Source organism: Anas acuta, chromosome 29, assembly GCF_963932015.1.
Source record: "Anas acuta chromosome 29, bAnaAcu1.1, whole genome shotgun sequence".
Lineage (NCBI taxonomy): Eukaryota > Metazoa > Chordata > Aves > Anseriformes > Anatidae > Anas > Anas acuta.
In genome coordinates this window covers 3,238,636-3,360,531 of record NC_089007.1, presented here as the reverse complement: position 1 = coordinate 3,360,531, position 121,896 = coordinate 3,238,636, and the positions used below count along the sequence as shown (strand labels likewise).

The window sequence follows — 121,896 nt, the reverse complement described above, 5'->3', positions numbered from 1 at the left end:
GATGTAGCTCAGCCTCCACCCACTACACCCCCATTACACCCAACAATGCGACCCGGTGCCAACCCAGCACTCTCCAGCCAGCCCTGTGCCTCCCCATCCCAGCAGCGTGTACACTACAGGATGCCATCCCGCCTGTCTCACATCCCCGTGCCCAGGCAGAGGTGACACTTCTTTCCTGCTGTCAGCTCTCTCCCCAGACCATTTCAGTGTTTATTACCATGCGTGTTCCTTGCAATCCTAAAAAGAGACAGCATGGGTGAAGACAACACTTCCAAAGTAAACACATTTAAAGAAGAAAACCACTTCCCAAAGGCAGGTCTGTCTGAGCCCCGAGGATCCTGGTGAATGGCTGCTGGCCCATAAGAATTCAAAGTATTTACCTAGATGAGCAGAAATGCAACCTCTTAATGTCGCTGATGCAGGTGGCCTTGGTGGAAAGGGCTAGACCTGAAAATCAGGACACCAGAATTTCAAACCCAGCTTTCTCGCTGTGTGATCTTGTACAGATCTCTTTTCTAATCGGGCTTTGCTTTCCCTGATACACATTATTATCCCCATGTGTCAATTTAATGATGATTATGATGCAAATTAATTATTAAGGATGCTGGCATTTCCATTGCAGGCCAGCCCCAAAGCGTTTGCATCCACTTACTTGAATGCCTTAGAGACTGCCAAGTAATTTCTAAGTGAAGAGCAGAGCAATGTTGTTATTAAGCATTAACACTATTCAGCATTTAAATGGCATCATCCCTGTTTACAGACTCATGGGCTACAAGGTCAGCGACCAGCAAAAGGGCTGGATGGCAGCTTCAGGACTGGCTTTGCAAGCCAAAATGGCAGCTGCCACACAGTGGGATGGCAGCAAGGGACATGGGGACACCCTCGAGGCCAAACCTGGCCCCTAAACCCCATCCCCGATCCCACCTGCCTGCCCCAGCGAGTGCAAGAGGGTTTCCCAAACTGAATGCAGCTCAACATGGGAAAACAACCCAAAAGTTGCCACAGAGACACCTCCACGGCAAAGGTTCCCACAGCCAGCTGTGGTGGCTGGTTGCTTAGTCGACCTCATGGGCTTTTTGCTCCAAGGAGCTGGATCAGGTTACTGAGGGAAGCAAAAACCTCATTGCTCCGGGGTAGATGAGGGTGGAAGTACCATCTGCCTCAGGCCAGCAGAATAATCCCTTGCCTTTAAAGCAAGCACTAACAGATCATGGGTTAGATTAGAGAAATCCTTGAAAGCCCCATCTGAAACACCTGTGCAGAGACATCCCGGAGCACTAGAGAGCGGCGAGGCTTTACCCTAACCCCACCAGGGCAAGCAGCAGCCCCAGGACCAGGATGAGGAAGGGAAAGTTTGCCAGCTCTTGCTCTACATCAAATTCCCAGTCCAGATCACTTTTTTTCTTGCTGAAAACTCCCAAAGCTCAGCCAGCAAGAAACACCCTTTCTTTTTAAACAAACTAAACCAAACTTTCTTCTCCAGCCATCCAACCCCAACTAATTCCAAATTCCAGCAGGAGCTGTCTCTGGTTACTGTCTTGTGCCAGTTTTAAGGTCTTTGGTTAAGGTATAGAGCCAGGTGAGAGGGCAAGACCAAGAATTGGACCAGTCTGGATATCGGCAGCATTTGTGATCTGAATTCATCCACCTGCAAGCCAATCCACCAGGTTTGAAGTCTGACACAGGGTTGAACTCATCAGAAATCTGGGCTGCAGTGGAAATGACAAATTAATAGCAGCGCTGTGCGGGCTCAGAAAATGCAATCAGCAAACTGGGGACGACAGGGACCAGCACACGTATTCAGTTAATAACACACACGCCTCCGTGGGTGAGGCAAAGCTGCAGGAGGGCCCCAGGCGAGGATGAGGCACTGGCTGCCTTCCTCCTGCCCAGACACCCTCAGCCAGTGGGGGGCTCAGGTCCCTGTCCCCCTCCAAGCGAGCTGTCCCCAAAGTGCCACCAAGCCACGCAGCCGTGCAATGGGGTGGTAGAAGGGGGTGACTGGGGTTGCAATGTTTGCTCGCTGATACCAGCAATGAAGAGGAAGAGGAGGAGGAGGAGAAGGAGGTGGAGGAAGAGGAAGAGGAGGAGGGAATGGCTGAAGCTCCTCACAGCGCCAAATCCTCCTGGTCTCCTTTCCTCCAAAAGCCTAGGGGAGAAGTAAGGTATGCATGACCTTACCACGTAGGTGTCCGTCTGTCAGCAGGGCCCTGCGCAATGCCTTCTTGCCCAATTCAATTATATTTGACACATCAAAGGCACTTCCAGCTCGCACAAGCTCCTTGGAGGACATGCAGCCGGTGAGAGGAGAAGGAGCCTTCCCACTGCTCAGCATAGTTAGACATCAGAGAAGCCAAGCAGGAATGCCCCAGAGAAGAAAGTCTAGCAAATTATCATGGGAAAATACGTTTCGGAAGACCTATAGTTAGAAAAACAACCTGCTTCTCCGTGGAAGTTTTTCCCCATCATTTTCAGCATTATTTGATTACATCCTCTAGTTGGGCCGGAGGACTTTCTCTCCGGACAGAGCCCGGCTAGGTTATTATCCGCAGCTGGGATCCCAGCAGAGTGTCTTTCAGCTCAACACCGTTGATGTTAAAGCCAGGCGTGAGGTGGAGGAGCCTGCAAATGCAGTCACCTTGGAAGAAAAGCCACGTTACGAAAGGGTTTGGAGGATGGGAGCAAGGCGCATCTAATCCAGAAGGAACTACAGGCAGGTTTGAAGGGAAGTGGCAAGCAATTACTCCGGCTGGAATCTGGCCAGGGTATCTTGAAAAACCAGCTTGCAAAACTTTCACCAAAACACGCCAACGGACCAGGTGTTTCTAGGATAACAGATCTGGTTTTTAACTCGGCAATCTCCCCAGGACCAGCAGAACCGGGAGAAAATGATCGTCAGGAATTACACTGTAATGAATCCTCAGTCCCTCGAGACTCTCTGGGTCTGTGTGCTGAGCTCAGGGCTTTGGGTACAGCTGGAGGAAAAGGACTCGTGTACTTTTGGCTCTGGAGGAAGGAGTGCCCCTCTTCTTGCTCTGAAGGGGAATCCCTCCTAGCTTTTGACCCCAAATGCTACAGGAAATGTGTAAGTCTGACTGCACCCAGCAGAAGGCAGCAGTGAATACAATTTTTTAGCACTTGTTAAATTTTTAATTTTGGTTTAAATTTAAAGAGGATTTTAAATGATTTTACCACTCTCCTACACAAAGAGATTTGCTCACTGAGCATTGGATCACGACTATTTCTGCAGAAGCACACGGCAGCTGTGGATAATCCTGGCCTGAGCTCACTGCATTAGGCACAGAGAACGGAGTTGCTTGAGAAAGGCGATATACAATCAGCCGAGCTGGAGTCCAGCAAGGAGAGCAGAGCTGGCACCCAAACCCATTTGAAACAAATATAAATCCTGGCACAAAACTGCAAAGGGATCAAGAATTCATTGTTAAGTGTCACCAGAGCCTTTTCCACCCCAAAACCTCAGTGCCCAACAGTTCCCTGCCACAGAGCACTGAGAGCCTCCCACCTCCGCTCGCTGCCAGCCAAGGATTTTCAGCCAGACAGATTTAGGATGGAGGCCAGCACCACGGGAACATGAAAGGAGACATGCAAACATGGCCTGTGCCCATGCAAAGTCTATGGCTTTGTGCTGGCATTCCCAAGAGCAAAATCCTTGACCTCATTGAGAAAGAGCTTGAAAAGCAAAAAGAAAGGGGCCCGAGACGGCAGAGGTAGGATGCACCCTCCCTGGCGATGGGCACGGAGCACCCCCAAACAGTGGTGAAACCCACACCCGATGCTTATCAAGCTCCAGAAGGAGCAGCAAAGCAGAAAGGCAGCAAAGGCGTTTGGAGCCAGGCTCGCCAGGGATTGCTCCCCTTTATCAGGGCCACCCCATCCCATTCAGCCTCCACCTGCACACTGCAAGGAAACCCAAGCTTGGCAAAGTGCCCCCTGAGCCCTGCCCAGCTCCCAGGAAGATCTCAAGCCACTCGTTTTTTGCCGTTGAGCTATCTTGATAGCCTGGGAGCAGCTCCAGGTGCTTAACTTTGTTTAACGTTTTGACACCCCATCTAAATTGCCTGTCAAAGTTCGGAGCCCTGCCCCAAGAGAGCTCCTCCAGCCTGACACCAGCAATGAGACTTTCCAAGCAAAGCTCCAGTGCCCTCCACTCCGCAAGCAAATGGAGGACGGGAATAACAAGAACACCTCTGCTAACAAAACACCCAGCACCTGGTGGGAGGGAGGTAGTAAAAGGGAAACACCGAGGAGGGAGCACGGCGCCGTTATGCAATCGTGTTATCTAACGACCACAGAGACACCCTATAGGGGCTCTTTGTTTGCGGAGGGTAGGAGAAAGAAATGCCACCAATATCTGAGTCACTGGTTCACCAAGAGGCTCCGAAGTTATTTTCAGATGGAAACTTTTCCAGTTTCACATGATAATTTGGGAGGCCTGGCTAACTCCTTGGCTCCACCCCCCGCCTTGTAACACAGCTCCCTGCTGCTGTTGCATATATAGATAGGTATGGCCCTACAACTCGGTGCAGACAGAAGAGCCTGGAGACAGAGGAAACCTAAACTTCCTTCCTTGCTGGCCGCCCTCTACCCACTCCCACTATGAAGAGGGAAATATTAACCTTGGCCTTTGCTCGATCCGTCTTTGTCGAGTTCATCTCCACGCTCATCTTCGTCTTCATCGGCCTCGGCTCAGCCCTGAAGTGGCCGTCTGCCCTCCCCAGCATCCTGCAGATCTCGCTGGCCTTCGGCCTGGCCATCGGCACACTGGTGCAGGCGTTCGGCCACATCAGCGGCGCCCACATCAACCCCGCGGTGACCATCGCCTTCTTCGTCGGGAACCAGATCTCCTTCCTCCGGACGCTCTTCTACGTGATCGCCCAGCTGACTGGGGCCATCGCCGGCGCTGGCATCCTCTACGGCGTGACACCAGCCAACACCCGCGGCAACCTGGCCATCAATTCGGTAAGTCTCCCCAGCTGGAGGTGATCCGCCGTGATGATCACCTCCCATGCAGGCTTTGCTTCCCTTGTAAGCGAGCAGCTGGCACGAGCACCAACCCGGAGGGCCAAATCCGTACGGATGGCTGGTGTTGGCACGGTGTCCCGCGTGCACGGAGGGACGGGAGCAAGATAGGAGCAAACGTCGATGTAGCCAGCAGAGTATTGACATGACAGGTTTATTGTGTGGGGTAATGAATGGCGTGGGTTTTTCTCCTTTAATAAGTGCTTCCTTTATCCTAAGGGCCCCAGTGAGTCACCAGCACCATTGAGATGTTCTTGACTGCAGCCTCTCCACCTGGAGATTAGTGTCAGGATAGGAGCTGCACCGGGAGACAGAGGGGGAGGGCAGAGAGCAGAGCCCAGTCAAACCAGTATGGGCAGGGGCAGCAGAAGCCCACTGGGGAGCTGGGAAATGGCTGTGGATGGAAAGAGGGTGGGGAGAGGAGCAGGAGAAGGTGAAAAAGGAGAAACGGCTGGGAGGGCACAGAGGGGCTGTGAGGGGCAGGGGCTGCTCTTGGAGGAGGAGGGGAGACAGCGGGACCCTCCAAGAGCAGCAAGGCCAGGGAGCACGTCTCAAACCCTTGGGGCAGCGCTGGGAAAGCAGCTGAAATGGGAGCAGTGGAGCTACTGCTTCACCTGAGCCCAGGTCCGGACCCCTCGGAGCAGCACGGGCACGTTACAGAGGGTTTGATCGCTAGGATGAGGTGCTGCAAGGTGCCTTACTGCCACATGCTACGTGTCCCAAACCAGTCACCTTGAGGTGAAAAAAAAAAAAAAAAAAAAAAGCCACCACAGCTTAGGTCACTTCGTCCTTCCCATGCCTGATGAGGTTGAGTCCACCTGACACAGTCCCCAGAGGCTGGGGAGGCCCAGGGACAGCAACAGCCCAGTTTACCCCCATGACGTGCCCCGTTGTCCCCCCCAGCCTGTACCCTTCCTCCCCTGCCCCTCTGCAGCGGCTGCTCCCCAGCCTCCTGGGGAGGTGCTCCACAAAGCAGAGGGGGGAAGAGCCAGGATAAATTGGTTTGCAGTGAGCAAGGGGGAGAGTAGTGCAGGAAAAAAGGGACAAAGTGTGCAGGTGGAAAAGCTCTGAGTGCTGCAGTGAGAGGCAAACGAGAAGAGATGTGGACTGTCAAAGGAAAGAAGGGGCTTGGGGGGGGGTAGGGGGGTTAGGGGGAAGACTTTGGGGAATTAAACAGAGAGAAAGAATTTCTTCCCTTGCAGAGAAAGGAGCAGGGAGCCTGAGCAGCAGGAAGCTCCGTGCCCTGCTCTCTGGGCATGGGCAGACCTGCTGGGGCTTCACACGCATGGCTCTGCCATCCCAAATCCACCAGAAAAAGCCCTCCCAACGCTGCCAAGCCCTGTGGACGGTTAATTATTGCCATTCTTGGTGGTTCACAGCTCAACAACAACACAACCCCAGGCCAGGCCCTTGTGGTGGAGATCATCCTCACCTTCCAGCTGGCTGCGTGCATCTTCGCGTCCACAGACAACCGCAGGAACGGCAACGTGGGCTCCCCAGCGCTGTCCATCGGCCTCTCCGTCGCTGTCGGCCACTTGGTGGGGGTGAGTGTCCAGGCAGGAGGACAGGGCAGGCACTGCCACCGGGATGGGGCTCCCCAGAACTGCCTCACACAGTCGGTCCCAGAGGGACCTACCTTAGAAGCAACAGGGGTTTGTCCGCGATGCGCGGCTCCCTGCCTCCCTGTGAGAGAAACGGCATCAAGGGCCACTTCAGCCATTCCAGGCCCCAGTTCTGCAAAGCTGCTCGTGCTTCCTAAGCAACATGACACCCTCTAACCCCGTCTCCTTTCCTCACCAACAGATCTACTTCACCGGCTGCTCCATGAACCCAGCCAGGTCCTTTGGGCCCGCAGTCATTGTGAGGAGGTTCAGCTCTGCACACTGGGTGAGCATCAGCTACGTGCTGGGACGGGCTGGCTGGGGAGACACCGGGGCCAAACACGGGCGACAAGGGGGAACAGGCAGCAATTCCCATGGGAATACGGCGCTGGGAGTTTCAGAGCCCATCCTGGACCTGCAAAGTCAACAGGAGGGAGGTTGTTCCCCCAAACACAGGGAGGAGGGATCAGATTAGCCCCATGAGGTGCAAGGAGAAAAGGATGGAGAGCATTGAGCTAGGGCATCACCTGAGGTCAATAAAGCACACAGAAAAGCCCAGGCTGGGCTTTCTGCTCACCCAGCACTGCCTGCAAGCTCATCCCCAGCCCTCCAGCACATCAGAGCTCTGCGCTCACAGAGCTTGGCCTCTTCACCAAGCAAAGGTGGAGGGGACTTCAACCCACGAAATCTAGTGGAAGGGGTATTCGCATCTCTCTGGGGGCTGGGAGACGTGGGGCAGCAGGGGGGTGCTGGTGTGATGGCTGCAGCTGGGGCACCAGCCTCTGAGACCTCCTCTCACCCTCTCCCCTGTTGCTTTCTAGGTGTTCTGGGTTGGGCCCATCCTTGGGGCTTGCTTGGCTGCTCTGCTGTACTTCTACATCCTCGTCCCCTACTGCATGAACATGTCAGACAGGGTTGCCATCGTCAAGGGCACCTACGAGTCAGAGGAGGAATGGGAAGAGCAGAGGGAGGAGAGGAAGAAGTCCATGGAGCTGACCCCACCGTAGGAGCAGATGGGGAAAACAAGCAGAAGGAGGGGAGGACACCCCACACATGGTGTGTGCACCAAAACCAGGAATGAACACATCCAGCTACAGTAGACTCTTAAGCAAAAGTCTTCTAACTCAAAGGCCATCCATGACTAAGAAAGAAGAGAACATTGCAGTGTGTGTATATAATCTCTCTACACGAGCACGAGTGCTAAAAGCTCTCCTACCCTAACTGCAGCCAGCTAAGCACAGCGAAGGAGTCTCAGCCCAGGGCAGCCCTCCGTTGTGCTTTCACACCCACTCGGCTGCATCCATGCCCTTCTAGGTGTGATATTTGCACAATTCAGAGATGCCTGAGACCACACATTTGGCCCACGCAGGATTTCAGCCCTGCCTTTGGTGGCCCAAGGGATGGAAACACCACTTAGACACCAGCAAAGAAGAATGATCACTTTGGGCAGGTGGGTGCAGCAAAATCCCCCTTTTTCTCCCCACCCACTCTGCTCATAGATGCTCTTTCATGCATTAACTGGTGCTGGTGGGTCCTGTTTATTCACAGCTGCAGAAAGAATGCAATTTTTTTTTTTTTTGATTTTGTGTGAGTTCTTTGTAATATAGTGTGTTATTTATTGTGAATAAAGGAAACTTAAAACACATCATGGGTGCAATCTCACTCAGGTATCAAATTTTTAGGAGCAAAAATGGATTTAACTGGACGCAAAGCCATCTCAATGATCCAGGGAAAGAGCAGGCAGCTGAACCCAAAATCCTGCATCAGCGGATGGCTAGGGCCACATTTGCCACAGGGGAAGCAGGCATCAAGGGCTGCTTTCCCTTGAGGGCATCTCCCAAGGACTGGAGCTGAAGCAGAGGTTGCCAGGAGAGGTGACACCTTAAAATTAGTCCCACTGATCCTGCTGGAAGAAAGCCAGTCCTGGGCAGGACCCAAAGGGGGAATTGTCAGTGCAGCTGACTTGGACACACAGACACTGAAAGCACGTCCCGAGGTCCGGTTTGGTTACGCTTATCTTGCTGTGGATAAAGGGGAGAAGAAGGCAGCTTGGAAGGTGATAAAGTCCTTAATCCTGAGAGAGAAGGAGGAACAGTCACCGGTGCTGGAGTGGGGAGAGAGCAGGGGGTGCCCAGGCGCAGGGCATTGTGAAGCCCATCTCCCAAGGAGGGTGCGAGCTGGGAGGAGCCCAGAGCAATCCTCCTTCGCCGGTTTGACTCAGGCACGGCTTTCTGCCATACCAGTTCTCCCACAAGGTTCCACAGGTGCCCTCAAAAACTGACCCGCAACGCTCCCCAGCCCCCTCGCCGGTGGCACCGATCCCAGGTGCCAAACCCACACCTTCACCCTGACCTTCTGCTGTGGCCCTGCTCTTCCAGTTCTGCCACCACCTTCTGCCAAAGCATCTCACCCAGGCTATCCTGGGCTCACTGCAACATGGGTGCACTGAGCTGGCACAGTCCTGGCCGTCCCTCCTGCCAGCTCCCTAAATCCCATGCAGAGCTCCACCAGCACTGCCCCTCCTCGTGCTGCAGCAATGAGGTTTCCCCCGAGCACCGATGCCCAAGGTGATGCTTTCCTGCATGCTCCCAAATACCAGATACAGCTCAAATGTGGTAAGACAGGTCACCTGTAGGTCAGTGCCAGCTGTCTGAGCATGCCAAAGCCATTTTGCAATCCAGGCGATGGCACCGGAGGAGCCTGGGTAGCAGCAGCCCCTTGTCTTCCTCTGCCACCCCAAAGTTCTCAAAAGAAGAGGCAGCTGACAAGCAGAAGGAGCAGAGGAGGTGGAAGAGCTCTTAGCTGGGGTCACACAGATTGGTGGCAGAGCTAGGAAGCAAAACCGCAGTGACCCAGAGCTCAGCATGGGGCTGGGGAAGCACCCAGTGCCCATGGAAGCAGGTTGGCATCCCCAAAAGCCTCATCCCAGTCTCCTACAGATGCACCCCTGGAAACTGAACACACCGGGGCTGTCCCTGGGCATCCCTCATTGCTTTTTTGACCCCATCCACCTTTATGCTGAGAAAGGACCCACGGCTGCTCTGGCAGACCCCACACCCCTTCCCATGGTGGGAGGACAGGGGGGCCCAGCACCCACCAAGGGGCCCAGCCCCAGCAGTGTGATCAACAACAGGGAGAAGAAGCCCAGCCTGGGTGTGAGCCCTCCATGGGGATGAATCAGAGGATTCTGAAGCAGCAGCTTTGCGTCACCACAAAAGTCAGCCAGGGCACGGCTAGAAAACACAAGCAGGATGGCCCCACACAGGGCTGGGGACAGCGGGAAGGGGGGCGCTGCCTGTTGAGACCCTTCCCCAGTTCGTAGGCAGGGGAAGGCTCTGATAAGCCAGGGATGAATTCATCCACTGGGGCCAGCACCATCCCATGCTGAGCACCAGCATCCTGCACCGCACAAGCCCCTTGCATGCCCGACTTCCCAATGGTCCCTGTTGCATTTAATGGGGCAGAGAGGTTGCATTTAATGCATCCTGCAAGCACCGTGACCTCACCTTCACCAGGATGGGAAGCCCTGAGGTCCTCCCGCCTGTTCCCATGGATGGGAACAGAAATGCTTTAAAACAAAGAATGGGTATTTATTTTGATTTTTCCTCTCAACACTCACAGCTCTTCATCCCCATTTTTGATGGGCCTGTTACCGCAGAACACGAGGTTTTCAACACCCCTTTGCAAAAATAGCCACTTTGTGGGAAACAACCTTATTTCAGCAGATGCAGAAAGGGCTGGTATTATCCCTGCACATTTGAAACTGGATATACCTACAGTGCCTAATACTGGGCTGTGGTACATACCCGAGGACACAGTCACAAGGTGACATGCTTGTTTTCCCAGGTCCTACTGAGAAACAAGAATTTCAATTTCTGGAACAGCATCTCCACATACCTCCAACCTGTACACCTACACTACTGCCTGCGTTTCCTTGCAGCCATACAGATCCAACACCGTGGTAAAAAGTCAGCTATATCTGTGCTTCTTGTTTTTAAAAATATATATATGAGATATTTATTGTCAGGCAAAACTGTTACGCTAAGGCACCTCAGCGTGCCATTCCTGCAGTGCCATTTGCTGTAATTAAAGATCAGGGGTGGGGGGAGTGGTGGTGGTGGAAGTGGATGCAGTTATTTCCTGAATATACCCATAAGCAATTTCTTTGCACTAAGAAGATTACGCAGGCTGTTTCTCATCCTTAAGTCAAGTATCTCTTCCACTGGTAGGTAATTACCACACAATTTTCAAGATTTCCGACTTTTTTCTGGCAGGGAGCAAAAACCCAGCTATTTTCACGTGTTGTGACAGCTCAGAAACCTTTTATGTTTATATGCATCAGAGGCCCTTCCGTCTATGCAAGGAAGGTCTCCAGCAGCTGTCTGTGAATCATTTTACACCCCTGAAACACAAGTTGCCAGGCTGTTGTAGAGGCAGGGGAGGGACCAGGTGCTTGAAGAAAGCGAGACCCAGAGGCAATATCTCAAACAGAATTCTTCAGTGGGTTGCAAAGAGGCACCTGCAAGGGGCCAGCCCCAGCTCTCTCCAACACATTGCCCAGGTGAAAAGGGATAAAATGTGGTGTTAATTGGGAGTGTATCCCTGCTGGACTGGTGGCAGGGTGGATTATTTTGCAATTCTAGATGCTTTGCTTAAAGCCACAGTTTCTGACTTCACGTAGAAAGCACGAGGCTGTTTTTTCACTTGGAGAAAAAAAAACAAACAACAACAAAAAAAGAGAACAAGTGCCCAATCCTGCTTGTTGAAAAGAGGATGACAGATGAAAAATCCAGAATAACAACACACAGAATGGCACAGCAATGCAGCAGTATTGCAACAGACTGACACCAGCAGGTCCGTGTGGCAAGGGACGGCAGATGTCCCCTCCAGGAGGATTGCTACCACTTTGCTGCGGAGCACCAAGCATCCAGGAGTCAATTCAGGATCTCCGTGAGCCACCAAAAAGCCAACACAGAGACATCCTCTCCCTGTGCATGACTCTGCCCAAGGCTTGCAAATAAATCAACAACAACAAAAAAAGTTCCCAGTGCATCGCATGCGGCTGATGTGCAGAAACACCACCGGTAAAGGTGAGCTCTCAGCACAGAGACATGGCAAAGGCTGGCATGGGTGCTGGCATTAGTCATGGCACTGCCTGTGCCAGCACCCATCTCCTCTTAAACACAAGCTCCAAGTCCTCCCCCTCCTACTCAGCCTCTGCCCAGCCTACAGCCGCTGCAGCGCCATTTCGGTACGAGCCAGGAAACAGCTCACATGGACGTCAGGGGCAGACAGCCACCCTTCCTGTTGTCAACAGGCATCACCCTGGCTCGGTAAAGCAGCCTCCGCCTGAATACCGGGTGCCATAATTTGTATTTTGGTTTCTGGGCACTTATCAGGGATGGTTTGGGGTTGACCAGCACTGAATGAGCACGTTGGGTCAGGTTCATGTGAAGCCATCAGAGCCCTGCTTGGCCTTTGTTGCTCCCAGCAAGTCTGCAGCACACAAAATCCCAACGGGTGCATGGCCAGAACAGGGAAGATGCAGCGCTGATACTGGAAATACAGGAGAAGATGAGCACTGAGAAAGCATGCAGTTAAAGAAAAGATCAGGAGGAGACATCCAGAGACCAGGCAGGATCCAAAGAGAGCTTCATGGGGTCTCAGCTCCCTCCAGCACCCTCTTACAGCCCCAAACTGCCTCTGCAAAGCCCAGCAGAGCTCGAAACTATTTGCAGGTGCCCCAAGGCTGGGGACCTGAAGGGGATGGGGCTCAGCTCACCCCAGCACCAGGCACAGGTGCTCTGAAGCAGCACCCATGGGAGAGCAATGGGTGCCCAGGGCACCTCCTGCTGCCCTCTGCTGGGATGCACCAGGGAAAAGAGAAAGAGGACCTGGAAACCCTCCCCAAAACAGGTGCACCCCATGGAAAAACCCTCTTGCTTCCACCCCAAAGCCTAGGCAGGGCACCCCATGTGAAAGCAAGGCTTCCTCACCCCGGCATGCGGAGAGCACAGGCTCAGTGCCGGCTGGATCAGGGCTGCCTTTCCACTGCCAAGCTTCCTCTTACTCAAACCTTTGGCCTCCGCTTTCCAGGATACAGCCCACCGCTGCCCATTTGTTCCTAATCTCCCTCTTGCAAACAAGCAAAGTCCAGCCACGGTTCATATAATGGGTCCTTGTGTTTCTGGGTGGTGGTGACATTAAAAAAAGAGTAATAAAGTAAAGAAGTGAAAATAAAAAAGCCTGCAGCCCAGAGGGCTGCCTGACAAAGGCAGCTTTGTTGGGAAAGGTCAGCTCCGGAGCCAGAAGGGTTTCCCAGGCACAGCTGTTGAGAGCAACAAGGATGCGAGGACTTAGCAAATAAGAAGGGAATTAAACACATCTTTGTTAAACCACAGCCCCTTGGAGGCCTCTGCAGTGTCCAAGCTCCTGTCCAGGAGAGATGCACGCTCAGAATTTGGGCTGGTTTACTGCAAAGCAAAAGGTTGCCAACATCAGTGCCTGGTCTCAGCCTACAACCAGCACAGTGCTTTGGGATGGTGCAGGAACAAGGGACGAGTCCTCAGGGACCCTTCTCATGCAGCAAAACTGCAGGGCTGCATATGAGGGCTGGGAACCAGCTCAGCTCAGAAGCCACCCCAAAAAATAACCACTAACAAACCAAATAAAGCCTCTGGCATGTGTCCTCCAGCATACAGGCCCTTCTCTGCTGGCTTGACATTAATCCTATTTGGCAAGCCAGCCAGAGCTCTTTTGCCCACAAGCAAGGTGCAGCTGCAGGTTTGTATAATGCCCTCTTGTGCAGACTCAAGAAAAAAAAAAAATAATGGACGAGAACAAACTCAAAACGTCCTACACAGTTTGCCTTTTAAAAAGGCCATAAACAAAACAAATAAATTCCCCTTCCCCAATAATTCTTTCCGTTTTTAACAGCCGGGAGTTTTCCCCCATCCCTAGAGCTGTATTAATTTGGTGCTGGGGCAGCCCTTTTCCTGCCAAAGCAATGTCAGCTGGAGCAAACCAGCCTTTTCTCGGCTGTTTTAGAAGTCATTACTTTTTAATCCAGTTATCCAAAGTGCCGATTGCTTTCCCACATCAACAGCCATTGCTCTCCCTGCGTAAAGCTCAGAGTTCATAGGAATTATGGTATCTTTAATCAGTGCTAATCGCCATTGGAGAGGAAAAGGATATAAATGCTATCAGCTCGCTTTGTTCCAAGGGCATAAAAAAATATTTGTGGGGTGTTTCATAAAGAAATCCTGTAAGAACAGTTAATCAGCAGTTAAAGGCTCCCTTTTAAGTGTGGTGTGTAAATATGCACCTATTAGCACTAGTGACATCAGCAGGCTTGTTTTCCATACGTCTTTGTCCTTGGTTTTGCCCCATTGTCTGTTTTATGATTTTGTTTGGATTTTGAGCTAAAAGCCACAGCTGAACCTCGCTAACAGCACAGCTCAGCTCTGCCTCTCTGCAGGCAGCATCCCTGTGCTCAAGTTTACTCCTCCTTTCTGTACCACCCAGCTCCCAAATACTCTTCTACGTGGAAAGAACAATGCATCTAAGATCGCATCTTGGCTCCAGCAACCACTGCATCTCAGCAAGGCAAACTCCGGTTCAAGCACAGCAATGTGGTTTGCTTTAATTAACAAGGCTCTTCCCCACCGCAGAGCTCACCAGCCCACATCCAGGCGTGCTCAGGGACTGCCTGTGAATGAGACTTCCCTTGGCACCAGCATCGCCAGGAGCAACATCCAGCAGCCGATTAGCTGCTGGGCTTCAGCTTGTGTCACATTTATTTAGCACCAGCCCTGCTGTCTCCAACAGACCAAATTGGCCAGAAGAGGTACCCACGATTTCTAAGAAGGTTTCTACATAGGCATGGGAGCTGCAGGTCTGAAGGCTACCGCTGCATCCCTTCAGAGGGACTCAAATCCTCCTGTGCAAGGCTTGAGCATAGCAAGAATAAATTTTGCCCTAACATCGTGGAGAAAGGAGGGCTCAGCTGGGTTATTTGAGAACAGCATTGACACTTGGTGCAAGCAAGCAGACAAAACTTCAGTCTCTGGGGCAAGGAGCTGAGGCCAAAGGGTCTGAATTGTGCAGCTGGAGCAGGATGCAACTCCCGGAGTTTATCACTCTGTGTCCCCTGGGGTAGATTGAAAGACATAGCCAAACATCCCCGGCTGAGCAAACACAGCTTCCCTATCTAAACAAGCAAGTGAATCTTGAGGCATAATTTGTCATCTAATTGCACCTACACACCCAGAGTTAATTGTTGCATTTGAATGCGAAGGAGTTTTGATTTATGGCAAGATCAGGTTTCATCAGCTGGCCACCAGAGATGGCTGCCAAACTAAAAGCCACTGCAAGAGCCAAAGGAGGTCTCTGGTAGGCAAGATTTTTGCAAATCTAAAGACACAAGGGTTATTTAATCTCACAGAAGCCTGTTAGGGGCCCACAGAGATCAAGAAGGTGAAATTAAAACCTCTGCCACATGTGTTCCAGACTCCACAGAGGACTTTTTAGCCAGTGCACAAAGGTAAACTTGTCTCGTTAGTTTATGCAAGATTTTGATAATGTTACAGGCACAACCAGAAAGCAGATAAGAAAAACCTGTCAAAGTTTTCCACATATCAAAGCCATTAACCACCATCTCTGTCTCTGATAATGAAGTGGAATTAAATAAGAATCCCCAGGACTAAATTGGGATTTTGGCAGGCTGCAGACACATAACCACCGAGGCAGCGAGCCAAACCTTTTTACAGCCACAGGAGCACCCAGTCCCATGGGCATTTCCCCACACACTCACGGTTCTGCCTGCCCAGAACTGCCCCAGCTCAGCTCCCATGGGGCCCCAGAATGAGGCAGCAACCACTTGGTGCTGGGCCAGGGTGCCCTGAGGGACCAAGCCTGCTCACCACAACCTATTAGCACAGCTGACAGCAATCTCTTTCCTCCAAAAGCAAGAGGGAAGCACCCACCTGTCACTGCAGAGCATCATGCTGAGGGCCCGCAGAGAGCAGGGGAGCCACCAGGCTGGCAGGCTGAAGGCCTTGGAGGCGCTGAGCACCAGGATTTAGAGGCATCAAGGGCTCAGCCAAGTGTCCTGCATCTTGCCCCTCCTGCTGATTGCTGGGTTTTCAGCGAAAGCCTCTGACCTGGGCTTCACATGGTCCCCAGTAACCAGCACCTCCTGCTGATGAGAAGGATGCATGAACGGGAAGTGTCAGCGCTACGGGACGCCCACAGCGTGTCCCAGTCCCAAATGTCAGCTCCCCAATGGCCCTGATGTGTTTTGCCAGCAGTTCCCCACTAGTTTCCCATATGGGAAGTTTGCCCTGGATCTCACCCATTTTCCTTCCATTCTTTTAGCACTGAAGGGAGGACAGTGACAGATTCAGCCAAAACAGAGATCCACCACGGGGTAGATGCAGTCTGGACATGGTTTGGGGATGGGCTGCATGGCATTGACCACCGTTCCTAAGGGCTCATGGATCCAGGCGAGCTCATCACAGCCTGCACATCACCCAGCTCAGCCCCACCTCTGCTTCCCTGGCAGTGGAGGTCCCCAAGGGGGAGGCTGAGGACCCTCAACTCTGCATCATCAAAGGCAGAGAGTGGTTTCTGCCTCAAAAAACATGCATAAAGGGGAAAAAAAGGTAGGAAAATCAGCCAGCATCCTTAGGAGTTGCCAAAAACCTCTCTGGGAACACAGAGTATCTTTTTTAATGGACCTCCTTTTGCTGTTAAAGAATACCTGCGAAGGAAAACACAGGAAAAAATCCAAAAGAGGCTGAAACTGAAACCGTGCACTCAGCGTCACCCTGAAGGAGATGTTTCAGGCAAAACCACTGACCCAAGAAGGTCTTTCTTTGCTCAGTTATGCCTTGGCAGTAGCAAGCTCTGACACACAGGTATAAGATTGCATTTAATTGTGACCGGGGAGGGAGGAGGCCACCAGCACCTGCAGCAATGGGGACAGTGAGAGCATGGGGAGCTGATTCATGGGGCACTGGGCTCTGTGTCGTGGGGCTGGGAGGTGTGCACAGGGGGTTGGTTTCCCATCCCCTGCTCTCCGGAGCAGGGTGGGACCCGAAATGCACCCTGTGGAGCTGTGGGATATGACAGGGCTCTTTGCAGAGGATCCAGGAAGGTGAAGTCAAAGCCTTTATTCCTTCTTAATCACAGTAAATCCCTCCAAAATTAACCATCACCTGGTTTGATTGTGCCTGCGGCTACAGGGTGAGAATATCAGAGCAGTTTGTTGTGTCTAAGGTGCCTTCAAGCCTGTGCAGGGGGGCAGCTGGGGATGCCATCGTGACCCCATTGCACCAGGCAGGGAAACTGAGCCCCAGGGCAGGAGCTGGCTGGTGACAGCATGAGGCTCCACGGGTCTTTGCTGTATTTTAAGGACAGTTTTAAACCTCAATGCATCTTGTTTCCAGCCTGATTTTGGACAGCCCTGGATGGCCAAGTCACACTGTCACCATCGGATCAGCCTGGCAACTCTTACCTCTCCCGGTGCTTGCAGATACCAAAGCTGGAGGCAGGAGGGCAGAATGGCCACACGCCTGGTCCCGGGGGGACCTAACGGGGAAATGCCCTTCATCAGAGGATGGATGGAGCATGGATGAATTTATCTAAACGCTGGTAAAACGGGAACATGGAGCATGGTGCAGGAGTTTTCCCATCACTTCAGTCCTTGCAGGGTAGGTGCACCAAGCAGGACAGACTGAGCGCTCTGGGATCCCCTAAGCCATGGGGAGGCAGAGGAAGGACAGGCAAAGGGCAGGCAGACAAAGGCTGCCACCTGCTGCCCATAAAATCCTCTCCAAGCCCTAAACCAGCACAAAATCCAGATCTGTGCACGTATTTGAAAGCACCGGGTTCAAGCTCTCACAGTGCCATCCCCCAGCACGGGAGAGCCACCAGCAGCTCAGCCCAGGTGCAAAGACACTTGGAAAGAGAAAACTGTCACAAAAGGCCCAAAAAAGTCACCAAAGGGACAGTGAAAATCACCCCGAGTAGCAGAGAAGGAGTCTGATATGACACTTCCCCATCCCACTCTGACACTGGGAGCCACTATTAAGAAAAGTGAGAAGCAGCACAGGAGCATTGCCCTGGCTGAGCTGAATTTCTCTCCTCCCGAACCCTGCGCTGCTGCAGAGAGTTCGTGTGCCTTCCAGGCTGGGGGGACATTGCAAACAGTGTCACCAGGAGCTAATTTGGTAGTGTTAATAAATATTCCGTTCCAGTGATGGGTGGGAGATCTGGACCTCTCCTCTGAAGGTTGAGCTAATTAATCTCCTACCTTCCTCCTCTGATGTCAGGCTTTCTCATGAGGCCATTGCTGGCCCTAATTAAAAGCCTCTTCAAGATGAGTGTCCCCGAACACCAGTCGCATTTTGGAAGTGACAATAATTACAGAAATTTCTTTGGTAGAATAATAATAATTACCCAACCACGACAAGAAAGGTCCCAGGCAGAGAGAACAGCAAATGGTGGAGAAATCATGGATTAGAGCCCTCGTCTCTTCTGGTGGCTGGTGCTGGGCGAGGGAGAAGCACAGCCCCGCTTCCTTAAGGCTTTCTGTTCTCTGCCCATTGACTCTAAACCTGTTAGAAGTGCATATTTGGCCCCCCAGGCACTGAACTGCAGAATTCCTTATGCTAAGAGCTCCCCCAGTGTCTCCAAACCATGCAGAATTGCAGTCTGCCATCAATCCTCCAGCCAAGCAGCCCTAAAAACCTCGTCCAACCTCCCGGCATCCCCAGGGAGCTCAGGGCTTTGCTCTGTGTCCGTAGGGAGCTGTCAGCACCAAGCACGCCTCTCCTCTGGGACCAGCTCCAGTTCTTTGGGGTCTCCATCGCTTCTGCTGTTTTCCAGCCTTTTTTCTATGGCTGGAATTGGGGATTTAAAAAAGACGAGCCCAGTTCCCAGGAGACGCCCCTGCAAAACTATTGTCCTTGGCCTGACGAGTTGCAGATGTTCCCCGTTTCTGGTCTGAGCCTGGATGTCCCATGGGATAAAACGCTGACCCAGATCCACAGCTGCCCATAGTGCTTCCAGTCACCCCCAAACTGATGAAATGACACTGATCACCAATTCAGATTTGGTCCCAGGGGGCAAAACTAGGCTTGGTTGGAAAGTGGTGTCTGTCCACCTTATAAGCTGAGCTGTAAGCCTGAGTTTTACCCTGCAGAAGACAGCAGCAAGTGCTTCTGTGCTTTTTTTTTTCCTTTTTTTTTTTTTTTTTTTATGTTTTTAACTCATACCAAAGGTGTTTGGAAGGGCAGCCCTGCAGGCACAGAAATCATCTCTCTGTGCAAGATGTGCTGTGGCAGTGAGGGGGGCAGCTCACCTGAAAGGAGGAAACCAACGGGTCACTCCTGTGGTCCAAGCAGTGAAAAAAATAAAAGATAAGAGAAAGAGCAATGACAAAAAAATCCACCTCCTCCCTAAAGGCGTAAGCTGAAAAATATGGCAACAACTATATTTTTTGCAACAGCCCCTCTTAAAAAATCCTGTAATGATTCATAATGACCCATCCAACTAAAAAGAGGAGTACCGGTGACCTACCTGTCAGCTTTTAGCATCCTGCTAACAAGCTTAAAAGCACCGGTAAGGAGTAGAGTTTAGCCACAACCAGCTTGAAGGAGGAAAATAGGATCTTGCTTTTAGGGGAACGGTTGTCCCTGCGGAAGGTAAGTGCCTTTCCCTCCCTTCTTTTCTACCAATCTACAAAGAAATTAAAGCAGAGTAACGAAAGTGCTTGATGATAAACCAAAAGCCTAATTTTCTGCAAACAAGGGTTGGGGGGGGGGGGGGGGGGGGTAGCATTTTACTCCCTTAACTGCTAAGCCATCCAGCCGAGATAGGAAATGTAAAACTCTAATTAGCCAACTCTTCTGAAAGCAGCTTTTCTGAGCAGATAATGGCCAGGAAAGTTCTGCAGTATTGTGGTGATACGCGTGAGATAGAAATATTGCTGCTGGATAGAAAGGGGAGGCTCACGGTAAAGTTTATTGCAATGAGGGATGTCGTTGGGTTACTCAAACCCAGTCCTGTGGCTGTGTGCCTATGACTGGGTAACACCGTACGGGTAGATAACGATGGGATTTTCCACATGCACCCACCAAAATGCTGCCGACGCACCTGGAAAGGAGGCTGTGTCGTGCTGCACCCACCTCCTGCTACGCTGCAAGGATCTGGGGGGGGATCAACGGTAATTGCAACCCAAGACTTTTCCATCTTGACTTCCAGGAAGGCAAATGAAGATCATCCGCTGGCTGTACCTCTCCGGGCTGGTGTTTGCCGTGCTGATCCCGGCAGGGTGGCAGATGGGTCTCAAGGACCTGGCCAACGCATCCAGGTACGGGTGTCAGCGGAGGTGGCCGAGGGCGCAGGCAGCGGCTGTCGGAGCAGCTCAGCTCTGCTGCCGGCTGAGATGTGAGCGTTCCCGGCTCAGGGGCAGCCTTGCAATTAAAATGTGCCTGATTCTTTCATATTAGTCTGGACAAGCTCCCTCCTAGCACTCTGCCAGCCCACGCAGGGACATTGCCGTGTCCCCCAGGGATTTCACGGTGCCCAGACCCAGGGGTTGTGTCGGCAGCACAGGGAGCAAGCCTGACTGCTGCTTTCCTCCCCACTTATAGGGGGCATTGGGCCCCCGAAGGCCAAAGACAGCTTGTGTCAAGAGCTATTAGCTAAGGCAGATTTGCTGGACATTGCAAGGAGCAGAGACCCAGGACGCGGCGATGCTGTGGGCACGGTGCTGAGCCCACCTCCACCCTGGGTTCCTCTGTTTCCTGCTATGGTATTTTGCAGCCCCTGCACAAAGAGGGCACAGGAACCCAGCTATTTTATATGCATCAAACCCTGTGTTTTCACCCATCTTTCCCCCCATCCTTCCCTCCCGAGCAGATGGCACTCGTACAAACCCCAGAGCGCCCACGGCTTCCCGTCCAACACCAAGCGGCACTCAGAAGGCACCTTCACCAGCGACTTCACTCGCTACCTGGACAAGATGAAGGCCAAGGACTTCGTGCACTGGCTCATCAACACCAAGCGCTACAGGTAGAGGGGCCGGGAGAGTGGGATGGTGCTGGGAAATACCCTCCCTGATGCAAACTGATGCACAGTTTTAGATGTTTTCTACATTTTCTCTTGCCATTCCTGCAGATGCCCATATTTTAAATTTGGGTTTCTGGCTATATACCCTCATTCATCATATATCCAAAGGGAAAAAAAAAGCACATTATGAAATCATCCCTGGCTCATTCTTATTGAAAACATCCTTGTTGGCTTTGGCCACGTGCCATGGGGCAGGCGAGGCGCTGACCACAGCTCTGCCTACCCTTGAGCCCATGCAGGGCTGCGTAGGGCAATGTCTGCAGCGGGTACCACGGCGGTGTCTTATTTTCGGCAGCTCCACGAAGAGGTACCTGAAAGAAGAGCCCCACAGCATCCCCTTCCCGGCCACTGTCCTGCCAGCAGCGTAAGTCATCTCAAACTGCATAAAGAGAGTAATTTCAGATTACATAGACCAGATGGGGTTGGGGCAAAGGCAGCAAAGTGCCGCTTCCTGAACCTACCTTTCCTTTTTGCTGTCTCACGTGGATTTTCCAGCATTTCTACACAATGAAGTAAGGAAAGTGAAGCTGTTTTGGGGCAGGGTCTTAAAAAGTTTATGACAGACAGAGGCAGTGTTGTTCTCATGGTGCTCTGTTCTGACATTTTTGCTTCATTTCTGATTTAACATGGGGGGGACCTGCATTTGCAGGGGATATTATAAATGCTTCACCAGAGCAAAGTGGTCCTTTGCCAAATGAGAAAATTGCCAACGCTTTTTCAGCATTCATAAACTCATTTCTGTTTTGTGAAGGTCTTCAGTGTTCATTGCTTCTTTCCCCTTTTTTAAAGGTACAATTAAGCAGCAAACCAAGGCTTCCCAGCAGCGTCAGCCTGTGCTTCGTTTCCCAGCCACCTCCCAGGAGCCTGCACCCACCACCACTGCCGCTCAGCTTTCCCTTCCAACCTCTTCCCCACCTGTGTTTTTTCTGTACCTCTTTCTGCAGCGCTGCAGGTCCTGCAGCTTTCCCCAGCTTGCAATAAAACCCTTGCTAAAACTGTTTTCTGATGTCTCCAGCCCGTTCAAGCACCCCATGGGGATCCCACATACTGCTGGCTGGGGGGCTTTGAGGCAACCAGGCTCTGAGTTCCAGTTCAGCTCAGGTTTTCCCATTTTTCTCCAAATTCTTTGAGATTTAGGTAAAAGAGCAAACAGGATACACCTGCTTGACCCCATGAGGAGCCCATCCTGCACAGACCTGTGCCAGATGGGGTGTTGTAGGACACAATTAAAAATAAATGAATGACTATACAAAAGACAACTAGAACCATTCTGCTCCATTTCTATGGAAAATGGTACCAAAAAATCCTCCCAGGGAGGAGAAACTGCTTGGTTTTTTGTTTTTGTTTGTTTGTTTTTTGCTACAGATCAAGGGATATAAGTGACATTGCTCAAAAAAAAAAAATAAAAAAAAAAAATTCAAATCTTTCCCCAATCAGCTGGTTCATGACCAAGCTCCAAGGGACACAAATTTCCCTAAAATCAGCACTGCTCACTCCCCCATCACCTCCAAGACACCTGTAAAAATCTCCAAAAAACACCTGCAATTCCTCTGTCAGCAACACAGCCCTTCAAAAGACACGGGAGTGGCACAGTGAGACAAACGAGACTTTTATTGGATTATTTTCCCATTATGTTCAATGAGCAACAGAAAAACCAAGGCAAACAGCGCTGTGACGGGTGAAAGACGTCAATCGACAGCCACGATTTGCAGACAGGAACCACGAGACAGCGACACAGATTGATGGTGTTCAAGTTTCACAGAATAAGCCATATGTAAATCAAATTCTTAACAAAAAAAAAAATCAAAACTTTGAACTGGCAAATAACACAGATTTGGTCAGATATTTTCTTTTCCTCCCCATTTTATTTACAACACTGAGCATTTCCAAACTAGATCATCTCTTACAAGAAAATAAATATATTATATTTCAGTTTCTCTGAAACAAAAATAATTTCTCTATTTCTACATGTAGCCTGCCAGGAGGAAAAAAAAAAAAGGAAAAAGGAAAAAAAAAGTCAGCATCTTATTTATTACCTTTATTCTCCCCCCTTTCCCCCCAAGAGCTTTCCGTGCATTTTATTTTGGGGAATTTTTTCACAAGGGCCCACGGGAGGTCGGAGCTTTGCTTTTTACATTGCTGGCTTGGCAAACCTTCCTCCTCCTCCTTGCACCCCTGGGTGCTTTTAAAGCATCATCCTGTAAAAAAGCAGCTCTCGCACCTCACACATTGCCCCGGGGAGCTGTTTTAAGGCACCAAAGATGAGGATAACACCCAGCACCCTTTCTGCATCAAGGGGAATGGGGTTTGCTGCCAACCAAAACATCATGGGTCATGTTAGGGAGGTTTTTTTAATCCTAAAGCAACTCCTGGAATACCTTTGGGAGGGTTCTCCCCACCCCCTGCAATTTTTCTCTGCACAAATCCTCTCAAAATATGAAGTAATCCACAGATTGATGGCGCATAGATGGGAGAGGCAGAAGCAGTGCTAGGACATGCAGCGGGCCCCAGGGGTGATTGCAATTTCATTATGAATGAGGCCTCATCTTTTATTTTAAATATATATGTATATAAAATGAAAAGAAAGAAAAAGACTAACCCTGTAAATAGGAGAAAAGAAAAAAAAAGGTTGAAATCCAGAAAATGATCGTGCGCCCCGTGCGAGGGCACGCTGAGGAAGCCTGGCTTGCTTTTTAAATAAGGAACCAGCAGAATTTTCCAGCAGCCCCGAGGCCGTTGGCAATGCAGACCCCGAGTGAGCCCGCTCTCGCGGAACAGCGGCCCCGCTCGCCTTCGGGCTGGTTTCTTTCTTGCTCTGCGAGGGAGCGCTGCCAGCTGCAGGAAACCGAGCGCGTGCAGAAAACAATCCCAGCCTCTGGCCCCGGTCCCTGGACCACAGGAGGGAACGGCTCTCTTCTCTTTAAATAGAGGCAGACAGAAAGAAAGCCATTGTCCCAGAGCTCGAGGGGCAACAATTCCTTGTTGGGGGCTGCTGGCGAGCAGCAAGCGGAGCCCAAGGGGTGCAGGAAGGCAGCGGGGCCGGGATGTGCATGGGTTATTGCAGAGGAGCAGGCACCAGCTTTCATGCAAGCAGCTCGGTGAGAAGCCAGGCATTGCACCTTTTCCTTCCTCCAAGTTAATTTTATTTTCCCCTTCGAGAACTAAAGCAGTTCTCTCCCTCTGTCAACCACCACGCCATGCTGGCAGCCATCAGAGCACAGCCTGCAAAACCAAATCCACGCTTTTTTGCCCCACTTGCAGATGTACCGCTGGCATCCTTGGAGAGGAATTCTTTCCTCCGAGGAGCACCATTGTGTCGTTGGCCCTTGGGATTTGTGCAATGCACAGAAAGACCCCATGGAGCCATCCCATCAGATAAGATGGTGGCAGCAGCGCTCGTGCACCCATCCCAGCTGCGCTCATGGCACCAAGAGCCTGGAGCCAGTTTGGACAGGGATGGGACCACTCTATTTTTCTTTTTTTCCTCCTGGGTTCTCCTCTCTGTCCAGGCTCTGTGGCCCCCACAAATGATGTTGACTTGAGCACACATGCCTGGGGTGTCACCACAGCCCAACAAGATAAAAAGAGCACAGGCACCATCCCTGCTCAACAGCGTTTTCCTGCAAGGCAGCAGGGAGAGCAAAAAGGAAAAGGCATCTTCCCACCTTCCTCCTGCTTCATCCTGCCCTGTGGAGGAAAAGGCTCTTTGCAAAGAATGGGGAAAAAAGAGAGCCCTGGGGATGCAAAAGGGAGGAAAGCAGATGAAGCTGGCTGCTCCCACAACCATACAGTGTATCTGAAGTCCTGGGTTTTAAGAGCTCCCTTATCTGAATTTACAGCCAGGGGACAAGAAGGTGGCGTTTCTGCTGTTTGCTGGGTGGGTGCTGCAGCCTCCAGGCTGATGACAGAACCAAAGCAAAAATAAAAAAATAAAAATGCAAAACTGGAGCAAAATCCTCTTCCTAAGCCATAGCCCAGCTGCTCCCTGCCATGGAGGGCGTCCCTCTTGTACCAATAAGAGACATAAGAGTGAATCAAGGACCCCAAACCAGACCAAAAACCTGGCAGTGACGAAGAAGAAAGTGGAGAATGCGTCAAAAATAACAGAAAAAAATTTCGTACATTCAGAGTTTATATTTGGAAAAAAAGGGAAAGGGGAGGGGGGGGATTAGATATAAAAAAAATAGATAGCACTGAATGATGAAGCGGTAGCCGTCCCTCTACCACTACAAAACCGCAACAACACACGCACGTACACACGGAGGCTGAACAACACCGAACTCCCACGGACTGCGATGTGCACCTCAGTTTGCTGGTCTAGAGATACTGAATGCCTGAAGCACACCAAGGATAACAGGAAATGTCTTGAAAATGGCTTTAATGGGAATCCTGCTACTCGGAGGAGAAAACCAGGGAGGGCTTGTGCTCACTTGTTTCCTTTCCTCCATGTGAAACAGCGGTTTGTCCTCGCTTCTGCGCTGGCTCATCCCTGAGTCACGTTCTCACTCCTCTCCTTCAAAGCCAAGATCCCTAAAGAGGAAAACTGGGAAAAAAAAAAAAAAAGAGACCATCCCCAAGGAGAGGACCAGTCAGCATGCATAGACTCACAGAAGAGAATCACAGAATTGTCTAGGCTGGAAAAGACCTGCAGGATCACCAAGTACAACCATCACCCTGCCCTACCGAGTCCCATCACTAAAACACATCCCTCAGTGCTGCATCCACACCTCTGAAATATTCCGTCACATGCACCGTGCAATCCTTTTACCTCTTTCCTCCTCGGATTCAGAGTTTTTCTGTGTTCATGGTAAGAGCCTTCCATACGGTTGTTTTCGACATTTCATCTGAGATGTTAATCTCAGAGGGATCAGTCCTGCAATAAATATTTTAGATAGCAATCACTGTGCTAACAGGAACCAAAGCCACCAACTGCATCAGCAAGGAGAATGGGGTGACCCAAAGCACCGAAGACCAGCACAAGCATGGGAGGTTTCACTGGTGATGAGTCTGGGGAAGCAAGCTTGAATGCTGTAGAGCAGCAGCTCTGTGCAATTCTCTTGCAAGTGTTTAGCCCTGGCCTGGCCTCCCACTGCTGGCACAGGTCATGCCTGCAACAATTCATTTTGAAGCACGAGGATCTCCGGCTGCTGCAGACACACTGATGATGCAAGTTTTTGGGGTCAAGCATGAGTCGTGCAGTCACTCTGCTCAGAGCCCTGTGATCCCTTCCAGCAGCTCTGCCCAGAAACCTGATTTTCACACCAAGCTGACTGTTGGGTTCTAAGGGATGCTCAGCAAAGATCCAAGCAGAGCAACTTGTGCCAAACCCCTACAAACTACTCTTGCTGGGGGTCCTGGCACTTGGTGGGGCTTTACCTGTCACTGTTGTTCTGCTTTGGGACATCCAGGTAGCTGGTCTTCACCAGGTTCAGCTGGACTGAATTTGCAGCAGCAGCTTCCATCATCTTCTGAGACTCCTGGCATCACAGGGACAAATCACCTGTTCTGCCTTTGAGCAAAGGGCAGATAAACTAAAACCCCGTACAGCCATCATGTGCTGCCCCCTCCTTCTGATTCCTGCCAGTTTTAGCTGTTGGTGGAGCAGGATAAAAAACTTCCACTGCAAACATTTTTGGAGGTTAAACACCCACCGTGAGAAAATATTTGAAATACATAATAATAACAACAACAAATAACAACTTTCTTTGAAAAGACATGTTAAAATTATATGTCTGTTCTAGTGGTAAGCTCACTGCTAACTTGGGGAAAAAAAGTGGTTGCGATGTGGGGTCCAGGCTACTGGGATCTCCTTCTGTTTAGTTCTGATCTTTCCCAACTTTTAACAAATGGCTGCGATAGAAATGGGCAACCTCACAATTCCAGGGATACGTCCAACCCCAAGCACATAGTAAATGTTACCTCTTCTTCTTTGGCTTCATTTTTGGCATCATCCAACTTCTTCTTCTTGCTTTCTGGCATAAGGTCATCCAGCCAGCTGAGCTCTCGCTTTGAGAAGCAGAAATCCATGACTTTCCGGACAAAAACGAGAGCCAAAACCTTCACAAAAAAAAAAGAAAAAAAAAGGAAGATGCAGTGAGGCCAGAGGCAGTGCTGCAAACATCCCACTGAGAAGCACCTCCTACCATCATGGGAAAGACGATGGCAGCCCGGGACACCTTGATGACCCAGAGCAGGACGAGGCAGGTCAGCTGGATCAGGGTGAAGAGATGCACCTTCCGCAGGGGCACGTGCCGCAGGTAGATGAAATCTGGCTGGTGTTTCGCCGGCATCCCGAACAGCTTCAAGCGATCGAAGAACTGCAGAATAACAGGGAGAAGTTGCCACCTTGGGGCTGCAGAATGGTGCTGGCCTGGCTGAAATCTGTAGGGATTTTTCGGGCTCTCAGTTGCCATGAGGAAGCGTTGATCCCACCACCTTCCTCCTGGGAGCTGCACCCGTTTTCCCTTAGCTCTGTCTGTAAACCAGCTTGCCCACCACCAAATTGCAGTTATTCCTAATTATTCTATAATTATCATTTCTTCGCTCCCCCAGCAAGGATTTCCAGCAGTGGGAGAAATTTCCTCCCATTTGCACTAAATTCCCCCATTTTCACACCACTGAACGCTGACCTGCCCTAACACCATGAAACAGCGCTGAACCCGCCTGGTCCTCCTAGCCCCACAGACCTCTTGTGCCTCCACCAATTTCTTTGTTATACAAAATATTTTCATTGCTTGCTTTTGAAGAGGCTTTTCCCAAGCCACTGACTATCAGATTTTGTTTTTTTTCTGCTTCTATTAAGAGGAAATAGCAGGGAGCAGACATGCTGCATGCTATGGAAGCCCACACCTGGATTCCTCTGAGCGATGATACACCCATGTAGAGAAAGACACCGTACAGCACAGGCATTGGTATAAACTGCAAAGAGAAGACAGTAATTCTAAATAAAATAATTGCATTTCCAATTACATTTAAATGTAATTTAATTTAAATTTCAAATTTAATTGCATTTTCATTACCACTTCATTCTACAGGCACTACAGAAAGTTTCCTAAAGCTTTCCAGTTTCCACAGGGTTGCAGATGCTTTAAATTTTATCCATTAGACATTTTGTGTATTTGCCTGTGAGTTAATGCTCTGCTTTAGGCTGAACTTTTGAGCTACATTTCATCGAAATAATCCTATTTTCCAGAAAGGTTGGAGGAAAATAGGTGATTTCACCCATGCTACCATATGCTGCGTTCTGAGATGGCAGAAAAACAGTTCTACATATTCCTGTGGCAACACACAAATGCAACGTGCCTCCTTTTAGCCTAGAGATGAGATTACTTTGTGGGAGGAACGTGCAAAGGATGACTGCAGCATGTTTAGCTATGGGAATGGCAGTTCTGAGGCATTTGGGGTGCAAACTGCAATCAATTAGCTTGCTGCCTGATTGAAAGAGAGCAGATGTAGTGGTCTGGATAGGCTAGATTGTAGCCCATAAACACAGGCAAGCCCAAAAAAAATAAAGCAGTGATGCGGCTTGATGCCCTCAAGCACACCAGAACAAGGTCTGCAGGGCTGGAAAACCTAATGGGAGCTGGTTCCCACCATGGGGCATGCCCCCAGGTTTAGGATCAGCTCCTCCTGTACCCCACAGCTACCCAGGCCTAGAGAGAAAGGACTGGTTATGGTTTCGTATAATCTCCAAAAAATACAAATAAAAAATCAAGGCTGTTGGGTGTTTTGCATTTTCCTCCTACCTTTAATACAGTGGTCAAGAAGACGGAGCAGCCCATGAGCACAAAGATCATCAAGCCAGTGACTCTCTGCTCTCGTATCCCCAAAAACCTGGGTTGTTCTCCTGGAGCTGAGCAGCCAGACTCAAGTTTGAGGCTATTCACGTGGGTGATGGACAGGACGGTCGCAGCCACAAACCACGGCAGGCCCATGACAGAGCACACCCCGAGCATCACAGCCACCATGAAAAGGTCCAGGTGGTACCCGCATCCTTTCTGCGGGAGTGAAACAAGAATCAGAGCACCCCACGGCACAAGAGCAAGGACAGTGTGGACAGCCCAAACCCTGCTGGAGCTCAAGTCAACTTTTTGAAAATTAAAAAAAAGAATCGGAAATAACTAAGGATGTATCCAGTCTTTGAACAAGCACCCTGCATGAAAATCAGGCCAGACAAAGTAATTTGTGGCTTTTTTTTTTTTTTTTTGTACAACTCCTACCTCTTCAAGAAATACTGACTTTTTTTTTCCATTCATAAAAAAGTCACACTTGCAAGCAAGATGTGACTCTGAGTTATCCCTGGCAGCGCGTCAAAACGATTCATTCCCCCAAGCATCTGCTGACATTTTAAAACAAAAAAGCTCTTCTGTATTGCTCTAAGGTTAATTTGCTGCTCTGAAAGATTCCTTGTCCAGCTTCCCCTGTCTTTTGCTCCCTGTGTCGTCACCAATGCAGGAGAGCAGCCGTCAAGCAGAGCTCCATTGTCCCAAGCCAATTTGCAAATTTGCTTCTGCAAAGCACTTGGAAAAGGAGCTTCTCCCCACACCTGCAGCCCAGAGTGGGTTGGGGTTGGAGTCACCTCTTGCAGCCCCTTACCTTCAGCCTGTGCTCCTTCCTGTTCACGATAACAGCGGTGATCTGCTGGTCCATGAAGATCAAGATGGTGCAGAGCAGGGCTGGGATGAGCGCAGCCAGCACCGTCCACCAAGGGTTGGGTCCTATGGGGCTGATGAGCCACCCACGGTCATCTCTGGTGGGCTGTGACAAAGCAGGGACGTCAGCTTCATCTCGCAGCCCAGACACTTCGCTGGCTTTTGTTTTCCCCTCCATCACCTCAAGGTGTCCCCAGGGACAAGGTGAGGCCAGCTGTGCCAAGACACCCCATTACCTTGAACATATGGGGGACGTGGAGCTTCGGTGAGGGGATCCCAATCAGGAAGTCAATGAGCACCATGACGACGATGGTGAGGAAAACAGCAAAGTCGCTTATGGTGGACCGTACCTGTGGCAAGAAAGCAGAGCAGAAAGGGTCATGGCACGAGACAGACAAATTAGGGACATCAGCAGCATCACAGCTGGTTAACAAAATCCCACCACTCTGAGGACATGCAGCCAAACCCCTTGGTTAGAAACTGTTGCTGTGTTTGTCCCTGAGAGATCCGGTGTCAGACTTAAAAGAAAACAGTTTAATTAGGGGGAAAGGTTTGTTTTTTTTTTTAACTGCCTTTTTTTTAAAATTAAAATATTTGGAAACAGACACCTGCCACTACAGCCACTCTCACAGCTGCAATGGGAATAAGGCACTGAGGCATATTTGTTCCCTGTAAGGAGGAAATAATCTCTTTCTACAGCAGCTTCCCATTGGAATCAGCTTTTCCCTAATGCAAAGATGGTGAGGGGAGGAAAAAAAATACAAACAAACAAACCAAACACAAACAACCTCTGGAGGACCTGATTTCCCACTGCCTGAGTGCAAATTTGCTCCGGGACAGGTCATAAGGTAGGTGGGATCACTGTTCCACCATCTTCTACCTACTCTGGTTGGGAAATAGCGGCTGGTTTTAAACATCTTCAAGGAGCTTGACAGGACAAAGGTGGAGAAGAAGAGGATGCAGGACCAGAAGAGGACATTGGGTGTGTAGGGGCCGTTGTGTCCACAGGCGGGTCCGTGAAATTCTCCATGCAAATGCCGACATTCCTGGAGAAACAGAGCATCAGGACACAACGGCAGTGCACATGCAGCAGGGAAACCTTGAAAACTGGGGGAAGGGTTAAGGATTTGGGTCCAGGATCCACGATTTTGTACCTACTGCTGCCAAGGGAGATTTGTATTTAATGAGCAGCAGCAGCTTAATGAGTGACACGTCAAACTACACGGAGGGGAAATGCAGAGATGTGATGGGACACCATGCCACAGGCCCATGGCACATCCTCCACCTGAACAGGAGGTAACTGTGGCTGAAAAAGACACCACAGGGGAAGGACACATCCAGAAGAGGACGCTGGAAACTCTTGGGGATAGAGAAAGAGGGAGCAGGGAAGGAGGGCTATGACCACCATGGTAGGAAAGAAGACACAAATTGTCCCTTCCCAGGGGAGGACTCACAGAATCTGGCCAAAAGGGGCTGAAGATGTCCATGAGAGCCTCCATCCTATGCCTGGGCTCTGCTTCCAGCACCAGCAGCCCGGGAGGCTGCTCAGACATGCAAATTTATGCACGTACTTACAGACAGCGCTGAATAAGAAACCGGGGCCTGGAGTTATTAAGGACCAATTAAAGAACCAATTACTACCTTCAGGCATGAACTTAAGTCCTCCAGCACCTACAACATTCAAACCACCCACTTAACCTCGCTCCCAGCCAGAAGGACTGTCCTGCAGAGGGCTGAGGACGATAGTTATCACCCATGATGCTGATAACAAGGCGGACTCCCCTTCCCAGGACAGACCACACGTCTTGCACTTAAGGACTGATTTTTCAGAGCAGCCCCAGCACGGTTTGAAGCATGCCATCACCCGGAGGGCACTGATTTTCGCACCATGTCAGCACCCACAGGAGGGTGCTTGCAGAGACGCGCACACCCCGCGGCACAAGGAAGCGGCAGCCAGGGACTTACGGTCACCGTGAGGTTTCCCCAGGCGATGGCAGACACGTTGATCTTGTTGCTCTCCCAAAAGCGCAGGGTCTCATTGCTGGGATGGGTCGGCGCCTCACACTTACAGCTGGGAGGAGAAAAGCCAAGGGCAGGGGTAAGGCGACAGAGGTGCAGCCCTAAGCTCCTGCCGAGGAGCCTTTTAGGCCAAAAAACCCACTAGTAGATGGTGAGGAAGTCAAGCTTGCTGTGCATGTGCACAGGGTAGGTCTCTCCCAGGCAGATCAGCTTCTCCAGAGCCTCGTAGATGAAGATGATGCAGATGAGGGCAGCGAAGGCTTCTTCGGTGAAGCGGGTGATGTAGCACACCAAGCAGCTGGCATCCGTGGCCACCAGCACCACGCAGAGGAAGGCGGTCCACAGCCCTATGCACGTCCTCAGGGAGAGGTAGGAGAGTGCATAGTCCCTGGGAAAACAAAATAAAGCGAAGGGTGGGAAGCCCAGCAGGAAGCTCCAAGACGTGCCATCCTTCGGGGAAAATCCGGAGCTGTTTCGGAACGTGTCGAGCCTGTGGATGGTGAACGCGGTTTCGTTGTACTACTACAGACAGCCTCGGGGCTGCAGTGCAGGGTGTGGGCCCACGAGAGGAGAGGCCCATTAGATAATTATCATTATTTAGCAATTATGCTGTGTTAACGCCTTGGAGGCTAATTGAGGTCAGGTGCTTACTGGGGAAGGCGCTATTCTCACCCATCACCCCATGCCCGAGCACAGAAACCAGCTGGCTTGGCACCCAGGCACTTGCTGCCAGCACGGTGGGGCTTAATAATAGAAGTGACTCATTACAGCGAGGGTGGTTAATCAAAGTCATCACAACAAAGGGCTGTCATGGAAAATATGCATTTCACATGAAAAGCTCCTACTTTCTCAATAATATCATCAAAACTCAAAATATTTCAGTAAAAAGGAAAACTATTTGGATATTTGGGCAACATATATTTATTCCCACTTCCAGCAAAAAGCAGGCTAAAAAGTGCTTAGCTTTGTGCTGGGAGCAAAGCAAATCTTCCTACTCCCAAACCAGCGTGATTTGTCTCCTTTCCCTCATGCATCCCATCTTGGGCATCCTCATTCTTGTGGTTTCTCCTCCTCGTGCTTCGATTTAACTCTGCAAACCCTTTAGTCCTCCAGAGGCCAATTGCTCTTGCACCATCACTAACAAAAGCAGGAGCACACAATGTGCACGACACAGAAATTAACTTCAATCTTACAACTACCTCTATGAAAAATAACAAAAAAAAAAACCATATCTTTTTGCCATCACTGCCCCTCCTTACTTGCAGAACTTGTAGAGGATCTTCTCAAACACGAGGACGGGGCCGGTGCTGCCGAGGATGGTGAGAGGTTGGCCGGCAAAGAGCGAATAGACCACACCAGTCATGGATGCGCCCAGTAACGACTCCATGGCACTCTGACCAGGGAAAAGAGGAGCACATAAATCATGTGAGCAGAGCTGCAGCAAAGACTTTTTCATAGAACAGGTTGGAAAAAGACTTTCAAGATCATCAAGTCCAACCATCAACGTGACCTGACGAGTCCCATCACTAACCCACGTCCCTCAGTGCCACATCCATGCACATTTCTTAAATACCCCTCCGTGCCACCCCACGGAGGAGAGGCACTCACTATGTGGCCGTCGGTCGCCTCCCCCAGCAGCCCCCCGAAGGTGATGACGGGGGACATGCAGGCACAGTAGAGGAAGAGGAAGGATGCCAGACACTGCAGGCTCAGAGCATCCCGAAAGTCGCTCCAGAACCATGGGACTTTTCGCTTCACATCCAGGATCAGACCTCCAAAGAGCCTGGAGGAAGGACAAAGAAATAGGCTGTTGTCCTGGCAGACCACAGTGAATTTTCGTTGCTGCAGAAGGGCAATCACGAGCACAGAGTAGCTTCCATTGCTAAAAAACGGTGTCTTTCTCCCAGTTTACACCCAGTAGGAACTGGGACACACACAAAAAACACCCTCCAACAACAAAAAGGAGCTAACCTGACACCCCATCCTCTGTTATTGCAACAGCCCCACACATGCAATGATGCTGTGGCTCAGCCCAGCTGCCCCAGGCCCCCCAGCTGCCTGGCCCAGGGACCCAAGCAGGTAACGTGGAGCCCCTTTACTGCAGCAACTAACCCCAAAAAACACTAGAAGGGAAGGTGCATGCTCAGTTTTTAGAGGCAAAAAAAAATGATAACATTAAAGCTCACACCTTCCCGTTCGCTCTAGTTCAGGGCCACTGTGTTTTTCTGGCTTTCTGTGAGAAGCGCTGTCATCAAGAAGTCCCGGCGTCTTCCTTTTTTTCTGTCAAAAAGGAAACAGAGATACAGATTTCTTTGCAAGCCTCCTGCCCGTCCCCCTCACAACTCCCTCCACCACGGCACCCACCTGTGAAGGGAGATTTTTGGGGGGCTCGATTCGGATCGATGGATCCCATTCTCCCGGCGGCAAGACTGTGACCTGATCCAGGAACTCGTCGATGCCAGCCACGAGGTCTGCCCGGTTCTTGGCTTTATAGGCAACGTCATGGAAAACCTGCCGACAGGAGACAACAGCTCGGATGTCCTAACCAGTGCAATAAGCTCTTAGCTAAACACAAGATAATTTCCCCTGAATTTCGTCAAAAGGAAAAATCTGATGCGTTTGTGGCCATCTCCTCCACAGGGATCCCGTCCCTCACAGCACTCCACAGCTTTTTGCTTAAAAAGGAGAGGTTTTGCTGGCCCTGGCAATGCCTGGACAGCATGTTGGGGATCCCAGGGAGAAGGAGAAGGATGAGGTGCAGGTCCCGGGTGGGATTTCAGGCTCTGGGACATGGGGTGATGTAGATCCAAGTGTTTGCTTTGGAAGCAAACAAGGGGTGGGTTATCTGGAGAGCTGTGGACGGCTGGGAAAGCAAATGTGCTTCTTCACTACAGTGCAGAAGGGGAGAGAGGAAGATAACTAAAAAAGACCCAGAGATCTCTCTTATCTCATCACACCTCATCCGTCATGAGAGTAGCCATGGACCTGCCAATCTCGTGGTACTGATGGGCTTTTCCTTCTGGTCCCAGCAAAATAAACAGGAACCTGGGCAAGAAAAACAGAAGGAGAGAGAAGAACATGCCCTTGCTTAGAGAGTGCCCAGAGAAACTGCCAGGAGCACCCAGCCCAGAATGCAGCTTGAGATGGGGAACGCATGCTCACCACCTCCGGCAATGAATCTGAAATTCATCAAAACTTGCTAACTGGATTTTTGGGCTGACTCTCATTAAAGATAGCCAATGCATTTTTTTTTAATGTTTGGGTTGATGTTCATTAAAATTGAGGAATGAATTTAAAAGCTGCGGTAGGGAAGGGAGAAGCAAAGGTGAGGAGTGACAGATGTGGGAAATGTGCTTGTGGAGTCGCTCCTGCTGGCCCCATTTCCTTGGGATGAAATTTGATTTTTTTTTTTTTTTTTTTTTTTTTTTTTTTTTTTTGTTATTTCTAAATAAAAACCTTGGGCATTCGGACCTGGTTGGGATGGGAACTTCTGTCATGCCTGAGAGGAGGACTGCCGGGGTCAGGCGGGCAAATGCCATGATGGGCTGGTGAAGGAAATCCAGCTCTCCTACGAGCACGTTTGCTGCTTCAGCCCCAATAGGAATTTTCTTCATGAAGTGTAGCTCAGCCTGGACACAACAAGCGATTTTCAGGCAATTACCCCAAAATGAAAGCCCACAGCACTCTGCTGCGTGTTCTGCAGCCAAGTTTGCAAGAGCAAAGTCAGCCCTAAAGGCATAAGAAAGCTCCAGGTATCTCACCTTGCTTAAATCCATTGGGCTGGTGTCATGGTTCACCCCATTTTTAGCTTCTATGGTGGTGGGAGGAGTGTGGGGGGTGAGTGTTTGGGCTGGCAGGAAAAAGAAAAACACTCAGAAAGACAGACAAGGAGCAACTGGGACGCTTCTCCTCAGTCAGGGCAAGTCTAACGGGGCCAAAGCCCTGCAGAAACCTTCACCTGGTGCCAAAGCCCCGCAGAAGCTTTCACCTGGTGCCAGACCCTGCAGAAACCCTCTCCCGGTGCCAAAGCCCTGCAGGAGCCCTCACCTGGCTTGTCGAGGGGGTGCAGGTCTGGCTGCCTCTTGCTCACGTCGGCAAACGAGCGGACGATGGGGAGGAGGTTGTTTCTCTTCTTCTCGTTCTGATGGTGGTGCTTCTTCAGGAGGACTTCTCGGACTTTCTCCCGCATGCTCTCGTCAAATTCGCTGGACTGGTTTTGCTGGTCCAGGATCATATCTGAGGGTGGAAAGGGAAATGAAGCCACCAGAGGAGAAACCCCCAAATCTTGGGGGGAATGCAGGAGAGCCCAGCATAGGCACAGCCCTGCTTAGTGAGACATTTTAATACAGTTGAGCCTTTGCAATGAAAGCAAGAATTTTCTTTTGCTAAAACCCATCATCAAAGTGCTTATTCATCACTCAGCTAAGATCATTATTTCTCATTCTAAATAATGCAATTTCCTTGCCCGATCTGGCCTTTCTGTATTACTCCACACATTTAACTAAATTATAAGCAATCTATAGCGCAGACTTTCCCTGAGTTCCCCCGGCCAATTGACTGTAATTTGCTGAGCCCAGGGAGAAATGTGCTAAGAATGGCGCTGACTTCACCAGCTTTTGAAAAGGTTGAATGGAGACCTGCCAGTCAAGGATAATTTCTCCAAAGCTGTTTTTTCAATTAACTTCAATTATCTTCCCCACAGAAACACACTGCTTGGTCATCTGCCAGATAAACTCTGCCTTTAAAGCTCCTAAATCCTGGATGTTAAGGCAAAAGAAAAAAAGAAAAAAAAAAGAATGAGAGGAAATGGCTTGTAATATATAGTTTATTTAAAGAGCTCTTAGACAGACTCTGTATTTCTAAGAGCAGACTGCTAAGCCCTGATGCACACTCCCTTTTTGGCTCGAGAACATTCTCTAATTGTTTCTCTAACCCCACAGATTGCTTTCAAAAGGATCCCCTATCGGAAGGAAAAGCTGGTATGACTGCCACACGCTCAGGCTGCAGCCGGGCCGAGGCAGCACAGTCCTGCACCCAAAAAAATCCTTCCTGACTTAAAAAAGCAATGGGATTTCTGGAAGAGAGGATGTGCCACTGGGTGAGGTTTGGGGCAGAGGCAGGCGGGTGCTACCTGCAATCTCCTCAGTGCTGTTGGCGCACATGTCCAGCAGCACCGTGCCTTTGATGATGCAGTTCCTCAGCTCGAAGAGGCTGTGCAAGGAGAGCGTGGCCACGTAGGGCTTGCTCCAGCGCTCGCCGCCGTCTTCCACATCCTCCTCAAACTTCAGCCACCTGCGGACATCACCCAGCATCAGCCCCATCGCAAGAAAATAGCCCCGCTCGGCAAGCCCTGCCTTAACAGAGCTGAGGGGTGGCAGGAGGAGGAAGTTCCTCGCATCGGCACCCCAAGCTGCAAGCTTCGTGCCCTGGCAGGCAGAGCCCATGCGTGCTGCCAGCATGGGGACTGCTCTCCCAGCTGCAGGACGGGATTTACCTCGCCGTTTCCTTCCACTCTGCATCTTCACGCTCCTTCACGCAGATCTCGTCCAGCTCGGTGAATAAGTCGTGGGGGACGTGCTGCTCATCCTCCTCGGTGCTGAGGATGAACTGCACCCGCTGGGACGGGGTGTCTGGCAGAAGACAAAGCCACATCCCATTACTGGGCCTGAACTGTGCAGTGAGCACTGGACCAGCACCAGTACAGCCCTGAACACTGGGGCTGGTCCCTGTCCCCTGTGTCTGCCCAGGCTGGGCATGCACACAGCCGTGGGGAAGCATCTCTTCCACCTCCCCATAAGGAGGGGCTGCCTGACTTCCCCCCATTTCCATTTTTAAAGCCAGAATCACTAAGGAAGGCAAGCCTAAATTTGTTATGCATTTAACTGCCTAAACAAACAAACAAACAAACAAACAAATCTGGGAGAAGTTTGGAATAAGAGGGCCTTGCTAAATAAGTTTTCCCTCAAAATAGCAGCTAGCCACCCAAACCAGCCACACTCGCCCAGGAGACATTTAGCAAATGTGGGACTTACAGTGGTAGCCCTGGTCCTCGGCGGCTGCCCCCTTGGCCCGCTCCCGTTTCCGATGCTTCTGGCTGCGGGGCCGGTGGTGCCGGTGGCTCTGCCTCACCAGGGGCATCTGCACACCCACGTACAGGGTCCGGTGGCCTGCAGGAAAGCAGCATTGGCATCATTTTTGGCAGCATGATGACAGTCAGTGCTCGTCCTTTCTTCAGAGACTATTTTACTTTGGCTTTGTAACAACAGACCAAACAAAGCGACGGCTCCGGGTTATCTAAAATGCCCCCAAAGCATTGAACCTTTTCCCAAACTCCTGCTTCACCTGGACAGCACTCAGACTTGCTCATTAAGCGGTGACCAAATGTAATTATTTTTAAAATCTCTGTATGGCGCAAGGCGGCGGGAGGAGATCAGATCAACCCCATGATAATGAGCTCCGGAACAATAAAGGAAAAAAAAACTGCAGCCCTGTGTCTGCAGCCGTCAAATTATTCTCCTGACCTCGCCAAGCCAGGAGCAGCCTCGGCGAGAAAACGAGCCGTGAATCATCTCACCCCGTGGCTGCAGCTCACGCCGTGGCCTCTGCGGGGTTTTTTTCCCTCTGTTTTAAAAGTTACATGAAAATCATGAAAAACAACTGTGCTCTTTGATGAAGAGGCACGGCAGGTTTTGCTGCACGCAACACAACACCGAGCAAGGGATGGCTTAGGGGCTACAGGCAATGGGAAAATGACCTGGGCTGGGGGTCAGCAGGGGCTCAGCAGGGGCTCACCTTCCAGCTCCTCCTTCTCATAGTGAATATTGACAACGTTGCTTGTTCCTCCCTGGTCGACCACCGCCTCTTCATCAGGTCTCTGTTGGGTAAGGAGAAGAAGGTCAGTGGGGCTGGGGACACAGAGCTCCCGTACATCCTCCCAGCTGATCTAACGTGGGCTTGCAGGAGGCAGCCCCGGAGCCAGAGGCCAAATAAAACAGCTCACAGGACTGCTTATTTTTTGTAAGAATTGAAGCTGGAAGAATTTGCTGCAGGGAGAGAGGGCAGAGCATTTCAGACCCACACCCCCCAAAAAAAACAACAAACAACACCTCTCCTGCCTTGTTTGTGCAGCTCCTTTGCAACTTTCAAGAATAAATAAATAAACAGAATTTTCCAAATCAGAGAAAAAAAAAAAAAAAGCACTTTGCACGGCAGTGAGTTTCAGTCTGAAAATACCAGTTGGCTACATGCTGCTGTGCTGGAGATACCTGCAGGACTCACTAGATGGCAGCTGGCCACAGGACATCGCCTCCACCAACCTCCAGAAGCAGCAACCTGCAAGGGCAGCTCCATCTTCCGCCCAAGGAGGCTCGGGCTTCCTTTGGTGCAAGCATGCTTTCCACGGAAAATGCGATTTTATTCCTTGCAAAAGCCAACGGCTTAGAGCTAATGTCTTCCCAGGCTGAAACATCAGGCCTCGGACAGAGTCTATGCCTTGAAAGCTGAGCAAGAGCTGCAGGACCAACTGCTCGCTGCGAGCAGTGACGGAAACAAACCCCTCTTGCTTCTCTTTTCTCCTTGCCACAAGGACTGGGAAGGGGATTGCCAGCCTCCACTCAAGGAACTAAAAACCCGGCCGCGTCTCATGCTCAAGATGCCACTGCAGCTTGGTGAAGGGCTCTGGGTCAAACTCAGCAACTTTTTTCCCCTCTTCGGGGTGTATTTGGTCTTCTCATTTCTGTGCATCTCTTAAAGATGTCTCCTTCCTTGGACAGTGCTGCCATCCACATCCTCTCATGGACAGGAATTAATTGAAGACCAAAACACGGTCACCAGTGCAAAGAAAACTCTGCATTGCCCAAATGAGTGCCCTTGAGTTTTCGCTGGTTTCCAAATTACTCTGTTATTAAAGGCACAAGGGGGCCATCAAAGGCTGGGGAGTTTTGAATTGCCAAGGTTCACATTCACAAGCCCCCTGCTGACATCACAGCAACCAAAAGCTTTTTGTCTGTTCAAACCCCAAAATAAATATCTGTGGTGTTTTTTTGTTTGTTTGTTTTTTGTTTGTTTTTTAGGTTTTTTTTGGGGGGGAGGAGGGTATTTGTGTGTTTGTTTTGATTTTGAGCACCCAGTTGCTTGGTTCCTGAAAGTCTGAACAAGAGACTGGGGACTGAACTGGGGAAACCGGCTGAGCTGTTTTATGAAACTCAAGAAGCAAGAGGTTCACCATCCACTCAGATACAGCCCGAACCAGCCCAAATTCTGCAATGTTCAAGCAAAACTCGAAATGCCACATTCGCCTGTGCTGCCCGTTGTAGCAATAATGACACAGCAACCTCGAGGGCTTGTTCAATAAATAAGGAAATGATAAATAAATAAATAAATCGCTCCTTATCGCTTAAGCTGCTGACACTAATCTGAAATCTGCCCTTTTTCCCCCAGAACAGTGTTCCCTCCTGGCCAAAGCAGCACGCTGGTGGCGCCCACGCACGCCGGTGGCCGCGTTATCACGCGCTGGTGGCTTTGCCATCCTCCACCCGGTGACAGCCTCTGCCACCCTCCGTCCCCTCTTAGCAACGCGTCCGGCTTCCCCCGGTCCGGGTTGCAGAAAAACAACCTCGGGAGAAGCGTGGGGTGAAAGGCCTTCGGGAAATCACCTCAAATTTGCAAGCCTGAGTGCGTCTGGTGGGCGCTGCCGGGAGGCAGAACAAACAGAGCGACCTGCAGGCCGCAGAAAGCTGCCTGCTCCCTCACAAAGCCTTTTGCCCCCCAGGACCCAACAGGTGATGCCAAACCTACCCCCAGACCTCTCACCCTGGTGCCAACCACCTCCCCCTGACACGCCGGCTCTGGTTTTTGGGGAGTTTTCACGTTTTTGGGTGGGAGGCGCCTCTCGGCCAAGGCCTCGCCATCCTACCTGCAGCTCATCCAGAAGAGTCACGTCCAGCCTGCCGCGCTCCCGTTCGGCCTCGCGTTGGTCACCGGCTTTCCATGGAGCCTTTGGGCCATGCATGGGGCCCGACTGCCCCGGGACATCCGAGCGGATCCCGCGCCTCCTCGCCAGGAGGGCCCCAGCGCCACGGGCGTCACCGGAGGCACAAACACCAACGGCCCTTCCAGAACCAGAACCCCCAGGCAGATCCCGGCAGGAATTTAAACCCTCACACCCCGAGACTGGGAGATGCCAACAAAACTCCTGTTCCCACCAACGCTCGCACCACTACCACACCACCAGCCCCTGGGGCTACTGCGAAATTCAGCTCTCGCATCCTACATGGCCGGAGATATCTCAGCCAAGCGGCTGCCGAAATTCCCTCGGGGGTTAGGATTTGACTGAGCCAAGGGCATCCGTGCCCAAAGCGCTCCTGGTTGAAGCCCATCTGTTAACGCGTCTGGAAAAAGGAGCAGCAAGTTTGTGGACGTGCTGAAGGTCATCGGAGAGCGTTTGCCCATTGTCAGCACAGCCAAAGCTCGTGCTGAAATCAAGGGACAGGACGAAGCCGGCTCCTCTTTGAGCAAAAACTGTTCCCGATGGAGTAAACAGAGTAAATGCCTCGTCCGCTGGGCCAAGAGGCGTGTAATGTGCTTGGGTGTACGTAAAAGCATGAGCTGCTGAAATGCAAGTGAGGTGCAAACTGGTGGGAAAATAAATGCTGTGGGACAGTACTGATTTTTGTCAGCGTTTCCTTCAAAAACCACAGCATTTCAAGAAGGTCTCGCTTTGGCGTGGCCTCCTTTCAGGTTTCTATTAGTTAAAAATCCTTATTAGTCAAAGCAAGTCCCAGCATGGCACTGAAACACAGAGCTTCGAAATGGCTCTTGGAGTACATGAAAGAAAAAAAAACACAACTGTTCCAAATTTTAAAATAAAGTCTATCTCCAACAGTAGGATTTCCTACCAAGCAAGGACACAGCAAGGCAGAGCCCCTTGCAAAGCGCACCCTTCCCTCCCCATGCTCCTGCTGGTTTCTTCTCCCCAGCACTTGCTGCCTTCCCGAGGGGTGAAATCATTTCCCGAGAAACCCTCACAAAGCGCGGGGCTGGGAGACACATCCAGATAAGCAATGTTTTTACTCCTCTCGCTTCCCCTGCTCACATTGGCCAGCTGTCTCCAGCCCCACTTTATTTTCTGATCGGAGCTAATCCATCATTTCTATGATGCAAATTCGCTTGCTCCGATGAACTTCCTCCCCGGCGCCGCTCGGCACAAAGGTTAAGTGCCCGGCTTGCCCTGAAAGGTGACACGGGGTGTAAAATAACACGGAGAAGGAAGCTGACACCGAGGTCTAATCAGTTAAAATCTCATCATGACCCAAGCTCGAATCCCCGCTGCTTTTTTATTATTTAGTGTTAATGCTTAAAGAGCAAATACAAGCACAAACTGGACAAGTGGGCACCTCCCTCTGCCAAAAAGTCCCAGGTTCTTCTGGGTCTGTGGCAGGATGCTCTGAGCATCCCATCGCCCTTCCCTGCCCACTGCAGCATCCCCAAAATCACTGCAAGCCTTGCACAGAGATGCTATCAAAGCCAATGGCCCTAATCAAAACTCTCTGGGACACAGTTAGGGCACCTGAATGGGCCCCGAGGGGTTATCTCACTGGGGACACTGGAGGATTTAATGGTTTAGGAGAGCCATGGCAGTGTGGAGCCATGGGATGGGACTGTGGGATGGGGCAGGGCAGGAAGGAGAGGACCCGGGGCGGGCACCAGCCCTTGCAGACGCTTCGCCCTCCCTCGCTGTCCTTCTCCACCACTGACAGGCGCCTGGAAAACATCAAATCATCGAAAATGAGCCGGGAAAGGGGACGCTGAGCTTTGCAGGGCATGTCTGTGGGCTTCGGAGCAGCCAGAGTTGTTCCACTTCGCTATTTTCTAAGCGAAAAGCTCCGTCTGGCTGCTTCCTAGCTGGTTTTGTCGGGAAGCAATTAGTGCTTGTAAAAATGAAATCAGAAATCACTGGAGCAAAGGAGGAAGGCTCGTTTTGACACAACTGCAGTGAACCCCTTAGTGCTGTGAGTTCAGCGCACACCTCTCCCCGCACCCATCTCAAGAAAACTTCTCCAAATTATTGTTTTGCAGTGATTTTTTTTTTTGACCCAGCAGGAGAGAGAGGGATTTTGGAGTGCCCTGCCTCAGTTTACCTGCCCCAGTGCAACTCCTCTGGTTGAGAAAGAAAAGTCTTTCCCCAGGGAAACTCTGGTGTAATTGAGGACTGGAAAAAGCTCAAAGAAGAGGATCAGGTCTAGCTTGGAGCCCTCCTGGTGTCGGGGAGCACCAAAAACACCGTGTGAGCAGGCAAAGCTCGCGTCCCGTCCCCCCGGTCCCACCACGTGCCAGCAGGACTGGCCAGCAGCCATGGGACGGATGGGGTCCCTGCAGCTCCATGAGCCACGCCAGCTGAATGGACTTAATGATGCCCCAGATGTAATTAACGAGGCTGATCCCTGTGTTACTGTGGGATGAGGATGCTGCCTGCGTGGAGCTGAGGCAGGGAGGGAGCTGGGGGATGCTCCGGTTGCTTTCCCTTCGCCGCCTCCATCCCACTGTCCCCATCTCCCCGGGGGTGAGGGAAGGTGAATTAATTCCCCCCCCCCTTGTCTGCCACCCAGAGCTCCTCCAGCGGGGCCTGGCCCTGCGGGAAGACTCGGGGCCACCACTCGTGGGGCACGGGGTCCCTGGGGTGCTCAGCAGTGAGGGGACGGGCGCTGCAGGGGGGGCAGGAGGCGCTTCCCAGGGACCTCCTGGCCAGGATGATGCTAAAAGGGGGGTGGGAGGGGTGGGGGCCACCTCCCCGCTGCTCCCTGCCTGCACCCCAACACCAGGCACTTGGGGGGGACAATGGCAGAGCCCCCCCTTGGCTGCGTGGCATGGGGACAGTGGCCTTTGTCCCCCTCCGACAGGCTGTGGCCTCAAAGGGGGGGTCACAGACAGGTGGGGGGGGGGGGGACAAGGCGTGTGGGAGATGCTGCCGGCTGGGGCACCCCCTCACTAAACACCTTGTGCCCCCCCAGCCCCCCAGCTGCCTCACACCCCCCTCGCACCCACCTTGAGCACCCACTTGTGCCCCCCCCGCCCCCCCTTTTCGGCCTTGCAGATGCTTCGCAGCCTCCCCTCGCACCCCTTCAGCAGCCTGCCCCCCCCCCCGAGCCCCATTTTCCAGATGCCCCCCCCCCATTTACGGACTCCTCCTTTGCAGCCTGCTCCCCCCCCCCTCCTTGCAGACGCCCTCCCTCCCCCAAACCCCCCCCCCGAGCCCCCCCCCTTTTCCCTCCGCCGGCAATGCCGCAGTGAGCAGCCACCGAGCATCCTCCGGCCGCACCGGGGGGGGGGGGGATGATGTGTGCCCCCCCCCCCCCAGGGCCGCTGCCCCCCACCTGGTAGCTGAGGATCCCATCGGGCTCGTTGCTGCCGGCGGGCATGGCTGGGCCGGGGTCGGGGCTGGAGGACGGGGGGGAATGGGAAAGGAAGGGGGGGGGTCCCGGGCTCCCCCCGCGGCTCGGGGGCCAGGGGGGGCCGCAGCCGGCTGCAGCCCCGGTGCCGCTCACACCGGCTCCACCATCTCCCAGAGCCGGGGCCAAACCCCGCCCAGGGCCGGGAGGAGGAGGAGGAGGAGGAGGAGGAAGGAGGAGGCAGGGCCGGGGCTGGGGGGGTCCCAGGGGGTGGGGGGCAACGCCCGGTGAGGGCCCCGCGGCCTCGATCCGGGAACAGCCCCCCCCCCCGATCCCCCCAGCACGGCCCCGGCCCCAGCCCCAGGAGCCCCTTCGGGGTCTTCGAGGTCTCCCTCCAGCCCCCCCCCCAGCATCACCCCCCCAGCACCACCAGCAAGCCTCCTCCAGCATCACCCCAGCCCAGCATCACCCTTGTTCCCCCTCCAGCATCATCCCCCAGTCTCTCCCAGCATCACCCCCAATCCTCCTCCATCACCCCCCAGCATCGCCCCCCCCCCCCAAGCATCACATCCCAACATCACCCCCCCCAAACCCTCCAACAGGCATTTTGCAAAGTGCCAGCGAACATTAAAATGCTGCTTTTCCCCCAGCCTTTTGGGGCTCAGCTGCTAGAACTTCACATCCTCTACAACCCCAAAAGCATTTCGTATTTTCAAGGGAAACCAAGCACTGAAATACCCCCAAATCCTGCTGACGAGGGACCGGCCGCGAGGCTCGCCCTGCTGCAGGGATTGCCCCCCTTTCCCTTCCCATTAGCCCCATGTTTTTCCCCAGGAAAGGCCTGTGGCAAATCTCACATTAAAGGCAAAAGCCCCCCCCAAATTCAGCAGCCCAAGACATTGCTCTGTTGTCATACAGAAAACGCTCCAAATGACCGTGTTTTAAAGTTCTTTCATTGACTGGAAATGTACGTCCTGTGCTCCGTGTGCCAGTTTCAGACTCCCCGAGTCCATGGCCAAACGAGACGGGATAAGGAAGCGTTTCTCTTCCATTAATGGGAGATGACAACAGAGGGCTGGTCATTAATTAACAGCCGGTAACGATTTCCCATTCCTGCTGGTGGCACAGGAGGGTCCTGCTGCAGGTTGTGGGGCGATGATCCCCCTTCCCCTTATTGCTGATGGCAATTCCGGGAACGAGGGAGAGGCTGGGGACAGCCACAGCCATCACAGAGCTTCTTTCCTTCGAGAATATTTGTTATCACTACAGAAAATGTAAATCTTTCGTAATGTTTGTGGGTGTTCGTACAGAGTTCGGGGTGCATGTGCACACACGTGTGTGTGTGTGTGTGCACGTGCATGGGTGCATGCGCGTTGCCCCAGGCTCTCAGCCCCCTCTCCCTTCCCACATCCCAGGCTCCTTGAGGAGAAAACTCAACAAGTGAACATTTTCCACCCAAATCTGGTGTTCAGCTGCTTTTGGGCTGGCTTGGTTCTCACTGGGAAGCACTGGGGTCGCCTTCTTCAGCTGCTTCAAGCCTTGAAAACAAGAGCCGTGGGAGGATGCGCATATTCCTGTGCTTGCCCGACGCACACGCCCAGCAGCCAGAATTACAGCAGGTTTAATCCGGCGCATCAAGCCTTGATTTTCCAATTTCTCCTTACTGGAAACTGCCATCATTCTGCTCCTGCCTTTTCAGAAATGACACCCACTGGAGCCCTGGTGAGCCGAACCTGGGGAAAAACAATAACACGCCGCCCACTCTCTGCAGCTAAAACAAACACCCTATACTTAAGGTTATTTAGGAAGCAGAGGCATGCTCATGCCAATGGAAAGTGTCGGATTAAAAAAAGAAGCTCCTGTGTCACCGTGGACCATCTGGCTGGGAGGGGGGTGACTAATTGCACCGCACAACGCGACATCTAAAAATATAACGAAGCGCGTCGAAGTCCACGCGGTGAAGTTAGTTGGTCGAACTTGGACAGCTCAAACGGCCTGAGTCACCAGGGATGGAGCGCAGGCGGAGCATCACGCTGAAATTTGGGGACAGGTGACCCCAAATGCGCCCGGTGTGATTTTTTTGTGTCATTTCGTGCAATGCCACGCACAGACACACGCGTGGCTCATTTCAGAGCACAGCTCATGGAAACCAGCGTGCCATGACTGCTTTTACTCTTGAGAAAAGCCATCTGTGCCTGGGATTTTTAAATTAAATTTACTGGACTTGCTCTTAGAGCAGGAGGAACTGGGATGGTTTTCTTCCTTCCGGCAAGTCTTGGATGGCTGTTACAATTTTATACCGAATAAATTTATGGCCCTTCTTGCTCTGGCTCTCTGTTTGAGCTGGTGCTTCCAGTAACTTAGCATGTTGGAAACAGATATATTCTTCCAGGTTCTAAACAAGAGCACAAAACACTATAAAGTCATGCCACAATCTAATTAATTTGAGGAGCCATGGGATAAAACTTGGAGCTGGAGATGCAAACGGGGAGGTTGCACCATGATGGGAGAAAACCCACTTTGACCTCCAGCCAAACAAGGGCCTGATCCTGCTCATGGAGCCACCCAAGCATCCGCATGAAGATGAACTGAGCTCTGAGCTGAGACTTCTCATAAAAAGCCAAAGCTTTTCAAATGTCTCTATTTACAGAAAAAATATTTCAGCCTTTGTGGTTATGGAGAATTTTGAAAAATGTTCATTTCCCGTTGAGTTACAGCTCCCCACATCCCCCACACACCTCCAGACCCTGGCACAGAAGCTGCTTTGATATCCACAAAGCTCAAAAAGCCAAAACACACCCCGAGCCCCCAGCCGGCCCATCAAGCAGGGCACAAGGGACGGGAGCACCAGTTTGGGAGCACGCCGGATTACTCGGAACAGGATTGCTGCCTGAGCTGATCCAGCAGCAGGATCTCATGAAGGTCCAGAGCCCATCGTGGTCGCGGTGCAAATACGCAGGTTTACGAGTGGAAAGTCCTACTTCATATGGGTTAAGACTTGCTTTAAATAGTCTGCTTGGGCTGCCGCATCCGAGGGGAAAATCGCCTGGCAAATGTCATAAGTCTGAGTGGCCTCGGAGGTGAGGACGTCACCTTGCCCGAGCGGAGCATCCTCCAGCATCCAGCCTGGTGTCCAGGACGTCTGCAGGGATGGGAAGGGAGAAGTGGTCAGTGGGAAGGGCAGAGGCAGCCTCTCTCAAGCCCCCAGTTGTGTCTCAACCTCCACATCCCAGGGCTGACCATGCCGAAGCGCAGCCTCCCAAACCACCAGCAGGTTCTGTGCCCACAGGAGGGCTGGGCGAAGGGCTGCTGCCCTGGGCTGGAGTCTGGGGGAGCTCAAGTCTCGCCTCGCTCCATCCTCACCCAAATCTGCCAGAGGATGCTGTCTCCTGAGCCTCCCCCATCACCCAACGCTTTCCCCTGAGTGCTACAATCACTTCCCAAGCAAGAACATGAGAAAAGTGCTTTTGTAAGAAGCAAACTCGAGAGCATTTGTAATTTCCTTTTGTGCCATTATCATTTAAGTGCTGATAAGGCACATTAGGACTTTACCAGACAGACACCGCTTCCTCTTATTTCTTTCTTCTCCTCCTTCTTCTTAAAAAGAAACTAGCTTCTAAATAAAGCCCAGGCTGAAAATCAATCGCTTTCCCCATGAATGTATAGCCACAGCAGTCACAAAATAATTTTAAGGGCCTCATATGGGAAAAGAAATTAAAGGAAATGGGCTTGGCATTATGGGGACACTCACTGCCATTCCAGCATTGGTGTCCCGCCTACAGCACACTGCGAAGCCTTACTAGAACCTGATAAATTGGAGAATAAAGGAAATATTTAAGAACTCATTTAATTTGCAGATCCCAAGGAGGTCGATACAGGCTTTCCCAGACTGAATCAATCGCCTCAAGGTTTCCCCAATGCCTCAGACAGGAGCAGGAAGGACCACGGGAAAGGTTTCACTCATCAGGTGCTTGGCAGCCAGATCCCAGGGACTTTCATGGACCTAATTCCCCTCAAAACTGGCTAAGTGGGTGCCTAGAAGCCTTTTCAGGACATAACCATAAACCTCTGCTCTGCAAGAGCTCCCCACGTTACCCCCGGGCTGATGGAGAGGATGATGAAGATTGGCGGATGCTGTGCACTGGGAAGAGCGGGCAAAACCCCCAGACAAAAATCCCTGCCAGCCTCACCATTTACCTTCACGGGTCCTCGGATCTCTACTGGCACCTTTTCCTCAGCAGCCTGAGCACTTTCACTGGGAGCATCTTCCTTCTGAAGGGCTTCTGGGCCTTTGTAAAGGTCCAAGAGAGTCAGGAAGGAGTCCACAGCCTCGGCATTTGGTGCCACGAACTCCTGCGGGCTGCAGCAAGCTCCCACTCCTTCCTCGGGGCTATTCACGATAGGAGGCATCCTGCAGTTCTTCAGCCACGTGTCTAGATCCATCTTCTCACTTCTCTCTGCCTTGTTGCTGCCAAAAGCCACAGCAAGAGCTGCTCTGCCAGCCCCGCCGTCGAAGACGCTGCCGTTTGGGGCACTCGGTGGGTAGCTGCTGTCGAAGCCGGGCACGTCGGCAGCGTGCGGCTGCACCAGGGGGTGGGCAGAGCCCTCCGGGGCCTCGGAGCACTTCTGTGGGCTGCCCGGTGGCCTTTCCCCTTCCTCCGTGGCCATGTCCTCCGTGCACTGGACCGGCAGCGACATGGGGATATCTTTGAAAGGAATCAGGTCATTTCTGGGGGATTGTGGCATTTGTGTTTTCCCTTCCCCACGTTTCATTCTCCTTTTGTGCTGCAGTGAAACTACCGGGTATTATCTCCTCGGGGGGGAGTGGGCAAGCAAAGCTCGCTGCCCCCATGGCTAGCGGGTGGCAGCAAACACAAGGCTGGAGCAGCAAAGAAACAGCGTCTGAGGAGAGCCAGAAAGGGAGGCGAGTTGGAGGAAGAGCAGCAGCTGTCCTAGGAGGGGAAATGCTGCGATATCTGCGTCCCTGCATAATGACGTTGGTCTGGGCACTGTTTGGAGCTGCTTATCTGCATGCCAGCCCCGAGGGAAGGACGTGCAGATGGTGATGCTGCAGGCTCGCCCCCTTCCTCATGGGGGAAACGAGGCTACCGCAGGGCTGGGGAGCTCGCGGGGCTGCCCGGCTGCAAAATCAGCACATGGCAGCCCTTCGTCTGGGCAAATCCCTCCTGACCACAGAAAACAGCCTGTAAGGTCAGGAAAAACTTGCAAAACCCTGCAAGATTAATGTGACTGCGGGGGGACAGGGGGAAGCAGATGAGCACATGGGGCATGGTGGGGGACCAGGAGATTTCTTGGAAAACCAGGCAGGCTGCTGGGCAAGAACATTCACCCAGGCAAACCGCAGCCCAAGGAGGCTCCACCACCACCCCTGCCTTCCAAAAACGCTCTAGGCAATGAGTACCATCTGCCCCAGCTCCTCCCCACTCTCCCCAGGGGAGACGCATGTAAATAGCAGCCTGTGGTGGTTTTAACACGCCTCGAAGCAGACACACACATGTTACTCCTGGGTTGGTGGTGAAGGCGAAGCCAAAAAGCTAGGACAGCCAGCACAGGGAGTGGAGCACGTGTGCCTTAAGCCTGCTTTAATGTTACCCCCACTTTTGGCAGCAAAGCTCTTGCCAGCATGAGGATAAAGGTTCAAATCACTCCCATCAGCGTAGATCTGCTCTTTTTAGCGAAAGAGCAATTTCAGCACGCCCTCCCCAGCCCTGCTGCTTACCGAGGACAGGGCCCTTCCTGGCAGTCAGCTTCTGGAGGAGTTTGCCCTGCTTCGCACACAGATCCTGCAGCCTGGTAACCTCCTCACACAGCTGGAGGAATATTTTGTCCATCTCCATTGTGCCTAATCAGGAAAAAAAAAAATAAAGGAAAAAAAAACGAGAGGAAATGACCCGCTGGGTGTTTTTCAAAGGCAGCAAGGAGCCGCAGAGGTTCCCCAGAGCTGGGGAGGACCGTGCTCAGTCGTGGTGCAAGACCTCCAGAGATCTCAGCTTGTGCGTATGGGACTGCAGAAAGAAGCGTTGCCAGTTCCAGTTCTCTCGCTATTTACATAGAAAATAGAAAAACTGAAAAAGGGAAGTGATTCTGTCCGAATCAGGGGATAACTCATCAGCCTAGTTGGGCTCTTCCATCTCGCAGCCTGCAGCTGAGCTCCAAAACACCAAAAAGTCCCATTTATGTAAAAATCTACCTGGAAACTTGCATTTCACATTCATTTAGTACTAAAGGCTGTGTATTCAGGGGATTTATTTTTCTTGTGCAGTGGTGTGAGAGCAAACAAACTCCTGGCAACGAACACCAGCAGGGAAGGAGGTCCAAGCACAGGGGGCTCAATTCCCTTTTCTCGAGATGCTCAGCCCTGAGCTGCCCGTTCTGCTCCTGAAAATACTCTGCAAATGAAAATCCAGCTCATGCCCACATGGTATGCTTTAACCAAATATTGTTACTACAAAGAAAATTCTTCCTGCGTTGTGTTCAGTACATTTCTCACTGCTTTAACAGCTGTATTGTGGATTAGACTTTCCAGTTTTACCATATTGCACCAATTATTACCAGTCTGAAAGATAATAAATAAAACCAAAGTGTGGTATAAATCTGCAAGCCATCTGCAAAGTACATTTTGATTTGAAAGATTTGTGCAATCTCGATAATCACAGACATGCAAATCAGCTTTGCGTCCTGTCATGTTTTCCAGGTTCGCTGCTGCTTAGCGCTGTGAATTTAAGCTCCGGCTCTGTAATTAGAGGCTCAGCTGATGGGTTTGATGAAACCTCCTCTGGCACCCGGAGTGTTGTGGATTCCCCGGTAGGGGCGAAGGGCAGAAATCCCAGCCGACGTGAAGGAAACGCACCGAGCGCAAAGAAAACTTCAGACCAAATGGTAAGGTCCGCTTCCAGAGCAGGGTATTTCTGCGCTTCTTAGCCCACAAACAAGCCGTGATGATAGCTGGATTGTATTTTCAGCAGTTTGGGTCCCACTGATTCCTAAAAGCCAAGGATATAAACTTTGCAACCTCCAAAGCAGCTAACGCCATTGGTAACATACCAAATTAAAGATTAAGGGGATATATTTTGCCTAGGAGTTATATATAACCATGCCAATTAATTATTAAGAAGTGTGTGATTTGGAGCTGTCATTCCCAAGTAAGCCTGTATTGATTTTTTAAGATTCCTGCTGTTTTTTCAGTCGCTCAACGCTTCTTAATTTCCCCCAAATTACTACTGTGGCATTAGGAGGGCAGGAGATTTTAATCTCCTGTGTAACCTTGAAAAGCGTTTTTCAAATCGCAATTAAAGAAAGCAATCCAAGAACAAAAACAAAAACTCGGGGACCCGGTCGCTCACCGAGTGACTCGGAGGGGAAGGACGTGCCGTCAGCCGCGTTCCCCCATGGCACTGGGGATTGGGGCTGCTTTAGTGAGGAGAAAAACCCATTCCCACCCTGTTCCCCGCGACGCAGACCTGTGTGGACCCCGCGAAGCCCCAAAGCTCCCTTCTCCGCAGGACCACACTTACTCTTGGGGGGGGCCCTCCTTCCCCCAGCCGGGTAGCTGCGGCGTGACATCGGGCTCGGCGCGTCGCAACTGAAAAAGATCAGTAACAGAAAAAATTGGGGCAGGGAATTTCCCTTCAGTTTTTTTGTGTTAAGAGCGAAACCTCTGCACAGCAGCGAGACAGGAAATAAAGCAGCAGTGAATTACAGGCGACTGCTGTGCAAACCCTGGGTTTAAAATTAGCTCTGAAAAGCACAGGAGACTATTATGGAGGCCATGGGTGGCCTTGTGGCGGGTGAGTTTTGGCTCTTCTCTGCACCATGCCAGGTAGGACACTTGTCTTTTCTGTTACTTAGCCTTCCCCTGCCCTTCTCGAGCAATTTGCTGCTGCTTTAATGCGGAGGCTGCTGGGTTGTGCATCTGCGACACTGACCGCCACAAAGCTTATCCTCTGTAAGGCAGCTAATATTCAAGCTAATATCCCAATAATCCAAATTAATACTCGCTCCACCCCAGCTCAAATCCCCAAATCCTCTGTACAGCACAGGAGCCAACGAAAAGGCTCTGGCGGGTGTTAAAATCCTCCCAGCACTCGTCCCTTCTGCCTTTGGGAGCCCGGAGAAAGCCGCTGGGGTTTCCCCGGTGCCTCCAGCACCTCCCTCGTGCTCCTCTGCCCTTCTGGATGTCGCGACAGAGATGCTCAGGGAGGCTGGGGGCTGCTCGTGCCCTTCCTTCGGTGTGCAGAAAGCCCCTGCAGAAAGGGCTGCCCGTGCCTGTAGCTGCCACATTGTCCCCAGCCACGTCCTTCCCCCCCCCATGCTCTCCGGAGGGTCTCTCTCCCACCACCGCTGTCTCACCTGGCTTTTCCAGGGACTTTTCCTGCCCCAGCAGTGTCGGGCAGCCAGCAGCGCTCAGGCCGCAGCTCCAGGAGGACACCACCACCTAGCGTTAAGCACGGGGCTTGAGGACAAGGGGGACGGGGTGCGCGGAGCGGGGCTCAGGGCTCGGGGCTGCTGCCGTGGGGACGCGTCCCCGGCCCGACCCGACCCCACCGCGCTGCTGGAGAGCAGCAAACTGGTACCATCAGCGGGTCAGGGAGGAGATAAAGGCTGAACAGGGCCGGCAGAGAGATGGGAATCATCAGCAAGTGCCGGTGTCCGTGCTCTGTTCACCCACTCGCACGCGGAAACACGAGCGGCAATTCCCGCAGCCCGATAAAAGGGCTGTAAATATCCAAGCTGCAGCCAAACACTGCCGCCGGGCTGGGAGCTCCGCTGCCGCCACGGAATAATTAACAAAGGAGAATAATTAACGCAACGCGAAGCAAGGGGAGCACCAGCGGGGGGGGCACCCGCGGCGGGCCGGTGCCGCTCCCCCAGTGCCCAGCCCCGGCAGCCCCCGGCCGCTGGGTGCTGCGGGACACAGAGCACTGGGACCCGGGGCCTTTACTGGTGCCCACAACCCCGGGATCAGGCCCCTGGAGCCCCCTATGGCCCCGTGGCTCCCAGCACCCTACAGACCCCGCCACCCCCCAGACCCCCGGCTCAAGCCCCTCTGGGTCCCCCCCGCTCCCAGGACCCCCGGTGCCAGGTCCCTGCAGCCCCTACAGGTCCCCGTGGCTCTCAGGACCCCCAGCTCCATGCCCCGGTGCCCCCGACGAGCCCCGCCGTGGCCGGTACCGGGGTGTCAGACCCTCACCGCCCCCCCCGCCCCGTCCCCCCGGCCGGGCTATCCAGCGGGCGGCGCTAGGACCGCGGCTGCGCTCCCTGGCGGGCGGCGCTAGGACCGCGGCGCGGGCGCCGTGCACCTGTGCCCCGGGGCGGCGGCAGGTGGCGGCGGTGGCCACGCCCCCGGCCACGCCCCCCGGCCACGCCCCGGTCCCGGTCCGGCACCTGCGGCCCCGCGCCCGCCGCCGCCACGGAGCCAGGTGAGGGGGGGCGGGGGCTGGGGAGGGTCCCGGTCCCGGTCCCGGTCCCGGTCCCGGTCCCGGTGGGTGCCCGGGGGAAGGTACTGGGGAGCGGGACGGAGCCGGTTCGGTGCTCAGCCGGTGCCGCAGGCTCGGGGCCGGCACGGAGCCCCCCGGTGTAACCCAGCGGGTCCCGGTGCTGCGGGGCTCGGGGCGGGCAGGATCCGTCCCTCAGCCGGCCGGGGGTCCCGGTTCCTTTTTCAGCCCCCGGTAGGCAGAGCCCACGCCACGCTCCTGGCCCCGGTGTCCCGGCTGCGGAGGGACCGGAGCCCTGCCCGGAGCCCCCATCCCGGCCAGGGGACGGCGGGGGCCCTCCCGCCCCCTAGGGCCACCCGGGTCCGTCCGGTAGCACCGAGCCGCGCTCACGTTCCCTTTCCCACCCCATTTTCGCTGTTTTTTTACCAATCTGCTTAAAACTAAAGCCGCGCCGCGATGCTCCGGGGAGAAGCGGAGGCTCCGATAGGGGGACCGGGACCGGGTTTCCCCCGGTGTGCACGGAGCGGGGTCTCACCGGGGGGCTGCACCCCGCCGGCGTGGTCCCAGGGGGCCGTCAGCACCCGGAGCCCGCCGGGGCCGTGACTCGGGGCGCGGCGTCGAGGTCCCTCTGCTCTGCCTTGGTTTGTTCCTTCCCCGGAGGAAGGTCCCGATTTGGGCTCCGAGAGCTTCCCCCCCGCCCCGATTCCTCCCTCGGGCGTCAAAGAGGAAGCGTTGGGTGTCGCAGCTGCGTGGGAGCCCCGGCCACTCGGGCTCCGTCCCGCTGCCACCCCCGGCCTGACCGTGCTGGTGATTATTTCAACCCACTCTCCTTTTTTTTTCTCTCTTTTTTCCTTTTTTTTTAACCTCTTCTGAACGCAACAGGCCCCGCTGGGGACCGACGCCGCGCAGCTGCGACGCGCTCGCTCCGCCGTTGGTTTTGCTGGGTGTTGGGCGAGCCCTGTCCCAGGGGGGAATTTTGGGGGTGCTGTGGCCAGGAGGGAGCTCGGGGGGTGATGCCCAGCGGGGTCGGTGGTGGCTCTGCCCCGTGGGAATGGGTTTGTGGTGGAGGACTGGGAGCAGAAAGCAGCGCACGGGAGTTCCTGCTGCAGCTCATTGCAGAAGTCACCCCGGGGACCCATCCTGCGCCGTGACTCAGTGCCTGCTCTGCTGCGGGGGTGTCACTCGGTGGTTTTGGGGAGGAAACGTCCCATGGCTCATGTTTGTCCCCTCGATGCCACGTCCACAAACCCCACGAGCTCCGCTCTTCACGGCTCGCTTACAACACCTGCCGGAGGTTAAAGCAGGGAGAGAGCCCTCTGAGAAAGGCTGGCCTGAGATTTCAGCGTGTCGAGGGGTTGTTTTGCTGCTTGTCGGGGTTTTTTGTTGCTTTTGGGGCAGGACATGGGGCTGCGGTTTGAGGTAGGAGCCCCCCCGGGATGGACCCTTGGGGGCTGCAGCCGCTGTTGTGCGCTAAGCGGTGCCCTGGCCCTGGTGCCGTGCTGGGGCTTATTAGCGGGTAACGAGCGCTTCATTAGTGTGGTCACAGCAACGTGGCAGGCAGGGGATTATTGGAGAGATGTGGGGATGGTGGAAATAGGCATTTCTCCCCAAAACAGTCACTCCTCACTGCCTGATGCTGCCTTGCCACACGAGGCTTTGAGAACCTCCGTAACCAGGGGCTCAAGTGAGGCAGGAGCTCAGCTCTCCAACAAGTGAAATGGGGAGAATTGGGGTTTTTTCCTTACTCCTGCTTTTTGTTTCCCCCCTGTGCATTGAGTGGTTCTCAGCATCCTCCTCAGGAGCCGGGACCCCTCGCTGCAGGCGCACTTGGCAGTGAAGCGTGCTCTGGCTGCCGGCTTTGATCCCGCAGCCCTTCGGCACTAAAAGCGGTGACCTCGGGTGCAGGGACCGGGCTGTCCCCCTCCCTCCTCCTCCTCCTCCTCCTCCTCCTTTACAAGCCCGCTGCTTTATTCCCCCAGCCCATAAAGCCTCGCACGGCCGCAGAAGAATAAGGAGCCCCGAGCTGAGCTTCCTCGCCCTTGAAGTTGATGGCAGGTGCCCTTTTCCACTCCAGGGCGCTGTGGGGGGCTTCGCAATTTTCAAAGCATCAAAAAAAAAAAAAAAAGGAGGGGGAGATTCTGAAGAGGAGGAGGGGAGATGCCGGTGAATGGCTCCCACGGAGCTTGTCCATGCTCCGGTGGCAGCAGCTCACAAAGAGCGGCGGGAGGCAGAGCTCGGCGGTCCCGGCAGCATCGCGGAGCGCTCAGCCGGGCGCTGGACCTGCTGCTCCCCTTCAGCAAAAAGCAAAGCTCGGGGGGGACTCGCACGTCTTCTCCTTCCCAGCGATGCTGCAGGCAGGAAAAGTATCTGGGAAAGGCTTTTTGCGCATTTCTGGGGATGTTAGAGGGAAGTTAGTGGCTCTTTTAGCTCCGTTGCGTGGCTCCTTCCCCGCGCGCAGGGTTGCGGGGTGATGCTGCAGCAGCCGGCACAGCTCGCAGCCTCCCTCAAGCCCCGCTTTTTGTGTGGGGTTTTATTTTCAGCGTGGGTTTGTGGGCTGGAGGGACTGGGAGGTGCCACGTGGGAGAGGCTCCGCTCGCTGGCAGCGATGCCAAGAGCCAGGCTCATTCGCTGCCCCGCCGAGAGTGAACTTTATATATCGCAGCCAAAGTGCATCCTGTTGACTGCGGTCTGGGAATTAACCTGCGGGTGTTTTTCCTCCTCCCCAGGCTAGCAGAGCGCAGCACGTCACCATGAAGCGCCTGGAGACCCCGTGTCCCTAAACGCACGTCGCTGGCACGTGGGGAGGACGGCGCGGCCGCCCCGTGGAGGATGAAGCTCCTGCGGCGCCGCTACAGCCCGCTGAAGGTGGCTCTGGTGGGCGCCATCTTCGTCCTCTTCCTCTTCATCCTGCAGAGGGACGTCGGGGACAGAGACCCGAGTGAGGAGCCCTGGCTGAAAAACATCGTCCACGGCAAGGACCAGGTCATCGACCTGATGCTGGGGGCGGTCAACAACATTCGGGACTCGATGCCCAAGCTGCAGATCGGGGCTCCGGTGCAGCCGGAGGAGCCGCCCCGCAGCGCCCGCTCCTGCCTGCCCGGCTTCTACACGGCGGCGGAGCTGCGCCCGCTGATGGAGCGGCCCCCCCAGGACCCCAACAGCCCGGGAGCTGATGGCAAAGCCTTCAAGAAGGACCAGTGGACGCCGGAGGAGACCAAGGAGAAGGAGCGGGGCTACGAGAAGCATTGCTTCAATGCCTTCGCCAGCGACCGCATCTCCCTCCAGCGAGCGCTGGGACCCGACAGCCGCCCGCCGGAGTAAGAGCCCCCTCCGCTGCCCTGGGCTCGTTTGAGTCTTCATTTTCTCCTTCCAGGGCAGGTTTAAGGGGAAATAAAAGCGAGGCTCACTGCCTCTGCTATCAGTGGGGTAGCAGTCCGGCACAGGAGGCAGAAATTCACTGTTTTGGGGCCGGCGGGCTGGGGAGCCAGAATTTCCCCTCATTTCTGTCTGCCTCATGCTTGGTTTTTAATTGCAAGGGGTGAAAGCGTGCGGCGGCTCTTTGTGTCCCCCAAGTACCTGCTCCTGGCCCCACGGCCGGCTGGCTCCAGCATCTCCCCCAGCTCCTCCCTTCCCTCTTTTATTTCGGCCAGCTCTGCCGTAATCTGACTTTTTCTTTTCTTAGCCGAGTGGAACAGCCTCAGAGCCGGCCAGGCAGGGGGGCGAAGGAAGCGGCCTCAGCTCCAGAGACTGCACCGCCTGCCCTCCGGCGCTGGGCCGCCGGATTAGAGCGTGCCCCCAGCCCCTGCCTGGTCGGGGGTGGGTCTGGGGGGGGCTCCTGGAGAAAAAAGGCTTGAATAGGAGGTAGAAACCCAGCCCTGGTGCGCAGACCGGCCCCCCAGCCCCAAGCCGGCAGGCGATTATCCGTGCCTAGCAGGTGTAGCGGTGACAATGGGGGGACACCGGGTCTGGGGTGGGACGGGAATGTTATTCACTCAACCGGAGGTGGCGGCGACAGGGCTGGGGGGGAAGAGGTAGAAACCAAGAGAAATCAAAGCGGTGGCGAGCCGAGAGCCGCGGGGGCTGCCGGTGCTGCTGCCTCGCCATGCAGAACGCCCCAGCAGGGGGACGAGGGGTATTTTGTTTTGGCATCCCTGCCCCGCTGGTTCTTCACGTCCCATCCATGCCGTGCTTAAATTCTGCTTTATTTTTTTTTTTCCAACCCCCACCCGCCCCCCCCTTAGGTGCATCGACCAGAAATTCAAGCGCTGCCCGCCCCTGCCCACCACCAGCGTGGTCATCGTCTTCCATAACGAAGCGTGGTCCACGCTGCTGCGCACGGTGTACAGCGTCCTGCACGCCTCCCCGGCCGTGCTGCTGAAGGAGATCATCCTGGTGGACGACGCCAGCACGGACGGTGGGTTGGGGCTGGCGGCGGGGGGACACGGGACGTTGCGGGACGGGGGGCGAGGAGCATCGCTGCCACCCCGTGAGCAGCTGGGAGCGGCGCTGAGCAGCTCTGAGGAAGAGCAGAAAGCTCTGATGGGTGGCTCAGGGCACGGACGGGTGTTTTTCCATCTTATTTCACACCTGCTGTGAGTGCTGTTGGGTTTTTTTCCTTCCACGCTGCTGGTTCCTTTTAACAAAGCCCCCGGATAAACCCGGGCACTCCTCCCACCTCCTGCAAACACCTTGCCACCTCAGCAAACAGCTCGCTCACCCGCTACACCGCAATTTGGCAATCTTAATTAGTTACACCCAAAGCAAACTAATGACATGTTTCAATGTCAGGAGAGGAGCAGACTTTACCCTTGCCCTGTCCCGGAGATAAACGCTCCGTTTCCGCCCGTGGCAGCTGTGTGAGCTTCCAGGGCGCAGAAACCTGCGTGTGCCAGGATAGCACCTTGGCATAAAGGGGTTTCTGCACCCAAAACATCCCCGGGGGCACGCGGACATCCTATGGGGCAAGAGCAACATCTCGCTCAGCAGGCAGCATCCCCGGGAAAAGCACTTTGGGGCTTTCTCACGCAGCAGCTATTCTTTCCTGGGTTTTCTTGCCCCAAGCACAGGTCGTCCTCTCCATGCTCTCTGCGCGGGGTGACACTGGGTGCAGCTGGGTGCAGCTGCCTTTCCGCCCCAGCGAGCTCTCGGCCGGTCCTTGGCCAAGAGGTTGTGGCCTGGCTGCATGAACACGGGCAGCAGGTGTAAGCTGAGGGCAGGGCGGGCGCAGCCTCTCCCCAGGCTGCCGGGAAAAGACCTTGGGAAAGGCAAGGCGTGGGTCTGGGAGCTCGTTTCCTCGGGTCAGGGCAGCGCGGGGGTTTATCACCCGCCTAGTTTTTAGTAACTTAAACCTCTTAGGCTGGGGGGACGGGGATTTGGGTTTCCCCATGCTCACGGTTGGACCCCAACCCAAGTGCAGGGTCCAAGCAGGACTGGGGAAGCCCCTACCCCAATTCCAAGGGGCAGGGACCCAGTGGGATGAACACCCCCGCTCACCTGGAGCCGGTGGCTCTCCTCCCTCCCTGACCCCCCCCAGACTACCTGAAGGATGAGCTGGAGCACTACGTGAAGCAGCTGCAGATCGTGCGGGTGGTGCGGCAGGAGGAGAGGAAGGGGCTGATAACGGCCCGGCTGCTGGGGGCCAGCGTGGCCAGTGGGGAGGTGCTGACCTTCCTGGACGCCCACTGTGAGTACCCCCCTCCCTGTCCCACTGGCGGGTGCCCCCGGGTCCCCGAGGAGAGGGGAAGGTGACGGTGGTGCCCGCGAGGTCGGTTCACCCTTCCCCGTGCCCCCAGGCGAGTGCTTCCACGGCTGGCTGGAGCCCCTCCTGTCCCGCATCGCCGAAGAGCCCACGGCCGTCGTCAGCCCCGACATCACCACCATCGACCTCAACACCTTCGAGTTCTCCAAGCCGGTGCAGTACGGCAAGCAGCACAGCCGGGGCAACTTCGACTGGAGCCTGACCTTCGGCTGGGAGGTCATCCCGCCCCGGGAGAGGCAGAGGAGGAAGGACGAGACCTACCCCATCAAGTAAGCCTTGGCAGGGGGTGTTGGCATCTTCTCCAGACCCAAAATCTGCACAGTGAGCTGGCCGAGCAGGCGATGCTCAGGCGAGGTGGCGGAGCTGGGTGCGAGCCCCGGCTGCCCAGTGCCAGGGAGCTGCCGGCTCCTCCGGTCGATTTTCCTCCTTTCCCAGCAAGCCGGGGTTTTCCCTGGTGTTTTTCTCTCTGCAAGCCACAGCTTTGAGGCCCGGCGGGTGAAGCTGTGTGTTCCCAGGGGATCCCCCCCATGGGATGCTCGGGTCAGGGCCTCTCGGGCAGCTTGTCCCAGGAGGGGATGCTCAGGGAAGGTCAGGGCCACGGAGGTAGCAGAGGGGAAACCTCAGGGAAGCTTTGGTGAGCGCAGAGCCACAAACATCTATGAAAAGAGCTTTTAAATCACCTCCAGCTGTATCTCGGTTCTTGCACAGTCTCTCATTAAGCGCTTAATTGCTGCCTTTTATCTTCTTGCACTTGGAAATCCTGGGCACCGGTGGCTGCCTGCGCTGCTGCAGCACCCAGGGGATGTTACCTGTGGGTCGGGCTGTGCACAGACACCTCGGGTTTTCTTTCTTCCCACCCCATTATACATGCAGAGAACCCCCCCAGCGCCCAGGCACGCTGCTTTGCTCGCAGGCTGCAGCCTGCGGGCCACTTCCATGGGGTTTTCTTCTCCCCGTGGGGTTAAACAGCAGGAGAAAAATCCTCCCCTGGGGGAGCTGGGGCTGTCTGCAGGCAGAGACCCCGTGCGGGTTGGAAATAATGCAGAAAGGATGCCCAATGGGTCAGTGTAACCCCCTAAAGCAGGTCCTTGTTCATCCCAGCCGTTCAAAGCAGCCACGGGGGGATTTTGGCAGAGCTGCGAGACCACAGGGGTGTTAGAGGGGAGGAGATTCCCCTCTGCATCTCCGGCCGGTGCCCCCAGCAGCCCCGCCGGGAGACACCCGACACTGTTTGGCCGTGGCCGCATCCTGCCCGCAGCAGGGCTGGCTTTGTGCACAGGTCACCCGGGCGACGTCCCTGCCCCAATAAAGGTCCCTTTTTCCGACGGTTTGGCTCCCAGCAGCGTCTAATCTCTCTCTGCTCCTCTCGGCAGGAACGCAGTCACTCAACAAGCCCCCCCTTTTCTTTCCCCCTCCTTTTTCCTGAATAAAAGCAAGTTTCTATTCCAGCCTCCCTCTTGTAAAGATCAGATGGAGCAGATTAGAAAAGCCGGAGGAGTGAATAGGGTGCCCGGTCACTGAGCTAATCTCTGCCTTTCTTTTCTGCGATAGGTTTTCGGTAATAAAATCCTCCTCTCGCTTTGGATCGCGGACCAGCAGCGAGGCCCCTTGGAGTCATGCTGCCACCGCGTTCCTGCTGTCCCCTCCTGGCAGCGGCTCTGTCCTGGCCGTGTCCCCCCTGCCAGAGCTGTGGGAGCTGCAGCTGCTCTGTGGTGTCCCCAAAATTCAGACCTCTGCTATTTTTTTTTTATTTTTTTTAACCCATTTTGCGGGTGGAGGCACAGGGGGGTGCAGGCAGCCTCCCTCCAGCCCCCATTTTCTCTCTCTCTCTCTCAGATCTCCGACCTTCGCCGGCGGCCTCTTCGCCATCTCCAGGTCCTATTTCGAGCACATCGGCTCCTACGACGACCAGATGGAGATCTGGGGGGGCGAGAACGTGGAAATGTCCTTCAGGGTGAGGGCCAGGCACCTCCTTTAAAACACGGCTCTGGGGAATGCCCTTTATCCGGGGGCACCGATGCCCTCGGGGGGTGCTGGAGCCCCGCGTCTCATCCCCGCAGGTCTGGCAGTGCGGGGGCCAGCTGGAGATCATCCCCTGCTCCGTCGTGGGCCACGTCTTCCGCTCCAAGAGCCCCCACACCTTCCCCAAGGGCACGCAGGTGATCTCCAGGAACCAGGTCCGCCTGGCCGAGGTCTGGATGGACAGCTACAAGGAGATCTTCTACAGGAGGAACCAGCAGGCTGCGCAGATGGCCAGAGAGGTACCGTGCACGCCGGCGGGGCTTTCGCTGTCCTGGGGGCCGGATCCTGCACGGAGCTCAGGGCTGAGCAGAGCGAGATGCGAGGGATCTGCGTGCTCAGCCCGGAGCTGGGCAAACAAATGCAGGGGGAAGGATATAGCCCAAAAAACGCCCTTTTTTGCCATACCCGTTTCCAGCAGAAAAATACACATTCTTTTACAACACCAAAGGGTTTTTGGCAGCTCGGCTTTGCTCTGACACCAGAACATCCCAGGTGTGAGCAGCCAAATCCTGCCTGGGACCAGCGGTGTCTCGTGGGACCCCAGAGCCTGTCTCGGTCCCGGCTGCTGCGGGACTCGGGGGCGATGTGACAGACGGTGGCAGAGCTGGGAGGACAAAGCTCTGTGCTGGCTCGGGGGGGGTTTCCTGGCTGGCTTCGGAGGTTAGTTTAATTTTCTCACGTGACTTTGTCGATAGAAGACGTATGGTGACATTACAGAACGGCGCAAGCTGAGGGAGCAGCTTCACTGCAAGAACTTCACCTGGTACCTGCAGACCATCTACCCCGAGATGTTCGTCCCCGACCTGACTCCCACTTTCTATGGGGCGGTAAGTAGGGGGGTGTGGAGCTCCTGCCACCCCCCGGGCTGCTCCCTCTGCTAGAAAGAGTGGCAGCAACGTCCCCAGCAGGCTGGGCTTTGCTTTCTGCATTTAAGGCAGCCCGGAGCAGGGTGCTGGAGGGGCCCCTGCCTGTCTGGTTCAGCTGATGGGGCTGCTTCGGGCTCCGGCTGACAGCGGAGAGGTGAAGCTGAGAGCTGGAATCCAGCAGAGCTGGTTTCGGGGCCCCGGAGGGGCCGTGGCATGGGTTAAATCAGGCAAAACAGCTGAAAATTTCCCCAGCTGAAAGTTTTCCTAACCCCTGCCATCAGCTCTGGGCATTGACAGGTGGACCCCAAAAAAATAAATGAGCTGTGCCAAGAGACGAGGCAGAGGGGGACGGGCAGGACGTGAGGCACTGGCCCTGCCTGCGGGGAGGGAGCCGCCAAAAATCCCCTACCCCAAGCTGGCACCCGATGGTCTGTGTGTGTGTGTGTGTGTGTAATTCCTCGGGCTCGTGGGACCGGCTGCAGGGAAGCTGAGCGTGGTTACGTGTCCGCCGAGGGCTCGGCGCTGGCTCCCACCCGGGTTTAAATCCGCTTCTATTTCCTGAAACTTTGGCCGGGCGGCTCTCGCCCTGAGCCGCGGGGAGGAGGCGCTGCCGCGGGCGTTCCTGGTGTCCTGGAAAGGACGAGGGACCCGGACCTGGCACCGGTGCCAGCACCGTGTTTGCACGGCAATATTTAGGTGCCCTGCGACCCCAGCACCGAGCGTGGCTCCATCCGCTCTCCCTTTTCTTATTATTATTATTTTTTTTTCTCCCTGCAGATTAAAAATGAGGGCACCAAAAGCTGCCTGGATGTCGGTGAGAACAACCACGGTGGGAAACCGCTCATCATGTACCCGTGCCACGGGATGGGGGGCAACCAGGTAGGCACCTGCACGACCCCAAGGAGCACTGCCCCTCTCGCAGCCCCTCCGTGCTTCCCCCAGGGGTTGTTTTATCGGGGTGCAGCTGGCGAGGGGCTGACATTCCCCCTCCCTCACCCTGCTCTTGCTCCCCCGCAGTATTTTGAGTACACGACGCAGCGGGACCTGCGGCACAACATCGGCAAGCAGCTGTGCCTGCGGGCCGGCTCGGGGCTGGCCGAGCTGGGCGAGTGCCAGTACCGGGGGAAGCCCACGCGGGTGCCCCCCAACGAGGAGTGGGAGCTGGCGCAGGTGAGCAGCCCCCTCCAGCCCCATCCCCGGGGAGCAATGCGGGGTGCGGGTGCTTCACCCCTCACTCCTGTCCTTTGGGGTGAGCTGAGCCAGGCACTGTCTTTTGTTTTTGGCCAGGACCGGCTGATTAAGAACCCAGCCTCCCGCATGTGTTTGACGGCACGAGGCAAGCACCCGTCGATGGTCCCCTGCAACCCCTCGGACCCCCACCAGCTCTGGTCCTTCACCTAGCGGGCGAGTGCATCGAGCCCCGGCCAGCCCCGACTGCGCTCAGGAAACCAGGATCCAAAACTTCCCCCTGTTTATTTTTATTTTTATTATTATTTTTTTTAATTTAAAAGAAGCAAAAGCCTTAAATATGCTGCATTTCACATCTGCCTTGAACTCAGTCCTGTGCCTTTTGACCGCTCCCGTTTACGAATTTCGGGGGCACGGCAATAACGCAAGGAGCCTGGAAGGGGGTCGTGGAGGAGCCCAAAGGCGTTTTGGTGCCCAGATGTGGAAGGAAGGCGCTGGACTCATGCCAGGGCCCCTGGACTCCTTGGAGAGACTCTGAGCTTCACGTCGGGCATTCGAGAAGCTGCGTGTGGAAGCCACTGGGAAGCTCCTGCAGCCAGGAGGAGGGCAATGACCGACGGCCACGCAACCCAAAAGGGCCACGGGGTCAATCCTGCAGCGGGGCTGAACCAGGGGCTCAACCCAGGCGGAGAGGAGCCGGGTGCATGGTGCCGGGACGCGCCTGTTGGCTGCCAGGATCCAGCCCTGCCTTGCTGCCAGCACCGGGCATCCCTGCTCCTGGGAAGGGAGAGGGATCTCGGGCTGCTCCTCGGGCTGTCTGCCTTAGATACCAGGCTTGATTTTGGGGGGGAAAAAGCATTAGATGATTTTTTTTTAATTATGATTTCGTGATTGTTATTTCTTGGTGAGGTTCTGCTCGTGCTGAGCAGGAGGAAGGGGCCCCTGCCCGGGCTGCTCGCACCCCCAGTGAGGGTCTCAAAGGTGAGGTCTGGCTGGGAGCGATGCCCCCGGCACTGCCTGGAGCCCCTCTTGTCCTACGTAGCTGCCAGAACTTTGTCACCGTTCAGTTTAGGGGAGAAAAACCCTTCCTGGAAGTAGAGAGGGAGAACTCGTCTTTGGATACACAACCTGAAATAAAGAGATGATTTATTTTACAGACATCCCGTCTCTGCCTGTGCTTCCTCACACATTGCGGCAACAGAACCACCAAAACCCCGTGGGCTGCCCCAAAGCTCTGCCCCCACGCTCCCGCCCCTGCTCTCATTCCCTCCACAGCTCCCCCTGGGAACTTCCTTTAGCCAAAGCATCCGTCTCTAATTCCCCCTGTGCAATAAGGTGTTGAACTGGGGGGGGGATTCAGCTTTATTGTGGGAAGGGGGGGGGTTGGGGCAGGGCTGGGGGGTGTCCATCAGTGACACCAGTGACACTTCTGCACCAATAAAAATAGGAAGTGATTATTCAGAAACAATTTTCCAAACAAAATCTTTTTTCTTTTTTCTTTTTTTTATCCTGTAGAGATAAGAGCAGGTGCATTTTTTTCTTTCCTTTTTCTTTTTTTATTCTTTTCCCTTTCAAAACCGTCAAACCTGGGACAGGTGTTGGCTGCTATCTCCAATGCTGTTTTCCATCACCTGCTCCATTTGTGGAGGAAAACCCCAACACTGCCGGTTTCATCAGATGGAGGATGCCCGAGGAGCAGCGTGCGATTGCCAACACGCCCCAGAACAGTCTCCTTTTTAAAGGGAATAAATAAATATGTACACGGGGGGTTGTTTGTTTGTTTGTTTGTTTTCTTTATTTGCCAGAAGTCAGATTTTTACTACGCCCTGAAGCCATGCTGACATTTCATTTAACCTCAAACTGTCCCGTGTAGTTGTCTGGTTCCAGCCCCATTGCTGGCTGTGCTCAGTGGCATTTTTTTTTTATTATTTTTATTTTTTCTTGTAGGGGGTGAAGGTCTTGCACGGCATTTGTCTCCATTTTCCCACCCTGGGGTCTTGCAAGTGCTGCTGTTGTGCTGGGTAAATCAGAGACATCCCCCAGAGAAATCTGATGCAAGAGCTTTGGGCTGGGCACCCACGGGGCTCAGGACTGGGATGAACGTGGGGCTTAGAGAGCAGAAGGTGAGAGCCCGTCCTTGTCTCCCCGTGGATTTCTGACACCCATACAAAGTCAGTGGAGGCTTGGGGTCAGGGCTCTGCATCCCGCTTTGCTGATGCCTTGGAAAGCTGCTGGGGGAGCCAAAAGAAGGAGAAGTGTGGCAGGGCGGCTGTGCCAAGCTGCTGCTGGCAGGAGCCAGGTGAACGCATCCTGCCTCGGTTGTGTAAATTGCGGCAAAACCCACGTTTATAATTAGTAACTTACCTAGAGGTTGTTTTTTGTCCCTGGCACCTCTAGAGCTCCAGTCTGACCTTCGTGGCCCCGTATCTTTCGGAAAAAGGACAAAGGCTGCTCGACAGGGCCAAGCCACCTGCTTCCCTTCCCGTCCCTCCTTCCCTATCCCCTATAAAACCAGCTCCGGGCAAGGGTTCGGTCACACAACGGGTCCAGCTCCAAGGTGATCACCACGATGCTGCAGCTCCTGCTCCTCGCCACCCTCGCCCTCTGCGGTAAGTCCCAGCTCCCGGGGCCCTTGGGCTCGTTAGCAGCTGACGATCCCTCATTACAATTAACCCCCACTTGCTCTCGGAACCGGGGGGGCTGCTGCCAACACCACCCCTTTGCCCGCAGGATGCCGCGCCGAGCCGGTGCCGGATGGGTCGGAGCGGGTGGTCGGAGGGAGCGAAGCGCGCTCGCACGCCTGGCCCTCGCAGGTGGGTCCTCGTGGGGAGCAGTCGGGGGTCCCGGTCCCCTCGTGGCCACTTGGGGAGACCCCCACGCCTCACCCCACACCATGTCCCCCCCCCAGATCTCCCTGCAGTATTACTACAGCGGCGGCTGGCACCACACCTGCGGAGGGTCCCTGATCCAGAGGAACTGGGTGATGACAGCAGCTCACTGCGTGGACAGGTGAGCGGGCACGGGGGCCCCGACCGCCTCTAAAAACTGCCATTTTCCACCAAAAACCTTGCCGAGGGGAAGCGTAGGTTGACCCCACTCAAAGAGCAGCAGTTCTTGGGCGTCTTTGCTGACCTCTCTGTTAAGGAGGGCTGTCCCTGGGGAAACCTCCTTGTGTGGGTGATTCTCATTGTGTTAACTCTCCAAATAATGATAATTTGGAACCCAACCCTGTGCTGCCTTCCCTTCCTGGCAGTGACAAGACCTATCGCGTGGTTGCTGGTGACCACAACATCTACCAGAGCGAGGGCACCGAGCAGATCTTCAGCGTCAGCAAGATCATCATCCACCCCTACTGGAACAGCAACAACGTCGCTGCAGGGTAACGCACCCGGGGAGGGATTTGCTGGGGGGGAGGCAGCACAGATGGAAATGTTTTTTTTCCCCCGTGCACCCCTCGTTTCCCTATCCCGGGGGTCTCTGCAGTGCAATTTGCATCCTCTCCACAGCTACGACATCGCCCTGCTCCGCCTGTCCAGCTCTGCCACCCTGAACAGCTACGTGCAGCTGGCGGTGCTGCCCCAGGAGGGAGCCATCCTGGCCAACGACTACCCCTGCTACATCACCGGCTGGGGACTCACCCGCAGTGAGTGCCACCCCCATGGGATGGGATGCCCAGGGGCACATCTGCCCCCAAATCCCAAAAAAAAAAAAATGCAAAAAGAGGGGGGGGGTAATCCTTTTTTTTGAAGTCAGTTGAGGTCCCAGGGCACAGAACCTGGGGTTGTGCTCCAGGTCTGGGGCTCCCCGCGGCTGGATGCTGTTGTGCAAAAGTTTGGGGGCGTTTTGTGGGATAAGAGGTGCTCATTCCCTGCCTTGCAGCTAACGGGCAGCTGTCGAGCGTGCTGCAGCAGGCCTACCTGCCCGTCGTGAGCTACCAGATCTGCTCCACCGCATCCTACTGGGGCTCCACCGTCAAGAGCACCATGGTCTGCGCTGGCGGGGACGGCGTGCGCTCCGGCTGCCAGGTAGGGCCCCAGCACCCGGTTCTCCCACCCGGCACCCCACCAGCACCCCCTCTCTGACGGTTCCTCGGTCTGGCAGGGTGATTCGGGCGGCCCCCTGCACTGCGCCGTGAACGGGCAGTACCAGGTCCACGGCGTCACCAGCTTCGTCTCCAGCTTGGGCTGCAACTACAAGGGCAAGCCCACGGTCTTCACACGCGTCTCTGCCTACAGGACCTGGATATCCAATGTAAGAGCAAATTCTCAAATTTGTCGCACGTCACACTGCCTTTTCTGCACCCTCTGGGGCGATGCTAGCGAGGCAGTGGGAGAAGAAGTAGATTTTGGGGGGTTTCGTGGCGGTGCCCCCAGCCCCGTGGTGCTTCTCCTCCCAGGTGATCGCCCAGAACTGAGCGGCCGCGGGGGGAGGATCCGAACCCCAGCCCAGGCGATGGACGAGGAGCGTTTCAGTCGGAGCTGTTTAACTCTTGGAGCTGGTGTCAATAAATTCTGTTCTTCATCAAGAGTTCTGGCTGTTGTCTCTGTCCTTCAAGGCTGAGGGTGCTTTGCCCCACTCCTCCCGCATTTTTCCCAAACACACCGCGTCCTTCAGCCTCCCGTCTTTGGGAGCATCCCTTTGGCCAGGTCCCTCTCCTGCCTTGCACAGAGGCTCAGAAGAGATCCGCAGGGAAGAAGCAACCAGCCCCGGGCAGCTGGAACGCCCCTGGGCCAAAGGGAAAAACCCTGAGCCGCTCTGGAGCAGCGACACAGCGGGGGGACAGGGCCAGGATTTCTCCCCGGCCCCAAGCTTTTTGTCTTCCAAAACTTCTTGGCACTGAGAGGGGACGGATGCGGTGTCTGCCTTCGCCTCGCCTAGGGCTGCAGGGCCAAAGCCCATTTACGTGCTGTTAGCACCAGGCTCACGGCGTCACGCCCCAGCCTGGCTTGGGGTGGGGAAAAAAAAAAAAAAAAATCAAGAGAATTGCAGAACTGACTCCAAAAGCAAAATTAAAACCCCAAACAGAAACTCGTGCCGGGGTTGCCACGGCTCAGCTGCACCCGTGCCCCCCGCTTCGTCCCACCCTTGTTTTTCGGTTTTTTTTGGGGTGGCTCGCAGCGGGGGGTGCCCGGGTGCTCGGCGGATGCCTCGTTTCGAACTTCCGCAGCAAACACTCGACCACAAGTTGATGCCGAAAGCAGAAACCGCGCGGCAAAGCTGCAGCCATGGCAGAGGGCAAGAGCGGGGGAGCCGGGCTCTTCGCCAAGCAGGTCCAGAAGCGCTTCAGCCGGGCACAGGAGAAGGTACGGCCCGGCCCCCCCCCCACATCCCTTATTTCATCTTCCCATTGAGCCTCTCCCAGGGTGAGGGTAAGGGTGGCACCGGGGGGGCTGCTCCTGCTGGGCACGGCACAGCACCCATGGGTGCTCTTGGGGCGTTATTTGGGGCACCTCTGCGCGCTCGCACTCATCCCTGGGCAGACTTCACCCTCGCTGCAAGGCTCCGGGTGTGCAAACTTTTCCCCAAAGCCCCTCAGGGTGATTTGGTAGCCTCCAAAAGCAGTTTTATTCCAAAAAAAAACCAACATCTTCTGGTGCAGGCTGCCAGGCGGTGGGCACAGGCGGCACCGGGGTCCCTTGTGCTGGGGCCGTGTCCCCCTGTCCTTGGCAGCGCCGGTGACAGCAGGGACCTGGCACCAGGGTGGCCCCCCCAGCGCTGCAGTAGTGGCAGGAAGCAGGGGGAAGGGCTGCGGAAGCAGGTCGAAACGGGGTGATTTGATGCTCTTTCGAGACCATCCCTTCTGTTGTGTTTTTTGTTTTTCCCCCCAAAAAAAGCAAGGAGCAGCTCTGCGGTTCCTGGCGGGGGGTCAGGGCTAAATTCAGCCCTTCCGCAGCCGTATCAGCCCGGGCCAGGCCCCGGTTGCTTCCAGGGACCAGCCTCTTCCTGGCCTCCCCTCGCACTGCGCTGCTGGGATGGGGAAGCTGAGGGTGGCCTTCATCCCCAGCTCCTCCTCCTCCTCGCAGCAGCGTCACCGGTTCCCAGTGGGGCAGTGCCCGGGGGCTTTGCCTGTTCCCGGATCCACCTGCAGGGATGTTCTGGGGAGCGCAGACCTGTCGGGTGTCATAAATGAGGGTGGTGAGGGCGCTGCGTTGGCCGGGCTCCCCAAAAGCCACTCTTTTCCCCCCAAAATAAAAACCACCACGTTGTTTTGTGCAGAGGTTTTGCAGCCCTAAGGCAAACCCCAGCCCAGGTGGGCTCCAAGCTGGGGCCGTCAGGTCCTCAGGAGGGGCCCCCCCGGCCGGCAGAGCTCAGCCACGCTCCGTGCCGATGTGTCCCCCTCTCCCCATCGCAGGTTTTGCAGAAATTGGGCAAAACCGTCGAGACCAAGGACGAGCAGTTCGAGCAAAGCGCCTACAACTTCCAGCTGCAGCAGGTTGCACCGGGGAGCGGAGGGGACCTTGGGGGGGGGGACAGGACAGGGCCACCCCGTGCTGTCCCCATGCCCACAGCCTCTTGAACTTGTCCCCAGTGGGCTTTTGGCCCCCACTGCCCCTGCCCATGGGGTGCTGAGGTTCTGTCCCCCCCCCCCCCCAACGCATTTGATTTGCAGAATGAAGGCAACAAACTCTACAAAGACCTCAAGGCTTTTGTCAGCGCGGTGAAAGGTAGGGTGCAAGCCCCCCGCCCGCACCCCCCGACCCCAGGAAATGCAGCTCAGTGGAGCTGGGGGGGGGGGGGGGGCTGAGCCCCGCTGCCTTTCCACGCCCTGAATTTTTGCAACCCCACCGCAGTGATGCACGAAAGCTCCCGGAAAGTGGCCGAAACCCTGCAGGAGATTTACAGCGCCGACTGGGACGGCCACGCGGAGCTGAAAGCCATAGCAGATGTGAGCCCCCCCCCAGGGACAGCCCCCGCGGGTCGGGGGGCGCAGAGCCAGCTCCCGGGGGAGCCAGCCCGGCACGTCCAGCCGGCGGGGGGGGGACACCAGGAGCTGTGCCCCCACCCATCCCCGTCCCCTTTTTGTCCCCGCAGAGCAATGACCTCCTGTGGGAGGACTACGAGGCGAAGCTGGCCGACCAGGCGCTGCGGCTGATGGAGAATTACCTGGCGCAGTTCGGGGACATTAAGGTACCCCCCGAGGGGGGTGGCACGGCGCGGCACGCAGCGGGTGGTGGCTGAGCCCCCAGTGTCGTCCCCCCCCCAACCCCTCAGGAGCGCATCGCCAAGCGGGGCCGCAAGCTGGTGGACTACGACAGCGCCCGGCACCACCTCGAAGCCCTGCAGAACGCCAAGAAGAAGGACGAGGCCAAAATCGCCAAGGTTGGAGCCCTGCCCGGGGGGGGCGGGGGGGTCGTGCATCGCGCCGGGACCCCCACGGCCCCCTCCTCGCCTCCCCGCAGGCTGAGGAGGAGTTCAACAAAGCCCAGGCGGTGTTCGAGGACCTGAACAGGGAGTTGCGGGAGGAGCTGCCCGTCCTCTACAGCAGGTATCAGCAGGGACGAGCCCGCTCTGCTCTGCCTAAATTCACCTTTTTTTGGGGGGGGGGGGGGACAGGGCAGGAAACGCAGCCCCCACCCCAAAACCCAAGCGGGCCCCTGGGAATGGCGTGGTGGGAGCGAGAGCCTTGCAAATTCCCGTGTGGCAGCTCCCCAGACCTTGGCTGATAACCGGCAGCAGTTTGTCCACTGCTGGGGAGAACCGGGGGGGGGTCTCCCCGGAGCCCCCATGGGTGCTGCGGGCGGTGCAGCGGTTTGGGGACATGGGGCTGTCACAGCCGGGAGATGGCAGCACTGCCCCCACCGCGGGGACAGCCCGGGACAGGCACCCAGGTCCCTCTGGTCCCCCCCTGGGATGGGTGCTCGTGGCTGGGGGGGCTCCGCACCCCCCCCCCTCCACCCTCCTCCCTCCGCCTCCACCCCGGTTTGTGTCCCGCAGCCGCATTGCCTGCTACGTGACCATCTTCCAGAACATCTCCAACCTCCGGGACATCTTCTACAAGGAGATGAGCAAGGTGAGGCCCCCCCCAAATTCCTCCCCCCTTCTGCTGGCATCGCGCTGCTCACTGTTGGTGGTGTTGGGGGGTGACGAGTGCTGGTGCCTCTCCCCCAGCCTCACCTGAGAGCTGCAGCCGTCCTGGGGCTAGGAGAAAAAAGCTTTTTTATCAATTGATTCGGGGGTGGATAAATAGGGGGGGCGGGGGGGGTGGGGGGGCTGCTTGCTTTGCGTTGATGTCAGCCCTGGGAAGTTGCACTGGGGTAAAAGTTTTTCCTGACTGCTGCCTCGAGAGCCGGGGAGAGGAAGGATGGGAGACGTGACTTCCTCGGCTGCTTTCCGGTCCCAAACCAGCCGCTTTTTAACTGAGATTTGCCCGGGGGCATGGCTGCGGGCTCCGAGCCCACGCGGGGTTCCCAGGGGGGCTCTGAGTTTTCTCTCCCGCCCGTGCAGCTCAACCGCGACCTCTACGAGGTGATGGGCAAACTGGACAAGCAGCACTCCAGCAAAGTCTTCATCATCAAAGGCGTCTCCAGGTACCGGGGGAGGCTCACGCAGCTGCACCGCCCCCTCCCCAAGGGAGCAGATGGGTGCTGCTCCCCCCAGGCTCTGCCCGGGGTCCCTGGGGATGGACGAGCCCCTCCCGGTGCAGGCGCTGCGGTGCTGCTGCACGCACCCAAGGGGGATCCGGCTGCGTTCGGGGGCTCACAGGGACTTAAAATCCCCTCTGCCCTCCCTCCGTGCAGCAACCGGCGCTCCCTGGTCATCTCCTCACCCGTGAGCCCCCCAGCCATGTACCCATGCCCAGGGAAGGCACCGGGAGAGCCACTCAGCTCCCCAGCCCCGCGCCCAGACTGGGAGCCCGTGCTGGAAGCGGAGGCGGCCGCAGCATCCCCCGAGGACAGCAGCGACACCGCCGAAAGCATCTCCAACGGCCCCGCGGAGATGGGTGCTGCCGAGCTGGGTGCTCCCGTCCCGGGTCCTCCCCCAGCCTCCCCCGCGAGCATGGGGTCTGCGTCAGAAACCGCATCGGTGTCCAGCGAGGAGTCCCAGGAGCCCACCCTCAGCCCTGAAGCTCCGTCCCCTGAAACGGGGGTGTCCAAGGGCACTGGGGCCCCTGGGCTCCCCAAAATCCAGGCTGAGAGCCCCGTGTCTGCTGGTCCGGAGGCTTCAGGGGCTGACGGGGAGGTGCAGGCAGGAGCCGAGGGCATCGCCGCCTCCCTGGCCTCACTGATTTTATCCGAGGCGATTGCCACGGCCGCCGGCACCGCACCAGAGGGGCCAAAAAGTGCCACAGAGGAGCAGGACGACACCGACAGCGAGGGTCACGCACGTCCTGAGAGCACCGGGGACAGCTCGGGGGGGGACCCGCCGTCCCCAGCCAGCACCCACGGTGCCACCGGGCCCATGGCAGAGGCAGGAGGGTGCCAGCTGGCTGGGGCCGTGGCGGAGCACAGCGACTCGGAGGAGAGCGTGGAGGTGGTGGACGTGTCGCCAAAGGTGCCCAAAACGCAGGTGAGAGCAGCGAGGGGGGGGGACGTGCCATGAGCTGGTGTCCGAAGGGGGCAGGGGGGGTCAGGACGCTGTGCTGGGGGCTGCTCCCAGCGGTTCCAGCCCCATCGCAGGGATTTGGGGCTGGGGGCTTGGAGGGGGGTGCATGGGGGTGAGTCCCAGCCCGGTGCGTTGCAGATGGGGCTGGAGCTGACCCTCGAGGAGGGATCAAGAGGCTGCATCCAGGACAGCGCCGCCCCCCCCGGCCCCCAGCCTGAGGTGGGTGCAGCGGGGGCTCTGCTTCATCCCCACCGCCCGAAGCACGAGGTCTCCAGCCCGGCGTCACCCCACTCTCTGTGTCCCCAGGAGCAGGGGACACCCGGGGCGCTGGAGCAGGACCCGAGCCAGGACCCCCCCCAGGACCCCAACGAAAACCTCACGGCCCTGTGAGCCCAGCGCCTGCGGGCAGGAGGGAGGGGAAGGAGCTTTTATGGGGCTGCCTGCAGATAACTTTGTTTAACCGAAACGCGCTTTACAACCCCCCCATCACGTCAGAAATAAAGGCAGAGGGCAGACACCGGTGCCTGAAAATGCAGCAAGAAGAGGTGGAATTTTCTGGAAAGGCGACCGAGGGCCGAATGTCAGCGCCGGGCATCTCGTCTCCATCCTGAGAGGCAGCTCGGGGGGGCTGCAGTGCGGCACAGCTGGGGCAGCCCACCCAAAATTGCCAAAAAGCAGAGCCTGGGGATGCCTGGGCATCGTCTCCGGCTCACGTGGGGGCTCCCTGCCCGCGGGTTTAGGGCCAGATCCAGGTGGGATTTGTTTCCCCATTCTCCCCCGGCACCGCCGGGCTGCCGCTGCGGTTTTGGGGTGACTCACGAGGAAGGCGTCGGGCTGGTTGCTTCACTCCAGGCTGGCTGCTCCTCTCCCCCAAACCTTCTGCCATGCAGAAAAAGAGCCCCAATTAGCTCTGAAATCCCACAAATTGAAGCGGACCCCTCTGGCCGAGCCCCGTGCGATGCGTGGCCGCTCTGGCGCGCACCCAAAGCGCTCGGGTGGCCACGGGGCTGCTGCGGGATCCCCGCTCCCTCGGCAGCAAGGGGTTAAGCGGGGAGGATTTGCAGCCTTTATCATCGGGGCAGTGGAACTGGAAAGGTGAGGCAGGAAGGGGAAACGCCTGGGCTGCGCCCTGCGAGGCTGCACAGGCAGCGACGAGCGCACATGGTGCCGGCAGCCCCTCGCCGCGGCGCAGCGGGCACAGGTACGGGGAAACGTGGGGAGAGTGGGGGTCCCGGGGGGGTTTCTGCACGCGTGGGTTTGCAAAGCAAATGGGCACCCAACGAGGCACGAGGTCCTGCATCGGTGGCTGCCCCGCGGGGCTGCTGGGTGGTGAAATCGGCTCGGCCCCGCTGCAAGGGGGCCCGGCTGCCGTGCCGAAGCATCGCCGCCTCGGTGGGTGCGCGGCCGCGGGATTTCAGCTGGGGAGCAAACGGGAAGCGGAACGGCCTCAGCCCACCGCGGCGAGAGGCGGGAGAAGCTGAAACTGAGCTTCAATCAGCAGAAACCCGAGCAGAAGCCCAGCAGGGCGCTGGGAGAGCACGAGGCGCCGTTCCCAGGATGTAGCGCGGTGAGACGGGGCAGGGATCGGGGTCACCCGGCGGGTGCGCTCCCCCCAGCCTCTGGGTTTGGGGTCTGGGGGCTGCGAAGGTGCCGCCGAGCATCCCCTGCACCCGCCTGCTCCCGAGCTTTTCGGGAGCTGCAGGACGGGGAGGGCTCCGCTGTGGGAACCGCTCTTGAGCAACGTGGAGGATTTGGCCAGCACGCAAGAATGAGGAAGATTCGGGTTGGGTTTTTTGGTAGCTTTTTTTTTTTTTTTCCCCAAGTCCTGCTTTAAAAGCCCATGGAGCTCTGTAGGGATCCGGTGCACTGCGGGAGCTGGGTCAGCCTGGCTGCGGCACAGCTCCCTGCGTGCCCCTGACCCCACACCAGCTCGTGGCCGCATCCTGCCCCCCCCCAAGGTACCCCCCGTGCCGCGATCCCCGCCCCGTTGGGCCCCCCCATGCCGAGCACGGGGGCCCCTTCCCGCGGTGCCGGTGCGGTGGGGAGGGGTACGGGAGGGGTACGGGAGCGACGTGGGGTGGCCGGGCTCCTGCTGGGATGCGGCACGGGGGGGGCTTTGCTGTAATGGTTGAGTGATGGTGTTTGTTTTCCTGCCGGGGTCTCTTCCCACTTTCTCAACTTTGGCTAAACACCTCGCAGGGACCCCTCTCCTCAAAGCACCCAGCTCCCTGTGCAGTCAGCAGTGGTTTTTTCTCCTTTCCTTGAAATCCCAGCAGTAGGCTCTTACGGAAATATCATCCATCCCTCGCCCCAAAGCAGCCCAAGCTGCTGCTGCTCCACGGCCTTCGAGGCTGTGCGCTTGCAGGTTGTGCCCATGCAAGGCAGGTTCAGCGCCAGAGATGGGCTCGTTCCCAGCTCCTCCGCCCAGACACCGCTGTCGGCAGAGCTTTAAAGCAAATTTCCTGCTTTAAATGCCATGCAAGCTTCTGCGCTGGGCTTTGAAACTTTGTCCCACATCGCTGGGCTCAGACGGGTTTTTTTGCAAGGCTGGATTGCAGCGGCGCTGCCAGCGGGGCCGTCTGGTCTGCATCGCACTGGAGAAACTGGTTCTGAGCTCTCCAGCCCGGCCGGGGCTCGCCTGAGCCCGGGGCAAAGTTGTCGAGGTTGGGGCACAGTTGTGGAGCTCGGGGTCCTGGCATCTCGGGGGTCCTGGGCCCCCGTCCGCCAAGCGGGCACGGAGCGAGCACCGCCACACGGTGCCGGGCAGGGGGCTGGGTTCCCAAATTCACCCCGCTGGCGGCTGGGCGCAAACCCTGCTGCTGTCAGGGCTGCTGTGCACGCTCAGCCTGAACAAGCCCCGGCCCGGCAGCGCTTTGAGTTACCAGGGCACACGGCAGGACGAGCAGCAGAGCAGCTCCCGGGGGCTGCCGGAGGCTCGCCTGGCGTCTCCAACCCTCCCGGCATCCCCGCCGTGCCAGGGGGGCCACATCCAGCAGCTCCCACTTTGGGCACGCGGCCAGCGCTCGGCTCGCTCCTGTGGTTCAATTTGCTTCTTTTTTTGTGTTTTTTTTTTTGGGGGGGGGGGTGATTTATTTGCTCCTGACATCTAGCGGTGTCTCTCCGCAGAGCCGCTGAGTCACTTGTGCCCGAGCACAGGAGCCGCTGCCCTGGGCCTGCCAGCAGCAGCAGCGACCACTTAATTTTGGGGGCTGCCAAGGTTGTTGCTCGTCCCCCGGCACGCTCAGGAGGGAGCTTTGCAGGGGCAGAGTTCGGGCTGCAGCAGCTCCGGGTGCCAGAGCCGCGAGGTTTTGCGAGGCTTTACAGGCACAGGCAATTCGGCTCCACAAAACTTACAACTTCTGAGAGCAAATTGCCAAACCTGCAGCCCCTTTCCCCAACGCACACCCACGGGCTGGGATTCACAGCCCCAGCACAGCTCCCTCCAACCCTCAGCACCAATTCCTGCCCCAGCAAAGCCCCCGCAGGGTTTCCCAGCTGTCCGGCACCACCGGTGCTGCCCCAGCACCGAGCCCCTCGCAGCCCCGCGCTGTGCCAGCCCCCGCCCCGCTCACTCACCGCTTTTCCTCCTTTTCTTGGTAGTCGTGCAGGAGCCCAGACCCTCACCTGGAAGGAGCCGGCAGCGCCAGGGCCGATGCCATGGAAGGAGCTCAGCCCCCGCTAGCTGCAGGTAAGACCCCGGGACCCCCTTTTGTGCCCCCAACCCCCCCAGGAGCCCTCGCCCGGGGTCGCTGCGTGCCCAGTGCGGCTCAGGGACGGCCTCGCTCACTTTCCCCTCTCCCTCCCCGTGTCTGCAGAGGAGCTGACAACCCCGGGGCTGAAGAAGGCGCACACCCCCCCTCTGCATGAGGACGCCAACACGGCCGTCATCGCAGGTAGGGGCTCCCCGCCGCGGCCACCCCACTGAGACCGGGCGGCAGCAGCTCCGTACGGACCCCCCCGGGGCTAAACCCTGCTCCTCTCCGCCTTTCCACCCCCCGCAGTTGTCATCACGCTGGTGTTCATCACCCTGCTGACGGTCCTGGTGGTGATCATCATCTACCTGTACAGAAACAAAGGCAGCTACCTCACCTACGAGCAGCCCGCGGCCGAGACCGAGGTGTCGGTGCAGATGGAGGACGCCCCCTCCAAGGAGAAGGAGGAGTATTTCATCTGAGCCCCCCCCGGGTCCAGCGCGCGCCCCTCTCTTGCACTCAGGTCTGATGCCATGTGGCCTAAAACTCTCAGAGTCTGGGATCTAGAAGCTTTTTTTTTTTTTTTCTTTTCCCCTTAATTTATTAAGCAAACCTTTAAGATAAAGCCAGGCGTGGCAGAGCGCAGCCCGGCTCCGGCTGCTCGCAGCCTGTCCTCCTCCCTTTGGTGCTTTCTAATACAGCCCAGTGACAAATGCCTGAAGAATTGCTCTTGTTTGTTTTTTTCCTTATCTCCCAAAACAATTAAGTTATTCTGCTCTGGGTTGAGGGTTGGGGTAAGGGTAATCGGCGTGGCTCATTTCGAGGCTAAGGGGGAAAATGCTTGTAAAACAGCCTGATCGATCACCCAAGTCACGAGGGGCTGCTGGCATGGGGCAGTTCCTCCTTTAAATAAACCCCCCCCAAAAAAAAAAAAAAAAAAAAAAACACAAACACAGAAGGAGGAAGTTTGCAAAACAGCAGCAAAGAGGAAACAAGTGAAGAAACCCTAAGGCGTGGGACGGGCAGGAGCCACGGGGGTTTATTGGAAGTCGAACAGCCAGTCTGCCACTTCATTCAAATTTTCAAAATAGTCTTTATTCTACTTTTTTTTTAGTATAAAAAAATCCACAAGTTAAGTGCACCACAGTGTATACAGAGAGATACGTAATGCTGAACTTCCATAACAGTCAGTTGGATGGTTAAACACAACATATACAGGACACAGATTTAGATTAAACTGAAACCTCGAGATAAAATATATTTGAATCTGATATTTTTCTTCATAAAACAAAACAAAAAAAAAAAAAAGAGAAAAAACACTGAGGATCCCTGAAATATTCTTCTTAACCCTACTAAGACTTCATTACACCCAAGTCATTTCTGAAGTATGCATTCGTAAAACAACCGATTAACCAAGCTAATTTGTGTGTTGATTGACAGTTGCTACACACCCCTGTGCAGATGGTGACCAGCCTCTGTTTGAACAACAGCCTTAAGGAGTTTTGGTGTCAGGACACCAGGTTGAGTTCAAAAAAAAAAAAAAGAGGAAAAAAAGAGTTGGTTTATTAAGCGTCGTCCTAAAAGCCTAGTTAGCATTTAATGAAATGTTCAAACATGAGTTGCATTGTGTTTCTGGCACCAAAGCATGGCTTTGATTAGATCTAATGTGCAAAGAAATCCAAGATTACTTGGAGTGTACAAAAGAAACCCCATGACACACGCCAGCTGCGCCTTCCTGGAGGGGAGCAAAGGGCGACGGTGAGCACAGAGCGCCCCGAGGGATCCGCTCTGCAGTGAGGTCGGGCAGGACGCAGCGCCGAGGTGCCCCCGGCGTGGGGGGGGGAGGTCGCCTTGCCCCCCACCCAGCACCTCGGCTTCTCTGGAGGGGAAGCCCCAAGGTTTTCGGGGCTGGCTCAGCAGGATCGCGAGGGGAAGGGGTCGCGCCCTGCCTCCAGCTCGGCCCCCTCGCCCTCCCCAAAGCAGCCGATCAGTAAAGCTCAGCGGCAGCGCTGCAAAACGAAATGCCAGGGAGAGGCTGAGGGCTGCCTTGGTTTGGGGAACCCGCCTCTCCCCCCCCCAATTCAGCAGAGGCCCCGCTCAGCGTGGGGGTCCTGGCCAGGAGGAGCCCTGGCGTTGTGTCTGCGCTGCAACCTCGGGTTAATATGGACTAAAGCAGTTACATGGTGAGAAGTGCTGACGGGATGTGATGTCTTCCCTTACACAAACGTAGCCCCCCCACCCCTTCCCGCTCCCCCCCCCGGCCCCTTTCCTTCTTCACCAGATGGTGTAGCCGCCGTCCGAGCCTCCCAGGAAGAAGTTCCCCTTCCGCTGCGTCACCAAGACGTTGGCTCCCTGCATGACGGCCAGCTGGGCGGCGTTGGGGGGGCACCCGGGAGGGGGGGGCTGCAAAAAAAAGAGAGGAGCAGGGGGCTGGAGGAGCGCCGCAGCTCCTCCTGGCACCCATCTGCAGCGGGGTGTGGGCGCCCGGCACCTGCTGCTGGTGGCTGCCAGGCAGGGATCGAGGCCGGGGGGGAAATCGCTGGGCTTCCACGCCCTCCCTCTGCTTTTTAGGGGTTAGGGTTGTGGGTTTTAGGGGTTAGGAGGCTTTTTGTGTGCGCAGAGGAGCAAAACCCCGGCGTGGTTGTGAGTCTGAGGAGCTGCAGGGCAGCGGGGAGTGAGGCTGAGCTGCAGGCAGGTCGCTCAGCTGCTGCCTTACCCCCCTCCAGGGCACCTTACAGCGGGGTCCCCGGGCTGGACTGGGGTCTGCGAGCAGACGGAGCCCCGGAGCCACCCGTTGGCAGCTCTCAGCTGAGCTCAGGGACAGCAAAACCCCCCCGCACGAAGGCAGGAGGCTCCTCGGCTCCCCAAAACGCGATGAATTCGCTCTGCTCACACACCCAGGCTCGTCTCCACGCGCCCCTACAGCCGAAGCAGCCGGGTTGTGGCCGTACTCACCGGGATGCTGGCCGTGCCGCCGGCCCCAAACCTGGCTCCAGCATCGAAGCCGCCTTCCACCAGCACCGTGGAGCCGGGGGGGTACACGGGGCCCACGGGGTAATAGGCCATGGGGACGGAGGAGCCGATGGGACCCACGGCCACGGACTGGGCCACGGGCAGGAAGACCGAAGCGCCCGGGTACGCCGCGGACATGGTGGGGACGGTGGCGGCCCCCAGAGGCACGAAGCTGGGCCGGTAAAGCTGCAAAAAAATAAAAAAATAATAATAATAAAAAAAAAAAAGCCACGCAGGCAGGTTCAGAGCTGGATGACTCCCCACACCCACTGCGTACTCAGAGCCAGCCCTGAGCTCGACTTTCACCCTCCCGCCCGCCCTGGGGAGCGCTGCCCCGGGGGATTACCTGTGGGTGTCCCGGGGGGGGGGGGGCAATTTCCCACTGCTGCTGCTCGGGGCCAGGTCCCCGCAGCCCCCGGGAGCCCACCCAGGACGTTTCCACGGACGGGTTCTCGGCTGGGGATCCCCTGGGCTCCAAGGGAGGCTCCGAGCAACGCCCGGGGCTTTGATTCAATTCGAGTTGGGGCCAGGGGTAGGAGCAGCAAACCAGCCCCCCCGGTTAAAAATAATAATAATAATAATGATAATAATAATAATTGTTAATAATAATAATAATTTAGCCCGGGATTGCTTTTTTGGGAGGAATCACCCCCACCTACCTCGGAGTACGCGGGCGGGGCGTCCGTGTAGGGCGGCGGCTGGGGCAGCGGCAGGGTCTGCGGGTACACGGGGGGGTTGGCAGGGGGCTGCACGGGGTAGGCGGGCTGGGGGGGGAACTGCCCTGCGGGGACAAAAACCGAAATTCAACCCCAGAAATGCAAGAATTCACCCCAAAACTGAAACACGCGGCAGAGCGGCACCGGGGGGGCACCGAGACCCCCCCGGGACACCGGGACCCCCCCCAGGGTCACTGAGACCCCCCCTCACCCCCCAGCACCACCCCCCCGGGGGTCCTCGGGGCTGCCCGGGGGGGTCCCAGGGTCTGGGGGGGGCGGGGGGGGGGGCAGGACACGGAGCCCCCCCCCCACCCCTTTTATTTTTGGGGGTCCTCAGCTGCCCCCCCCGCCGCCCCCCGGGTCCCCAAATCACCCCGGGGGGGTTTCCCCGTGCCCCCCCCCACATGACGTCATCCCGACGCCCCCCCCCTTGCCCCCTTCCCTGCGAAGCGGGTCCCCGATGACGTCACCCGGGGGGGTTCCCTGACGTCACCGGGGGGGGGTCCCCACTCCCTGCCCCCCCCCCCTTTAGGCTTCCCCCTCCCCGTCCTGCGGGGTCGTCCCAGGGCCCCCCCCGTTACCTCACTCGCCCCCCGTGACGTCATGCGGAGATCCAGTGACGTCACCCGAGGGCTCCCCCTCCCCCCCCAGCGCTTAACGCCCCCCCCCCGCCCCTTACGTCACCGGGCTTCACCCCCCCACACACACACCGCCCGGCACACAAAGGGTTAACGGCCCGGCCGAGCCGCTCGGCGCCATGGCAACCGCGAGCCCGCCCCCCCGCCCGCCCCGCTCCCATTGGTCCGCCCGGCCCCGGCCCGGCCGCGCGGTCACGCGCTGCGGCGAGGCCCTTAAAGGGGCCGCGGCCCCGGGTAGGGGGGGCGCCGGGTGGGGCCCGGGGGGGGGTCGCGGCGCGGCCCGGTCCTTGCCTTTGCCGTTCATGGCGGCGGCGGCGGCGGCGGCCCGGTGCCGGTGCCGGTCCCGCTGTGCCCGCGCCGCGCGCGCTCCCGCCTGCCTGTCACTGCGGCCCGCGGGGGCGCGGGGGGGGGGGGGGGAAGGGGCGGGGGCAGGAAGCGGCCGCTCCACGCCCGCTGTGGCGTCACCGCGCGCGGGGGCGGGGCCGAGCGCTCTTAAAGGGGCCGCGCCCCCAATTTACAACCAGACCTGGGGGGGGGGGGGCTCAGGTTGGGGGAGGGGACCTGAGGTTGGGGGGGGGGGGCTCTGGAGAGAGCCCGGGGGTAAAAGGAACCGGGGGGGGGGCAGGGCTTAGAGGATGGGGGGGGCAGAGTTGGGCTGGGGGGGGGGGGTCTTGTATGGCCTGGGGGGAATTTTGGGGGGGGGGGGCACCCTGTGTGGCCCATTTGTTTTTGGGGGGGGGTCACCCAGCATGGCCCAGGGTCATTTTGGGGGGGGGCACCCTGTATGGGCCAGGGGTGATTTTGGGGGGGGTGCACCCTGTGTGGCCCATTTGGTTTTGGGGGGGGTCACCCAGCATGGCCCAGGGTCATTTGGGGGGGGGGTCACCCTGTATGGGCCAGGGGGATTTGGGGGGGGTATAACCCTGTATAGCCCGGTGTGATGTGTGGGGGGGGGGGTCACCCTATGGGTATGGCCTGGGGTGATTTGGGAGGTGACTGGGTTAGGGAACGAGAGTGAGGTTTCCTGTGAAAACATTTAAATTTGGTGGGAGTTCAGGGCTGATTGCCACTCCAAAAACCTGTTGGAAGCAATAAACTGCTGAAGGTCCAGGAGCAGAAGGTTCAGCCGGGGGGCTGGAGCTGCGCTTCAAGTGTGGTGCAGTTTGTGTGTGAAGTCTTCCTTTAAAAAAAAATAAAAAATAAAATAAAAAATATATATATACAGTAATGCGTATGGGTGGCAATAAAAGAGCACAAAAAAGAAAGCCCTTTCCATTCCTTTTGTGATTTTGATGAACTTTCTGGCTGCGTTTTGCCCAGCCTTTGAGGGCACAGCCGCCTTTTTCAAGCCCAGTCCCAGGCATCTCAATCCCCAACATCATTGTTCTCTCCCAATTTCAGCGAGCCTCTCATGAATAATGTACCGGCTGCCTGATGAATATGCACGCTGGCTGCTGTGCCTGGGAGGGCTTCATAAATAATTCATGCCCAGAAAATGTTCTTCACCTTGTAACAGCACAGGAACTGTAAAAAAATATTTACCCTTTAAAGTGGGAGAGAAGATGGCTTGGAACTTGCCCGTGGAAACGCAGAGCGAGGGGGGTGAAAGCAAGGGAAGGGGAAGGAGCTGCACTGGGAAGATTTCCGAGGGACCAAACCCTGCTGTTTTCTCCCCAAACCCAACCCTGCAAAGCGCTGGAACCTGCTGGAGCAGCCGAGGGTTAAGGCTGTTCAGCAGCTCCTGATTTATTCTCAGAAATGTGCCTTTTTCTGCTCCCCTGATGCCGTTATAAGGAAAACTTCCTTGCAGAGGACAAGTGGAAATGCTCTGCGAGGTGTGAAAGGCGAGGAGAAAGCATCTCCAGCCAGCAGAGCCGGGCTCCTCCGCAAGCACCATCCTGCAGACGCGCTGGGATTGTTTCAGTTGTGGTTTTGTCACCCATTTGCCTTCGTTAAGGGTCTCCTGCGACTCCAAGAGGAAACCTCCCATGAAATCCTCAAGCTGTGTAAAATCAGCTCGCGGCTCCTCACGCCCTGCAGCCCTGGGATGGAACCTGGAGGAGGTTTCGGGATGCCTGCCCACGGACTTTGCTTCCCAGGCCGGGCACGGCTGGAAGGCGAAGGGGCCGCTGCAGATAACAGGAACCAGATAACGCCCGGACAGAGGCCTGGGCTGGGAATCCTTATTTACACAGCACGAGGTTGTTTGACCGCTATTAAAAGCAGAGCTGGCTGGGGTAACGTCTGCTTAAAGCCTAAAAAATCTGCTGGTGACATCCGTGGCCTTAAAATCAGAGCTGTGGTTGTGAAACTTTGCTCATGTGAGTGACTGGGGGCCAGAGGCACTTTGAGACAGGAGGCACGCTATGGGTGCAGGCCTGCAGTTAATTATATAAAAGCAATGAATAATCATTTGCTAATTATTTAATGATGTCTCCCACCTGGAGAAAATCCTGCCCTTCCTCCCCCTACCACTGAAATCGAGGGGATTTGTACTTGGATTTGCCAGGACTGGATTGCATCCAACACAACAAAGTGGCCTGGAAAAAAAAAAAAAAAAAAAAACACGGAAATTTTAGAGTCTGTTTCCAGCTCTAAGCAGAAAAGCAGAGCAGAGGCCGGATCTATCGGAGCACCAAAGAAATCGGGTGCCCAACTCAGGTGTGTGGAGGGTTTGGGGGCAGCAGGAGTCGCTTTGCAGTGCGGAGGCCAAAATAAAATCTGGCTCCCCTTTTCCTGCGCTCCCAGTCATGAAGTTCTTGGAACATCTGGACGAGGCTGGTTTGTGGCACACGCGTCCCTGGCAGGGCTGGAAACCTTTCCGCAGCAAATTGGATGTGCCAGAAGCAGTTGGGTCAGGTGCAAACCCTTCCCTAACCCAGGGCTGCGTGTGCTGGGAGCAACGAAAGAAGCGCGGGCAAGAAAGCTGCGGTGTTAATTTGGGCACCTACCAAGAGTTCTCGTCGGCAGAGCGAGCTCTGGAACAAAGGACACATTCTTGCAGTCAGCATTTTAGTTTTGCCAGCTCTTCCTGTCAAACAGTTAATTAAAATCCACCCCCCTCTCCAAACAAGCTATTTTCCCGGGGAAAAAAAAAAAAAAAAAAAAAAAAGCTTTTCAGCACTCATAAAATCAATTCCTCTTCAAGAAAAATTAAAAATGCAATGTGCACCCTGTTCCCCGTATGCATTATATTAAGCAGTATGCCAATGTATGTAAATGAGCCTGCAATTCAACTCGATGGAGGTATTTAAATATTCATAATCACAGCACAGCATATGCAAACCAGGCTCTCAGCAGAATTGCGCTGCAGTCTCAGATAGCAGCTGTATGCAAGTGAAGATGCTTTCACCTATCCAGTTCTGTTTTTAACAAAATTGTGGCCGGTGCCGGCTGCCCGTTGGCAGCATTTGTGGGCACTGCCTCGGCCGGGCATGGAGCTGTTTAATTCCTGTTGAATGTGAGCCTGAGCCCCCGTGCCCCCTCGCTGTCTGCTGGGCTCCTCCAGTTTGGTGTTAACCAGCACAAAATATTGCCACGGTGCGTTGCGAGATGAAGCTCGCCAAGGGTAGGTTGCAGTAACTCAGGAAACCTTCCTGTACACCAGGAAGGGACGAGGGGCAGGATTTTAGCCTGGGAAGAACCACTCACGGCATTTACACTTTTTTTTTTTTTAACAACAACCTAATACAAACTTCAAATACTTTTTTTTTTTTTTTTGACATTCATGGGACGATCAGAAGTGCATTTTGGAAAAAAAAAAAAAAAAAAAAAGTTATGAAATCTTACGATGGACTGAAAAAGCCGTATTACAAGAGAAAAATATAAACCAGCCCATTGGCTTTTTCTGCAAGGCCAGACGGAAGGTGTAATTCTTCCAGCTAACATAGATGTGAAAGAAAAATAATTCAGCCTTGTCAAGCCATGCTCATTTTTAAGCGGCACCAATAACTGAGTTGCTAAGTTGGAGATTTTGTCTTTGTTTTCCTCCTTTTTTCCTGCTGGGAGGTAAGAAGAAAGTCGCAATTTAAAAAATTGTAAAAGACACAACAGGCAGGAGAATGCACTTCGCTGCCTTCCCTTCTGATGGTTCCAACCAGGCTGTAATTGGTCCGCAAGTTGGCTTGAAAAGCCACAGAATTGCACCTGTGCTCCTAACGAGCTTTGCAATTACAGGAATAGTTTTCCTCCTTCTTTTAATTGCGTGGTGACAGGGTTCACGCTGCACCTGAGTTCCTTTTGTGTGCCTTTCCTCGCTCCTTCCCCCGGCGCCCCCCAAGCCTGGGTCCCCCCGAGCTGGCGGAGGGGCCCGGGGAGCGGCACAGTTTTGGGGCATGTTGCAGGCTGAAACCTGCCGGTAGGATCCCAAATCCTCCAGTAGCCTTGTTCCTGGTCCCCAGCAGGCAGAAATCCAGCAGTGACCCCAGCACAGGGCGCTGGCACCGACCCCACACCCCGTACCCCTGCGCTCCGTGGCCGGTGGGCGCGAGCAGCCAGCAGCATCCTCGCTTTTGCCCCCTAGGACAAAACTTCCCCCCCACAGCCCCCTCCCAAGGCTCCGAGCGGGTGCCCCGAAGCCCCCCAACACCCCCCAGCCCCAGGGAGGGGAGGCTGCGAGAGCCGAGCGTGGCTCGGAGCTCAGCCTCCTGCATATTCCAGCGGGAGGCTGGATCCGAGGCTAATGCTATGCCGGGAACATGGAGCCTCCTGAATTATTACTGGGGCTTCCCCGGGCCTCCAGCTCCCTCCTCGCAGCCTCGGCGAGGCTTTTTGGGGTGGTTTTGGGGCAAAGCCCTCGAGCCCCGTAAAGGGTTTGGCCCCGGGGTTTTATCCCGAGACGCAGCCCCCAAAAGGGAAGGGGCTGACGGGGGGCACCCTGTTTGTGCTGCCCCCGGGAGCTGCGCGTTAATGTGACAATTAATTTCTGGTGATCAAATGCCGAATTAGGGTGACGATGAGCCGGCTCGGAGCCAGAGGGATTGAGGGGTGGTGCGGAGCTGGGGGGCTCCCCAGCTCTGCAGGGGGACACGGCTGCTGGGGGGTTGCAAAGGGTGACCCCAAAGCGTGGGGGTTGCTGCTGGGAGTGGGGTCGGGGGGCTCTGGTTTTGGGGAGAGGCGGGGATTTAATGGGGCTGGAGAGGCTGGGATTGGGGTTCTGGGGGAATTTGGGGTTTTAGGGGTCGGTGATTTTGGAGGAGGCTGGAGCTGGGGGTTTGGGGGGGGGTTATGGCACTTAGGGGTCTCAAGGTTTGAGGGGCTGCGGTGCGGTGGACTTGGGGGGCTCTGGTTTGGGGGAGCCCTGACTTTGGGGGTCTCGGGGCTGGAGGGGGGGGGGCTCCGTGCGCCCCCGGCGGCGGCGAGCAGCGTGGCAGCCCGGGGATGCGGCAAAGGCCTGCGCATAAATTATGTTCATGACGCAGCAGCTAAAAAATCCCACCGAGGGAAAGGAAAAAAGAAAAAAAGCGAAAAAAAAAAAATAACACCAAAAACCCCCCAAAACCCACCCCAACCTCCCTTTTCCCCCCAAAAAAAAACCACCACCACCTCCCTCCTCGGGTTGCTCCGGGCCGGGGCCGTCCCCCCTTAATTTTATTTTTTATTTATTTATATTTTTTTTTTCCTTTCCCCCCCCCCCTCCTCTTCCAGCCTCCGGGCCCCGCTCGCCGCCTCCCTCCCCTTTGTGCCGCCGCCGCCGCCGCGATGAATTTTTAATTCTCGCCGGCAGCGGAGCGGGAGCGGGGCCGCGCGGAGCCGCCGGTGAGTGCGGGGCCGGGGCCGGCACCGGGGCCGGGGCCGGGGCGGGGGGCGGCGGGGCCCCGGCGCGGTGAATATGCAATGCCGTAATTAGCATAATTTATATATTTATGATAAAGAGAGCCCGGGTGAGTTCGGGCCGGGGGGGGGGGAACGGGGGGGGAGAGGGGAAAACGGGGAGAGGCGGCGGAAAGAGGGGAGGGGGGGGGGCACCGGGGAAAGTGGGGGGCACCGAGGGGAAAAGGGGGGGGAATGGGGAGGCTGGGGGGGGCACCCCAAGCTCCGGGACCCCCGTGCCCCCCCCCCCTCCCGCACCCAGCGGGGAAAATGTGATCGTAGCGGGGTTGGGGGGGGACGCGGTAATAATTTGGGGGTGAGGGAGGTGGGGTTTGGGGGGGCAGGAGGAATAAATCGGGGGGTGAAGGGTGCTGCGGGGGGGGGCGGTGTTGGGGTGCTGGAGGTGCAGGGCAAAAGGAGCCCCCCCCCCGGGTGGGAGGGGAAGGGGGCCCCCCAGCTCGGGGTGAGGGATCCGGGGGGGTGCAGGTGCTCGGAAGGGATTTGGGAGCCCGGGGGCTCCGGGGGGGGCGAGCAGAGCCCTGGAGAGGGGGGGACACGGGGGGGATGCTGCACCTCGGGAAGGATGGAGCGTACAGCTGGGGGGGGCAAGGACATTCGGGGGGGGGCATAGTGTGGGGCTGGGCACGGTGTGCGGCAAAGTGGGGGGGCCGCGTGTCCCTGCGGGGGGGTCCCTGCCCCGGGGACATCTCGGCCCTTGGGGGGGGGGGACAGCTCGTGCTGCTGCTCTGAGACCCCCACTTGTATTTTTTTTTGTTTGTTTGTTTTGTTTTTTTTTGGGGGGGGGGGGCACTTTCCGTGGTGCCGCAGAGCCCCAGCGGGAGGTGCAGGGGATGGGGGGGCTGCCTCCCTCCTCGCCCCCCTCCCCATCCCGTGCTGCCGTCACGGGCTCCATCTTCACCCAGGAACCCCCTTTTAGCCCCCCCCACCCCACCGAGGGGCAGAGCACTGCCCCCCCCCCGTTACATTCCACAGGACCATAGTGTTATTTTTTGTGTGTGTGTGTGCGTGGGGGGGGTCCTGCCCCCCCCAGACCCACTGTGCCGTCCCTCCGAGACATCCTGGCCCCCCCCAGGGTGCCTCTGGCGTTGGCAGCCCCGGGCGATGGATGCTGCGGGCGCTATTTTTGGGGGGAGCCAGATGGGAGCTTCGAATGCAGCGGCTCGGGGGACGGGAAATCTGCTCCTGGTTTTGCCACCCTCCTCTGCCATGACCTTGGGAGGTGAACTTCATCCCTCGCCTCCCCGGCGCAGCGGGAATAAAAATCCTTCTCCTGGCTCTCCGGGGAGACCAGCGGGTCCCTGGGAAGTCACCGCGCGGCTGCTCCCGGTGCCGGGGGATCGGGGGATCCCCATCGTCCTCCGAGGTTTTATTTGGGGTCAGGACGGGTTTTTGACCCCCAAGCCCCATGGAGGTGGATGTGATGGGAGGTGAAGTGATGCAACCAAGGTCGTGCGAGCCGTCGGTGGCGGAGGTGGGCGCAGGGCTCGGGGCTGCCCCGCACCTTCCCGGGGGCGTTTTAGGGCAATAGTGGCCGGAAAGGGTAAAAGCACAACGCAGCCAGGAGAAAAATCTTCATTTTCAACGGCGCAAAGAGGATTTTGCAAATAATGGAGTTAAACCCCCAAGCTGGCAGGAAGCCCTGCTCGACTGATTTGGGGTCTTTCCCCTGCGAGGTTGTGCTTGGGCTGGGGTCCCGCAGCGCGATGCAAAGCGCCTGCTCCCTTTGGTGCCCCGTCCCACGCAGGTGTCTGCACGCCAAAACGCAGCCCCGGGGCGAGGGGCTGCAGGCTGGGACGTGCCGGGGGCTCCGTTTCAGCCACGCAGACCCCTCCCCACGCTCACTCCTGCCATGGTGCCTGTGGGCACGCAGCCAAGCTCGGCTCAGCCCCGCTCGCTTCACTCAAAGTGGCTCTCGCTGGCTCCAGGCAGCCCCTGCGTCTTTCCGCTCGCCTTGGCAGGGCTCCCCTTGGGCTCGTCGATGCCTTTTCCCGGACTCGTCTTCAAGATTTGGCCTGCCCAAGCCCTGGCATGGGTTTTTCCAGGAACGAGCTTGACTCAAGCCATGGATGAGTAACCAGGAGCACCGGGGAGCTGCTCCAAAGCCCTCCCAGCAGAAGAAGCCTCTGTCCTGAAGCCTTCGCCGTCTTCCAGTTACGGCTGACGCCAGCTTTCCCTCAGAGCCCCAATCTCCAGGAATTTACAGCTGGCTGTAAAACCTCGCTCCCTGCTGCAGCCAGCCCGGCAGGGCTTGGACCGGGGACCGAGGAGCTGCTCCTGTAACGGGACAGCAGCATTTTGCAGTCCTGCGCCAGGAGCCGAGGTCCTCGAGCTGTGCCACGCTGGGGTCTGGGGCCTGATTTTGGGGTGAAATCATCTCAATAACCTGGGAACGCAAAGGGATGTGCCGGTGGCCGGAGCCCTGTGCGCCCAGGGGCTGTTTCACCACGACCGAGCGATGCCAGTAGGCTGGCCCCGAGTCCCTGCGGTGCCAAAAGGATGGGGCAGAAATCAGATTTGCATCCTGTCGCTGCTTAGTGGACAGATTTTGATCAGGGCACGTGTTTTTAAGCACAGCCGAAGGAATTAGAGGCTCATCTCCTGGGGCTCCGGGTCCCGTAAGCCTCTTTGCCCGGCCAGGTTGCGTTAAGGAGCCGCGTTCAGGTCCAGCAGCGAGATGCTGCGGGGCTGAGCCTCTGGGGTTCGAAGAGAAAACCCCAATGGCCGTGCTGTGCAAACCAAAGAGGTTTCAAGGGCCGGATTTCCCCTTTGCAAAGGCCGGCGGGCGCACTGCGATCACCCACGATTGAACAGCGGGTCAGCCCCGCACTGACACGTCTCAGGGGCCATGAACTTCAAGAAAGGGTCAAGAAAGGGGAAAAAGGCGCGCTGGGTCCTGCCCCGGCCACGTTGGGGTGCAGTGTGCAAGGCCCAGCTGGGGGGGGATCGGTGTTATCACGGTTTTGGGGCTCGCCCACCTGTGGCAGGGCCTTTCCCCCGCCACGGAGCGTGGAAAGTCCCGAGCCTGGGGCAGGAATGGGCGTCCAGAGGAATTAATCCGGGGTGATGACAGCGAGTAATTAGCAAGCTGGAACCGTGTCCAAAATGTCTTCTGTCCGGCCCGGCCCTAATTAACCTCTGAGGGTTCCTCACCTGTGGCAAGTTTGTTCAAACTTAGATTTCTGCCCACTTGGGATCCGAGTGGCCACGTTTCTGACTCATCAACGCTTGTAATTAACATGGCAATTATATTCACAGTGAGACTCAGAGCATCTTAAATTATCCTCTCCTTTTTTCCCCCCCTCCTTTTTTTTTTTTTTTTAAATATTATTATTATTTTGTGCATTTCATTTCCTTGTCGCCATCTGTTGCGAAATGGCTGTCTTCTTGCTGCGTGCACTTAACACCACCATCTGGACAAATTATTTGTCCCATTAATTGCGAAAAATGTGTGAAGAAGGAAAATGAAATGGTAGTGCCGACCTGCAGAAGGGCTGCTGGAGGAGAAGCAGCCCGCTCCCAAACCCAAAGCGCCGCCAAAGCGCGCCGAGCCTGACATGATGAAATGTCTGTTTAATCGTCTAGCGCACTAATTGGTCTCTTTGCACAGCACCGAGGAAAAAAAAAAAAAAATCTCTCTCTCTCCTCTTCTCTCTGCGTTATTTGAGTCTTCCCCCGCGGGGCAAGCCTGAGCGGATCGAAGCCCCTCGCGGCGATCGAGGCGGTGGCTGGCGCGGGCGCGATGCCCTCCGCAGCCTCTCGCTGCTCCGGCCGTGCTGGGAGAAACCCAGGGGCTGGAGAGGGTCCCGGCCTCGCCTCCCCTCGTGGGGCTGGGGGCTTGGATGGGTGGAAACGAGCCCTGGTGCTTGCGGGGGGGTCCCTGTGTCGTGACCCCCCGAGTCCCCGAGGGAGGCGAATTCGTGCCTTAGCTTTTAGCTGCTGCGCGTGCTGGGGACGGTGCTGGGGACACTTCGCTTCTTGGGCTCGGGGCTCCTTGTCCCAGGGCTCAGCCCCCCCTCCCCTCCAGCCCTGCTTTCTCTCTCCCCACAGCACTGCCTGAACCCGAGGACCAGCCCCGAGCCCCTCCAGGAGCCCGACTGCACCCCGAGCAAACCGTGAGTGAGCGCCGGCGTCCCCTTCCTAAAGGCAGCCCCGGTCCCCCCCCCGGGGACACGGTGACATCCCAGGCAGGGAGGGGACAGGATGGGACCGAGAACCTTCCCCAGCTCCTGAGTGCCAGGGGACACATCGCGACATATCGCGATATGCAGCACCCAGAGTGCAGCCGGAGGGGGGAGTCCAGCAGCAGGCAGGGCAGAGCCCCCCCGACCAGCGCCTGCCACCCGCTGCCAGTTTTCCTTCCCCCTCTCGCCCTGCACGGAGCAGGACCCTTCGCACCTCGGGTCCCAGAGGTTTCCCCCCCACCTGCCCCTCGCAGGCAGCGCAAGCATCCCCTGCTCCGGCTTCCTCACCGCTCGCCCAGCTCTGGCTGCCGGGAGCTCATTAACTTTTAATTACGCCAGCTGCCTGCGTAAGCCGCTAGCTCGTCCCTCGCTCTGCTCTCCGTTGCACCGGAATAAATTGTTAATTAAACCGCGCGCTGGCATCCCAAGGTGTTTGTGTGCTCTGAAGCTCGGGCCAGGTTTAAAAATTCGCAGTGGGTACCGGGGAGCAGTCACGGGGTGTGGGGACGCCCCCCCCCCGAATCCGGCCATGGGGCTGAAGCTCTGCGGCCCCCCGGCCCTAGGTGAGGTTTTTGGGATGAGCCCGGCAGGACCATGGCAGGGGCAGGCGGCTGCCGAGCCCCGTCCTGGTGCTGTGCTGGGCCCCCCGGCATCGTTTGGCTGCCGACAATAAATGATGAGCAGTGGCTGAAAAGCCTCAGGGAGCGAGATGCTCGGCCCCTGGTGAGTTTCAAATGAGAATTTGGCTCCAAATTCCATTTGGGCACCCTTGGAGTGACGGGATCCAAGTGATGTTTAGGAACTGCAGATGCTGGCCCCAGCTCAGGACGCAGGGCAGAGGCAGGATCAGAGGGCAGAGGGAGCTGCAGGACCCAGCGTTTTGGGGCATTTTGGGCAGGTTGAGCTGGGGCCTGGCTGCTCCCACCAGGATAAACACGCCCCAGGCACCTGCGCAGCTCCACAAACAAGGACACCTTCGCACATGCATCAAGTAATTTTGAATGTCATCCAGGCCGGCTGGTTAAATGCGTCCCAGAGACATTCCTAATAAAAAATTCATAAGCCTCTTATAAAGGCAATTATGCTCCTGTAAGGCGGCGAGGGGACACTACGTGACCAAACGGGATAATGAGGGGCGCTGGGGGAGGACGAGCCGCCTGCCCACAGGTGTGCCGAGCCCCTGCCATCGGGAGCGACTCATCTCACCCCAAAAACATCAGCCGAAGCACCCCAAGGCCCCAGGTCCCCTTGGGATGGAGCAGGTCATGGCTCCTGCTGCTGATGTTCGGAACTGGGGGCTTGGGAGAGCCGGGGGTGTCACCGAGACACCTGGGGACCCGCTCCGTGCCCAAGCAGCCATGGGTTCACAGCTGCTTTTTGAAGGTTTTTGAAAGGGGCTGCAGGAACGCTAACCCTAACCCTAACCCTAAACCTAGCCCTAAACCTAAACCTAACCCTAACCCTAACCCTAACCCTAACCCTAACCCTAACCCTAACCCTAACCCTAACCCTAACCCTAACCCTAACCCTAACCCTAGCCCTAACCCTAACCCTAATGACCCTAACCCTAACCCTAACCCTAACCCTAACCCTAACCCTAACCCTAGCCCTAACCCTAACCCTAACCCTAGCCCTAACCCTAACCCTAACCCTAACCCTAACCCTAACCCTAATGATCCTAACCCTAACCCTAATGACCCTAACCCTAGCCCTAACCCTAACCCTAACCCTAGCCCTAGCCCTAACCCTAACCCTAACCCTAACCCTAACCCTAACCCTAACCCTAACCCTAGCCCTAACCCTAACCCTAACCCTAATGACCCTAACCCTAACCCTAACCCTAGCCCTAACCCTAACCCTAACCCTAACCCTAACCCTAACCCTAGCCCTAACCCTAACCCTAACCCGAACCCTAACCCTAGCCCTAGCCCTAACCCTAACCCTAACCCTAACCCTAACCCTAACCCTAACCCTAACCCTAACCCTAGCCCTAACCCTAACCCTAACCCTAACACTAACCCTAACCCTAACCCTAGCCCTAACCCTAACCCTAGCCCTAACCCTAACCCTAATGACCCTAACCCTAACCCTAAGCCTAACCCTAACCCTAGCCCTAACCCTAACCCTAGCCCTAACCCTAACCCTAGCCCTAACCCTAACCCTAACCCTAACCCTAACCCTAACCCTACCCCTAACCCTAACCCTAACCCTAACCCTAACCCTAACCCTAACCCTAGCCCTAGCCCTAACCCTAACCCTAACCCTAACCCTAATGACCCTAGCCCTAACCCTAACCCTAACCCTAACCCTAACCCTAACCCTAACCCTACCCCTAACCCTAACCCTAACCCTAGCCCTAACCCTAACCCTAACCCTAACCCTAACCCTAACCCTAACCCTAACCCTAACCTTAACCCTAACCCTAATGACCCTAACCCTAACCCTAACCCTAACCCTAGCCCTAACCCTAACCCTAACCCTAACCCTAACCCTAACCGTAACCCTAATGACCCTAACCCTAACCCTAACCCTAACCCTAACCCTCATCTCCCCAAGCACGGTGGGAGAGGAGAGGGGAAGAGGCTTGGCCCCCGCTGTGCGTTTTGACCCTCACCAAACAAACTGGGCTAGCCCCACAGCCCCAGCCCCTGCGGGGGGGGGACACCGACTCTTCCGCAGCCTCCTGGAACGTTCTCCTCCGGGCACGTTCGGCTCCCAGCGCGTGGCCCCGCGGTGCCCGGTGGCTCGGGGACAAACTGCGGTGTCCCTCGCTTGCAGCATGAGGAAGGTGTGAGCCGGCTCCCCCTGCCCTCTCCCGCCTCCCCGGGGACACCATGGACCCCGAAGCCGTGCAGACCCAGGAGGCCCCGCTGACGGTCAACGAGCAGGTAGGGGCACACAGGGCAAGGCTGGGGGGGGCAGCAGCTGCAGGAAAACTGCTCCACGCCTCGGCTCCCCGCAGCCCTGGGAGCTGCTCTCGGTTGCTTTTGCATCCAGAGGAGCAAAACTGCAGCTGCAGGAGCAAAATTCCAGCCACAGGAGCAAAACTGCTCTGGGCTCCCCATGTTCCCGTGCAGGAGGTGGGGTACCGGGGGCTCGCCCAGCCCCAGCCCCATGGGACGGGGGGAGCCCAGCAGCCAGGGGCCAGCCCCTGGAGCTGATGGGCGTTTGGGGACACCTCTGCAGGTCATTGTCATGTCCAGCCACGAGACGATCCGCGTGCTGGAGGTCGGCGTGGACGCCCCGCCGCCGGCCGAGGAGGACAGGAAACCTTCGGAGATGCCACCCGGGGAGGGCGCACGGGGCTCCCCGCGAGGGAGTGGCGACCCGGGCAGAGAGGAGGTGCCCCCCAGCACCGAGACCTCGAGCAGCACGGAGGCGGCCGGTGAGATGTTCTCCTGCCCCGCTCCTGCCAGCCCTGCAGGCAGGCTGGGGTCCGGGGCGCTCTGTGGGACGAGCAGCCCCCATCCCTCGCTCCGGAGCATCCCTGTGCTGAGCTCCGTTAGGGTTCAGCAAAATAATTCCCCCTCCAGCAGCTGTGAGAGGGGAGGATCCTGCACCCAGAGCAATGCTCAGACCTTGTCTTAGAACCACGGCAATTTTGCTAAAAAAAAAACAAAAACAAAAAAACCTTCGTGGACCTGTAGCTATTTCTGGGCAGCGACCCAAATCTGAGAAATGCCTGGCTCGTAGATGAGAAAAGTATTTATTTGGTAAAAGTTTTTTTTTTTTTTTTTTTCTGACGAAGGAGAAGACAGGAAAAGGGTGTCTTTCTTTTTACAAAAATAGAAGAGGATTATGAGGATTTTGTACCCAAGGGCTGCCGTTATTAGAAGTTGTGCAGAATAAATACAGGAGGTTGCTCAAAAAATAAACAGGTCTTTCAAAAGTAATAAATAAGGATTAGGAACGAGGTTTCCTCTTACCTGGATGTTAATGATAGCTTAGGAATCTTACCATCTCCTGTGCATTTGGGTTGGAAAATGCAAATTAACTGAAACAGCTTTAGCAGGAGAACGCAAGATTTCAGCCACGCAGCGAATTGCCTCCATTTTCTGGAAACTTTTTGTGTAGTTACAAAACTTCCACCGCCCCAGGGTGCCCCCGTCGGGTGCTGGCACCGCTGCAGCCGCTGCTGATTTGGGCTGGGGGGGGGGGAACAGGCGCAGTGTGCACCCCCGCAGATCTCCTAACCCCTTCCTTCCCCCTCCTTGGGTCCCTGCCCCGTAATAAGCCCCAAACTCCCTTTTCCTGCATCCCATAACCAAGGCGACGATCCCCCCAAATCCCATGGGGGGGCTGCTGCTCCGGTGCTGCCCCAGCACCATCCCCGGGGGGGGGGACAGGGACAGCCCTGGGAGGGACGCTCATCCCTGGGGGGGCGTTGTGGCTGTGATTTGGGTCCCCCCCTTACCCCAGCACCTCTCAAACCTTCTCCTCTGCCCCCCCCAAGGCAAAACCAAGCCGGCAGCTGGAGCATCCCCCAGCAGCGGCCCCCCCAGCGGCACCTTCGGCCACGCCGCCAGCCAGCAGCCGCAGCCCTTGGCCCCGCTGGCTGCCCCGCAGGTAACTACCCCGGGGGGGGAATGGGACGGGGCTGGGGCACTGGGGGGGGGCTGGAGGGGCAGGGGGAGCACGGCAGCTTGCAGGGGACCCTGGGGGGGAAGGGGAAGGAACCCAGGGATGGGACTTTTGGGGGGGGGCACCCGTTGGTGGTGGGCACCCGGGGCAGCGACGGCGGCTGCTGGCACGGGGCGCAGGAGCTGCCTCCCGGACCACGCCGCCCGAGGTGCTGCCAGAGCCACGGCCGTGGTGGTGGTGGTGGTCTGGGGGGGGGGGGGGATATGGGGGGCATCTCCCCCCCTCGGGGGGGTCGTGGGGGGGGGGCTCCGCGGAGCTGGGAACCCAGCTGCTGAGATGGGAGGGACCCCGGGCCAGCTGCGCGCCCCTTTGCTCGCTCTTGCCTCGCTGATGCTGTCTGCAGTGGCGTTGATTTTTGTTCTTTTTTAAATCTTGTTTGCTTTTGCAGGTCTTGACTCAGGAAAACTTAGCAACAGTTGTGACAGGAGTAATGGTTCCAGCAGGGACAGTTACTCAACCTCTTCTTATCCCCATCAGTATTGCAGGTCAAGTGGCAGGTCAGCAGGGGCTGGCTGTGTGGACATTTCCTACAGCAACGGTCGCTGCCCTTCCCGGACTGACGGCTGCTTCTCCTACAGGGGGAATTTTCAAACCACCTATAGCCAATCTGCAAGGTAACCGCTGCTCTTCTGCTTTGCAGCATCCTTAATTGCACGCCTGGTCCTCCCCGGCTTGTTGCCGACCCGAGGCCGTCCTCTCCAGGAGGGGTCTGAAACGGTGTTTAATCGCGGGCGCTGGAAGAAGCAGGGTTTGTGGCGACCCCCCCGAGGCCGAAAGGTGCTGGGAGCGTCGGAGAGGGGCGGCGAGAGGGAGGGAGGAAGGAGACGGTGAGGGGGAGGAAGGCAGCGGTTGGGGGGGGGGGGAGATGAGGGTACAGGGACAGTGCTGGGGGTCTGGGGTCCGGGGCAGCTTTGGGGCTGTGGCCGTGTCACACCACTGCAGCGGGTGCAGGTCCCCAGGGCTGTGACCCTCCCCAAGGGGCAGCGCCGCGGGGGCTCTGCGGTGCCCGGGCAGGATCTGTGCCCGTCTGCAGCGGGGCATCGCCTCCTCTCCTCTGGGCCGTGCGAGGAGCACCCGGGCGATGCGGTTCCCTTTGGGTGGGGGGCAGACCGGGGACCCAGCGAGCCTCGGGTCCCATCCTGGAGCCTCCTCGGGTCCCATCCTGGAGCCTCCCCGCTGTCCCCACGGTCCCCTGCTCCCCCCGGCTCACGCTCTCTCCGTCTCTTTGCAGTCGCCGCCGTCCTCAACACGGTGATTCCGGCCCCGGTGCAGCCTGCCCAGCCGCTGCCGGCCGCGGTGCAGCCCCGGCCCCCCCTGCAGCCTCAGAGCGTGTTCCCCCCGGCGCCCGCCGTGCCCAGCCAGCCCCCCATCCTGCCGCAGCCCGCTGCAGCGCCCACGCCGCCCGTGGCGAAGCCGCTTGAGCCGCAGCCCCAGCTCGCAGCAGTGCAGCCCGCGGGATTTGCCTTTAACCCCGGCATAGTAAGGAGCCGGGCAGCCCCAGGCCCGCGCCCGCTCCCCTTTCCCGGCACCAGACCCTGGCCTCAGTTTCCCCATCCCCGCTGGGTGCTCATCCCCCTCCGGCGGCCTCACGGGCAGCCCCCGAGTGGCTTGGGGAAAAAAAAAAAACTTGGGTAAAGGACTGGGAGCGACCGCTTCCCATCACGGCAGCGAGGCGGGGGCCGCCCTGCCACGGGGGGGGACGCGGTGACCCCGGGATGAGCGGTGGCCCGATGAGGGGGGGGACGAGCAGCCCCGAGCCCCCGTCCCTAACCCCTGCCTTTTGGTTCTCCGCAGATCAGCGCCGCCTCCCTGGGGGGGCAAACGCAGCTCCTCAGCTCCCTGGCGGCCGCCCCCGTGATCGCCAACACCATCTCCAGCGTGCCGGGCATCACGGGGCAGATCCTCACCAACGCCCAGGGCCAGGTACCGCCGGGGATGGGGAGGGGGCGTCCCCAGGGTGCCCCCCACCCTTACAGCGGCTCTGGGAAGGGCGCTGGAAGGACGTGCCCCCCTGCAGCCCCCGCTCTCCTCCCTCGCGCAGGTGATCGGGACCCTGCCGTGGGTGGTGAACCCCCCCGGCATCGCGGCCGCCAGCCCGGTGCCGGCCCCGAGCCTGCAGGAGCAGGCGGTGACACCGCAGCTGCTGCTCAATGCCCAGGGCCAGGTGATCGCCACGCTGGCCAGCGGCACCATCCAAGCGGCCGCCATCAAGAAAAGCGGCCCCCCCGAGCCCCCCACCAAGAGCGAGGTGAGCTGGGGCCACGCCGCGAGCCCTTCTTCTACCTGCTTCTCCTTCCCCCTGCACGTGGTGGGCTGCCAGTACGGAACTGGGGCGTCCCAGCACAGAACTGGGTGGCTCTGTACTGGGTGGCTGGCCGGCCACTGGGACACTGTGCCGGATTGGGGACACGGTGCCAGACTGGGGACACGGTGCTGGATTGGGGACACGGTGCCGGATTGGGGATGTGGTGCTGGATTGGGGACACGGTGCTGGATTGGGGACACGGTGCTGGATTGGGGACACGGATCGGGGTGCCAGCCCCGCTGCTGACCCTCGCTGCCCCCCCAGGTGCAGCCCATCCAGCCGGCCCCAGCTCTCCCGCAGCCGGCCGTGGTCATCGCCAACCCTGCGCCGGCGGCGAAGGCGGCCTCGGCGCCCGTCCCCATCACCTGCTCCGAGACGCCCACCGTCAGCCAGCTGGTGGCCAGTGAGTCCCTCAGGGGGGGGATACTGGGATTTGGGCTTCCCTACTGGGAGAGAGGAGCCCCCGGGGGGGTCACCGCCGGCCGCCTTTGATGCCGCCCCTCCGCTCGCAGAGCCCCAGGCCCCCAACAGCGGCGTGGAGGAGGACGGCATCAACCTGGAGGAGATCCGGGAGTTCGCCAAGAACTTCAAGATCCGGCGCCTGTCCCTCGGCCTGACGCAGACCCAGGTGGGACAGGCCCTGACGGCCACCGAGGGCCCTGCCTACAGCCAGTCGGCCATCTGCAGGTACCGGCACGGGGCCGGGGGGGCCGCGGGGTGGGGGCAGCGATCCAGGAGGAGGAGGAGGAGAGGAGGGAGGTCGGGACGAGGCAAAACCTGCCCCCAAAACACTTCCTGGCTGTCCCCGCAGGTTCGAGAAGCTGGACATCACCCCCAAGAGCGCCCAGAAGCTGAAGCCGGTGCTGGAGAAGTGGCTGAGCGAGGCCGAGCTGCGCAACCAGGAGGGGCAGCAGAACCTGATGGAGTTCGTGGGGGGGGAGCCCTCCAAGAAGCGCAAGCGCCGCACGTCCTTCACGCCGCAGGCCATCGAGGCGCTCAACGCCCACTTCGAGAAGAACGCGCTGCCCACCGGCCAGGAGATCACCGAGATCGCCAAGGAGCTCAACTACGACCGCGAAGTCGTCCGCGTGTGGTTCTGCAACCGCCGACAGACGCTCAAAAACACCAGCAAACTCAACGTCTTTCAGATCCCCTAAGGGAAGGGGGCCAAGGGGGGGGCCCCCCACGCCCGGGTGCCCTCCCCGAGCCCGGGCGCCCTCCCCGAGCCCCCCTACCCCCCCTCCCCGACCCCAGCCTCCTGCCATCAGCACTTTGTGACCGACTTTCCCCGGCCCCCGCCCCCTCTGCCCGGCTCCGGCGGGGGGCTCGGGGCCCCCCCAGACCCCGCGCCTTGGTGTCCGTGCCCCCCTCCCGCCCCACACGTGGCCCAACCGTGTTCGCCTCCCGTGTGCCTCGTGGCCCCGTTCCGTGCGTGGTGCCGGACCCCCGCCTGCACTCACCGTGTCCCTGGGTGAGGGGGGGCCGCCCTCCCCGCCTTTCCATGTCAGGTCTCCCCCCCCCTCCAGGAGTGATTTTTCTTTTTTTTGGGGGCCATTTTCTCCCTTCTCCACGCCTTCTCTGTGTTTCCGAGGCCCGGTAGCGGTGAGCCCCGGTTGAGTTTCACCCCCTTTTTATTTCATCGCCCCCCCCCCCCGGTTCCCAGCCCTCTCCCCCTCGGAGCAAACAGAGCCGCGGGAACCCGAAAATGAAGGCGTCGAGCCCCCGAGGAGCTGCTGGACCTCCAGAAGGGTGGCCCCGTGCCCGTGCCCCCCCCATCCCCGTGGGGACATTGCACTACGGGGGGGGGACTGCGCAGGGTTAGCGGGGGGCAGAGCGAGCCGGGAGGAGGATTTGGGGGTCCCGCAGCGGGGGGAGCGCCCCCTCCGAGCCCCCCCCCCTCTGAGCCTGGGGACGGACGGACGGGGACGGATGGGGAGTGCGGTGGGGGGGGGGGGGGGCAGGCCCCGCCGGGGCCACGGCAGCCTGATGCACTTGATGTAGTGGTGTGAAATAAACAGTATTTTTCTTTTTTCTTTTCCTTTTCCCTTTTTTTCGGAGGGGTGCGGGGGAGGGGGGGGCTCTCCCTTGCCCTGGGTGCACTCCCGCTGCCGGGCTGCTCCCCCCCCCCCCCCCACCGTGCCACCGGGGCCTGGTTTTTGGGGGAGGGGGGGGCTCGGAGCAGCCCCGAGGCCGGAGCGGGGCCGTTTCCATCGGGTTCCCCCCCCCCGGGCTGAGGCCGCGCAGCTCAGCGCACGAATGAGCCGGGCCCGGGCCTCGAACCCGCGGCCGCAGCGGCTCCGCTCCCCGCCGGGGGGACCCCGAGCGCCCCGCGCCGCGCCGCTCCCGCCCCGCCCCCCTCCCGCCAACGACCAATCGCAGCTCACCACCGCGGCCCCCTCCCTGCGTCACCGGGCCGCGCGGGGCTCCTATTGGCTGAGGGCGGCCGAGGGGGCGGGGCCGGCTCCCCGCTGGGGGCTGGAGCGGGGGGTCCGCGGCGCCGCCGCCTCCATTTTGAGGGGGCCGCGGCCCGGGGCCCTCGGCGGGGCCGCAGCGGGGCCGGGGGGGTCCCGGGGTTGGGGGGGGAGCCTGTGGGGGCTTGGGGGAGTTGCAGCCCCTCGGGGGGGGGCTCGGCGGGGCTGGGGGTGCAGCTCCTGGGGAGGGGGCTGCGGGGCGGGGGGTCCCAGGAGGGTCCCAGAGGGGACCGGGGGGGCTCAGGGGGGTCCCAGAGGGGTCCCTGGGGGGGTCCGAGGGGCTCGGGGCTGGGGGAGCCCAAGGGGAGGGGGCTGCAGAGCTCGGGGGGGTTACAGATAGGTGGGGGGGGCGCTGAGACCCTGAATTGGGTCTGGGGGCGCCCCAAAGCGGCCCGGGGGGGGGCTCGGAGCCCCTGAGGAGGGAGCGGAGACCCCCGGAGAGCCCCCGGCCGGCCCCGGCCGCCTGCCCCTTACCCTAAGGGGCCGGGACACCCCCCCCAAACTCGCCCCCTTACCCGGGGGGGGTCCACAGCCGACCCCGGGGCCTGCCCCCCATTTGGGGGGGGGGTCGGGATCATGGCCTGGGCGCTGAAGCTGCCGCTGGCGGACGAGGTGATCGAGTCCGGCCTGGTGCAGGACTTCGATGCCAGCCTCTCGGGCATCGGCCAGGAGCTGGGCGCCGGGGCCTACAGCATGAGGTAGGAGGGCTGGGGGCTTGTGGGGGGGGGGTCGCCCCTGTGCCACCCCCCCAGGCTCCTGGCACACCCCAAGGCAGCGCCCGTCGCCCCCCCCAGGGCGGTTTTGTGCCATTTTGTGCCTGGTTTGGGAGGCTCGGGGGGGATCCACGCGCCCTGGTGCTGTGCCAGCCCCTGGGGGTGGTGGGAGCGTGGGGGGGGGGGGGGGGCTGCAGCCGCACCGGGACCCCCGAGAGCCACGGTTGGGTTCCCCGGGTTTGGGACTGGAAGGGCTGAGCTCGGGGTAGGGCTGGGGGCAGTTGCTGGAGGTGTTTTTGGGGGCCGTGGCGCTGCCAGGTGGGGGTTGAGCAGCGCACGGCCCCCCCCAGCCCGCGGCTCGTAGCGGGACCACAGCACCGGTGCCGTGCCTGCGGTGCAGGGGTCGTTGGCAGAGCCCCTTCCCCATCCCCTGGCTTTGTGTTCCTGCCCTGACTGCCCCGGGAGCTCTGCCTTGCCACCAAGAATCCCCTCGGGACCAGCTCTGAGCAGAGCTGGGAGCCCAGGAGAGCACCGGGACCCCCGGGGGTCCTCGTGCCAGGGCAGGGGGCAGCAGCAGGACCCCCGGGATCGAGACCGAGCTGCTCCAGCACGTGGCCCATGCTCCGGAGGTGGCTTCGTGCCCGCTTGGCAGCTCTGCCCGGCTGCCCCCAGCTCCGTTCCTGGCCGGCGGTGCTGGGAGCTGCAGGGACCCGAGGTTTGGGGCCAGGTGGGATTTTGGGGTGAGCTGGCGTGGAGGTGAAGCTGCGGGAAGCTGCTCCGGTGTCCCCTGCAGCCCAGAGGTGCAGCCAGAAAGAATCCACGTAAATCTTGGGCCGTGCCCCCCGTGAGAGGTTTTCTGGGACGAGCTGACGCAAGGCTTGAGTTTTTTGGGAGTGATGCAGCTGGAAACGTTGGGATTAAAAACAAGGCACTGGGAGAGGGGGAGCCAGGAGGGAGGAAAGGTGGTGGGGAGAAGGAGCTGCTGGCTTGGTGCCCCCGGCCTTCCAGAGACAGGGAGAGGCAGCGCCTTCCCCGACTGATCCCAGTCCCCTCCTGGGACCCCAAAATCGTTTGGTTTTGTTTAATCGAGGCCTCCCAGGCAGCCAAGCAGGAGCTGAGGGGAGCACGCCCGTCCCCTCTCCATCGCGGCGGCCGTTTGGGATCGGTTCCTTGGGAGCAGCGCGAAGCCGCCTGAAACCCGACTCTTTTTTTTTTTTTTTTTTTTTTTTCTTTCCCCGAGACTTTTGTTGACCTCAGCTGCCCGTAAATAGAGCGCGTACCCCCCCGGAGGTGAGCGTGCTGACCTTTGTGGCCTGACCTCTGGCATTTTCCTCCCGTCTCTCGCGGCGCCGCGCTGCAGGACGGGGAGGGGGGGACGTTTTTCCACGGTGCCCCCCAGTTTCGGGGTCCGTCCGGGGCTCTCCCCATGGAGGAGGCACGCTGCTCCCTCGGGGCCGAGCGCTGGTAGGTGGCTGCCTGGCCGGCGTGTGCAGGAGCCTGGGGATTTGGGGGGAGAAGCGGCGTTTTGGGGGCGATAACGGGGCGCTGAGCGGGCGCTTCCAGCTGCAGGGCTTGGCTGCAGCTCCTCTGCTCCTTCTGCTGCAGGAGCTCCCCTCCCACACCGCCATGGGAAGCGTGGAAGCGGAGGCTTCCCCCAAAAGCACGTGGGGTTGGCAGGGAGCTGATGCTGTGGTCCAGGGAGCTGTCCAGAAGCCTCTCCTGGAGAAGGAGCAGGGCTTAACCCGGTGGCAGAGCTCAGCGCTTCGGTGCCACCCCAAAAACGGGCTCCGGGGGGGCTCTGCCCCACGCCGCCTCTCCCCGTGTGGCTCCCGTTCCTGTGCCGTGCTGCCCGAGGAGCTGGGCTCGCTTCTGGTGGAGCTTTGAAGCAGGAGAGGTGTGTCAGGGGGACAGCTTGAAAAAGCTGCAGCAAAAGCAGGAGTCAGGGCCTCTCCCCAGATCTCCTTGGTCTGCTTTAATGCTCCTCTGCAGCCCTGCAGGGCTGTCACAGCTCGTGGTGGTGGTGTGCCTTGGTTTTGGTTTAATTTAAAAGCTCAAAGCTCTTCCTCGCAGGAGGAACTCGACGCCTGCGGCCCCATCCCTGGAGCCAGGGCCGAAATGAATGCCCGTCACCTCTCTTTTCAGTGACGTCCTTGCCCTGCCCATCTTCAAACAGGAAGAATCAAGTTTGCCTCCGGAGAACGAGAACAAAATTCTGCCCTTCCAGTACGTGCTGTGCGCGGCCACGTCCCCTGCGGTGAAGCTCCACGACGAAACGCTCACCTACCTCAACCAAGGTGGGGGAACCCCGGGGGCTTGGTTTAACCCCGCCACGATTTAACCCTAAAGCTCTGCCCCTGGCTGTTTCCCCAAACCCCACGCTGCTCCTGTTTAAAACCACCAGCTCCTTCAACGGGGTGCAGCCAAGCTCCCCGAGCTGCCCCGTGCTGCCAGAGCTGGGCAGCAGTGTGCTGGGCTGCCCTGCAGTGGGCACACGTTGCGGTTTCCAGCTGCAGCCATCACTTCTGGGTAGGATCAGGAGGTCGGGGCTGGTGACTGTGACCAGATGAGGCTGAGTGATCGATTTCTGCCCCGTGCTGGGGCTGCATGTGGTTGGTGAGGGTTTGCCAGGACATCCTCCAGCAGAAAGGGAGAGGATTGCCTGTTGCTGGAGAGGGTGTGGGGTGGTGAGATGGCTCCTGCTCCTGGGATCCCGCACTGAAACGTGGCAAGGAGCTGGGGTGGCGTGGTGCGGCACCAGAAGGTGTCAAAACGCGAGGGAGGGAGGCAGCAAAGGCTCATAACGTGGCGAACAACAAGGAGCCTTCGTCTTCCTCCCTCAGGGCAGTCGTATGAAATCAGGATGCTGGACAACAGGAAAATCGGGGAGCTGCCAGAGATCAATGGGAAACTGGTGAAGGTGAGCGGAGAGCTTCGGTGCTCGGGTCCAGCTGGGGCTGTCGGGAGCAGCACGCGAGGTCTTGTCCTGGCAGGGGTCCTGCTGGGCTCTGTTTTGTTGCCCTGGCTTCTTCATGAGGCTTCAGGTCCCTCCGGTTCCCTCTCTGCTCCTTTTCTTGTGCTGGGAAATGCCCCGAGGATGGGGGGTTTGCTGGGAGAGCTGCAGCTGCTGACAGTTTGTCCCCTCCAGAGCATTTTCCGGGTGGTGTTTCACGACCGGCGCCTGCAGTACACGGAGCACCAGCAGCTGGAGGGCTGGCGGTGGAACAGACCCGGGGACAGGATCCTGGATATCGGTGAGTGCCTGGGGCAGCACCTCGGGGTCTGCCTCCGAGCCCCCAGAGCTCTGCCGCGTTCTGCAGGCGGTCCCAGATTCCCCGTGACCCCTCTGCTTCTCCTCCTAACAAAACCCGGCTCTCTGCGTGTCCTCCTGCAGATATCCCCATGTCCGTGGGCATCATCGATCCCAGGGCGAATCCAACACAGCTCAACACGGTGGAGTTCTTGTGGGATCCTTCCAAGAGGACCTCGGTGTTCATCCAGGTGAGGGAATGGACGGGGGAGCTTCCACTTGCAGGGGTTTAGGAAAAAAGAAATAAAATTATCCTAGGGGAAAAACAGAGATGGTTTTAGACTCAGAGCTCTGAAATAGCAGCCAGATGCTGCAGTGGCAGAGGCTGCAAACTGAAATTGCCTCGCCTCTACCACAAGCAGTGCGAGAGGGCAGCAGCTTGTGGGTTGGCAGCAGACAAGCTCAGCTGGGCCACCTGCGAGTTGTTCCATTCGTGTGGTGGTTTAGGCCCTGCTGGTGTGGGTGATGTGCTCTCTATCCTGCTTTTGCAAATCTCCCCGGCTGCCTCAAACACCTCCTGGCCACATCCCAGCCCCGCTGCCCAGAACGAACAGGCTGCGGCGCGCAGGGGCTGGTGCAGCCGAGCTCTCTGCCCCGCCGAGCCGGGGGCTGCTCCTCACAGCCAGGAGCTTGCCAAACTCGCTGGAAGAATGCGGCTCCACCTCTGCTGCTGCGGCCCCTTAACTCCTTACCACCCCTGGTGCTCTGTGAGCTCTGCCTTGGGCCCTTCTCACAGCACTGACAGCAGGGCGCCGTGCCTCCCCCCAGGTTCACTGCATCAGCACGGAGTTCACCATGCGGAAGCACGGCGGGGAGAAGGGGGTGCCCTTTCGGGTGCAGATTGACACCTTCAAGGAGAACGAGAACGGGGAGTACACGGAGCACCTGCACTCGGCCAGCTGCCAGATCAAGGTCTTCAAGGTACCTCTGCCCTGCTGTGCACCCGGCGTCTGCTGCGTCCTGCCCCTGCTGGCCGCAGCCCCAGCAGGACGTGGCCGAGCCTGCAGGCGGTGAAAACCCTCGGTCCTTCTGGTGGCTCCTCCTTTCCTGGCCTGGTTCCTGGCCTGGTGGAGCCTGGGCACAGTTGTGGCTCCAAAATCAGGAAGCCAAGGACAACGCAGTGGGGAGTAAACGGGTTGTGGTGCTTCCCTCCCAAAGCTCCCACATTCAGCCTCGAGTCTTACCCTCCTGGGAGGTCCTGCGGGGGTTTTGATGCCCATCTGACCTCCTCACCCCATTATTACCAGTTCCCGTTGTGGCTGCTGCCGGTCTGTGTGCGTGCAGCCCCTCCAGGCCTTCCGAATCCTTTGCAGGGCACCCAAACCCACATCTGGCCGTGGCAGCACGTGCCAACGAGGTGACTGCAGCACCACCCAGGCATCGTGCCTCGGGGCACTGACATTGTCTGGAGGAGCCTGCCCTGTCCCTGCCCTCCCTCCGACGCCACGCAGCCTCTTTGGCCGTGCTCCCTCTGCCCTGGTCCCCCCCCAGGGGTGCTTGGCTCTCTGCAGGTCGGCTGCCTGGCTGGGAGCCTGCAGCACTCGGCAGTTTTATCGTGAGGTTGCTGTAGGACGCTGGGCAGCGTGCCCTGCTGCTGGTGACTTGGCTTCTTTCCCCTTCTCTCTCTCCTGCCTTGCTTGCGTTATAAAATTTCGAAGGCAGGGAGGGTGATTTGTTAGGGCTTGTTGGAGCTCTGGCTCGTGTCTGGATGGAAATAACCCCGCGAGGGTGGCAGCGGAGCTGGGAGCTGAGAGGCTGAGGCTGGCTGCAGACGAGCACCCTGAGCACAGGCAGTGGCATGGCCAGCATCTGGCGCTGGGTTTCTGCTGAGCTGCAGCTCTCTTCCTTCCCCCCCATAAAAAAACAGGAGGGAGAGCAGGAGGCTGAGCCCCCTCCTCACACCGATATCTCCTCCCCAGCCCAAGGGAGCTGATCGGAAGCAGAAGACCGACCGGGAGAAGATGGAGAAGCGAACGCCCCACGAGAAGGAGAAGTACCAGCCCTCCTACGAGACCACCATCCTCACCGAGGTGGGGCGCGTCCTCCTGCGGGGGGGGGGACGTTGTTTGAGCAAAGCCTGAACTGCCCTGGCCACAAGGGGCTGGCTGCTCTGCTCTGAGGTGTTTGCCTCAGTTGTTTGTGGCTGCCAGATAAATATTCTAGGTAGAGGAGGTAATTTTTAGCAGGCCTGAAAAAGGGCTCTTGTGCCTCGAGTCTGATCTCCCTGCACTTGAATTTGGGGGCTTTGGGCTTTTTGAGATTAAGGACTGCTTAGTCTGAGGCTCCTTTAGGAGCAGGGCTCCTTTTAGTCCCTGACTTTGTTCTTTAATTCTCTTTCGTCGCCAGCCAGCAAACGGCCATAAACCTGTGCTGAGCGGAGCGGCCGCGTGGCCTTGTCCAAAGCCACCTGTGACCCTTCTGGCTTTTCCTTTCCAGTGCTCTCCCTGGCCAGAGATAACGTACGTCAATAACGCGCCGTCCCCTGGCTTCAACAGCTCCCACAGCAGCTTTTCCATCGGAGAAGGGTGAGTGTGGAGGGGAGGCTGCCTGCCTGCCCGCTCCTGGCTCGCCGGAGAGGTCGATGCACCCCAGCTGGCAGCAGAAGGAAGAAGCTCCCGGTGCCAGGGCGCAAGGAGGCAGAAGCAGCCCGCAAAGAGGCAGCGTCAGGGTGGAAAAAAGGAACGAAAGCCCTCGGAGCTGAGCGCTCTGCCCTGTCCTTGCTCCCAGAGAGCTCGGCTCTTGCACGAGAAGTGTGCGCGCTCCATCAGCCCCTGCTTTCGGCTTCCAGCCTGCTTCATTTTGCCTTCCCCCATCGCGTTACTGCTCCGAACCTGAGCCATTTGAGCTTGTGAAGTGTCCCAGCTGAGCTGTTTGTGCTTGCAGAGTGTTTTGCTGCAGCAGTGGTGGTGCTGCCGGTGTGGGGCTGCCTGCAAGCAGCGGTGCCCCCGTGCTTCCGCGGTGTCGGAGCAGCACCGGCACCAACCGGGCGCTGTGCTTTGCAGGGCGGTGGTGTTGCCTGCGGGCATCCCGTGCCAGGAGGGGAAGGGCAGTGCTAACCACGTGTTGTGCTCTGTCTGGCTCTTTCCCCCATCTAGAAACGGCTCCCCCAACCACCAGCCCGAGCCGCCCCCTCCGATCGCAGATGTAAGTCACACTTCAGAGCTTGTGCTTGTGGTAAGGATGGGACACGGGTCGCTAAAGGGGCTTTGCTGTGATCGAGTGGTGGTGGGCTCGTGGGTGGCTGTGCTGCGGTTTGCCTGGGATTAGACTGCTGTAGTTTAACGTCTTTGGGGACTTACAACTTCATTTTTATTCCTATTTGTAAAGAAAAGGTGATAGTGATAAATGTCCAGTACAGCAAGGCGGAGCTGGGAGCAGGCTGCTCGGAGCTCGCTGCGATCTTTGCTGATCCGTTTATCTTTGCTGATGCTCTCCCTGTTGCTTCTTTCCTCCCCCTCTGTCCCTCTGAAGCCTTTTAAACCAAAACCCATCCAGGCTGCAGCCCTTATTGCGTGTGCACGGTGACCCCAGCCCACTCTGCTCTCGATGTGCGGTTACAGACACCAAACCAGCTGGCCTGTGCTTGTTCCTCGGTGGAAACGTCCGTGCCACCTCTGAGGCTGTGACCCTTCTTTTCCTGCCTTGCAGAACCTCTTGCCCACGAGCACCCCGCAGGAGGCCCAGCAGTGGCTGCACCGGAATCGCTTCTCCACCTTTTCTCGGCTTTTCCGAAACTTCTCAGGTAGGTTCCAGCGGCCCCTCCGTGTCCGTGCCGAGTCTCTCTGCTTCCTCCTGCTCCCCAGGCCACCTTCCTGCCCCCGTGCAAATTCGGCTGTTTGAAATCTCCTGTCTTTGTAACGCAATAAAGCTTGGCTACCTGAAAGCTGTCGGCTTCGTTTCTCACCTCGCTCTCAACTGACAATGCCGTGGGGATGGTGGAGGCTTCTCTTCCAAAAGCTCGCAGCTTGTGGTCTTAAAACAAGCTGGGAAATGCGAATCTGGGGCACTGTGTGTAAAGGACTGCTCGTATTCATCTTCCTCTCATTCCCTGGCAATGCAGTCTCCACCATCCAGGGTCACCGAGGCACTGGGTAGCAGGCTGTAAGAGGAAAAAGGCTGATAATGCCAGCCGTGGGGTCGTACCAAAGCACATTCTTGCAAAACCAGCCTGCAAAAATGTGCAAATGTCCTTCTGGGGGAAGCGGGGGGAGGTTGTCAGCAGAGGGCTGAAGGCTTTGGGGTGGGGTGAGCTCTGCAGGGGGAGCTGGCACAACCCTGAGGTCCAGGGCTCCCACCCCAGGAGCTCTGGGCTGCTTTTGTGACTCTCCTCTTGCTGTCAAACTGCAGGTGCAGATTTACTGAAGCTCACCAGAGAAGATGTTATCCAGATCTGTGGCCCTGCGGATGGCATCAGGCTCTTCAATGCCTTGAAAGGACGGTGGGTTTGCTCTAAAAGCTGATCATGTGTGGCAGGGAAGCAAGGTGAATTCCTTAATCTGCTCGGTTGTTTCTGAGGACAGTGGGGAGAGAAGGCTGCTGGCTGAGTGCCTCGGGCAATCCTGCGGGCGCTGCGCTCACTCGCTGCTCTGTCCATAGGATGGTGCGGCCCCGGCTGACCATCTACGTGTGCCAGGAGTCCCAGCAGCTCAGGGACCTCCAGCAGAAGCACGAGGACGGGGACACCGTCACCAGCACCTTCTTCGGTAAGGGCTCTGGGGCAGTGCTGCGGGCACGCACGCCTGGGTGGTGGCGAGGAGGAGGAAGCAGCAGCAGGGCTCAGCAGGCAGAAACGCAGCAGCAGTGGGGCTGCTCCCCAGGGCTGCTCCCCAGGCTGCTGTCCCTGGGGTTTTGAGCTCCCCTCGAGCATCCCCAAACAAACAGCCGGGGCTGTCGATACCTTACCAGAACACGCTGAGTCTGCGTAGCAGCTCGAGGAGGGTTTGTGGCTTTGGCTGTCAGCTCCCGTGCCTCGTTTCGGCTGCTTTCTCATCTCCCTGCAAGAAGGCAGAGAGTTCCCTTGCAAGCTAATGCAGGCTGTGTGTGTGACCCAGGGCGCTGTGCACGCTCTGTTGACCAGGGTGGCCCAGGATTGCAGGGAGCACTCCTCTTACTTGCCCCAGTCCTACCCAGCTGAGTTTTTTTTTCCCCTTGCTGACCAAACGGGTGGCTGCAGACTGCGACTGTTGGCGTGCTGCCTGCTCTGAGCCGGCAAATGATAGCTCCTGCGAGAACCCAGCCTTGCCCAGACAACAATGAGTGACCTACATTCGTGGAGCAGCCAGGCGCCGGTTTATCCACCTCTGGGATTGGAGCAGCAAACACAAAAGCCAGCGGCGGGGCCTCTCCTCGCCCTGCTCCTGTCTGGGTCCTTTCACATCCCCCCAGGATCCGCTGCAGGAGTGGGAGACCGAGGGGGCTCAGGGGTGGCTTTTCCACCCTGCTGCGACTGCAAACCCTACCAGGAGTGGTGCAAAGTGCTGCTCAGCTGGTGGCAATCAAAAGAGAAGCTTTTAGGGGCGAGGACTGTGTGAATGCAGATCGAGCGCGCTGGTGTCTGCAGGCAGGGTGCAGGCGCTGAGGCTGCTCCCTGCCCTCTCCTCGCAGTGTACCACGCCATTTACCTGGAGGAGCTGACGGCGGTGGAACTGACGGAGAAGCTGGCCCAGCTGTTCAGCATCTCCTCGCAGCAGATCAGCCAGATCTACAAGCAAGGCCCGACGGGGATACACGTGCTGATCAGCGACGAGGTAGCAACCTCACAGTGCTCCTTATTCCCTGCCTCTTGCCTCAGCTGCTTTGTGGCTGATGCTGCCCGAGCAGGTCCTTGGGAAGGGCCCTGCTCCGCTGCCTCTGCCCCTCCTGTGTGGTCGGCTGTGCTCTGGCTTTGCCGTGAGAGCAGGGTGGGGAGCTGCTGTGGGAGGACTTTGGTTCACTTGGCTTGTTGGTTTGGATCTTCAGCTCTGGAGAGCTGGGATGAAGGATTAAATATTTATGGCTGGTGCATCTCCTGCCTCCCAGAGCGCTGAGCTCCTGAGCAAGCAGCTTCCAGCCCTTTCTGTGAAACTTGCTGTGTTTAAATACAGCTTCAGACTCAGCTGCTTTTCATGGCTTCTTTCAGATGATTCAGAACTTCCAAGACGAATCCTGTTTTGTTCTGGACACCATGAAAGGTGTGTAAGTGCCTGGGCTTTGTGTGCTTCCTGGGGAGCTCTTGTGTCAGATCCGCTGAATCCAGTGGATCCCTTTGCTTTTAGGAGTGTCTCATGAGCTTTTTCCTTCTTTTGCAGCTGAAACCAATGATAGCTACCACATCATCTTAAAATAGAAGGGGACGGGATAAGAGACATCTGTGATCCTTCTGTCACGCATGAAGACCCCTCACTTCCAGCACAAGGACACGAGCAGAGATCTGGACGCTCCTGGGCACCCTCTCAGCCCCGAGCTGTTGGTTTCTGGGCTGCCTTTCTGGCAGGGGAGCGCCTTGCTCTTACAGCCTGCGAGCTGCCGGTGATGGAAACGTGCTGCTTGGTCGCTGGAGCTGCGAGCCCGAGGTCACCAGGCTGCACTCTCCTGGAGCTCTCGGTACAAATTTGTCATCAGGACCTAAGATTGTGAGGGCTTTTCTCTGGCAAGCGTGCTGTGCTTTTCGGAGAGGCACCAGCTCCTGTGACGCTCACAGACAGGCAGGAAAACATGAATTGAAGTGGTCCAGCACACCCAGCTGGCCCTCCGGCACGTGCTGAGCTGAGCAGGTCTCACACACGCTGTGTGCTGTGCTGGCAGAGCGGTAGGCTAGGGCTGGGAGGGATTTCCTTAAAGATTTTGTTAAGCTTTCATTTCATATTACAACGCGTCTGTTAGACAGAGGTGGTGACTTCTTTTTTCTCCTCTCCACCCACCCTGGAAATGTGTGGCCATGGTGCCATCCTTCCCTCGCAGGTGTGAGGCCGTCACGAACTTTCTCTACAGATTTAATTCACGTGGACGTGTAAAGCTGGAGCAAAACGTGGAGTGAAGCAAAGCTGGATAAAGAAATCGCTAACGAGCTTGGTCTGTGGGATTCCTTTCTGCATGTCTTAGGGGTTTCAAGGGAAAGGGAGAAAGACTTGGATACCTTCACTGAACATTGGGGTGATCTCTGTGTGCTGCCGTTTTCTGCCCCTGCGCTTCCCCTGCCTGGTCTCTGCGGCTGACCCAGCGTTGGTGGAGCCCTGCATGCACTGAGGAGGAGTTAAATGAGTTCAGGGGATCTGACGGAGACGAAAGTGCCTGTGTGGAGCTTCCCAGGACAGCGGCTGTGCCTCTGGAGTGAAGGGTCTGCTGTGTGCTGCGATGATGGATCCTGCTCCCCACCTGCGAGATGCCCTCGGTGACACCTGCCTGCCTCCTAACCCCGTGGGACTGCAACACCAGAGTGGTTTTGGCCAAAAAAAAGTATCTTGGAGGGAAAAATACAGCATAAAGCAGACCTCTTGCTTTAAATCGGGCTTCAGCAGCACCCAGAACAAGGCGGATCCTGGAACAGGCTGGGGGGAGAAGGGAGGCAGCGGTGTGCACGACAATCCCCTCACCTCCCTGCTGCTTCTGTGTTCGTAAAGCCATAACCGAGCCTGTTCCCAGCCTGCTCCCCTGGCTCCTGGGGGCGGCTTCTCGGAAATGGGAACCAAACCCCGGGGCTGGGGGGGCGAGAAGCGAGGGGCCCCAGCACCCCCAGCACCCAGGGCAGGACCTGGGGCTGCAGCTCTGCAAACCCCCTGAGCCCCCAAAACCTCCCCCACTGCAGGGATGGAAGGAGCCCGGGGGATTTGGGGTAAAAACCCCTTTTCTCCATGGTTTAGTTCATCCTGGGCTATTTTAACCCTCTTTTTTTTTGTTGTTGTTTTATTTTTTCTCTGTTACTATGCGCCAAGTGTAACGGATGTGTACGGCAGCGACGCGGGCTCGGTAAACTTTTTGTATGGATGCTTCTGGCTGCGTGCGGCTTCTTTTAATTAATTAAAATTAATTGTGGTGGGGTTTTTGGGGGTCGTGCAGGGCGGCCGCAGGAGGCGATGGAAGCCCCCAGCTGGAAACAAGGGGGGACGAAGTGCTTGGAGTGGGGGTGAGGAGGAGGGTTTTTAATTACGGAGCACATGATTAAAAGCGCCTAATTAATAACTCAGGTAATCAACCAGGCCAGGCCCGGCGCCCACTTCCGCACTCCATTTCCCATCGCCCCCCGCGGCCCTCCCCGCTCCCGGCTCCCCTCACGCCTCTTTGGACTCGCTTTCCCGACACCCCCTGCGGCGGGCGCGGCGGGGGCGGGGGCGGGGCCGTCACGTGACGCGGGGTATATAAGGGGCGGCGCGGGGCCGGCGGCCCCATTGTTGTCGGCGAGCGGCGGCGGGGCGGGACCGCGCGGCCGCAGCCCCAGCGCCGAGCCGCCCCGGGGGCCGCCCCCGCCCCGCCGGCCCCGCCCCGCCGCCGGACCCTGGCCTCGGGGCCCCCCCACGGACCCCTCCCGGGACCCCCCCATCCCGAAGGCCCCGCCGCTGCCTCGCCCCGGGGAGACGGTGAGTGGGGAGGGGGGGGGGCGGTGGGGTAGATGGGGCCTGGGGGGGGTAAAGGGGGGAGGGGAGGGGGCTATAGGGGATGGGGGGGGATGTATGGGGTGAGGGGGGGCTATAGGGGATGGGGGGATGCAGGGGATGGGGGGGCTGCAGGTGGGGGCCTGTAGGGGATGGGGGGGGATGCAGGGGGCGAGGGGGGGCCTATAGGGGATGGGGGGGCTATAGGGTATTGGGGGGATGGAGCTGGGGGCCTATAGTGGATTGGGGGTCTATAGGGGATGGGGGGGATGTATGGGGCGAGGGGGGCCTATAGGGGATGGGGGGGCTATAGGGGATAGGGGGGGTTATAGGGTATTGGGGGGGCTGCAGCTGGGGGCCTGTAGGGGATGAGGGAGGTCTATAGGGGATGGGGGGACTATAGGGGATTGGGGGGGGGCTGCAGCTCGGGGCCTATAGAGGACGGGGGGGGCTATAGGGGGTGAGGGGGGATCTGTAGGGGATGGGGGGGCTCTGCAGCTGGGGCCTTATAGGGGATGGGGGGCCGTATAGGGGATAGCAGTGGCCTATAGGGGATGGAGGGGGGCTATCAGGGATGGGAGGGGGCCTATAGGGGGGTCTCTGGGGGATGGGGGGGCACTCTGCAGCTGGGGGCCTGTAGGGGATGAGGGGGGGATATAGGGTATCGGGGGGGCTCTGCAGCTGGGGCTGTATAGGGGATTTGGGGCTATAGGGGATGGGGGGGCTCTGCAGCTGGGGGTCTGCAGCTGAGGCCCTATAGGGGATGGGGGGGCTATAGGGGATGGGGGGGTTCTGCAGCTCGTGGCCTCTAGGGGATGGGGGCAGCTGGCATCGTCCCTTTGCTGTCTGGGGGCCTGTAGGGGATGTGTGTGTTTGGGGGGCTGCAGGGGATGGGGGGGCTGTGGGGTGGGGGGGTCGTGGCTGTCACCCCTCAGAATTGGGGCCCCAGGGGAGCCCTGGGCTTTTGGGGAGCCCCCCAGGGGGACCCCAAGCAGAGGTCACGGAGGAGACCCCAGGCAAGGAGGGGCTGGGGGCAGCTCGGGGGGGGTCCTTGGGGTCAGGGGCTGCCCGGGTTCCCCCCCAGGCCCTGTGGGTGCCCGGGGGGATTTCGGGGGGAGCCGTGAGGGTGGGGGCACGGCTCCGAGCCCCTCGGGGTGCCCTTGGCCTCGGGGTGAGACCTCCCGGGGTGGCCCCGGGCTCGGTGCGAGCACCGGGCGCAGGCCCCGCGGTGCTTTTTGGGGTCGGCCCTTCCCACCCTGCCCGCTGAGCCCGGCCTGGAGCCGCGATTTTGGGGCTTTTTCTGCTGATTTGGATGCTCGTTGCGTAAGGCGCTGCCGGGGGGGCCTTGCCCGGATTGATTCGCTGCCTCTGCTTTTAGGGTGGGAGAGAAACCAAATTTTGGGTGGTCTGGGGGGTTCCCCAGGGCACCCTGACCCAGGGGGGTTCCCCAGGGCACAGCACCCCTGGGACGGGGTCGGCTCGGGGCGCAGCGGGTCCCTAAATTGCCCGACCCCTTTGGGAAGGCTCCGAGCGGTGCCCCCCGAGCTCCTCGCCCTCACTGAGCCCTTTTGGGGTCGGTCCCGTTGTGGTGGAGGCGATTTCATCCCCGCTGACCCCAGCTCCAGCCCTCGGGCACGGCCTGGGCCTGGTGGGGTTCCCCAAAGCCTCGTGCTGGGGTTCCCCAAATTCTCGTGCCGGGGTTCCCCAATTCTGCTCAGCGCCCAGTTACCCCGTGGGTGCCGGTGATGCTCCCCGACCACCCCACAGCCCGGGGGGTGCTCCTCAGGCTTAGGGGGGGAGCTCAGCGCCCCGGCGTTTTCGGAGGAGCTGCGGAGCGGGGTCCAAGGGGTTTTTTTTTTGGCCCCCCCTTGGCCTCAAGCAGCCCCTCCGGGGGCGCATGGGGGGCGCGCGCTCATCGGGGGAGCCGCCAAGGGCGCCCGCAGCGTGCCACGGCCGAGCTGCGGGGCTGCTCCGGGCCTCCCTCCGTCCGAGCCCCCCCGTCCGTGTGTCCGAGCCCCCCCTGTCCGTGTGTCCGAGCCCCCCCTGTCTGTGTGTCCGAGCCCCCGGCTCTCTCTGCAGCTTTGCTCCGGGGCCGGCGGCGCTGCGGCTGCTCTGCGGCGCTGCTGCCGCGTCATCCCCGGCTCCTGCTGCAGCGCGGCGAGCGCCGGCCGAGCCCCTGCGGGGTGGGATTCCAGCCCGGGGAGCAGGAACCCGGCCCCCGGAGGGGCCCTTTGCCCCCTGCCACCGCTGCCCCTGCTCCCAAAGGAAGGGAAACGGCCCCAAATCCAATCCCCCGGCAGCCGCGGGGGATGCTGAGCCGGGCGCCGCAGCGGAATGAAATGGGAAAATGGGCTCCTTGGGGTTTTTCTCCCCGCTCCCGGCTTTTTTTTTTCCCCCGTTTCTTCATCCTGCCCGCCCTGCTGCGGCCTCAGACATCAGCAGCGGGGTCGGGGTGATTTTGGGGCATGGGGGGGCTCGAGGGCTGCGCGCTGCCCTCTGCTCCTGCGGGGCCGATGCCCGCCTGAGTGCGCCCCCAGTGACCCCAGTTCATCCTGGGCTGCTTTTTCCACTGGTGTCGATAAACCTGGGGGGGGTCTCCCCACTGCTCACCCCCCCCACCCCCCCGTCCTCTTCCCGCAGCCCCCTGCGGGTGTCTCCGTCCCCCCCCTCCCTCCCTCTTCTCCCCCATCTGCTGGAACAATCGGCCTTTGCTGCCTCGCGGCCGGCCGAGGAGCTGCTCTCTGCTGGGGGATTCGTGGGCAGGGGTGGACGGACGGACAGACGGGCGGGTGGGTGGACAGACGGACGGACAGACAGACGGACAGCGGTGTCTCTCTGGTGCCGGGCTTTGTGCAGGCTCAGCCCCCGGGAGCTGGGAGCAGGAGGGCTCCTTCCCACGCCCGTAGGTCAGCGAAGGTCGTCTCCCTTCCAGGCTGGAATTTGGGGTTATTTCACGCGGATTGGGTGTCGGACGCCTCTCGACATTGTAAAACCCGGGAGGCTGTGCGGGTTTTGGCCTCTTGCTCTTTTCAGGCCACTTGAGAACCCAACCCGGCCCCCTCCAAAATCCCGGTGCCGCTGCACCCAAAGGCGCTGCCCTCGCTCCAGCCCTGCGAGGTGCTGGGCTCGAATTTCTGCTTGCCTCCTGCCCCAAAATGAACGAAACCTGCAGGGGATGGCAGGGAGCACGGGGGTGCCACAATGTCACCCCCACAACACCCGGGCAGGGTCCCAGACCCCACGGGGACGAGAAACCAGCAAGGCCAGGGGCAGGGGGCTGGTTTGGAAAGGGACGTGGTGGCACGGGGGATTTGGTGCTGGTTCATTGGGGCAGGGGTGCTCGAGCCACTGTTTCCTGCCCTCACTTTAATTTTGGGGCTCATCCACGTCCGTCTGCAAGCACCGCGCTGCTCCCAGAGCTGCTCCTTCCCCCTCCCCAGCACCACGATTACCCAATTCCCCTAAAAAAAAAAGGCTGATTTTAAGCCTGGGCTCAGCCAAGCTGGGGCAAATCGTGCTCAGACAGCGCTGCCTTTTTGGGGCAGAAAACGAGATCCTCTGCAGTGCTGGGGGCTCCTTGGGGCGCATCCACTCTGGCTGCACCTTCCTGGTGGACGGATGGACGGACGGACGGACGGACAGACGGATGGATGGACGGATGGATGGATGCAGTCTCCCGGAGCCGTTTGTTCCGTTGCCATGAGAACCGGCGCTGCCGCACCGAGGGACGGGGATGGAGCCACCCGCATCCACAGCAGCCTCGGCTCTGCCTTTCCCCAGCCAGGGGGCTCCCCAAAATCCCCCCTTGCCCAGCCCTTCCAGGCTTCCCAGCGAGATCCGGCGGCTCCCCGTCCCTCGGATGCGTCCGGGTGCTGCCAGGCAGGGCTCTCCCTCTGGTGGGGGCTACAAATGGGGCTGAGCCCGGCTCTCGGCCGGTCTGCGGCCAGGGGGAAGCGCTGCGGTTGTTTAAATGGGAATAAAACGTGTTAAATGGGAATTAAACGTGTTAAATGGGAAGGAAATGTGGGCAGGAGGAGCTCGCCTCTGCCCCTGGGCCCTCCCCAGCTCCGGGCTGGGTCCCTCCGCCCCGCGGGTCCCTGCGCCCTCCTTGCCAGGCTCCATCCCGAGGGCTCTGCCTGAAAATCGGCCGTTTTTTAGCAGCTCTCGGGGCCTCTGAGCCGGGTCCCGGGGGTCTCGCAGCTCTCCTGGCTGTTTGGGGGAAGCTTTGGGGCACCCCAGGTGTCGCTTTGCTTATCCACAAGCGCTGCCAAAGCACCGCAGCTCCGTACCCCTGAGAGCAGGGCGGTGGGGCTGGGGACCGTCACCCTCCCCGGGCTCGGGGTGCTCTGGTGAGGGAGGAAGGGATCAGGATCGGTCCCTGGGTGCTGACTTTCTTTCCCCGTGCCCACAGGTCCGTGGCGAGCCCGCCGGCAGCTGGGGCTGGCGCTGGGGAGCCGGTGGCAGGTCCCCCCCCCGCCCGCTGCGCGCCCCCTCTCCATGCGAGCCGCGGCCAAATGGATGCGATCGCGAGCGGCGGCCTCAAGAGGAAGTTCGAGGACGCGGACGTGGGCTCCCCGGCCTCCAACTCGGACGATGAAATCTCCAACAGCGACAGCGCCGACAGCTGCGACAGCGTCAACCCCTCCAGCTCCACCGGCTTCATCCGTGAGTGACCCAGGACAGGGACAGGGACGGTCCCTGGAGGTGCCGCGGTGCCACGCTGCTGGCTCAGCTCTGCCCACGCTCAGCCCTTTCCAGCTGGGAGATGGCGAGCGTCCATCCCCGAGCCTTTATTCCTCCCGCTCCTTTCCCAGCCCCTGCCCAAACCTTTGGGTGTCTGAACGGGGGGAGCAGCCCAGGGCTGCTGGCACGAGCGAGGGGCGCGGAGACGCCGCTCTCCGGGGGTGGGAGGCCGGCATGGGGCACCGAGGGGGCTTCTCTTCCTGCTCCAACCCCTCCTGGGGCTCGTCCTCCCCGCAGCCACCTCCATCCTGAAGAGGCAGAAGCAGCTGCGCAGGAAGAATGTTCGCTTCGACCAGGTGACGGTGTACTACTTCGCCCGGCGCCAGGGCTTCACCAGCGTGCCCAGCCAGGGCGGCAGCTCGCTGGGCATGGCGCAGCGCCACAACTCGGTGCGCCGCTACACGCTCTGCGAGTTCGCCCAGGAGCAGGAGGTGAACCACCGGGAGATCCTGCGGGAGCACCTCAAGGAGGAGAAGCTCCACGCCAAGAAAATGAAGGTACGGCCGCGAGCTGCAAAGGGAGCGCACGGGGAGGGGGGGACCCAGGCTGCTGCTTTGTCTGGATTTTGGGGTAGTTCAGCTCTGTTCTGTGCCTTTTTTTTTTAACTTCTGTTGCCACTGCTCTTTGCCCGGTTACTCCGACGCTCCCCCCTTCCCTCCTGGAGAGCCCGGACAAACCTCTCCGGGGCTGTGCTGGTGGAAATTCCAGTCTGGGAAGTGGCTGTGCCCAGGGAGGATCCGGATCCAGGTCCGGGTGGCTCTGCCCGTTCCCGTTCCCCAGCCCGTCCCCAATTACAGGCGCAGGGTGCGCGCCCTTGGGCGTTGCCTCGGGGCCGGGCTTCGTTTCGCAGCGATGCTTCGTTTAGTGCCAGCCTTTAATCAGGCTGCTGCTGCCATGACAACGTGCTTGGCAGAGGGACGCAGGCCCAGCCGGCCGCCTCGGTTTTATCATTTTTTATCATTTTTTATCATTTTTTCTTAGCATTTTGCTTTGCCGACGGCTCCACGCGCTGCCCATGGAGCCACGGGGGCCAGAGGGGCTGGCGACAGCCCCTGGGTCCGGCTGCATCTGCCCGGGGAGCAGCAGGGCCGGGGTTTGGGGGCTGAGAACAGGCTGGACCCCAGCAGGGAGGCGAAGTTGTGTCCTCAAATTCCTCCTCTCCCAGGGCCCAGGTATTTTTAGGAAGCGGCGACCTCCTTTTGTCGTGCTCCTTGCAGGGAGGAGGGAAGGCGGCGGAGCCTCTGCTCTGATCTCCTTCATGTTTTTTTCCTGTAAACTGCTGCGTGGGACCAGGGGGCTGGGGATGGGCTCGATCCTTCCCGCTGGCTCTGCCCCGAGGCGCGCAGTCGGGGTCGGCGCTGGCCCCCAGGGGACCCTCAGCCCCCCCCCAGCATCGCTGCGGGGTCTCAGCCCTGTCCCCCCGCCCCGCAGCTCACCAAGAACGGCACGGTGGAGTCCGAGGAGGCGGAGGGGCTGACGCTGGAGGACGTCTCGGACGACGACATCGACGTGGAGAACGTGGAGGTGGACGACTACTTCTTCCTGCAGCCCCTGCCCACCAAGCGGCGCCGGGCGCTGCTCCGTGCCTCCGGCGTGCACCGCATCGACGCCGAGGAGAAGCAGGAGCTGCGAGCCATCCGCCTCTCGCGGGAGGAGTGCGGCTGCGACTGCCGCCTCTACTGCGACCCCGAGGCCTGCGCCTGCAGCCAGGCAGGCATCAAATGCCAGGTGAGTCGGGGAGGGAGCTGCCAGCACCCAGCCTTCAGCCTGCCCGCGGTGCCGGGCTCTCCGTGAGACGTGGAGAGCTGAGAAAAGGGACTGGAGGAGAGGGGTGCACGGCCCCGGTGTTGTTTTGGGGACCCCTCGCAGGGAAAACCTTCCCAGGGGTCGAGCCCCTGTTGTGGGGTGGCGTTTGGGCAGCGGTGGGGCTGGTTCAGGAGGCAGAAATCGGCGTCATGCAGGCTCCCGGCGCCGCCGTCCTCAGCTGCGGCGTCTCCCTCCGGCAGGTGGACCGCATGTCCTTCCCCTGCGGCTGCTCGCGGGACGGCTGCGGGAACATGGCCGGCCGCATCGAGTTCAACCCCATCCGCGTGCGGACTCACTACCTCCACACCATCATGAAGCTGGAGCTGGAGAACAAGCGCCAGGGAGCCCGGCCCGCCGAGGAGGAGGCGGCGGCGGCGGCGGCGGCAGCGCAGGGCTCCGGCAGCGCCTGGCCGGGGACGCAGCCCCCGGAGACGCAGGACTTCCAGGAGTTCATGGCGGAGAACGAGACGGCCGTCATGCACCTGCAGACGGCGGAGGAGCTGGAGAGGCTGAAGGCCGAGGAAGACTCGAGCAGCAGCTCCGGCGTGGAGAGCTTGGGCGTCTGCATCCTGGAGGAGCCCCTGGCCGTGCCGGAGGGTTTGTGCCCCGGCCTCGCCGCCCCCATCCTCATCCAAGCCCAGCTGCCGCCGGGTTCCTCCGTCCTCTGCTTTGCCGACGGCGCCGAGCAGGCGGCTGCGGCGGGCAACCAGCCCTACCTGAACGGTGGCCCCGTGGTCTACTACCAGGTGGAGCAGCGCTCCGTGCTGGGCACCAAGGGCGAGAGCGGCCCCGAGGAGCTGGAGGTGCCCCCGACGTACCCGAGCGAGAAGGACCTGGGCGTCATCTCCGTCCCCGTGGCGTCGCTGGTGACTTGCGGCCGCGCCGCCGCTGCTCCGAGCAAGGGAGAAGCGGCAAAAGCCCCAGCTCTGGAGGCTGCAGCCCCGGGCGAGGGCTGCTGTGGGGCCCCCGCCGCCCCCTTCGGCACAAACTCTCCGTCCCCTGCACCCGAGCAAGCCCCGGAGCGCGCACGGGAGCCGCCCGCCGCCGAGGAGCGCGCGCTGGGAGCCGCCCTGCCCGTCTGAGCGGCGGCGGGCGCCCCTTCCTCTATTTATTGACGGTTTTTGACGGACCAGCAGTGGCCACGTGAGGTTATTTAATTGTGGGGGGGTGGGAGGGGCGCGGGGCTGCTTTGTACAGGGGGGTTTTAGACGGACCCAGGCGGGTGCTGTGCGGAGGTGGCTCCTCGCGCTTGGCGCTGGGCCTGGGCGCGCTCCCCGGGACCACGGCGCGGAGCAGCGGACTCGAGGCCCCCGCGCTCGGCTGCTTTCAGGTGGCAGCGGCCCCGCTGCTCCCCCCCCCTCATCCCCAGCCCAGCAGGGACGGTTTTGGGGGACGGTTTTGGGGCCCGGCCACCGCCCGTGGCCGCTCGGTTGCCGTCCGCATGCGCACGCAGCCTCCTGCTCCCCCCCCCCCCCGTCCTCTGCAGCTCCCCGCTGCAGCGCCCTCCTGGGCACCTTTCTCCCCTTTTAACCAGAAGACGCCGTTTTTAGTTTATTTTTTTTTTTTAATGTGTTGAATGTTTACCGGGCTGGGCCGCAGCCAAGCAGCTCTCCGGGAGCCGCGCTGCCCCCTCGCACCCCAGCAGGGACGGGGCGGTGAAGACCCCGCACTGCTGGGAGGGGGCCCGAACCCCCCCCCTTCAGCGGCACAGCACGGGGCGAGGACGGCCCCTGGCCCCCCCCGGAAGGTTTTTTTTTTGTTCCTCACCTCGTTGCTTTTATCGACGCCGCGGGGGCAGCGTGGCAGGAGGAGAGCCCGGTCCGGCCACCAGCTCCGTCCGTCCTGCAGGAGGGGCAGATGTCTGTCCTGTGCGTCCCCTCCGTCCCCTCGGCGGGCGGTGAAAGCACTTTGCAGCCCCCCCCCGGGGCTTCGTTCCTTCGAGCTCCTCGCCCTGAACCCCGGGGGGTGTTTGGCAGGTGGGGGGGGGGCAGGACCCAGCGGTTTCCAGCTGTCCCCAGGGGCTGCTCCCCAGCCGGGGGGGGGCTCGATGCCATCCCAGCTCGGGATGGGCCCCCCCAGGAGCTCGGCGCTGCTCCAGCCCCAGCCACCCTTCGAGCACCCCCCGCCCGAGGGGCGCCATCCCCTGACCCCCCCGTTGGGCGCAGACGGACTCCAGCTGAGCAAACCTCGCAGCGAGGGGGAGAAGAGGGGCACCCGGACCCCCCCCAGGACCCCCCAGCGGAGGAGAAGCTGCCGAGCTCCGAAGCTGTTCCTGATGGGAACCCAACGCAGCCCCCGCGCCACCACCGCCGAACGCTGCTGCTGGCAGGAGCCCCCCCCCCCCCCCCCCCCCGCTCCAAAGGGCCGTGCGTGTCCCCCCCCCAGCCCTGGGGAGCCGGGGGGGGCGGCCTGGGACAGGCTGCGTCCTGCACAAGTGCTTGAATTGCTCGGGCCTCGTTTGGTTTCGCGGCTCCTCTCCTGCTTCTGCTCCGCGGCCGCTCGCTGGGGTCCCGGGGGGGGGGCACCTCCGAGCTGCTCCCCCCCCCTCGGGCCCTTTTGGTGCCGGTTAGGGTTAGGGTTAGGGTTCTCTGAACTCGTTTTCGGAAG

At 58.0% G+C, this 121,896-nt stretch overlaps 11 protein-coding genes and 1 long non-coding RNA gene across 25 annotated transcripts in view; 8 read left to right on the top strand and 4 right to left on the bottom strand.

Moving 5' to 3' along the window:
• The first annotated feature begins 4,617 nt into the window (after nucleotides 1-4,617).
• AQP5 (aquaporin 5) lies at nucleotides 4,618-8,315 on the top strand. The gene is made up of 4 exons (XM_068663423.1): nucleotides 4,618-4,980; nucleotides 6,420-6,584; nucleotides 6,844-6,927; nucleotides 7,463-8,315. Exons 1-4 carry the CDS (start codon nucleotides 4,618-4,620, stop codon nucleotides 7,646-7,648), a joined length of 798 nt encoding a protein of 265 aa, XP_068519524.1. The 3' UTR covers nucleotides 7,649-8,315.
• Nucleotides 8,316-8,465: 150 nt separating this feature from the next.
• LOC137845904 (uncharacterized) lies at nucleotides 8,466-15,026 on the bottom strand. Its single transcript, XR_011090316.1, has 2 exons — nucleotides 12,638-15,026; nucleotides 8,466-12,197 (listed from the first exon to the last, which is right to left on the bottom strand). It is a non-coding gene; the product is annotated as an uncharacterized lncRNA (long non-coding RNA).
• A 3,397-nt stretch (nucleotides 15,027-18,423) lies between these two features.
• On the top strand, nucleotides 18,424-21,815 carry LOC137845903 (exendin-3-like). The gene is made up of 5 exons (XM_068663424.1): nucleotides 18,424-19,348; nucleotides 19,908-20,016; nucleotides 20,568-20,720; nucleotides 21,073-21,141; nucleotides 21,567-21,815. Exons 2-5 carry the CDS (start codon nucleotides 19,916-19,918, stop codon nucleotides 21,574-21,576), a joined length of 333 nt encoding a protein of 110 aa, XP_068519525.1. The 5' UTR covers nucleotides 18,424-19,348; nucleotides 19,908-19,915; the 3' UTR covers nucleotides 21,577-21,815.
• Nucleotides 21,816-24,891: 3,076 nt separating this feature from the next.
• On the bottom strand, nucleotides 24,892-44,044 carry SLC4A8 (solute carrier family 4 member 8). Of its 4 annotated transcripts, XR_011090313.1 has the most exons (26): nucleotides 40,362-43,511; nucleotides 38,240-38,321; nucleotides 37,480-37,614; nucleotides 36,942-37,077; nucleotides 36,579-36,739; nucleotides 35,495-35,683; nucleotides 35,209-35,297; nucleotides 34,919-35,076; nucleotides 34,405-34,492; nucleotides 33,812-33,958; nucleotides 33,636-33,727; nucleotides 33,056-33,230; nucleotides 32,707-32,840; nucleotides 31,590-31,835; nucleotides 31,394-31,499; nucleotides 30,313-30,474; nucleotides 29,665-29,778; nucleotides 29,373-29,534; nucleotides 28,523-28,774; nucleotides 27,627-27,695; nucleotides 26,921-27,094; nucleotides 26,697-26,834; nucleotides 26,154-26,254; nucleotides 25,546-25,650; nucleotides 25,208-25,320; nucleotides 24,892-25,111 (listed from the first exon to the last, which is right to left on the bottom strand). XR_011090313.1 is itself a non-coding variant. In XM_068663421.1 (25 exons), the coding sequence occupies exons 1-24, from the start codon at nucleotides 43,861-43,863 to the stop codon at nucleotides 25,563-25,565; spliced, it is 3,243 nt and encodes a 1,080-aa protein (XP_068519522.1). In that variant the 5' UTR covers nucleotides 43,864-44,044; the 3' UTR covers nucleotides 24,892-25,320; nucleotides 25,546-25,562. The 4 variants fall into 4 exon arrangements, 3 of the variants coding, with proteins under 3 accessions (XP_068519522.1, XP_068519521.1, XP_068519523.1); XM_068663421.1 differs by lacking the exon at nucleotides 40,362-43,511 and adding an exon at nucleotides 43,819-44,044 and having other exon boundaries at nucleotides 24,892-25,320; XM_068663420.1 differs by having other exon boundaries at nucleotides 24,892-25,320.
• Nucleotides 44,045-44,764: 720 nt separating this feature from the next.
• LOC137845862 (uncharacterized) lies at nucleotides 44,765-53,940 on the bottom strand. The gene is made up of 6 exons (XM_068663367.1): nucleotides 53,824-53,940; nucleotides 52,204-52,288; nucleotides 51,315-51,436; nucleotides 49,574-49,696; nucleotides 48,031-48,539; nucleotides 44,765-46,975 (listed from the first exon to the last, which is right to left on the bottom strand). Exons 3-6 carry the CDS (start codon nucleotides 51,415-51,417, stop codon nucleotides 46,811-46,813), a joined length of 900 nt encoding a protein of 299 aa, XP_068519468.1. The 5' UTR covers nucleotides 51,418-51,436; nucleotides 52,204-52,288; nucleotides 53,824-53,940; the 3' UTR covers nucleotides 44,765-46,810.
• On the top strand, nucleotides 50,585-64,282 carry GALNT6 (polypeptide N-acetylgalactosaminyltransferase 6). Of its 4 annotated transcripts, none has more exons than XM_068663363.1 (11): nucleotides 50,585-50,733; nucleotides 56,015-56,605; nucleotides 57,530-57,702; nucleotides 58,822-58,971; nucleotides 59,081-59,315; nucleotides 60,883-61,000; nucleotides 61,107-61,307; nucleotides 61,764-61,895; nucleotides 62,712-62,813; nucleotides 62,952-63,104; nucleotides 63,222-64,282. In XM_068663363.1, exons 2-11 carry the CDS (start codon nucleotides 56,118-56,120, stop codon nucleotides 63,333-63,335), a joined length of 1,866 nt encoding a protein of 621 aa, XP_068519464.1. In that variant the 5' UTR covers nucleotides 50,585-50,733; nucleotides 56,015-56,117; the 3' UTR covers nucleotides 63,336-64,282. The 4 variants fall into 4 exon arrangements, with proteins under 4 accessions (XP_068519464.1, XP_068519461.1, XP_068519462.1 ...); XM_068663360.1 differs by lacking the exon at nucleotides 50,585-50,733 and adding an exon at nucleotides 51,516-51,673; XM_068663361.1 differs by lacking the exon at nucleotides 50,585-50,733 and adding an exon at nucleotides 53,126-53,273.
• A 1,512-nt stretch (nucleotides 64,283-65,794) lies between these two features.
• On the top strand, nucleotides 65,795-67,682 carry CELA1 (chymotrypsin like elastase 1; the record flags this gene model as incomplete). Its single annotated transcript, XM_068663315.1, has 6 exons — nucleotides 65,795-65,935; nucleotides 66,031-66,131; nucleotides 66,376-66,501; nucleotides 66,629-66,765; nucleotides 67,002-67,147; nucleotides 67,224-67,682. Coding segments are annotated over 6 exons (1,110 nt in total), but the record flags the coding sequence as incomplete, so codon positions are not given.
• A 438-nt stretch (nucleotides 67,683-68,120) lies between these two features.
• On the top strand, nucleotides 68,121-73,200 carry BIN2 (bridging integrator 2). Of its 2 annotated transcripts, none has more exons than XM_068663366.1 (12): nucleotides 68,121-68,425; nucleotides 69,475-69,555; nucleotides 69,733-69,787; nucleotides 69,914-70,008; nucleotides 70,155-70,250; nucleotides 70,335-70,442; nucleotides 70,523-70,608; nucleotides 71,058-71,133; nucleotides 71,568-71,650; nucleotides 71,861-72,629; nucleotides 72,804-72,884; nucleotides 72,978-73,200. In XM_068663366.1, the coding sequence occupies exons 1-12, from the start codon at nucleotides 68,348-68,350 to the stop codon at nucleotides 73,053-73,055; spliced, it is 1,686 nt and encodes a 561-aa protein (XP_068519467.1). In that variant the 5' UTR covers nucleotides 68,121-68,347; the 3' UTR covers nucleotides 73,056-73,200. The 2 variants fall into 2 exon arrangements, with proteins under 2 accessions (XP_068519467.1, XP_068519466.1); XM_068663365.1 differs by having other exon boundaries at nucleotides 72,972-73,200.
• A 4,230-nt stretch (nucleotides 73,201-77,430) lies between these two features.
• Nucleotides 77,431-81,150, bottom strand: DAZAP2 (DAZ associated protein 2). Its single transcript, XM_068663368.1, has 4 exons — nucleotides 81,015-81,150; nucleotides 80,029-80,150; nucleotides 79,313-79,555; nucleotides 77,431-78,760 (listed from the first exon to the last, which is right to left on the bottom strand). Exons 1-4 carry the CDS (start codon nucleotides 81,025-81,027, stop codon nucleotides 78,632-78,634), a joined length of 507 nt encoding a protein of 168 aa, XP_068519469.1. The 5' UTR covers nucleotides 81,028-81,150; the 3' UTR covers nucleotides 77,431-78,631.
• A 5,189-nt stretch (nucleotides 81,151-86,339) lies between these two features.
• Nucleotides 86,340-99,711, top strand: POU6F1 (POU class 6 homeobox 1). Of its 3 annotated transcripts, none has more exons than XM_068663417.1 (13): nucleotides 86,340-86,480; nucleotides 90,603-90,667; nucleotides 93,515-93,624; nucleotides 93,923-94,121; nucleotides 95,190-95,302; nucleotides 95,855-95,991; nucleotides 96,080-96,204; nucleotides 96,609-96,856; nucleotides 97,172-97,300; nucleotides 97,419-97,625; nucleotides 97,947-98,085; nucleotides 98,195-98,369; nucleotides 98,494-99,711. In XM_068663417.1, the coding sequence occupies exons 3-13, from the start codon at nucleotides 93,571-93,573 to the stop codon at nucleotides 98,837-98,839; spliced, it is 1,872 nt and encodes a 623-aa protein (XP_068519518.1). In that variant the 5' UTR covers nucleotides 86,340-86,480; nucleotides 90,603-90,667; nucleotides 93,515-93,570; the 3' UTR covers nucleotides 98,840-99,711. The 3 variants fall into 3 exon arrangements, with proteins under 3 accessions (XP_068519518.1, XP_068519520.1, XP_068519519.1); XM_068663418.1 differs by lacking the exon at nucleotides 86,340-86,480 and adding an exon at nucleotides 86,588-86,605; XM_068663419.1 differs by lacking the exon at nucleotides 96,080-96,204 and having other exon boundaries at nucleotides 95,766-95,991.
• A 711-nt stretch (nucleotides 99,712-100,422) lies between these two features.
• Nucleotides 100,423-112,135, top strand: TFCP2 (transcription factor CP2). Of its 4 annotated transcripts, none has more exons than XM_068663636.1 (15): nucleotides 100,423-100,851; nucleotides 103,009-103,160; nucleotides 103,707-103,783; nucleotides 104,012-104,117; nucleotides 104,258-104,364; nucleotides 104,942-105,094; nucleotides 106,093-106,203; nucleotides 106,610-106,698; nucleotides 107,176-107,347; nucleotides 107,822-107,915; nucleotides 108,521-108,611; nucleotides 108,770-108,876; nucleotides 109,778-109,920; nucleotides 110,292-110,343; nucleotides 110,461-112,135. In XM_068663636.1, the coding sequence occupies exons 1-15, from the start codon at nucleotides 100,730-100,732 to the stop codon at nucleotides 110,496-110,498; spliced, it is 1,614 nt and encodes a 537-aa protein (XP_068519737.1). In that variant the 5' UTR covers nucleotides 100,423-100,729; the 3' UTR covers nucleotides 110,499-112,135. The 4 variants fall into 4 exon arrangements, with proteins under 4 accessions (XP_068519737.1, XP_068519738.1, XP_068519739.1 ...); XM_068663637.1 differs by having other exon boundaries at nucleotides 100,427-100,851; nucleotides 107,176-107,317; XM_068663638.1 differs by having other exon boundaries at nucleotides 100,437-100,851; nucleotides 107,269-107,347.
• A 404-nt stretch (nucleotides 112,136-112,539) lies between these two features.
• CSRNP2 (cysteine and serine rich nuclear protein 2) overlaps nucleotides 112,540-121,896 on the top strand; it is a 10,236-nt gene continuing 879 nt past the window's right edge. Inside the window, exons 1-5 of one of the 2 annotated variants that reach the window (XM_068663635.1) lie at nucleotides 112,540-112,725; nucleotides 117,152-117,405; nucleotides 117,721-117,980; nucleotides 118,915-119,211; nucleotides 119,490-120,421. In XM_068663635.1, the coding sequence (XP_068519736.1) occupies nucleotides 117,255-117,405; nucleotides 117,721-117,980; nucleotides 118,915-119,211; nucleotides 119,490-120,371 (1,590 nt within the window). In that variant the 5' untranslated portion in view covers nucleotides 112,540-112,725; nucleotides 117,152-117,254 and the 3' untranslated portion in view covers nucleotides 120,372-120,421. Of the gene's footprint in view, nucleotides 112,726-117,032; nucleotides 117,406-117,720; nucleotides 117,981-118,914; nucleotides 119,212-119,467 lie in introns of those variants that run through there. The other variant, XM_068663634.1, reaches the window with a different exon arrangement.

Coding starts and splice junctions, on each gene's coding strand:
- AQP5 (XM_068663423.1), top strand. CDS start 4,618: ATGAAGAGGGAAATATTAACCTTGGCCTTTGCTCGATCCGTCTTTGTC. Junction 6,585..6,843: donor CTGTCGGCCACTTGGTGGGG/GTGAGTGTCCAG, acceptor CCTCACCAACAG/ATCTACTTCACCGGCTGCTC. Junction 6,928..7,462: donor GGTTCAGCTCTGCACACTGG/GTGAGCATCAGC, acceptor GTTGCTTTCTAG/GTGTTCTGGGTTGGGCCCAT.
- LOC137845903 (XM_068663424.1), top strand. CDS start 19,916: ATGAAGATCATCCGCTGGCTGTACCTCTCCGGGCTGGTGTTTGCCGTG. Junction 20,017..20,567: donor GACCTGGCCAACGCATCCAG/GTACGGGTGTCA, acceptor CCTCCCGAGCAG/ATGGCACTCGTACAAACCCC. Junction 20,721..21,072: donor ATCAACACCAAGCGCTACAG/GTAGAGGGGCCG, acceptor TATTTTCGGCAG/CTCCACGAAGAGGTACCTGA.
- SLC4A8 (XM_068663420.1), bottom strand. CDS start 40,457: ATGCATGGCCCAAAGGCTCCATGGAAAGCCGGTGACCAACGCGAGGCC. Junction 37,615..38,239: donor TGAGAAGGAGGAGCTGGAAG/GTGAGCCCCTGC, acceptor GCTTTCCTGCAG/GCCACCGGACCCTGTACGTG. Junction 35,684..36,578: donor CAGCACTGAGGAGATTGCAG/GTAGCACCCGCC, acceptor TTCCACCCTCAG/ATATGATCCTGGACCAGCAA.
- LOC137845862 (XM_068663367.1), bottom strand. CDS start 51,417: ATGTCACGCCGCAGCTACCCGGCTGGGGGAAGGAGGGCCCCCCCCAAG. Junction 48,540..49,573: donor CAGGAAGGGCCCTGTCCTCG/GTAAGCAGCAGG, acceptor TTCCTTTCAAAG/ATATCCCCATGTCGCTGCCG. Junction 46,976..48,030: donor AGATCCGAGGACCCGTGAAG/GTAAATGGTGAG, acceptor CCATCCCTGCAG/ACGTCCTGGACACCAGGCTG.
- GALNT6 (XM_068663363.1), top strand. CDS start 56,118: ATGAAGCTCCTGCGGCGCCGCTACAGCCCGCTGAAGGTGGCTCTGGTG. Junction 61,308..61,763: donor CTGCGCAGATGGCCAGAGAG/GTACCGTGCACG, acceptor CTTTGTCGATAG/AAGACGTATGGTGACATTAC. Junction 61,896..62,711: donor CTCCCACTTTCTATGGGGCG/GTAAGTAGGGGG, acceptor TTCTCCCTGCAG/ATTAAAAATGAGGGCACCAA.
- BIN2 (XM_068663365.1), top strand. CDS start 68,348: ATGGCAGAGGGCAAGAGCGGGGGAGCCGGGCTCTTCGCCAAGCAGGTC. Junction 69,556..69,732: donor ACAACTTCCAGCTGCAGCAG/GTTGCACCGGGG, acceptor TTTGATTTGCAG/AATGAAGGCAACAAACTCTA. Junction 70,609..71,057: donor CTGCCCGTCCTCTACAGCAG/GTATCAGCAGGG, acceptor TGTGTCCCGCAG/CCGCATTGCCTGCTACGTGA.
- DAZAP2 (XM_068663368.1), bottom strand. Junction 79,556..80,028: donor CCCCGCCCGCGTACTCCGAG/GTAGGTGGGGGT, acceptor ATTTTTTTGCAG/CTTTACCGGCCCAGCTTCGT. Junction 78,761..79,312: donor GCGGCACGGCCAGCATCCCG/GTGAGTACGGCC, acceptor TTTTTTTTGCAG/CCCCCCCCTCCCGGGTGCCC.
- POU6F1 (XM_068663417.1), top strand. CDS start 93,571: ATGGACCCCGAAGCCGTGCAGACCCAGGAGGCCCCGCTGACGGTCAAC. Junction 94,122..95,189: donor GAGCAGCACGGAGGCGGCCG/GTGAGATGTTCT, acceptor GCCCCCCCCAAG/GCAAAACCAAGCCGGCAGCT. Junction 97,626..97,946: donor AGCCCCCCACCAAGAGCGAG/GTGAGCTGGGGC, acceptor CTGCCCCCCCAG/GTGCAGCCCATCCAGCCGGC.
- TFCP2 (XM_068663636.1), top strand. CDS start 100,730: ATGGCCTGGGCGCTGAAGCTGCCGCTGGCGGACGAGGTGATCGAGTCC. Junction 104,365..104,941: donor GGACCTCGGTGTTCATCCAG/GTGAGGGAATGG, acceptor GCCTCCCCCCAG/GTTCACTGCATCAGCACGGA. Junction 108,612..108,769: donor TTCAATGCCTTGAAAGGACG/GTGGGTTTGCTC, acceptor CTCTGTCCATAG/GATGGTGCGGCCCCGGCTGA.